The sequence below is a fragment of the Papio anubis genome, unplaced genomic scaffold, assembly GCF_008728515.1.
Source record: "Papio anubis isolate 15944 unplaced genomic scaffold, Panubis1.0 scaffold216, whole genome shotgun sequence".
Classification (NCBI taxonomy): domain Eukaryota; kingdom Metazoa; phylum Chordata; class Mammalia; order Primates; family Cercopithecidae; genus Papio; species Papio anubis.
The window spans coordinates 1546-145724 of record NW_022162197.1 but is presented as its reverse complement, the minus strand read 5'-3'; the positions used below and the strand labels follow the sequence as shown (position 1 = coordinate 145724).

Genomic DNA, 144179 nt, shown 5'->3' with positions numbered 1-144179 from the left:
GATTATCAAAAGCAGAAGTTCACATCTTTTAACAACATGGTAAGTTATACAAGACCTTTATCTCAAATCTCCCTCCAATCCCCAATAAATTGATAGTAAAAGGAATTCTTTTTTTAAATCAACAACAAAAATAGGAACAAAGTAGAGATGGCAATAGAATCCTGTTACCTGACTGACAGGAAATCCAGAACAGAGAAGAGAGGTAAAAAATGGCTAAGAAGTTACCTGAGGTAATATAAGTGTGTCATATAACTGAAGAACATGAGCCCGTGATACCTCTGTTCCCAGAGACTACCATTCTCCTCCTCACCTACTCCACGAAAGCCCCAATTGTTTCTAGGCTATTTCTCAAGCAGGTCAAGCACGCTACGGCTAGTCACACTGCCTTCAATGCTCTTCCCCCAGATAACCACGAGGCTCACTCATTCACTTCCTTTACATCTGTGTTCAAATGTTTCCTTATCCATGATACCTTCCCTGAGCACCTTACATTAGTAGTTAATACCAACATCAAAATTTTTGTGGAAAGGCAAAAAAATAAAAATATAAAGTTAGGGCCGGGCGCGGTGGCTCAAGCCTGTAATCCCAGCACTTTGGGAGGCCGAGACGGGTGGATCACAAGGTCAGGAGATCGAGACCATCCTGGCTAACCCGGTGAAACCCCGTCTCTACTAAAAAATACAAAAAACTAGCCGGGTGAGGTGGCAGGCGCCTGTAATCCCAGCTACTCGGGAGGCTGAGGCAGGAGAATGGCGTAAACCCAGGAGGCGGAGCTTGCAGTGAGCTGAGATCCGGCCACTGCACTCTAGCCTGGGCGACAGAGCAAGACTCCGTCTCAACAACAACAACAAAAAAATATAAAGTTAACTCAACCCTCTATCTTCCTTTTCCAGGTCACTTATTTCCATAATCACCATCCACAAAATTTGTTTCCTCACCAGAGCAGAGATTTTGTTTTGATCACTACTATATGCCCAAAAGCTTAGAACACATATTTGGCTTTCAATAGGCATTTGCTGAATTGTTGTTTAAAATAATCAAAAATCCTGACATAACTGAAAGATGGTGTGAAAGGAGAATAGCGGGCTCATCAAAAACTGGTTAATTTCTGGAGCAGCAGTTATCTTTTTTTTTTTTTTTTTTTTTTGAGACAGAGTTCGGCTCTGCCACCCAGGCTGGAGTGGAGTGGTGCGATCTAGCTCACTGAAACATCTGCCTCCCAGTTCAAGCAATTGTCATGCCTCAGCCTCCCCGAATAGCTGGGATTATAGGTGCCCGCCACCACACCCAGCTGTTTTGTATTTTTAGTAGAGACAGGGTTTCCCCATGTTGGCCAGGTTGGTCTCGAACTCCTGACCTCAGGTGATCCACCTGCCTCGGCCTCCCAAAGTGCTGGGATTACAGATGTGAGCCACTGCACCCGTTCCTGAGGACCTTCATAATCTTAAAAATTGGCCAGTCACTGTGGATTGCTTGGGCCCAGGAGTTTGAGACCAGCCTGGACAACATGGTGAAACCTGTCTCTACTAAAAATAGAAAAATGAGCCAAGTGTGGTGGTACATGCTTGTAGTCCCAGCTACTTCGGAGGCTTAGGTGGGAGGACTGCCTGAGCCCAGGAGGCAAAGAATGTAGTGAACTAAGATCTCACCACTGCACTCTAGCCTGGGTATGAGAGAGAGACCCTGACTAAAAAAAAAAAAAAAAAGGAAACAAAAATCATTGGAAGATCTGAAAAAGCTTTTATATCTATTGACACTTACTGATATGGTCTGGATCTGTGTCCTCACCCAAATCTCAGGTCAAAGTGTAATTCCCAGTGTTGGAGGTGGGGCCTGCTGGGAGGTGACTGGATTATCGGGGCAGTTTCTAATGGTTCACACCATCCCTTTGGTGCTGTTCTCATTATGGACTTCTCATGAGATCTGGTTGTTTAAAATTATGTGGCACCTCCCCCTTCTCTCCTGCTCCCACCATGTAAGACACCTACTCTTGCTTTGCCCTCTACCATGAGTAAAAGCTCCCTGAGGTCTCCCCAGAAGCAGATGCTGCCACGCTTCCTATACAGCCTATGGAACCTTCAGCCAATTAAACCCCTTTTCTTTATAAATTACCTAGTCTCAGGTATTTATAGCAGTGTGAGAATGAACTAATACGCTTACCCTATTAGAAAGTAAAACTCATAAATGCTTTAAAATGTATTATTTTAAAACTGCAGTAATAGGCCAGATGTGGTGGCTCACATCTGTAATCCCAGCACTTGAGGAGGCTGAGGTGGGTGGATCACTTGAGGTCAGGAGTTCAAGACCAGCCTGGGCAACATAGTGAAACCCCGTCTCTACTAGAAATACAAAAATTAGCCGGGTACGGTGGTGCATGCCTGTAATCCCAGCTACTCAGGAGGCTGAGGTAGCAGAATCGCTTGAACCTGGGAGGCCGAGGTTGCAGTGAACTGAGATTGCACCACTGCACTCCAGCCTGGGTGACAGAGTGTGACTCCATCTCAAAAAATAAAACAAAAAAACAAAAAAAACAAAACAAAACCACTGCAAACCCACTATATCTAATAAAAGTAACTTTTATTAAAATATTTTCAAAAATTTAATGAGTGGTAATACTACACATTTTTTGCAAATCTCTCTAATGGCTAGCTTAACAGAAGAAAGCTGGATTGTCACATTTCCATCTGTATTCAATCTATCATGATATGCTGTTCTGGTTAAATTATAAAAAAATCCAGTTTCACACAAATATGTAGTTGAAAAAGGGAGTAGTATTTTTAAAAACCTTTTCAGGTAAGTGTGGGTGCTATTCCTCTTTGATACTACCCCAGTACTTTACAAAGGCAGCTTGATCTTAATTGCAATGTGGAATCTGAAACCGTATCAGTGAAACCTCGTACTATCTCAGTGAAAAATCAACTGTTTGATACTGCACTTTACATAGACCTTTCACCCAGACATGACTTTGTAACATCATGGTCATCTGAAAAATATTGTTTCACCAAGTTATGTACCTCTTTCAAACATGACACATTTCATTATGTAACAGTTAAAAAAAAAAAAATCATTTGTTAATAACACAACCAAGCTCATTGCAAAGTCCTGAGAAACTGCCAAAATTACAGTGACTGATAGGAGTTTTCCACAATTCTAATTTTTGCTTGAAAGTCTGAATTTTATCTTGGCAATAAATTCTGTCATTTGTTTTTCATGAAGTGAAAGGCTCACTTCATTTATTTTTGAGAAAATATGTAAAAATATCCAAGTTCACATAAATACAGTTTGCTTCTTTCAAGTAAAAATGTGTTCCATGAAAAAAGCGACTAGTTTGCTAATCCAGCTTATAACTAAATCAAACAAGTTCTTTTCTCAAAATAAGCATCATACTTTGGTATGCAGTGGAAGACCCTGTAACAACCTTCCCAAGAACATACGGACACACCAAGGGGAAGAACACTCACTGGAATCTTTCAGAGGGTGGAGGGTGGGAGGAGGGAGAGGATAAGGAAAAATAACTAGTGGGTACTAGGCTTAATACCTGGGTGGTGAAATAATCTGTACATCAAAACCTATAACACAAGTTTACCTATGTAACAAACCTGCACTTACAGCCCTGAACTTAAAGTTAAAAAAAAAAAAAAAAAAACTTCCCATTTTGTCACATGGAATATAAAACACACATGTGCTCAATAATCAACATTAATAAATTAACAATTTTTTTTTCTTTCTTTTTTTGAAACAGTTTCACACTGTCACCAGGCTGGAGTGCAGTGGTGCAATCTTGGCTCACTGCAACCTCTGCCTTCTGGGTTCAAGCCATCCTCCTGCCTCAGCCTCCCGAGTAGCTGGGATTACAGGCATGTGCCACCACGCCCTGCTAATTTTGTATTTTTAGTAGAGATGGGGTTTCATCATGTTGGCCAGGATGGTCTTGATCTCTTGACCTTGTGATGCGCTTGCCTTAGCCTCCCAAAGTGCTGGGATTACAGGCTTGAGCCACCGTGCCCGGCCTTCATTATAAGTCTTTTGAAATTGACTTTTAAAACCATGTACAGATATTAATTAGTTGAAAATTTAAAATATTCAAAATACTACTTTGAAAAAACACATATTAAGTTAGGTTGAATAAGTAAATAAAGCAAATATCCATACACAGGTCAGAAACCGGCTATGAAATATACCAAGATGTAACAGTAACTGCCCAGGGGGCAAAAAAAAGAATGTACTGGTGAGTTTTCAATCACATACAGAAATTCTGTTTTATAACTTTATTTATTCACTTATATATTTATTTTTAAGACAGAGTCTTGCTCTGTTGCCCAGGCTGGAGTACAGTGGCGTGATCTCCGCTTACTGCAACCTCCACCTCCCAGGTTCAAGCGATTCTCCTGCCCCAGCCACCTGAGTAGCTGGGATTATAGGCATGCATCAACCCGCTTGGCTACTTTTTTTGTATTTTTTAGTAGAGGCGGGGTTTAACCAGGTTGGCCAGGCTAATCTTGAACTCCTGGCCTCAAGTAACCCATCTGCCTCGGCCTCCCAAAGTGCTGGGATTACAGGTGTGAGCTACCACACCCAGCCCAATTTTTAAAATTCACTTTAAACTTCATCGAAAAGCAACAGTTTTCTTCAGATTAGAATGTCTGATGACTTAGTTAAAAACAGTTAAAAGTATAAACTTTAGTTTTTTAATAAACAGTTAAGTGACTAAACACACACACACAATCTTTTTTTCTTCATTTCACATGATCACAATTAAGAACGTATCAGGGCCGGGCACGGTGGCTCACGCCTGTAATCCCAGCACTTTGGGAGGCCGAGGCGGGCGGATCACAAGGTCAGGAGATCAAGACCATCCTGGCTAACACAGTGAAACCCCGTCTCTACTAAAAGTACAAAAAAATTAGCCGGGCGTAGTGGCGGGCGCCTGTAGTCCCAGCTACTCGGGAGGCTGAGGCAGGAGAATGGCGTGAACCCGGGCGGCGGAGCTTGCAGTGAGCCGAGATCGCGCTACTGCACTCCAGCCTGGGCGCGGATCGAGACTCCATCTCAAAAAAAAAAAAAAAAAAAAGAACGTATCAGAATATAACTCATCATGTATTTGAAAAACAAAACAAGAAAAAAATTGCTTTATGAGAATAAACTGCTGAATCTGAGGTGATTATTTCATAAAATCTTCAAAGAAATATAAACCTACTACCAAAAATCTAATTTAAATTTAGTTTCCTAGCGATGTCCTGATGCAGGAAAAAAGAGTTTCTTCCTGTATATAAATAACACAACAGCAAATTGGATTGCCCACTAAAAGGAACCGGGGTTCCATGGAAAATGGCTCATTCCAAGACTGACACAGGAAAGAAAGAAGATGCGCTTGCAACATCTTGCTGTGCCAGAAACACAGGAAATACTTAAAAAAAAAAAAAAAAAAAACAAACAAAGGCTGGGCATGGAGGCTCATGCCTGTAATCCCAGCACTTTGGGAGGCCAAGGCAGGGGGATAACGAGGTCAGGAGTTCAAGACCAGCCAAGCCAAGATGGTGAAACCCCACCTCTACTAAAAATACAAAAATTAAGCCGGGCGCGGTGGCTCACGCCTGTAATCCCAGCACTTTGGGAGGCTGAGGCGGGCGGATCACAAGGTCAGGAGATCAAGACCATCCTGGCTAACACGGTGAAACCCCGTCTCTACTAAAAATACAAAAAAAAAAAAAAAATTAGCCAGGCGCGGTGGCGGGCACCTGTGGTCACAGCTACTCGGGAGGCTGAGGCAGGAGAATGGCGTGGGCCCGGGAGGCGGAGCTTGCAGTGAGCCGCAGTGAGCCGAGATCGCGCCACTGCACTCCAGCCTGCGCAAGAGAGCCAGACTTTGTTTCAAAAAAAAAAAAAAAAGAAAATACAAAAATTAGCCAGGGGTGGTGGCGGATGCCTATAATCCCAGCTACTTGGGAGGCTGAGGCAGATAATTGCTTGAACCTGGAAGGCGGAGGTTGCAGTGAGCCGAGATCGTGCCACTGCACTCCGGCCTGGGGCGACAGAGTGAGACTCTGTCCCAAAAACAAAAAAGAGGACAAGTTAAAAAGCTACAGGAGCCCACGTGGAAAGGCTCCTAATGGACAAATCTGGGACAATTTGAACATCAAAATAAAGGTAATAATGGGTTATAACCCACTGAATAAAACAGGGAACACACGATTCTATATTAATCAGATAAAAGAATGTCTCTTCCTTATAAAAGAATGTCCATTAGTGAAGAAAATGGATGACTTACAAAATAAACCCTTTCCAACCATCAGAGTAAAGATGAGTATACGCAAGAAACATCAATAGATGCTACATGGGCCTTGGGGGATGTGGGGAGTGGTGAGGAACAGGATGATCTGATGAGGAGCAGAGTATCTGCACTATCTCAAAGTTATCCCCACAGATTGCTTATTAGGTACACTGTTTCACATTACAGGAGACTAAAGAGATATGAAAACTAAATGCATTTTGTGATCTTGAACTGGGTCCTATGAGGAAAATGCTGTAAAGGGATAAATGCTATTATTGGGACAATTTGACAAAACTGGAAAATGAGCTGTAGATTAATATTATCAAAGTTAAATTTCCTGAATTTGGTAACTGGTGCAGTGATAATGCAAAAGAACACAATACACAGTGAATATTTAGAAACAAATAGGCATAATGTAATATAATGGGCATAATGTAAGCAATTTACTTTTAAATGATTCAAAAGAGAATAAGGGGCCAGGCACAGTGGTTCATGCCTATAGTCCCAGCACTTTGGGAGGCTGAAGTAGGCTGATCACTTGAGGTCAGGGATTTGAGACCAGCCTGGCCAAGATGGTGAAACCTCGTCTCTAACTAAAATACAAAAATTAGCTGGGCGTGGTGGCGGGCACCTGTAATCTCAGTTACTTAGGAGGCTGAGGCAGGAGAATCGCTTGAACCTGGGAGACAGAGGTTACAGCAAGCCGAGATCGCACCACTGCACTCCAGCCTGGGCAACACAGCAAGACTCCACCTCAAAAAAAAAAAAAAGAGAAAATAAGGCGGCAAGTATGACAACATTAAAAATTGGTGAATCTGAATAATGGGTATTCAGGAGTTCTCAGTACTATTTTTTAAATCTTTCTGTAAGTTTGAAATTATGTCAAAATAAAAAATTTAAGTAGCCGGGCATGGTGGCTCACGACTGTAATCCCAGAACTTTAGGAGGCCGAGGCGGGCAGATCACTTGAGGTCAGGAGTTTAAGACCAGCCTGGCCAACATAAGGAAACCCCGTCTTTACCAAAAATATAAAATATAAGCTGGGCGTGGTGGCGTGCACCTCTAATTCCAGCTACTTGGAAGGCTGAGTCAGGAGAATCACTTGAACCTGGGAGGTGGAGGTAACAATGAGTCAAGATGGTGCCACTGCACACCAGCCTGGGCCACAGAGTGAGACTCTGTCCAAAAAAAAAAAAAATAATTAATTAAAGTAACAACAAATTGGGATGTCAAAAGATAATAAAATAAGTAATTTATTCGAGTGCCCTATAGTATATATGAATAAGGAAAATGACTACAACATTGATTCAGATTTGACACCTAGCCATATATAGAATTTCTTAAGTTTTGTATTCTGTAGAGAAGGAAAAATATTTTTTAAGAATCCAATCACATACATACTAAACTAAGATGCTAATCCTGTATGCCCTCAGGAAAATACAGAAATCTTTTCCATGTTAACACAATCCACACTGCTGAATTCTGCTTTCCACCAGCAAGCCATAAGCCCCTTACAGGCAGGTGCTAAGAGCCTGCCCTTTGTTGTAACTCAAGCACTGCCACAGTGCCTGAAATACAACACTCCTGTTTGTTGAATAAATACTGAACATTTACAAATAGAAACAAAATACTGTATTTTATCAAAATGAAAAGAAACTGGGAAGGGAAGAGACAATTAAATATGGTACTTTTACAAGTTTTTTTGAGACAGAGTCTCACTCTGTCACCCAGGTTGGAGTGCAGTGGCACAATCTCAGCTCACTGCAATCTCCACCTCCTGGGTTCAAGCGATTCTCCTGTCTCAGCCTCACAAGCAGCTGCGATTATAGGCACCCACCACTACGTCCAGCTAATTTTTGTATTTGTATTTTTATTTTCTTTATTTTTGTGTTTTTAGTAGAGACAAGGTTTCACCATGTTGGCCAGGCTGGTCTCAATCCACTCACCTCGGCCTCCCAAAGTGCCAGGATTACAGGCGTGAGCCATTTCACCTGGCCACTTTTACAAATTGTTTTAAGACATTTTTAAATATGATTGAACATTTTCTTTTTCTTCTTGAAATGGAATCTTACTCTGTTACCCAGACTGGAGTGTAGTGGCGCAATCTTGGCTCACTGCAACCTCTGCCTCTTGGATTCAAGTCATTCTCCTGCCTCAACATCCCGAGTAGCTGGGATTACAAGCACCCGCCACCATGCCCACCTACTTTTTGTATTTTTTGGTAGAGACAGGATTTTTCCATGTTGGGCAGGCTGGTCTCAAATTCCTGACCTCAGGTGAGCCGCCTGCCTCAGCCTCCCAAAGTGCTAGGATTACAGGTGTGTGTACCACCATGTCCAGCCTAAATATGAATGAACATTTTTCAAAAAAAATATTATTTTATTGTATTTCATTTACTCATTTGAGATAGGGTCTGCTGGCTTTGTCACCCAGGCTGGAGTGCAGTGGCACAATCTCGACTCACTGCAACCTCTGCCTCCTGGGTTCAAGCCATCCTCTCACCTCAGCCTCCCAAGTAGCTGGAGTGCAGTGGCACAATCTCAGCTCATGGCAACCTCTGCCTCCTGGGTTCAAGGCATCCTCTCACCTCAGCCTCCCAAGTAGCTGGAGTACAGTGGCACAATCTCAGCTCATGGCAACCTCTGCCTCCTGGGCTCAAGCCATCCTCTCACCTCAGCCTCCCGAGTAGCTGGGACTACAGGCATATGCCATTATGCCTGTCTAATTTTTGTAATTTTTTGGTACAGACAGAATTTCATCACGTTGCCCTGGCTGGTCTCGAACTCCTGGGCTCAAGCAATCCACCTTCCTGAGCCTCCCAAAGTGCTGGGATTACAGGCACGAGCCACTGGGCCCAGCCAAAAAAAATATATTTTAAAATATGAACATTTTCAAATCTCACAAAAGCAGAGAACAATATTAACATCCATGTACCCATCACCACAACCCAACAATTATCCAGATTGTGCCTGACCTGCTTCATCTATCTCATCTCCCTCCACTGCTTTTTTTGGTTTTTATCTGGTATCTGTTTAAAATAACAGACATCTCTGGGCACGGTGGCTCACGCCTTTCCCAGCACTTTGGGAGGCCAAGATGGCTGGATCACCTGAGATCAGGAGTTCAAGACCAGCCTGGCTACCATGGTGAAAATCTGTTCCTACTAAAAATATAAAAAGTCACCAGGCGTGGTGGCGCGCTCCTGTAATTCCAGCTACTCGGGAGCCTGAGGCAGTAGAATTGCTTGAATCCGGGAGGTGGAGGCTGCAGTGAGCCGAGATCACACCACTGTACTGCAGCTTGGGCAACAAGAGGGAAACTCCATCTCAAAATAAAATAACATAAAATACCAGACATTTGCAAGTTTTCTCCCTAATTCTTCAGTCTCTATCACTAATAAAAAGTGGGCATTTTCTTACATGAACATAAGGCCATTATCATCCCTAACAAAGTTACAATAACTCCTTGATATCATCTAATACCCATCCATATTCAGATTTCCCCCAGTGTTTCAAAAATGACTTTCTACAATTGGTTTGAGTCAGGGTTTAAACACCACCAACATATTATATTTGGTTACTACACATAAAATAATTTTAATCTGTCTGCATCATCTGGCAGCAAATATGAAAAGCTTAACAGACAAACCAAATAATTAATTTACATTTGTAGATTCTCTAGAATCAAACCTCATCTAATGCATTTGCTATTCCTGCTATCTGCAGCAGTCTTCCTCCAAATCGTCACTATGGCGGATTTTTTCTAGTAATTGCAGTCACAGGTCAAATTACCACCTCTAAAAAGGCCCTCCCTAACCACTCAATCTATAGTAAAACCATTTCCATCCATGCCATATCACATGGTCCTATTTTCTTCACGGCACTCACCACTACCTGAAACCATTCTGTTTATTATGTTCCCCCACACACAACAGAATGTCAGCTCCATGAAGGCAGAGTGCCTTCACTGAAGAACAGTGACTGTGCCTAGAACATGAGACATTCAATAAATGTATCTATATAATAATGCAGTACTGCTCTTTAAAATGTAAGCTCAGCTAAGTATTTGGAGACTTTTTTGTTGTTTTGTGTTTTTTTTTTGAGACAGAGTCTTGCTCTGTTGCCCAGATTGGAGTGCAGTGGCATGATCTCAGCTCACTGAAACCTCCATCTCCCGGGTTCAAACAATTCTGCCTTAGCCTCTCCAGCAGCTGGGATTACAGGCACGTGCCACCACCATGCCCGGCTAATTTTTGTATTTTTTTTTAGTAGAGACAGGGTTTCACCACGTTGGCCTGGCTGGTCTTGAACCCCGACCTCATGATCCACCCGCCTCGGCTTCCCAAAGTGCTGGGATTACAGGAGTGAGCAAGCGCCCCCAGCCTCAGCTAAATATTTGTCTTTAAACATTTGTAATTCACTCCTCATGTAATGACATAAATTGAGTACCTGTAGAAACCTGAGCTAGCTGTTACCAAGAATCTGTAGGATGTAGGAAAGAAGCAAACAGAGGTTTAAGACATTCAAATGTAGTTGTGGACTTTTACTGAACAATAATTACAGGTTTCTGAAAGAAAAACAAATTATTCAGGATGATTTTTAAAATGTTACCAGGAGTAATAAAAAATTTCATTTTTAGTACCATCTGAAAGCTATTAAAGCTTGAGTAATTAATATCTACAATGGGACAACAATAACAATAATATGTGGAACAACAATCATTGTTTGTTTGTTTGTTTGTTTGTTTTGAAAAACAGCCTCGCCCTGTTGCCCAAGCTGGAGTGCAGTGAGTGGCACGATCTCAGCTTACTGCAACCTCCGCCTCCCAGGTTTAAGCCATTCTCCTGCCTCAGCTTCCCAAGCAGCTGGAACTACAGGCACACACCACTAAGCTTGGCTAATTTTTCGTATTTTCAGTAGAGATGGGGTTTCACCATTTTGGCCAGTGTGGTCTCGAACTCCTGACCTCAAGTGATCCACTCGCCTTGGCCTCCCAAAGTGCTGGGATTACAGGGGTCAGCCACCACACCTGGCCCTCAGTTTCATCATAGGTTTTACACACACACATTTCATGAGGAAATTGATGCTTTCTGTATAGCATTTCTTTCCGGGGATTTGATTACGACGAATAAAACAACGAATACCAAAAATCTAACTAGATATACAAACCGTTAGATTTGGGACCTAGAGAAAACCAGTTATCTATTCTACAATTCTCACTTAAACAGAGAGACCTGAAGCCCAAGGAGGGTTAACAATAAACTCGGAGATCTAATGTATAGCAAGCAAAGATAGATCTAAAATCTAGATCTTCTGTCTCTAGTCCTATATTATTTCATAAGATGTTACCCATAGAATGTTAATGTCAGGTTATAACATATTTTAACTTCTATCATTTTTCAGATAGTCTCTTTTATTTCCTACTGAAGTCTTAGCCCAAAAGGGGAGAAAAAGGCAAAAGAAGGGCACATAAGTATGCCTCAAGTAAAGCATAATACAGAAACCCCTCTTTAAACTACAACAACAACAACAACAAAAGCATCTAAAAATCTAAACGGTTTGATTCAATTAGTTTCTTTTATATTTTTTATTTTAAAGTAAAATAACTAGGAGTATCTGCTAAATGACTATACCTTAGCTTTATACAAGCAAGGTGCTGTTCTCTTAAACATCAGAATAGCTCTCTCTCAATAATCTGTAGAAACGGAGTACCACAGTGAAATTCGTTAAGGTGTAACCTCTTTTGTAATGCATTTTTCACCAAAATGGAGTCACTTTGTTTATATCTTTCTTTAAAAACCAATTCTATGTCAGGTGAAATAACTAGCAAACATGTGGCCAACAGACACCAAACAAAAGTTAAAAAGTGACAGAAGGATCTGCACATGATATAGCACTCGTGATAAACAAGGGGAGACTCACTCTTCCTACTTTTTCCTATAATATTATTTAGACCAATTTACAAACACCCTCATCAATTCTTAGAATACTATTGTGAATCTTTGGTCACAAACAAATGAGCAGGAGAGAGATGATAAAGTCATTTGTCCAAGGTTAAATGGCAAGAAAGTGTCCAAAATAAGATAAATCAAGGCTTTTAAAAAAAATCAACTTAAAATTATTTTAAAAGTAAAAGGACCTCCTTCTTATCCATCTGTTTTACCTCACAAACATAACCAGACTAGGGTGAAACAATGTGGCTTATATTGACACGAAGATTTTTACAAAAATACATACAGTAACAAACGATCAAAAGGTGTATCTTTACTGTAATAAAGCTAAGTCCAGTGTAACAGAACTTGTGTATGGTAATCTCAAAATCACATTCAAGCATTTACAAGCATCACACACACACACACACACACACAAAACAAAAATGCGAAAGGAAATGGAACCTTAGCTTATCTTTTCCCAGTTTGTTCTTTTTAGTTGAAGAGGCCCCTAAAACAAGAAAATTATAAATAAAATACCAAATGAAATAAAGTTTAGATTGTCAGGTTCAAAAGCTACAGGAACTCCTACAAAACGTAGTCTATGTCAGTTGGCATCTTACCATTCAAGAGAATTCTAAATTAATGCCGCACATAAATCAAAAAACAGGAAAGCTTACAACAATACAATGGAGTCACCCCACACTATACACATGAACAAATTAAATGAATACCCTATACTTCCTGGTATTTTTTGAATAATCAAAACTTACACTTGGGTTGAGAAATACCCTCTGTAAACATCTACTATAACCTATTTAAGAACTGTTGTGACAAATCTATTTCTGCTGCACTGAACAGATATTCCCACTACAGCACTGACACTGTCTCTGATAAATTATCTAAGGACAATAGTAAAAACATTCAGCTTCTTTTTAAATGACCAACAAGCCAACTCCATACAAAATCAGACGCGTCTGTATTTCAGCTGTTCCGCGGACTACGTTTCCTTGATCACAGCAGCAGCAGGCGGCTCCCTAGCCGTCAGGGCTGACTTAGCGCCCTCCAACTCCCCGGGTCCGGGTTACCTTCATCACTCCATTGTCAAATCGCACTCCTACGCCTCGGTCCTCAGCCCCCATCCTGAGACTCTAGGGAGAGTCGGAAGAGGGAGAGAAATCCCCTCACCCACACTTCCTCACTGTAGGCTGTGGGTGTGTCGGTAGACGAAAGCCTTGCCCAAACACAAATCGTCTGCGGAGACCCAGACCCTAAATCACCACTGAGCCAGAGATAACCGGCCGGTCGCCGACCCCAGCCTTCCGCGGCCGCAGCCCTTCCTCTTTCTCCCCTCCAGGCCGGCCCCTCCCCCGTTGCGCGCACGCGCGGCCTCCAATGGATCCCCTCCCCCCTGTTCCCCTCACCTTAATCATTAGCCACCCTCTTCTCTTCCAGGGTCCGGGAATCACTGACCCAGGAAGGAAGACAGAAATGTAAGGCGTAAAGAGTAATGCGTCGAGACCCAGCGATCTGCGCCTCAGACGTCGGCCTAACAGGCCCCTAGAGTCAAGAGCAGTGTCTGTCACCGCCACCAAAACTGTACGTGCGGCAGCGCCTGGACTCGGCCCAGCTAAGCCGGCGTGGGTTCAGAATGCCTAATTTGGTCCCACAAGAACTCCTTCTCTGAAGCTGCGGGCGTTTCTACGCTGCGCAGACCGAACACCTCCTCGCCGTCGCCGCCACTGCCGCTGCTCCCCTACCGCCGCCGCCTAACCAATTCCTCCCCTACCGAGGAGAGCACGACACTAGGGGCCTTTACGACAGTTCGGAAAGTGAGAGCGCAGTAGCCTTCACGCCTCCATTAACATCTGTTTGTTTCTGCGCTTGCTCGATTCCCGTTTCTCACCGTCCCGCCCCCTCGGTCCCGGCCCTCCCCCTTTGTACTGGTTTTATCAGTCTGTTGGCGAAACTGAAAGGTGTCACAAAGCTCATTATTTAATTTTCTTTGGTAATTATGCGTTCAACATTTAAGCCAAATCTTGACTAGATCTTGGTTCATTTTTTCGTAACTAAAAATTAACCAACTACAGAAATTACTATATTTACAGATACACGTAAACAGAAACATCATGAGTTAGTGTCTTTCACAACAAATGATACCCATATCATATGCGCTAATTACATAAAGATCAGGGCACCTCACTGTTAATGCTTCCGGAATCAGATCAAAAGTGGTAACAGATACCTCCTGCGAACTCGGGCTGTACAATCGCATAAGCCTCCTTGTTTATTTTATAAAAGTCAGTAGATAACAAATGCGTCATTATATGCATTAGGAGGATAGAGAGAGGATGAGCCTTAGAGTCCATCAGGCAGACTTCCTTTCGAAAGTCCAGTGATGCCACTTAAGAGTTCTCTGATTCATGAGATCCTTATAAATCTTAGTTTCCTCCTCTATAAATTGGGAAAACGTATTGACCTCAAAAGGTTCTTGTTAGATTAAATGAGACAGTTTATATAATGCTCTGAACATTACTCGCCACTTAAGTGTGCACTAAACATTAATTCCCTCTCTTTGCCATCAACTCATCTTTTTCAGTACTTTTTTTGTTCACTCATATTCTTCACATCGTTCAGCAAACAAATGATTTTGGCCAGGCACGGTGGCTCATGCCTGTAATCCCAGCACTTTGGAAGGCCGAAGCGGGTGGATTACCTGAGGTCAGGAGTTCAAGACCAGCCTGGCCAACATGGTGAAACTCCTTCTCCGCTAAAGATACAAAAATTAGCCCGGTGTGGTGGCGCACGCCTGTAATCCCAGCTACTTGGGAGGCTGAGGCAGGAGAATCGCTTGATCCAGGATGGTGGAGGTTGCAGTGAGCCACGATCAAGCCTTGCACTCCAGCCCAGGTGACAGAGGGAGACTCCGTCTCCAAGAAAAAAAAAAAAAAAAAGGCCTGGCGCGGTGGCTTACGCCTGTAATCCCAGCACTTTGGGAGGCCAAGGTGGGCGGATCATGAGGTCAGGAGATCGAGACCATCCTGGCTAACACGGTGAAACCCCGTCTCTACTAAAAATACAAAAAAATTAACCGGGCGTCGTGGCGGGTGCCTGTAACCCCAGCTACTCGGGAGGCTGAGGCAGCAGAATCGCTTGGACCTGGGAGGCGGAGGTTGCAGTGAGCTCACGATTGTGCCACTGCACTCCAGCCTGGGCGACAGAGTGAGACTCCATCTCAATTAAAAAAAAAAAAAAGAAAACACAAATGATTTTAAAATTACAATAATAATCGAGGAAAGCAGACTGGGTGGGGAAACTAAAAGAGCATTTGATTAGGATTTTCCTCAATCCTCCTATTTTCTCACTCTTAAATGTAGAATTTTGCCCGGACTATCTTATCTTCCCCTATGGTTTTAACTGTTACTATCTCATGACTTCTCAAACCTGTATTTCCAGCTCTAACCTTTTTCCTAAAGCTTTTGACCTGTGCTTGTCAATTAGGTAGACACCAGCCACATGTGGCTGCTGAGCATTTAAAATGTGGCTAGACCCCCTCCTGTTCTCCCTCTCCCCTCCCCTTTTCCTTTTCCATCTCCCTTCTTCGAAAAGAAAAGAAAAGAAAAGAAAAAAGTGACTAGTACAAATTGAGAAGTGCTTTAAGTGAAAAATCCATATCAAATTTCAAAGGTACAATACAAAAAAAAAAGACTTAAAAAGTCTCAGTACTTTTTAATATTTATTATATGTTGAAATAATATTTTGGATATATTGGGTTAAATCAGTGGTTCTGAAGCTGGGATGATTTAGCAACATCCGGAGACTGTTGGTTGTTACAACTCAGGGAGGAGGGGTGTGGCTACTGGCATCTATCCACTAAGATAGAGGCTAGGGATGCTGGCCTCTACGTAACAAAGAATTCTTTGGCCCAAAATGTTAATAGTGCAGTTGAGAAACCCCAGATGAAATAAAAGGGTGAGGGCTTGAACCCTGTTGGGATGCTGAAGGAAAAGAGTCAGCAGAAAAAAAGAGCGGAAAGATAAAGAAAATAAAGGGATGCTCAATGGAGAAAAATACCTACAGAGTGAGAGGAAATGAGATTTCAAGCTCAGATGGAAAGTTAGCCTTGGATAGGAGAAGGCACAGCCTTTCCACTGAAACAGGTGAGAAGGAAGAAGACTGCAATTTAGGTATGTTAGCTTCAGGGGGCAAATTGAGGGCTTGTTCATTGAATGAACTTGACTTCCTTATGAAACATGAGGTGGGGCCATCTACTAAGATGTGAGCTTTGGAAAACGCTGGGTGCAGAGTGACTAGAAGAGATTTAAAAAATCAGAACGGTCACTAACATAATGGCAAAAAGGGCAACAAATCAAAGCCCAGAGCGGAAGAGAAGTGAGGTTGAAGGGACAGGTGTTTTGCAGTTGTATTTAGAGGAATAATGGTAGATTGTAGGGATAAGAGGCAGCTCTCACCTGAATTACACATAACAACTTTCTGATTTCTATGCTTCTGCTTCCACCACTGTCACCACCCCACCCCAAACTCAACCTTAAGCCACAGTTAGAGTATGGCAGAAACTGATTAGACATTAAGTTGCTTAAAATATTTAAATGACCTTCCATCACCTTCAAGTTAAAATCCTTAGCATGACAAATGAAGCCCTTCAAAATCCAGATTCTTCAATACCACTTCATACCACCCCTAGCTCCCATCCTGTCCCCTGACCCTTCCTGGACCTCAGTGGACTTCTCAAGCTTCTTGTAGTTCGCCAGGAAAAAAAAAAAATATATATATATATATATATTCTTCCTACATAACTATCAATTTTCCCCATGAAGCTAACACACCCAATTGCATTTGTACAATCACTTCTTTCCTGTCACGTGTTTCAGTGGAAAGGCTATCCTTTCTCCTATCCAAGGCTAATTCTTCCACGTGAGCTTTGGATCTCATTTCCTCTGCCTCCATGGGAACGTTCCTCAACTGAACATCTCTTTATTTCCATTATCTTTCCTCTCTCTTTTTCTACTGTTTCTTACCCTTCAGAATACAAACAAGGTTCAAGACTCACCCGATCTTAACTCCATATTCTTCTAGATATATGTCTTTTTCCATCTCTCTGCCTTTGCACAGTTCCTTCTGTCTGAAAATTCTCCCCTCTTCTCCACATTTGCCACCCATGCTTTACCTGCTTAACAAATTCTTATCCATTGCTCCAAGCCCTCTTCCATGAAGCATTTCCTTACCTCTCTTCCTGCCCCTTGAAATGGACTTAATCACTCCAGTTTTAGTACTCTCTTCAATCTTTATACATACATCTAAGTATTATGATTATTTACGTCTATACCTGTCTCAAAACTTAAAATCAGAGAAAATGTCTCTCTTTAGTAGAAAAATAGCACTCAATAAACATGTATTGAACTGTACTGAATAAGAAGAATGGAATTCGAATCTCAATTTTGCCACAAGAAACCAGAAATCCTTAAATCACTTTAAATATCTGAAAATGAATCTTACTCACTTGTGGAGAGATCAAGGTTATCCAAATGCACTGCAAACCAAATTCTGCTTTCCTAAAACTGCAGCCAAATAATGTTTACCAAATTAGTCTGCATATATGGGCCAGCAGTATCTAACTATCTGCCTGGCAGGAATTTGGGGAGTTTGGTCTAAACATGGAAATACTGGGCTGAATTAGTGAGACACCTGCAATCAAAGGGAATAAGAAAATTTCTACAAACTACCAAAGTCAGAAGGAAAGACTGGTATGCCCGTCATCCACTGCATACTTCATAACTGAATAAAGTCTGCAAGTGAGAGTAACTAATTATATGGTCAGCTTTGTGAGCTCTTTGGAAGAAATGGAGAAAAGTTTGAAGATTTAATGCGAGAGTTAGGAAGATCTTGGGAAATTCTTGAAAGTATTTCGTGAACTATTTCCTCAGATGTAAAGCTTTGGAAATAATTAAAAGGATCTCAGAGATGAACTAGTCAGAACACTTAGTGATTCAGAATATTTTATTTTCTTGTTGGCATGTGAAGATATCACTGGAACTTGAAACTGAATGAAAAATGCTATAGACTCCATAACTACTGATTTAGTTGAGGTAGTACAGCTCCTTATTAAAATTTTCTGTATGTGCTGGGTGCGGCAGCTCATCCTTGTAATCCCAGCACTTTGGGAGGCTGGAAAGGGCGATCACCTGAGGACAAGAGTTGGAGACCAACCTGGCCGACATAGTGAAACCTCATGTCTACTAAAAATACAAAAATTAGCCAGACGTGGTGGTGGGCACCTATAATCCCAGCTACTCGAGAGGCTGAGGCAGGCAAATTGCTTGAACCCAGGAGGCGGAGGTTGCAGTGAGCCGAGATTGTGCCACTGCACTCCAGCCAGGGCAACAGAACAAGACTTCACCTCAAAAAATACATATCTAGATAAAAAATGATTTCAGGCTATGTGATTGGAAAGAGACTATTTTTAAAGATTATATATGTAGCATATACTCATATAGTACTGTATAATCTTTATTACACATAGATAGAAACAGATAGAAAAGATAGTGATTAGACACAGCCCTTTATCCTACTACTAAACTGTTTTGCAATCAATGCAATCATAGATTCTGAAAAATTGAAGAGCTATTTAGTAGAAGAATAACCTCAAAAGACAATACACTTATGATGAGTACTTATCAATTGAAAAATTTCCATTTGTCTTTGGAAGGCAACTTTCAAGATATATTTGAAATATCGAGAGGCCGGGCACGGTGGCTTATGCCTGTAATCCCAGCAATTTGGGAGGCCGAGGTGGGTGGATTACCTGAGGCCGGGAGTTCAAGACCAGGCTGGCCAACATGGAGAACCCCCGTCTCTACTAAAAATACAAAAACATTAGCCGGGCGTGATGGCACACGCCTATAATTCCAGTTACTTGGGAGGCTGAGGCAGGAGAATTGCTTGAACCCGGGAGGTGGAGGTTGCAGTGAGCCGAGATCATGACAAACAGAGCAAGACTATCAAAAAAAAAAAAAAAAAGAAGAAGAAGAAGAAATATCAATAACTAATACTATCTCTGTGACTCTTTCTAAAAATCAGAGGTAACAAATTATGGACTAACCAGGGGAAACAGAATGCCTGGAATTTTGCAGATGAGCAAAACTTCAAATATTCTGATAAGTTTCTGGTTATCAGGCCAAATTCTGGGCATGTCTGAGGCTATCTCATTCTTTGAAAGTATATTTTTATGATAAAAGAGTAGAAAAATGAAAGTGAAAGCTACCATCCACCATTGGTGATGTAAGCCTAGAATCCCAAGTGAGGAGTTCCAACTGACTGGTAACCATTCTCAGAAATAGTGTAGTCTGTTAATTACCAGTATTTTTATACGCTTGGTCAAAGTTAGTCATAGGTTTACCAGTAGGCATTTTCATTAAGTTGTTGTTAACTTTTGAAATGCTTTTGCAATGCTGTTTTTAAAATTCAGAATTTTTAATGCACTCACCTCTATTAGCAATTTTTTTTTTTTTTTTTTTACAATTACAAGTTTCTGGCCAGGTGCAGGGGCTCACATCTGTAATTTAAGTGCTTTAGGAGGCTAAGTTGGGACAATCACTTGAACCTAGGAGTTCAAGACTGGCCTGGGCAAAATAGTGAGGCCCCATCCCTACTAAAAATCCAAAAAAATTAGCTGGATATTATGGGATGTGCCTGTAGTCCCAGCTACTCAGGAGGCTAAGACAGGATAATCACTTGAGCCTGGGAGATTTAGGCTGCAGTGAACTGTGAACATGTCACTGCACTCCAGCCTGGGTGACAGAGTGGGACCTATCTCAAAAAAAAAAAAAAAAATCACAAGTTTCTGATCATTGAAAAGTTAGCCTGGATAACCTCCAAAGTGCCTTAAAGTTCTAACATTTCATACTTTGCCTCAGACCTAAGTAGATTTATGAGAACCCTATATTACAATTTCAAGTGTGATTTACATACTGGCTACTTAGTTGCGAATTCAGAACAGGAAGTAAAGACACTGTGATGCATTTGCTTGTTATTATTTACAGATCATGCAAAGTTTTCCAAAAGCATTTAAAAGTTTCTCTAAACTACATTAGTATTGGTTTTAATTGCACAAACTAATACTTGATTATGATTTTAAGTTACAGGATTGCAGAGACTGTGCTTTGTTTAATTAAAAGATTACATAGTACGGCCGGGCGTGGTGGCTCACGCCTGTAATCCCAGCACTTTGGGAGGCGGAGGAGGGTGGATCACCTGAGGTCCAGAGTTCGAGACCAGCCTGACCAACATGGAGAAACCCCATCTCTACTAAAAATACAAAATTTACCGGGCGTGGTGGTGCATGCCTGTAATCCCAACTACTCTGGAGGCTGAGGCAGGAGAATGACTTGAACCCGGGAGGTGGAGGTTGCTGTGAGCTGAGATCATGTCATTGCACTCCAGCCTGGGCAACAAGAGCGAAACTCCTTCTCAAAAACAAAACAAAACAAAAAAACAAAACAAAACAAAAAAACAAAACAAAACAAAAAACCACGCATTATGTAGTACATTGTTCTCAGGAGGCTGAGGCAGGAGGATCATTAGAGCCCAGGTACTCAGGGTTGCAATGTGCTATGAACATGACTGAATAGCCACTACACTCCAGCCAGAGCAACACAGCGAGACCATGTTTCAAAAAAAAGAAAGAAAAGAAAATATTACACAGCACATTAAAAACACTGATATATTGGGGGACTATTCAGATATAAAGATATAGAAGAAGAAGAAAGAGAATAAAATGAAAGTGCCCATGGGCTAAAAGCAAATTTTAAAAAGTTATTTGACAACTTGAATTCAAACACCTTTAGTAGGTCAGGGCTTCTGGTAAGATTGTAATTATTTCTGACTTTTTTTTTTTTTTTTTTTTTTGAGACGGAGTCTCGCTCTGTAGCCCAGGCTGGAGTGCAGTGGCCGGATCTCAGCTCACTGCAAGCTCCGCCTCCCGGGTTCACGCCATTCTCCGGCCTCAGCCTCCCGAGTAGCTGGGACTACAGGCGCCCGCCATCTCGCCCGGCTATTTTTTTTTTTTTTTTTATTTCTTAGTAGAGACGGGGTTTCACTGTGTTCGCCAGGATGGTCTCGATCTCCTGACCTCGTGATCCGCCCATCTCGGCCTCCCAAAGTGCTGGGATTACAGGCTTGAGCCACCGCGCCCGGCCATTTCTGACTTTTGACAGAACATAAGTCACTATTATGCAACAGAAATTTGTAAAGATTAGAGATTTTAGTTTAATATCTTAATTTTAAAATTTGCTTAAGTATTTTTAAATTCTGAAAATATCAAGTGATTAAGGTTGATGATCACGAAACTCTGAAACCCAATCTATTTAAATTATACAGATAAGAAAAATCTATTTCAAACTGTTCACTAATTTAGAATTGAGTTAAACTAGGAGAGAGTGCCACCTACTGAATCAGAATTGCTTAAACATCTCAACATCAAGAACATTTTGCAAAACCTGTAAAGCTCTAGCATTTTTTCTTCAAAGATGTACATTTAACATAATCTTCATACAGCAAATATTATTTTATGTAATGAAATTTTCTTTTTCAGTAGACGATAACGGACTAGACTGGCCACAGGTGTTTATCATCCCAACATCACACTGACAAACGAGAAAGGAATTAAAAACGTACAAAACAAAAACAAGAAAATGGGAGAAGGTCATTAGCAAGCAAGTTATTCCACCTAATATCTAGAAGATAAAAATCAGAGGACTAGTGATTGTTATAGCAAAGTAAAAAGGCTACACCCGACCGGGCAGGGTGGCTCACGCCTGTAATCCCAGCACTTTGGGACCCGAGGCCGGCGAATCACCTGAGGTGGGAAGTTCAAGACCAGCCTGACTAACATGATGAAATTCCGTCTCTACTAAAAATACAAAATTAGCCAGGCATAGTGGTGCACGCTTATAGTCCCAGTTACTCAGGGGACTGAGCCAGGAGAATCGCTTGAACCCGGCAGGCGGAGGCTGCAGTGAGCCAAAATGAAGCCATTGCACTCCAGCCTGGGCAACAAGAGTGAGACTCCATCTCTAAACAACAACAACAAAAAAAAAGCTACACCATTAACTACTGTCAAACAAGGCTGCACCAACAAGCAAGCTGCTGTGCTTTGCAGAATACAAGACAGGCTACGGACTCAAGCCAAAGGCAAGCGAGGTTAAGAGTAAAACGTAGAAATGAAACCGGAAGAGATAAATCTTAAGTCTCTCTGGGCACAGTCCAGTGAAACCTTTTCACCACTCTCTCACCACGTAAAGAAAATGTGGCATCTAGGCCTTTAAGTCCTAGGCTAAAAACAGGAGTAGGGAGTTCTGTAAAGAAACAGATTGAAATAGTTGAGAAGAACCAGAACAGCTGGTGAGACAAGCAGTGATAAATACTTCACATTCTAAGATGTATAGGCCCCACCTGCCCACACATGCCTGGCGGTAGGCAGCACCCTTCCACACAGACATCACACTTAGGGTTTTCTTGGTTTTGGTTTTGGTTTTTTTTTGAGACAAGGTCTTCCTCTGTCGCCCAGGCTGGAGTGCAGTGGCACCACCGCGGCTCATTGCAAACTCCACCTCCCGGGTTCAAGCAACTCTCCTGCCTCAGCCTTCCGAGTAGCAGGGATTACAGGTGTGCACCACCATGCCCAGCTAATTTTTGTATTTTTAGTAGAGACGGGGTTTCGCTATGTTGTCAAGGCTGGTCTTGAACTCCTGGCCTCAAGTGATCCGCCCACCTCGGCCTCCTAAAGTGTTGGGATTACAGGTGTAAGCTACCGCGCCCAGCCACATTTAGTTTTCATTAATGCACTACGTTTAAAAATACATTTATTGACAACCAAGAAATGCCAGATAGGTCTGAGCACGGTGGCTCATGCCTGTAATCCCAACACTTTGTGAGACTGAGGTGGGAGAATCGCTAGAGCCCAGGAATTTAAGACTGGCTTGGGCAACATAGCGAGACCCCATCCCTACAAAAAAGAATTAAATTAAGAAATGTCGGGCCGGGTGCTGTGGCTCACGCCTGTAACACTAGCACTTTGGGAGGATGAGGTGGGCAAATCGCTCAGGAATTCGAGACCAGCCTCTACCAAAAATACAAAAAATTAGTTGGGTGTGGTGGTGTGTGTCTGTGTTCCCAACTACTTAGGAGGCTGAGGCTCTGGATTGCTTAAGCCTGGGAGATGGAGGTTTGGTGAGGTGAGATCGTGCCACTGCATTCCAGCCTGGGCAGCACAGTGGGACTCCATCTCAAACACAAACAAACCAATCCAGAAATGCCAGATATTTGCAGAAAACCTATAACACGAAAGAGTCCAAGATAAACATTTTTTTTATTGTTTGTTTTTGTTTTTTGAGACCGAGTCTCACTCTGTTGGTATGGAGTCTCACTCTGTTGGCACGGAGTCTCACTCTGTTGCCAGGTTGGAGTGCAGTGGTGCAATCTTGGCCCATTGCAGCTTCTGCTTCCCAGGTTCAAGTGATCCTCCTACCTCAGCCTCCTGAGTACCTGGGACTACAGGTGCACACCACCACGTCTGGCTAATTTTTGTATTTTTAGTAGAGACAGGGTTTCACCATGTTGGCCAGGCTGGTCTTGAACTCCTGACTTCAGGTGATTAGCCTGCCTCGGCCTCCCAAAGTGCTGGGATTACAGGCATGAGCCGCTGTGCCCAGCCAATAAACGTTTTTTAAATGACAATAGAGAATGGAGATAATTCAACAAACATAAGAGGGAAAATATTTTAAGCTCGCTAATATCCTCAGAAATTAAAAATGATACTGCATTCTTACAATAGGAAAAGGATGTTATTTTTTAAAAAGGAAGAAATAATCTTTATAAATTAAAATACGATTCCTGAAATTAAAATTCAATAGAAGGGTTAAAATTTAATAGAAGGGTTGAAAGATAAAAGAAAGAAAATATTCCAGCATGTAAGACAAAAAGAAAAATAAAGATGAAGGAAAAGATAAGAGATATAGGAGACCAACCCTAGAAGTAAAATATCTAATAGAAGCAAGGTACACACATCTATAATCAAGGAGGATTCCTTGAGCCCAGGAGTTTGAGGCCAGCCTGGGCAACACAGAGAGAGCCCCATCTCGTTTAAAAGAAAAAAAAAGTACAATAAAATTTCTTCAAAGGGAGAACAAAGAAAAGGAAAAAAGAAATCATAAAAGAAATAAAAATTTCCCAAAACAGAAAAGGAATTCTAAAATTCTAAAATCATGTATTAATTCACCCATTGATGGACACTCAAGCTTCCATATTTTGATGATCATAAATAATGCTGCTATAAGCATTCATGTACAGGTATCTGTTTGAGTCCCTGTTTTCATTTCTTAAGGGTATACACCTAGGAGTGCAATTGCTGGGTCAAATGGTAATTCTATGACTATCTTTTTGAGGAACTACCAAACTGTGATCCACAGTGGCTGCACTGCACCATTTTACATTCCCATCAGCATTATATAAGGATTCCAATTTCTCCATATCCTTGTCAACACTTATTATTGTCTGTCTGTTTAATTATATGTGGTTAAATATAACTGCATCTCATTGCAGTTATAGTCTGTTTTATTCTTTTAATGATTGCCTTAGCAATTACCACATTCATCCTTACCTATTAAAATCTAGTTTTGTTGCCTTTAATATCCTCTTGATCAAGAATCCATAAATGGCTTAAAAATATTTACCAGCTGGGCATGGTGGCTCATGCCTGTAATTCCAGCACTTTGGGAGGCCAAGGCAAGTGGATCACTTGAGTCCAGGAGTTCAAGATCAGCCTGGGCAACATGTTGAAATCCTGTCTCTACAAATAATTTTAAAATTAGCTGGGCATGGTCGTGCGTACCTGTAGTCCCAGCTACTTGGGAGGCTGAGGTGGGAGGAGCACTTGAGCCTGGGATGTGGAGGTTACAGTGAGCAATGATTGTGCCACTGCACTCCAGAGTAAGACTACCGTCTCAAAAACAAAAACAAAAAAACAATGTCTACTATATACATTCCCTTCACACACACACATACCATTTGTGATATTTTGGCCATTTACTGAAATTCTATAACATTTTAAACCCCACAAGACATTGTTATTGTTCTTCACACCCCCTGTTTTTGCAGTCAGTATGATTTAGATTTATCCTCATAATTATCGTTTTCTTTGGTCTTCATTGATTTCTGCATCTCTGATCTTTCATGGAAGATTATTTTCCTTTTGCATGAGGAATAATCTATAGAATGTCCATATATTCTATAGATTATTTTATAGAATATATTGATATTCTTTAGATTATTTTTTATATATATGTATACACACACATGTTTTTTGTTTTTTGTTTTTTTTGAGACGGAGTTTCACTCTTGTTGCCCAAGCTGAATTTCTATGCTGTGATCTCGGCTCACTGCAACCTCTGCCTCCCGGGTTCAAGCGATTCTCCTGCCTCAGCCTCCCGGATAGCTGAGATTACAGGCTTGTGCTACCATGCCCTGCTAATTTTGTATTTTTAATAGAGATGAGGTTTCTCCATGTTGGTCAAGCTGGTCTCAAACTCCTGACCTCAGGTGATCCACATGTCTTGGCCTCCCAAAGTGCTGGGATTACAGGAGTGAGCCACCACACCTGGCCTAGAATATCCTTAAGTGCTTATCTGCTATTGACAATATCTCTCTTTTGTTTTTCCTGGAAATGTATGAATTCACCTTCATTAATGAAGTATTTCTAGAGTGATAGTTATTTCCTCACTGCACCTTGAAGATATCATTTCACTGTCTTCTGAAACCCTTGTGTAGCTTCTAAATTGACGTCTTTTTTTCTGGCTACTTTAAGACTTTTCTTTTTGTCTTGATTATTAAAGTTTCATTGTGATGTGTCCAGTTGGGCATTTATTAATATTTTTATTTATTCTGCTTGGGATTTGTAGGGCTTTTTGACAGTGGACTATCAACCATTATATCTAAAATATTACCTATAATCCATTCTTTCTCTTTTTCTTCTGAAACTTCAATTGCATATGTTAGATCTCACTGTATTTAGTATACTTTTACCCTTTATACTGTATTGTTTAACTATTCCTTGCTTCATTCTAGATAGCTTCTTCTGAGCTTTATTCCAGTCACCTAATTCTCTCTTCAGTTATAACTAATCTACTAATCCAATTTTTAAAAATCTGGTCTCATATTCTTTTGCTTCTGGAATTTTTTTACCCAAATCTGTTATGTCAGTTTTATATAGTTCACAGTTTCCTGCTGAAATTTTCTATCTTGATTTTGTCCCTTGAACACCGTAATCATAGTTGTTTTATAGCCCATGTCTATAATTTTATGGAGTCCCTGTGATTCTTTTTCTGTTGTTTTGCCCGCTGTTCTGACTCACAGCTTCTTGTGTCTTCGTGTTCCTCTTTATCTTTCACTGTGTTCAGGAAACGGTGCTTGAAATATTATTTATAGAAATTATCTGAGATTTGTTATGAGGTTAACTTCCTCCGCAAAGCATCTTGGTTTGTATCTGTATCTGCCAGGTGCTCCAGGTGGTCAGCAGTGCAGGACCACGGTGTGTGGTTTTCTGCATTACCACATGATGTGAAGGAACCGCCATAATGTATATTCTGTTGTTGTTTTGTTTTGTTTTTTGAGACAGAGTCTCTCTCTGTCGCCCAGGCTAGAGTGCAATGGTGCTATCTCGGCTCACTGCAACCTCCACCTCCCAGGTTCAAGCCATCCTCCTGCCTCAGCCTCCCGAGTAGCTGGGACTAACAGGTGCGTGCTGCCACACCTGTCTAATATTTTTGTATTTTTAGTAGAGACAGGGTTTCACCGTGTTGGCCAGGCTGGTCTCGAACTCCTGATCTCAAGTAATCCACCTGCCTCAGCCCCCCAAAGTGCTGAGATTAAGGCATGAACCACCGCACCTGGCTCATAATCCATATTCTTTCTCTGAGAGGACACACATTCCTGGCCCTGCCCAAAGATGAGAGTGGGTCACCATCCCTGGTGGGAACCATAGATCTGCCCTCATTCCTTCGGTCCAGCACGGCTTCTAAAACTACAGTTTAGTTTCTCATTGGCCTCCTCAGAGTGTCATATTCCTAGGACAAACATGTTCCCCACATCCCATATCTTGTCTTGTAATTCCTCACTAAATGATGAGCTGTTTTATGATTTTTAAAAGACATATTTACAGGTAGTCTATAAATTTTAATACCTTCAATGGGAAGGTAGGTACAAATGATCTCCCCATTATAATTTGACTTTGGATGTCCTGCCCTCAAGGTTTAGTTTTAGGCTCTCCTTTATTTCTTTGCCCAGATTGTTCTTCTGAGCACCAGATATACATGCTCAACTGCCTATTTTACATCTCCACTTGAATGTCTAATAGGAATCCCAAACCTAAGATGTATAGAATTGGATTTACATCTATATATCAATGATTCTACATGTATTATTTCATTCAATTTCTACATCTTTAAGATAAACGTTATTTTCAAAGTTTTAGTTTGTATTTCCCTGATACCTAGTGAGATTGAATACTTTTCATCTGTTGTCATCCAGATTTATGGAAAGACAATCAGAGAGTATAAGTAATTTTCGCAAAGTCAAAATTAGTATTTTAAAAACCCAGGTCTCAGCCAGGCACGGTGGCTCACGCCTGTAATCCCAGCACTTTGGGAGGCTGAGGCGGGCAGATCGCCTGAGTTCAGGAGTTCGAGACCAGCCTAGCCAACATGGTGAAACCCCATCTCTACCAAAAATACAAAAATTAGCCAGGCATGATGGCGGGCACCTGTAATCCCAGCTACTCGGGAGGTTGAAGCAGGAGAATTGCTTGAACCCAGGGGATGGAGGTTGCAGTGAGCTGAGATCACACCACTGCACTCCAGCCTCGGTGACAGAGGGAGACTCTGTCTCAAAAAAAAAAAAAATTAAAATAAAATAAAAACCCAAGTCTCAATTTTTCTGCTTTCTGCCATGATGGAATAATAGGGAATTATTGTTTTACCTTAAACAATTAGAAAATCAGACAAAATATTTTGAAACAGTTTTCAGGCCGGGCGCGGTGGCTCAAGCCTGTAATCCCAGCACTTTGGGAGGCCGAGACGGGTGGATCACGAGGTCAGGAGATCGAGACCATCCTGGCTAACACGGTGAAACCCCGTCTGTACTATAAAATACAAAAAACTAGCCGGGCGAGGTGGCGGGCGCCTGTAGTCCCAGCTACTCGGGAGGCTGAGGCAGGAGAATGGCGTGAACCCGGGAGGCGGAGCTTGTAGAGAGCTGAGATCCGGCCACTGCACTCCAGCCTGGGCGACAGAGCGAGACTCCGTCTCAAAAAAAAAAAAAAAAACAGAAACAGTTTTCAGAAAATGGACAATAGACAGGACAACAGGACAAATCAGTGATCCTGAGAGAAGCGATACAAACAAGAGGAGCCCTTCGACTGCCCAGAGGCGGCTCCTGGACTGCGCCATAGAGAAGGGGAATCCAGGCCAGGCGCGGTGGCTCAAGCCTGTAATCCCAGCACTTTGGGAGGCCGAGATGGGCGGATCACGAGATCAGGAGATCGAGACCATCCTGGCTAACACGTTGAAACCCCGTCTCTACTAAAAAAAATACAAAAACTAGCCGGGCAACGTGGCGGGCGCCTGTAGTCCCAGTTACTCGGGAAGCTGAGGCAGGAGAATGGCGTAAACCCGGGAGGCGGAGCTTGCAGTGAGCTGAGATCCGGCCACTGCACTCCAGCCTGGGCGACAGAGCCAGACTCCGTCTCAAAAAAAAAAAAAAGAGAAGGGGAATCCAAATGGACCTCAAAGATTTAATGAGTTGATAAAACAGAGATTCAGAGATGCCCAGGCAGCTAGAATTTGTAAGCCAAACAATCAGGAAAGAGGAAGCTGCACAGAGAAAGAGGGGACGCTGGCAAGAACTGGAGAGGGGCTGCTTCAGAATTTAACTGGGGACTGATCTACACATACATGTGAGTATACTACATCAGAAAAGAGTAGGCAAAACATCTCCAGAGCTCAGACAATGCTGTAAATAATTTTTCTCTATCAGCTAGGGAGGAAAGACCTCCAAACGTGGGGGCATGGAGTCAGGTTGTCAAAAAGGTACTGCCTCAGCAGTGAGGCAAAATTAGGTCCAAAATAAAGGTTGTCTGGACCCAGCTGCACAAAGCGTAAAAGCAAGACTTTAAAAGATGACCCTGGTCGGGCGCGGTGGCTCACACCTGTAATCTCAGCACTTTAGGAGGCCAAGACGGGTGGATCACGAGGTCAGGAGATCGAGACCATCCTGGCTAACACAGTGAAACCCTGTCTCTATTAAAAATACAAAAAATTAGCCGGGCGCGGTGGCGCGCGCCTGTAGTCCCAGCTACTCAGGAGGCTGAGGCAGGAGAATGGCATGACCCCGGGAGGCGGCGCTTGCAGTGAGCCAAGGTTGCACCACTGCACTCCAGCCTGGGCAAGGGAGCAAGACTCCGTCTCAAAAAAAAAAAAAAAAAAAAAAAGATGACCCTTATTCCAAGTACCTTAATGAGGTCTCAGAAAAAAGTCCAAACAAAGCAGTAAAAATAATCCAGCACCCAAGCATGTAAAATTCACAATGCCTGGGTCCAAACAAGATTACCATGCATGCAAAGAAGCAGGAAAATAAAACCTATAATCCAGCAGAGGGAAAATTAATCAAGAGAAACAGCCAGAAATAACACAGATGTTGGAATTTGTTGAGAACATTAAAACTGTATAAATGTACTCCTTTTGATCAAAAATATAGAGAAAATCATAAGCATCATAAATAATAAAATGAAAGGGCAGGACATGGTAGCTCATGCTCGTAATCCCAGCATTTTGGGAGGCCTAGGTGGGCAGATTGCTTGAGCCCAGGAGTTCAAGACCAGCCTGGGCAACATGGCAGGACCGTCTCTACAAAAAAATACAAAAATTGGCCAGGCATGGTGGTGCATGTCTATAGTCCCAGCTACTCAGGAAGCTGACACAGGAGGATTAATTGAGCCCAGGAGGTCAAGGCTGCAGTAAGCTGTGATCATGCCACTGTACTCCAACCTGGGCAACAAAATGAGATCCTGTCTCAAAATAAAATAAAATAGAATAAAAGGTTAAAAGACCCACTGAAATTTCTGTAGATAAAAAACATAATACCTCAAATATAAAATATCCTTCATGGGATTACCAGCAGTTTAGACACTACCAAATAAAAGATTAGTAAACTTGAAGACAAAACAGCCACAACTATCCAAAATAAGCACAGAGGAAAAAGAATTAAAAACAAAAACAAGGCCAGGCGCAATGGCTCCCACCTATAATCCCAGCACGTTGGGAGGCCGAGGTGGGCGGATCACGATGTCAGGAGTTCGAGACCAGCCTGGCCAACATGGTGAAACCCCATCTCTACTAAAGATACAAAAAGTTAGCCAGGCGTGGTGGCGCATGCCTGTAATCCCAGCTACTCAGGAGGCTGAGGCAGGACAGTAGTTTGAACCCGGGAGGCAGAGGTTGCAGTGAGCCAATATTGCACCGTTGCACTCCAGCCTGGGTGACAGGGCGAGACTCCATCTCAAAAAACAAAACACAAAAAACAAACAAAAAAAGGACAGTCTATCAATCAGCAGTGAGAAAATATCACACAGCCTAGCATACATACAACTGGAGTCCCAGATAGAGATACGAGGAGGAGGAAATAGAAGTAATGGTCCGGAAAATTTTCAAATTTGATGAAAAATATAAACTCATAGGTCCAACAAGTTCAATGAACCCTCAGCAAATGATACATGATGAAAAACACACAAAAGCACATAATAATGAAATTGCTAAAAACCAATGAACAAATCCTTTTTTTTTTTTTTTTTTTTTTGAGGTGGAGTCTCTCTGTCGCCCAGGCTGGGGTGCCGTGGTGCGATCTCAGCTCACTGAAACCTCCACCTCCCAGGTTCAAAAGATTGTTCTGCCTCTGCCTCCCAAGTAGCTGGGACTACAGGTGCATGCCACCATCCTAGCTAACTTTTGTAGTTTTAGTAGCGACGGGATTTCACCATGTTGGCCAGGCTGGTCTCAAACTCCCAGTCTCAAAGGATCCACCCTTGTGCTAGGGTTGAATCCACCAAAGTGCTAGGGTTACAGGCATGAGCCACTGCACCTGGCCAAAAACAATGAACAAACCTTTAAAGCAGGAAGAGGAAAAATAAAATGACATGCAGAAGAAAAATATAGGACAGCCCAAAACTCATTAGAAATAATTTAAGGGCAGGCACAGTGGTTCATGCCTATAATCCCAGCACTCTGGAAGGCTGAGGCGGACAGATTGCTTGAGTTCAGGAGTTCGAGACTAGCCTGAGCAACATGGCAAAACCCCATCTCTACAAAAAATTAAAAATTAGCCAAGCATGGTGGCTCATGCCTGTAGTCCCCGCTCTTTGGGAAGCTGAGGTAGGAGGATCACCTGAACATGGGGAGGTCAAGGCTGCAGTGAGCTGCACTCCAGCCTGGGTGACAGGTGAGACTGTATCTCAAAACGAAAAAGAGAAAAAGAAGAAGAAGAAGAAGAAAGAAAAGAAACAATTTAAGCCAAGTAATAGTGGGGTGACAAAGTACTAAAAGAAAAAAGTCTGTCAACCAATAATTCTATACCTGGCAGAAATATCTCTCAAAAATGAAGGAAAAATTAAAAAAAAATTGTGACATGTGAAAGATCAGATAAGTCATCCCCTGTAAAGTGACTGTACTGGAAATGTTCAAGTAATCTTTCAGGGAGAAGGAAAAAGTTACTAGAAGGAAATCTGAGTGTACATAAACAGATAAATAACATCGTATGTGGTAAATAGGATGATAAATGTAAAAGATTGTTTTAATTTTTTTCCCTTTAAGAGATAATTTAGCCGGGCGCAGTGGCTCAAGCCTGTAATCCCAGCACTTTGGGAGGCCGAGACAGGTGGATCACGAGGTCAGGAGATTGAGACCATCCTGGCTAACACGGTGAAACCCCGTCTCTACTAAAAAATACAAAAAAAACTAGCAGGGCGAGGTGGTGGGCGCCTGTAGTCCCAGCTACTCGGGAGGCTGAGGCAGGAGTATGGCGTGGACCCGGGAGGCGGAGCTTGCAGTGAGCTGAGATCCGGCCACTGCACTCCAGCCTGGGCAACAGAGCAAGACTCCGTCTCAAAAAAAAAAAAAAAAAGAGAGATAATTTACTGGCTAAAGTAATAGTAGTAACAACATATTGTGTAATTAATTACATATTCAAGTTAAATGTATGACAAAAATGGGAGAGAAATAGTAGAAGTATGCTGTTACATAATTGTTACACTGTATATGCAATGTTTCAACATTATTTGATGGTAGACTAAGTTAAATATTTGTACTGTAACTGCTACATCAATCAGTAAAAACACAAAAATAAGAATAGCTACTAAGCCAATAAAGAAGAGAAAATAGAATCATTTAAAATTTCTCAATTAATCCACAAAAAGGTCAGGAAAATAGGAAAAAAAAGAACAAAAGACAGGTGCCCCAACTAGACGACAAGATGGGATAAATAAAAAACAAAATGATTCAAACTCAATCATATAATACATCCAGTTTAAATGTTTATAGTCTACATACTCTAATTAAAAGGCAGAAATTGTCACAGTGGATAAAAAACAAGACTCAACCATATACTGCCTGCGAAAAACCTACTCTAAATTTAAAGATACAGATAAGAGAAAAGGCAGGGGCCGGGCACAGTGGCTCACACCTGTGATCCCAACACTTTGGGATGCCAAGGTAGGACAATCACTTGAGTTCACAAGTTCAAGACAAGCCTGGGCAACACAGCAAAACCCCATCTCTACAAAGAATACAAAAATTAGCCTGGTGTGGTGGTGTGCACCTCTTATCCCAGCTACACAGGAGGCTGAGGTGGGAGGATGGCTTGAGCCGAGGAGGCTGATAAAAAAAAATGATAAAAAGTAAAGGAATGGAAGAATATATACTATGCTAACACTAAAGAAAAAAAGTTGAAATGGCTATATGAGATAAAGCACATTTCAGAGAAATGAATGTTACTATATAAAAAGAAGTTCATTTCATGATAAAGGGGTTAAATTCATCAATAGATAACAATCCTAAATGTGTATGCACTAATACAATACTTGAAGTATGCTACTAAAAAAGGATAGAATTTAAATGAGAAATGCACACATAATTAGTGTTAGAGGTTTTATTATTATTATTACTATTTTCGAGACAGAGTCTCTCTCTGTCGCCCAGGCTGGAGTGCAGTGGTGCAATCTCGGCTCACTGCAACCTCTGCCTCCCAGCTTCAAGCGATTCTCTTGCCTCAGCCTCCTGAGTAGCTGGGACTACAGGTGCCCGCCACCAAACCTGGCTAATTTTTGTATTTTTAGTAGACATGGGGTTTCACCATATTGGCCAGACTGGTCTCGAACTCCTGATCTAAAGTGATCCACTTGCCTTGGCCTCCCAAAATATCGGGATTACAGGCGTGAGCCACCATGCCTAGCTATGTTAGATATTTTAACACTTGGCTATTAACAACTGATAGGAAAAATAATTTTTCTATTTTTTATTTTTTTTTGAGATGGAGTCTCCCTCTGTCACCCAGGCTGGAGTGCAGTGGCGTGACCTCAGCTCATGGCAACCTCGGCATCTCAGGTTCAAGCAGTTCTCCTGCCTCAGCCTCAACCTAAAAATACAAACATTAGCCGGGCATGGTGGCAGGCACCTGTAATCCCAGCTACTCCGGAGGCTGAGACAGGAGAATTGTTTGACCCCGGGAGGCAGAGGTTGTTGCAGTGAGCCGAGATTGTACCACTGTACTCCAGCCTGGGCAACAAGAGCAAAACTCCGTCTCAAAATAAATAAATAAATAAGTAACTGGAGTGCAGTGGCTTGATCTGAGCTCACCGCAACCTCTGCCTTCCGAGTTCAAGTGATTCTCCTGCCTCAGCCTCCCGAATAGCTGGGATTACAGGTGTGCACCACCATGCCCAGCTAGTTTTTGTATTTTAGTAGAAACAGGGTTTCACTGTGTTGGCCAGGTTGGTCTCAAACTCCTGACCTCAAGTGACCTGCCTGCCTAGGCCTCCCAAAGTGCTGGGATTACAGGAGTAAGCCACTGGGCCCAGCCTAAAAATATTTTAAATGAATAAAAATAAAACCACAATTGTTAAAAATTTGTGGGATACCATTAATATACTGTTTTCAGGGAAACTTATAGCATAAAATATTTATATTAGAAAAGGAGAAAGCTTTAAAATCAACGACCTGTTTCCATCTTAAGAAATCAGAAGACCAAATTAAACTAAAAGCAAGCAGAAGGAAGAAAATAATAAAAAGGCAGGTGGTCACCAACTGAGGGGCAGGGGGATTCCCACTGGATCCTGGGAAACCGCTCAGCATCTAAGCCGTATGCCTCTATGGCCGTTCTGTCTCCTGTGTCAACAAGAACTTGCTCAAGAAGTTTGCCAAAAACCCAAATCCCATCCAAGATACTACATTAGATTTCATCGTCATGAGATATTGTCTTGTCATGTCTCATTGTAGACTCCTCTTGATGGTGGTAGTTTCTCAGACCTTCCTTGTTTTTGATGACCGTGACAGTTTGAAAAGTAGCAGTAAGCAATAATGTTTTGGTCTGAGGCTCTTTCTCTATGATCTCACTTTACTTACAAACCATCTAAGTTGGAAGGCCTGATGAATACCTCAAAGAAAATTAAGGAGGACCACGTATGCTTAAGGACCCTGGATGGCCTTCTCTGTAAAGCATTCACAGGTTGCAGTGTACCTCTGATGTGAAGCAAGATATCTATAATCTGAATACTTAGCTTTCCAAGGTATCTCTGACTTTAGACCTCTCAGCCTTCTGTGTATATTAAAAGACAACTCTTTGCTGAGCAGAATGAGCACATAGAAACCATCTTACAGAAGAGCATTGTACAAATGAAGCATCTTTTGATGTCTGGACAGACCTTGACTAACATGGTGCCAATGGTTTGTTCAAGACAAACAAAATACAGCTCTAGCTGGGATTGATCAGTTACTGACAATGGTTGACTGTGGACCATCAGATGAATAAGACTTTATACAAAATGATTTCAGGGAACTTGTGACTCTGATCAGTGCACTGTCATCTGATGCCATGGAATCTGCTGTGCACTCAGGTCTATGTGGAATCAATCACGGGGTGCTCAACAAGCAAATCATGGGATACAAAAGGAAGAGAAAGGATTTAGAAATATGAGCCCAGTGTGGCCAAAACAAGAGCAAGAACAATTGGCTGAGTTGACAAAGCAAATGAAAAAGAGAAAGAGAAAGAAGAAAGCAAAGCCCCTTGTGGATGATGACAGTTCTCCCAAGAATTACCCCAAGATGTAGAATGAGTGATGATGCTCTGGATAATGAGTACATTCTTTGAGAAGCGCACATTGAAATATGAGTATGGATTACCAGAGAAGAGGAACTGGAGACAGGGAAAGAAGGTGATAGAAAGGAAAAATGTTAACTTGTCACTTGTTATTAGGTTAACTTTTCTCTTAGAGAGAAAATAAGTTTGTGAGGCATCAACCCTGCTGATAGATAAGCTTATTTTGAGGGGTTAAACTGATACAGACCAACAGCAGCTAAGTCTGTACTATGTTTATGTTTATGTCCTCTATATGACACTTATACATAATATGAACTCTACTTTTGGAAACAAATGTAAAATTTTAATTTTCAGATAGAAAAAAACAAGTAGCAATCAATGGAACAGAAAACAAGGACAGGCCATGTGATGGCTCACGCCTGGAATCACAGCATATTGGAAGGCTAAGATGGGAGAATTGCTTGAGGTCAGGAGTTTAAGACCAGCCTGAGCAACATCGTGAGAACCCATCTCTACAAAAATAAATAAATAAATAATTTTTTGAGATGGGATCTGGCTTGGTCGTCCAGGCTAGAGTGCAGTGGCACAATCTTGGCTCACTGTAATCTCTGCCTCCCCTGGCTCAAGTGATCAGTGATCCTCCCACCTCAGCTCCACAAGTAGCTAGGACCACAGGTGCATGCTACCATGATCGGCTAATTTTTGTATTTTTGGTAGAGACACGGTTTCCCCATGTTGCCCAGGCTGGTCACAAACTCCTGAGCTCAAGTGATCTGCCTGCCTCAGCCTCCCAAAGTGCTGGAATTGCAGGCATTAGCCACTGTGCCCAGCCTTTTTTTTTTTTTTTTTTAACCTTTACGCTCTGTTGAACTTGATGAAGTGTCTGAAAGTTCATCAAGGTCAATCACCCTATTTTCCACAAGAGAAAAGTAAGCCCCAGAAAGGTCTAGTAACTTATTCAATATCCCACAGCAACTTAGTGGGCAATAATAACCAAGCATGTCTTTTCATTAAAGAGGTACTATCTCCTTGAACTGACCATTAAATGAAATAGGCTTTATTCCCATTATAAATGAGAAAACTATATCTGAGAAAGGTTAAACTACTTGTCAAGGTCAATATTAAGTATTAAAGTGAGGTGTAAACACAGAAAAAAGTTTGACATTAAAAATATTTTCTCTCATTTTGGGCCACATGTCTTTTTTTTTTTTCATTAAAACATAAAAAGATAAAAATATTTTCAGGGTGGACGCAGTGACTCATGCCTTTAATCCCAGCACTTTGGGAGGCTGAGACAGGTGGACTACTTGGAGTCCAGAATGAAACCAGCCACCGGCAACATGGCAAAACCTCATCTACAAAAATACAAAATTAGCAGGGCATGGTGGCATGTGGCTCAACTCTCAGCTACTAGGGAGGCTGAAGTGGGAGGATCACCTGAACCCAGGGAAGTCCGAGGCTGCAGTGAGCCGTGATGGCACCACTGCCTCCAGCCGGGGTGATAAGTGAGCTCTCTCCAAAATATATATATATATATATACCCACCTGAACCTTTTATACATATATATATATATATCTTGCCCTACCCAGTGAATTTATTTTATCTTCTATTTCATTTTCCTTTCTTTATTCTTTTTGAGATAAGATCTCTCCTGTTACCCTAGGCCTGGGTCTGGTGCTCCATCCTTCAATCTCCTGGGCTCAAGGTGATCCTCCTCCTTCAGCCTCAAGTGAGTAGGGTCTAAGGCATGCACCACCACACCTGGTAATTTTAGATATTTTCTGATATTTATTTATTTGTTTTGTTTGTTTATTGGAGTGCCATTATAAATCTGTCATGGGTTGAGGTGGGGTGGGGTGGATCTGGAGAGGGCATCTGCAGCCTCTGCCTCCTGGGATGAAACAGTTCTCCTGTCTCAGCCTCCCAGGTAGATGGGAGTACAGGCCCGCGCCAACACGCCCTGTTATTTTTGTATTTTTAATAAAGACAGGGTTTTACCATGTTGGCCCAGCTTGTCTCAAGCTCCTGACCTTAAGTGATCCACCCACCTTGGCCCCCTAAAGTGCCGGGATTACAGGCAAGAGCCACCGCGCCTGGCCCTGGCTAATTTTTTCAAAGTTTTTTTGGTAGAGGATGGGAGTCTCACTATGTTGCCCAGACTTGTCTTGAACTCCTAAGCTCAAACAATCCTTCTGCCCTAGCCTCCTAAAGTGCTGGAATTACAGGCATGAGCCACCCCACCTGGCCCTTTGCCCAGTGCTTTAAGAGGCCAAGGCAAGAAGACTGAGTTTGAGACAAGCCTGTCCAACATAGAGGGACCCCCATCTCTACAAAATAACAAATAAAAGAATCTTTTCATCTTTGTAGTAAGAATATTTTTCACAGATTCACTTTTGGTTTGTGCAACAAAAACCCAAGTTTTAAAAATGAAAAATTGAGTTGGGTGCAGTGGCTCATGCCTGTAATCCCAGCACTTTGGGAAGCTGAGGTGGGCAGATCACTTGAGGTCAGGAGTTCATGGTCAGTCAGTTCAACATGGTGAAACCTTGTCTCTACAAAAAAAAAAAAATTATCCGAGCTTGGTGGGGTAAGCCTGTAATCTCAGCTATTTGGGAGGCAGCAGAATCACTTGAACCCAGCAGGCAGAGGTTGCAGTGAGCCGAGATCACGCCACTGCACTCCAACCTGGGTGATGGAGCGAGACTCTGTCTCAAAAAAAATAATAAAAATTAAATAAAAATTTAAAATAAATAAAAATAGATTGGCCAGGCAGCATGATGACTCACACCTGTAATACCAGCGCTTTGGGAGGCCCAGGTGGGTGGATCACCTGAGGTCAGGAGTTTGAGACCAGCCTGATCAACATGGAGAAACCCTACTAAAAATACAAAAATTAGCTGGGCATGGTGGTGCACACCTGTAATCCCAGCTACTCAGGAGGCTGAGACAGGAGAATTGCTTGAACCCAGGATGCGGAGGTGGCAGTGACCCGAGATCACACCACTGCACTCCAGGCTGGGTGACAGAGTGAGACTCCGTCTCAAAAATAAATAAATAAATAAATAAATAAATAAATAAGAGAAAATGAGCTTAGGGATGCAATCTAAAGATCTGAAATTATGCCTGTATTTTCAAATGTGACATACCAATTCCTTGCCACAAGTGCCACTTTGTTTTATTTTTAATTTTCTTTTTATTTTTGAGACAGGGTCTCACTCTGTCACCCAGGCTGGAGTGCAGCAGCACAATCTTGGCTCACTGCAACCCCCGCCTCCCAGGCTCAAGTGATCCTCCCACCTGAGCCTCCCTGTAGCTGGGACTACAGGCACACGCCAACACACCTGGCTAATTTTTTGTATTTTGGTGGAGACGGGGTTTCCCATGTTGCCCAGGCTGGTCTCAAACTCCTGAGCTCAGATGACCCATCGCCTTGGCCTCCCAAAATGCTGGGATTATAGGCCTGAGCCACCATGCCCAGCCCACAAGTGCCATTTTAAATGAATCATCTTTTATTATATTTACTTACTTATGCAAACATGCCCAGCCCTATTCTCTAACAGTATTTGTGATAGCTTACATGAACACATGTAATCATTAGGGTAGAAACCTCAATGGATTAAGACCCTAACGGGCAAAACAAAAAAAAAAGGATGGCAAAATTCGGACAGAGGTAACTATTAATATGATGCAAAAATGCATACCATAGAATCCTGGACAATTTCTAGGCATGAGTCACAAATTTAGCTTTAGATTCCTTTCAACCAGAGCCAACAGTGAAATGCAATCAATTAAAAAATTCATAGTGTTAATAAGGGAATATGTCTTAGAAGAAGCATAACTTTTCCTTACATCAAGACCTTAAAAAAAAAATCATCATTATAGAGATACTGTGTGACTGTAAACAACATTCTGAACATCCGTACAATAATTATTATAGTTTCATGAAAGGAGGAGACATATTACAGTGAGATCCTTTTACAGTCCCTTAAGAAAGGAGATAAGCCCAATATAAGAAGGAGGCTGGCAGGCCAGGCACGGTGGCTCACACTTGTAATCTCAGCACTTTGGGAGGCCAAGGCAGGCAGATCATGAGGTCAGGAGTTCAAAACCACCCTGACCAATACAGTGAAATCCCGTCTCTACCAAAAATACAAAAATTAGTTGGGTGTAGTGGCAGGCACCTGTAATCCCAACTACTTAGGAGGCTGAGGCAGGAGAATCGCTTGAACCTAGGAGGCAGAGGTTGCAGTGAGCCAAGATTGTGCCATTGTACTCCAGCCTGGACAACAAGAGCAAAATTCCATCTCAAAAAAAAAAAAAAAAAAAAGACAGAGGCTGGTAAAGAAGACAAAGTATGAGTCTAGTAATAAACTCCCATAATCTCTTCATATGAAAACTTTCTAGAAGATTGAGGGCCATTTATTTTCTTACCAAGTCAGGACAGAAGTTTTGCAAGAAGGGTTCTTCTGCAGGTATAATTTCCTACATGCTATCCTCTCCTGTCCTGCTGGTACAGCTTGTCCCAACTCCAAAGGGTAGGTAAGACACAGACCATGGATTTTAGCACACTCTGTTCCTGGTCATACAGAGACCAGTTTTTGTATGACATATATAAGCACTGCTATTCCAACAGTACCATCTACATGGGGAAACTTGTAATATGTGGGCAAGATTTCAATAGGTTTTTCCCAAGTAGCCTAGGATAAGGTTTTTAAGGGAATTAGCCTTAAGAGGTGGGAGATATATTAAGCTGAGCGGTAAGTTCATGAGGGTTCACTTCATTCTCTTTCCACTTTTGAATATACTTGAAATTTTGCAAAATAAAAAAACGAGAGCTGGGCATGGTGGCATGTACCTATAATCCCAGGTATTTGGGAGGTTGAAGCAGGAGGATTGCTTGAGCCCAGGAGTTTGTTTGTTTTTTTTTTTTCTCTCTGAGACAAGGTCTCACTCTGTCACCCCGGCTGCAGTACAGTGGAATGATCATGGCTTACTGCAGCCTCCACCTTTCAGAGCCCAGGAGTTTGAGACCAGCCTAAGCAACTTAGACAGAACCCATCTCAAAAACAAACAAAACCCCCCAAAAAAACAAAACAAAAAAAAGAAAATATAATCATGTTGAGGATCCTCAGGGATAAATGAAGTAATATGTATCACAAATAAACAATTATAAAAAGCAGACAAAAATAAAACAAGAGTAGATGGATAAAAAGTGTGCCAATTAGAAATTTCAGAAATTAAAAAGTAGCAGTAAAAATTTAATGGAAACTCAAAAGCAACCCAATTAAAAATAGGCAAAATATTTAAACAGGCATTTTACCAAAAAAGATGTATGAATGGCTGGAAATGGTATACGGAAAGGTGCTCGACGTCATTGGTCATTAAGGAAATGCAAACTAAAGCCGCAGTAAGATACCATTTCACATCTACTAGTATGGCTATAATAAAAAAGAAAATAACTGCCGGGTGCGGTGGCTCAAGCCTGTAACCCCAGCACTTTGGGAGGCTGAGACGGGTGGATCACGAGGTCAGGAGATCGAGATCATCCTGGCTAACCCGGTGAAACCCCGTCTCTACTAAAAAATACAAAAACAAACTAGCCGGGCGACCTGACGGGCGCCTGTAGTCCCAGCTACTCGGGAGGCTGAGGCAGGAGAATGGCGTAAACCCGGGAGGCGGAGTTTGCAGTGAGCCGAGATCCGGCCACTGCACTCTAACGTGGGCGGCAGAGCGAGACTCCGTCTCAAAAAAGAAAATAACAAGTGTTGGAAAGGATGTCAAGAAATAAACCCTCAAACTTTGCTGAGGAGTATGCAAAATGGTACAGCTACTATGGAAAACTGGCAGTGTCTTTAAAAATAAACATAGGCCATGTGCGGTGGCTCACGCCTGTAATCCCAGCACTTTGGGAGGCCCAGGTGGTTGAATCAGGAGTTCAAGACCAGCCTGGCCAACATGGTGAAACCCCATCCCTACTAAAAATACAAATATTAGCTGGGTATGGTGGTGCATGCCTGTAGTCCCAGCTACTCGGGAGGCTGAGGTGGCAGAATTGCTTGAACCTGGGAGGCGGAGGTTGCAGTGAGCTGAGATCGTGCCACTGCACTCCAACCTGGGCGACAGAGTGAGACTGTGTCTCAGACAATAAATAAATAAATAAATAAATAAATAAATAAACTTAAATGTACAGTCATACCAAGAAATTCCACTTCTAGATATCTATCCAAGAAAATACAAACATATGTCCACACAAAGACTGGTACATGTTAATAGCAGCAGTATTCATAATTGCCAAAAAGTGGAAACAATCCGAATGTCCATCAACTAGTGAAGGGATAAACGCAATGTGGTACATCTATATAATGGAATACTTTCAGCAGTATCAGGGAACAAAAAACAAATACAGGCTATAAAATGAATGAACCTCACAGAAATCAAGTGCATAACACATATTGTATAATTCTGTTTATATGAAATGTCCGGAAAAGTCAAATATATAGAAACAGAAAGTATATTGGTGGTGCCTGGGGCTAGAGGTAGGGACAAAGGTGGACTGCAAATGGGCATGAGGGATCATTTTATTATGAAAGAAATCTTCTAAAACTGGATTGTGATAATGCTTGTACAACTTCACAAATAGATCAAAAATCATTGAATCGTACATTTTAAACTGTATGTAAAATGGTAAAGATGGCAAATTATATATGTATGTTTTACCTCAATAAAAGAATAGAAATAAAATTAAATGGTATGTAAATTACGTCTCAGTGAAACTTTTCATTTACTTATTTTTTCTTTTCTTTTTCCTTTTCTTTTCTTTTCTTTTCTTTTTTTTTGAGACAGAGTCTTGCTCTGTTGCCCAGGCTGGAGTGCAGTGACATGATCTTGGCTTATTGCACCCCCTGCCTCCCAGGTTCAAGCGATTCTCCTGCCTCAGCCTCCCTAGTAGCTGGGATTACAGTTGCATGCCACTACACCCGGCTAATTTTTGTATATTTAGTAGAGATGGGGTTTTGCCATGTTGGCCAGGCTGGTCTTGAACTTCTGACCTCAAGTGATCCACCTGCCTCAGCCTCCCAAAGTGCTGGGATTACAGGCGTGAGTCATGCACCTCGCCCATTTATTTATATTTTCAAGACAGGGTCTCACTCTGTCCCCCAGGCTAGGCTCCAGTGGTGTGAACTCCTGGGCTCAAGCCATCCTCTTGCCTCAGCCTCCCAAGTGGATAGGTCTACAGGTGCCTACCACCACGCTCAGCTAATTAAAAAAATTTTTATAGAGACTAGTCTCAAACTGCTGGCCTCAAGCGATCCTCCTGCTTCAGCCTCCTAGAATGCTAGGATTACAGGTGTGAGCCACCGTTCCCAACCTCAATGAAGCTATTTTTTTAAAATAACAATAATAATAATACTTGGGTAAACTTAAGACAGGACAACTCTGAGTAATTAGTGAACTTGGAAGATAATACTGAAGAATACATTCAAAACACATCACAAAAAGAGATAAAAATATGAGACAGGATGGAAAAAACATACCATTAATCTGAGTTCCAGAAGAAAAGACTATAAAGGAATTATAGAAAAATAGCATTAAGGTCGTGTGCAGTGGCTCACGCCTGTAATCCCAATACTTTGGGAGGCTGAGGCAGGCAGATCACCTGAGGTCAGGAGTTTGAGACCAGCCTGGCCAACGTGGTGAAACCCCGTCTCTATTAAAAATACAAAAATTAGCTGGGCATGGTGGCAGGTGCCTGTAATCCCAGCTACTCAGGAGGCTGAGGCAGAAGAATCACTTGAACCTGGGAGGCAGAGGTTGCAATGAGATCACGCCATCGCACTCTAGCCTGGGAGACAAAGCAAGACTCTGTCTCGAAAAATAGCACTGAAAGTGATAATATCTGAGTAGATTCAGGAACTAAAGGAACATACGAATCTTCAGATTGAAAGTGCACTTCTGCAGGATAAAGAAAAATCCACACCTTATATCCAAACAAGTAGGCTGGGCATGGAGGTTCACACCTGTTATCCCAGCACTTTGGAAGGCTGAGGCAGGTGGATTGCTTGAGCTCAGTAGTTATAGACCAGCCTGGGCAACATGGCATAACCTCATTTCTACAAATACTACAAAAATTCCCATGTATGGTGGTGTGCGCCTGTAGTCCCAGCTACTCAGGAGACTGAGATGGGAGGATAGCTTGAGCCCAAGTTGGTCAAGGCTACTGTGAGCTGAGATCGGGCCTCTGCACTCCAGCCTGGACAAAACAAAACAAAACAAAAAGTAACACTGAAAAACATCAAAGATAGAAAGAAATTGCTAAAAGCCTGTCTAAGAAATTATCTATTAAAAATCATTAGACTTATAGGAATATTGCTTCAAATTGCTGAAAGTAAATACAGTCTTTTCTCAGTACACACAGCGGATTGGTTCCAAGATTCCCCAACACCCACGTGGTGTATACAAAATCCTTACATACTCAAGTCCCACAGTCCACCCTGCAAACCTGCATATAGGAAGTTAGTCCTCCATATAAGTGGGTTTCACATCCCACTAATGTTGTATCTTCATCTGTGTTTGGTTAGAAAAAAATCCCTGTAGTAGTGGACCCATGCAATTCAAACCCATGTTGTTCAAGGGTCAACTGTAATTGTCAGTCTAAAAATCTACGTGCAGCTAAACTATCGTTCAAGAGTGAGGATGGGCCAGGCACAGTGGCTCACGCCTGTAATCCCAGCACTTTGGGAGGCTGAGGTGGGTGGATCACTTGAGGCCAGGAGCTTGAGGCCAGCCCGGCCAACATGGTGAAACCCTGTCTCTACTAAAAATACAAAAATTAGCTGGGCGTGGTGGCACACATCTGCAATCCCAGCTACTCAGGAGGCTGAGGCAGGAGACTGAGGAGAATCACGATGCTGGGAGGTGGAGGTTGCAGTGAACCGAGATGGCACCACTACAGTCCAGCCTTGGTGACAGAGCGAGATTCTATTTCAAAAAAAGAAAAAAGTGAGGATGAAACAGCATATAAAGAACGGGAGAGAGTATTCTTTTCTGAGCCTCACTGAAAGAACTACCAAAGGATGTGAGTTAGCAAGAGAAATGAACTTTAAAGGAGTGGGATGTAAGGCATGAGAGAACATAGAACTTGACAAAAATATGTTGTTAAATTTAATTAAATGTGAACTCTAAAAATAATTTTTAGAAGAAACTAAAACTAAAACTGAACGGAAACCCTGAACAAAAATAAGAAAATAGGGATAGGGAGTATTCAGTGGATAATCACAGTATGCAAAGGTTCAGTAGAAAGGTAGAAGACACTGAAAAGCTTTAGCCTTTGGAAGTTTTTATATTTAAGTAGTGTGGTAGCCAGCCTCCTATGATGGCTCCCAATATCCTCACCTCCTGGTATGGTCATTGAATTGTGGCTTCCCAGTGTGCCCGATAAAATATAGCAGAAGTGAGAGGGCTTTGACTCCTAAGGCTACTTCATCAAAGATGTGGCAATTTCCACCTTGGTCTCTCTCTCTCTCTCAAAGCATTGGCTCTATGGCAATGATTCTCAATTGGGGATGTTTTGTCCCCCATGTTCACCCCAGGGACCATTTGGAGATGTCTAGGGAGACATTTTTGATTGTCGCAACTGGGAGTGCTACTGCCATCTAGTGGGTAGAGGTCAAAGATGCTGTTAAACATCCTAAATAGAACAGCACTTCCGGCCTCCTACAGCAGCAAATTATGAAGTACAAAATGTCAATAGTACTGAGGTAGAGAAACCTTCTCCTAGGGAAGACCAGATGCCATATCATGAAGACTATCCAACAGCTGTATCGAGATGTTCACTCGGTAAGGAACTAAGACCTCTTGCCTCAACAACTTGCCAGCTACATGGGTCCTTGAGAGTGTCCTCCAGGCTCAGTGAAGCCTCAAATGACCGTAGGCCAGTTGACATCTTGACAAGTCATGAGAGATCCCAAGCCACAACACCCAATTAAGCCCCTCCTGAACTTCTTACCCACAGAAACTGTGTGAGATAATAAATGTTGATTGCTTTTTTCTTGTTTGATTGTTTGTTTGAGATGGAGTCTCGCTCTGTGGCCCAGGCTGGAGTGCAGTGGCACAATCTCAGCTCACTGTAACCTCTGCTTCCCAGGTTCAGGCGATTCTCCTGCCTCAGCCTCCTGAGTAGCTCGGACTACAGGCGCCTGCTACCACGCCCGGCTAATTTTTGTATTTTTAGTAGAGACGGGGTTTTACCATGTTGGTCACGCTGGTCTCGAACTCCTGAGCTCAAGTGATATGCCCACTTCGGCCTCCTAAAATACTGGGATTACAGGCATGAGCCACCATGCCCAGCCAAATGTTTTATTGTTGTTTTAAGCCTCTAAATATTGGCGTAATTCATTAGACAGCAATAGATAACTAATACAAATAAGTAAAGTTAAAGATTTAAGGATATGATTAAAAGAAGAGAAATATAGTTTATAGTTCCCAAACTAGCAAAGGCAAATCAAAGGGGAACTATACAAAATGTTAATAACCCAACATAAAGCAGAGAAAGAGAAGGAAAAAAAAACAAAAAACACGGTACCGGAATCACAAAATATACACATATAAAGTTAAAGACATTAGAAATCACAATAAATGCAAATGCATTAAACTCACGTACTAAAGAGGAAAAACTCAGACAATGGATTAAAAATATCCAACCACATACTTCTTACAGAAGATAATCCTGAAATAACATAGAAAGATTGAAAATAGGCCAGGCCCAGTGGCTCAAACCTGTAAACCCAGCACTTCAGGAGGATGAGGCCAGTGGATGGCTTGAATCCAGGAGTTTGTGACAAGTCTGGGCAACATGGCGAAACTCCGTCTCTACAAAAAATACAAAAATTAACTGGGCATGGTGGCACATGCCTGTAGTCTCAGCTACTGGGGAGGCTGAGATAGGAGGATCACTTGAGGAGGGAGGATGGCTTGAGCTCAGGAGGCGAAGGTTGCAGTGAGCCGCGATGGCACCACTTCACTCTAGCCTGGGCGACAGTGAGACCCTATATCAAAAAGAGAAGAAAACTGAAAATAAAACAGAAGCAATTACAAATTACAGAAAACACATATGAACAGAAAGCTAATAGTAAGTAGTATCAGACAAAATAGAATTTAAGGCAAAAACAGAGATAAAGAGTGGCACTACATAAAGATTAAAGGAACACAACACGTAAGTCATAAGTGTATTTGTATTAGTTATAAAACAGCCTTGAAACATAAAACAATAAAGCAAAAACTGATCTACAGAGAGACATTGACAGAAATCACAATATTGGCAACTATTTGCAGTTGGAGAAAAGATATAAATATGTATTTATGTATTTATTTTATGTATGTATGTATATATTTATTTATTTTGAGATAGGGTCTTGCTCTGTCACACAGGCTGGGGTGTACTGACATGATCACGGCTTACTGCAGCCTTGACCTCCTGGGCTCCAGTGATCCTCTCACCTCTGCCTCCCAAGTAGCTGGGACCACAGGTGGGCACCACCACACCCACCTAATTTTTTAAATTTTTTGTAGAGATGAGGTCTTGCCATGTTGCTCAGGCTGGTCTCAAACTCCTTGGTTTAAGTGATCCTCCCACCTCAGCCTCCCAAAGTCCTGGGATTATAGATGTGGGCCATGGAGCCTGGCCAATATGTATTTAATAGATAATGCATGTGTATGGTAAAAAATTGAAGAGGTTCAATACTGTTCCCTGAAATGAAAGCCTCTGTTCTGTCCATCTCCCTTAGCCTCTGAGTTCCTCTCTTCAGAGGGCAATACTATTAACACTTTTAACTGTTTCTTGTGTATTCTTCCAGATATGAGTCTATATACTTACATATATAATCATACATGTTATTTTCCCCTTGCAAACAATAGCAAACTACATACAATATAATCTGGTGTCTAGCTCTGTTTAATTTTTCTAAAGTATCTTGTAGTCATTTCCATAGCAGATATGTATCGATCCATCATTCTTACTAATAGGTGCAGGGTATTCCACTGCATGACCATACCATTGATGAATGTTTAGGTGCCCATCACTTTTGCTGTTATAAACAATGCTGCAATGTCAGTTCAAATAATATTTCCCATAGATTTGTTATTATCTACAAGAATGAGTGGGATTTCTGGATCAAAGTGTCTATACCTTATAAGTTTGTTATACATTTTCAAATTGATCTTCATTTATGTCAATTTATACTTCAATTTACAATGCATGAGAATACATTGACAACATATTCTTAAAAACACAGCAAGTTAACAAACTTTTAGCTCTATACCAACCTAAAGCTTCATATTCTTCAAAATGAACTTGATAACCAGATTGTCATGCCTGAGAAAAAAGATTTACTGGCACAGGAGATGATTAGTAAGCTGTGGTCTTTATGATGTGAGCCTTTCAATCCAGAAACATCTCCATTTATGTCAACTTGTGAGTCTTTCAAAGTGGCTTATAATTTTCCCTACGTGTATATTAAATATGTTTTGTTTGGTTCAAACGTAAGTCATTTATTTATTAATTTATGCTACAGCAAAGGTCTTCTATTATATCTCCTAACTGATTTTTCTTTGTAATATATATGAAGCTATTGGGTTTTGTGTATCAGTTTTAACACATGTTGTTTTATCTATCATTATCTTATTGTTTGTAGCAGTTGATTCTTTTGGGTTTTCCAGATACACAGTTATATCATATCCAAATAGAAATAGCTTAACCTGTTCTTCTCACAATGCTTCTCCTCTTTTTCTTATTAACACCTATATACTATTAAAGACAGAGAAGCTAGTGAGCATTCTCTATTTCTGACTTTAGAAGGAACCCTTTTTATAAGTAAATGCTGTCTTTTGGACTGAAGTATATATGCATGTGCATGTGTGTGTGTGTGTGTGTGTGTATACTCTCCTACACTTATGGAGATCACCATATACTTATTCTCCTTAGTTCTTTCAGGTTTTCTGTTTTGTTTTTTGTTTGTTTGTTTGTTTTAGACAGTATCTTGCTCTGTCACCCAGGCTGGAGTGCAGTGACACAATCATAGCTCACTGCAACCACAAACTCTTGGGCTGAAGTGATCCTCCCACCTCAGCCTCCTGGGTAGCTACGACTTGCACCACTGTGCCAGGCTTTTTTTTTTTTTAAAGAGATGGGGTCTCACTGTGTTGCCCAGGCTGGTCTCAAACTGCTGATCTCAAAGTAATCCTCCCACCTCACCTCCCAAAATTTGGGATTACAGACTTGAGCCACTGCACCTGGCTGCTTTTTTGCCTTAGTTCTATTAATAAGATGAATTACACTAATGAATTTTGTAATAATAAAATACCCTTGAATTTCTGGAATACACTCCTGGTCACAATGTATTGTCTTTGCAAAGTGCTGCTGAATTCTGTTTACAAAGATTTTATTTTAAACTTATGCGTCATATTCACAGAAGAGGTTGGTTTGTAGTTTTCTGCCAAGACAAGTTTTTGTCAGGTGGGACTGAAAGTACCAGCTCTCTAATCATGGCTTATTCTTTCCAGTGACTAGCCCCCATCCTAAAGTTACCTAGGGGTGGCCAGCCATCAGTCAACTTGTTAGCACACACAAAGTCACCTACCAGTTTGGAGATTTCAAAGATTTTAGGAGTTGTATGCCAGAAAACAGGGAGGAAGACCAAATAGTGTATATATTTCACAATATCACAAGCCCAAATGTCCATTAAGAACAAAATGAATAAACAAATGTGGTAAATTCAAACAATGTAATATTACGTTATAATTAAAAAAAACAAATTACGGATATATACAACAATATGGACAAATTTCATAGATGTTATTATAAACCAAAAAGTATCTGAGACAGGTTTCAATCAGCTTAGAAGTTTATTTTGCCAAGGTTAAGGACATTCCCAGAAGACAAGAACACGGAATCATAAAAAGTCTGTGGTCTGTGCCTTTCTCCAAAGAAGAATTTGAGGACTTCAATAATGGGGAAAAGTGCGCTGGAGGGAAAAGAGGGAAGGTATGGTAATCCACATGTTGCAAGAGAAAAGAAGCAGGTAGGGGAAGAGTCAATTATGTACTGGTCTCATGCTCAGTAAATTGGCACTTTACATAAGATAAGGTGAACATAGAGTAGCTACCGGGAGAGATATTGAACCTTTTATCTGTAACTCTCTGCTTATGAACAAAAGGAAAGGCAGCTTCTTCCATGACTCAGCTTTCAGCTTAATTTTTTCTCCCTTTGGCATAGTGAACTGGGGTTCTGAGTTATTTTCCTTTCACATTATGTTGTATGTTACCGTATTTTTCACAGCAATCAACACTCTGCCACAAATGACAAACATCCAAATTGCAGTGACTTAATATCACACAGGTTTATTTCTCAGTCCTGGGACACTTCCTGTGGTTCTGGAAGACTTCCACTATGCTGTAGCTATACCATCCAAATCATGAAGCCTCTGAAGTAACAGTAGTCAAGATAAGACAGGACGGTTGCCCAAGAAGTTTTTTTGGTTTCGTTTTTGTTTTGATTTTGAGACAGGGTCTCACTCTGTCACCCAGAATGGAGTGCAATGGCACAGTCACAGCTCACCGCAGTCTCCACCTCCCAGGCTCAAGCAATCCTCCTGCCTTGGCCTCAAGTAGCTGGGATATAGTGCCTCTACACCAAGCTAATTTTCTATTTTTGCAGAGACAGGGTCTCATTGTTGCCCAGACTGGTCTCAAAGTCCTGGGGTCAAGCAATCCTCTCGCCTCAGTTTCCCAAAGTGCTGTGATTACAGGTGTGAGCCACTGCACCTAGCCAGCCCAAGAAGTTTTTCAGGGCCAGGGTCTGAAACTGGCTAACATCAGTTCCACCCACATCTCACCAGCCAAACTTCTAGAAAGGTGGCAACCTCACTGCCTAGGCACCCAGGAAGAGAAAAGTGAACATATAGCATTACCTCTGCCATGAGTGTCCACTTAAGGCTATTGATGGAGAATCCATAACAACTGAGGAACTTAAGGATGTGGCAGCTATATAAAATAATTAGAAAAATATGAACAGATGGAGGGATCCTCCCAAACTCTAACACAGAACAAATTCATATTGTTTACATGCCTACATAGAGTAGAAATGTTCTTGACCCGCATCCTTTTACCTAATGCACTGTAGTAAACTACATTCTCACTATTCCCTTTGTAAAATAGGCTAAAGCCGTGACATACTGAACACTTTCAATTAGTAGGCTATTTTCCAGCATAATCATGTATTTCTGCTGCCAGAAGTTGGGCTGTATCTTGCTTGCTATTAGTCATATGGATTTGCTCCAAAACCTGTTTTTCCAGTTGTACATGTTATACGTTACTCTAATTATGTAATTTAATTAAATATTCCTGAAGCCCCAGAAATATGAGTTCCAAAATCAAAGAAAAGGCTTTTCTCCTTTGAAAACCCATGGCTGGGTCTGATGCTCTGAAACTTCAAATAGGCTTGTTGAAGCCATATGAACTGTAATCCAAAGTATTAAATTATGGCACCGTAGGGATTTCCTCATATAATAATAGGGTAGACTCTCAAGCAGGGCTGTGGTTGCCTCACTTGCCTCACTACGGCTTTAAATGATATAAAAGGCAGCTAGCCTACTGCTCTGGCGCTCCTGACCTAGCAGATTTTTCATTTCCAAGGGCATCTCAGACTGTTGGTCTTTGGGTGCACCACCATGAAGAATAAAGGTAGGCTTTGGGGAACCACATTGATTCACATCTTTGGTCATGTAAATATTTTGTTGACTGCTTTTTTACAGGTTCAGTCGTGAATAAGGAATCACTTATGTGATCATTCTCACCGATCTTTGAACCTAGCCTAGACAAGCCCTTCCATCCAGACTAGTTCAATCATACATCAAAAGATTGGTGAACATTTTTGTGTTTGAAATTAAAATATTTAAAAATAATGTACCATTACTAAAATGGCAATAGAGTTGTAGCAGAGTCAGACCAAAAAAAAAAAAAAAAAACCAAAAAACAAAAAAGAAGGCAGCTGATTAAAAATCTCAGCTAAAATGTGTTGACTTAGAGTTGCCTATTCAGATAGCAGTAGTAAGAAAGGACCGTCTTCCCTTCTGGGAATCAGGTAGAATTATCCGGGGAGCATGTAGTCTTCAGGTTCCACACCCCAGTTTGAATCTGTGGCAGTAACTAACTATTCTATAGCCATATCCTCTTCAACCCAGAAATCTCTGCTCCCTTGGGATGACAAATCCATTGTTGTGTGACTTTATAACCATCAAAAGGCTTAGAGTAAGTTTGGAAATAATCAAAAATCTTACTATTTAAGGTTTAGATCTTAAATATTTAATGCTTTGTCTAGAAAATGTCCTTGTATGTTTATTATTTAAAATGTTATGCTTACGGTGAAACCCCGTCTCTACTAAAAATACAAAAAATGAGCCAGGCGTGGTGACAGGCACCTGTAGTCCCAGCTACTCAGGAGGCTAAAGCAGAATGGCGTCAACCCGGGAGGCGGAGCTTGCAGTGAGCCGAGAACGCGCCACTGCACTTCAACCTGAGTGGCGGGCGAGATTCCCGTCTCAAAAAATAAAAAATAAAATAAAATAAAATAAAATAAAATAAAATAAAATAAAATAAATAAAATAAAATGTTATGCTTAAGAAAATATATCAATGAGCATGATGCCTCATTCCTATCATCCCAGCACTTTGGGAGCCCTAGGCAGACAGATGTGGAGAGCTCAGAGATGAGACCAGCCTGGGCAACATGGTGAAACCCAGCCTCTAGAAAAATACAAAAAGGCCAGCAGATGTAGTGGCATGTGCCTGTAGTCCCAGCTACTGGTGGGGGGTGGGAGTGCTGAGGCAGGAGGATTGCTTGAGTCGGGAAGGCGGAAGTTGCAGTGAGCTCTGATCCTGCCACCGTGCTCCAGCTCGGCAACACAGAAAAACCGTCTCAAAAAAAAAAAAAAAAAAAAAAAAAAGGAGGCATCTTTTTTGGAAAGTTTAACTGTAAAAGGAAAGACAGGAATAGGAAAAGAAGTTCAGAATTTCCTTCTCTGCCAGTTCTTTTCTTCTTCTGTCGTTTGTTTTTTTTGAGACAAGGTCTTGCTATGTTGCCTAGGCTGGTCTCAAATACCTGAGCTCAAGTGATCCTCCTGCCTCAGGAGATGAGATTAAAGGTGCTGAGATTATAGGTGCTCACCACTGCATCCAGCTCTCTCCTTAGGATAATCCTGAACTTTAAGGTTCCTAACTTTAAACTCAACTCAATTCTTTCCTCACCATGAATCTCTTTCTCTATTTGTATTTTGTATCTCAGGGAATGTTATGATTCCACATCCGTTTGATAACTAAGACCTGTCGATTCTACTTCTGTAATTCATCCCTTCCCACTCCACCTCTCTTAACACACCAGTAGCTTCCTAACTGGTCTCTCTGCCTCCTTTCTTACTTCAATGCACATGGGAAACTTCAGGCTACTTATCCAGTCTCATCCCCCCTCCTCTCCCCTTGCAGCATACCTGCAATGTCTTCACTGCCCATCCTAACGCATGTTTCCTTGTTGTCCCACATTCTTCTGCTCTTTCCTCCATTACCACTTCTTCCATTCGTCTCATCTCTCAAAACTCAGCTTAGATGTCACCTTCATTAGGAAATGTCCCAAATGTATTTTAGGGCTGATAGATCTTTTCTATTTTGGTCATTGTATGGCAGTTTAGTATTTAGATTGTATTATAAATGTTAGTTTGCTTATTTCTCCACTAGACTGTCCTTTGCGGCCTCTTTTGTATTCATTTCTGTATCCTTATTATTGGACAATACCTGGCATGGAGTGGGCGTTCCAATGATACACATTGAGAGCAAATGCTGTGTTCTTAATAAAGCCTTATTGGAGAATCCCATATAGGCTCTTCTTAATACACAGCCCTTTCTTAGCCCAGTACAGCTCTGAGCAATCTCTTTTTACTTCTTTGCTTCAGTATTTCAGCCTACTTTTTGCTCTTTTATCTCTTGGAAATCCTCTCCCCCAAAGTCAACTTTCAGACTAAGTCACAGATTCTTCAGTTTCCTACTTTCTTGCTTCTTTGTGCTGGTTATCTATTGCTGCATAACAACTTAGGAGTGTAACACAAAAATAAATATTTACTATTATATACAATTTTTCTGAGTCAGGAAGTTAAAAGTAGCTTAAATGCATGTTTCTGGGCCAGGCATGGTGGCTTACACCTGTAATCCCAGTACTTTAGGAGGCCAAGGCAGGTGTATCACTTGAATCCAAGAGTTCAAGACCAACATGAGCAACATGGAGAAACCCCAACTCTACACAAAATACAAAAAATTATCTGGGTGTGGTGGCATGCACCTGTAGTCCCAGCTACTCAGGAGGCTGGTGGGAGAGTGGCTTGAGCCTGGGAAGTGGAGGTTGCAGTGACCAAGATTGTACCACTGCACTCAAGCCTGGGCAACACAGTAAGACCCTGTCTCAAAAAAGAAAAAGAACAAGTGGGTGGTCTGGCTCAGGGTCTCTCATAAGGTTACAGTCAAGATATTAGCTGGGGGCCGGGCGCGGTGGCTCAAGCCTGTAATCCCAGCACTTTGGGAGGCCGAGACGGGCGGATCATGAGGTCAGGAGATCGAGACCATCCTGGCTAATACAGTGAAACCCTGTCTCTACTAAAAAATACAAAAACTAGCTGGGCGAGGTGGCGGGCGCCTGTAGTCCCAGCTACTTGGGAGGCTGAGGCAGGAGAATGGCATGAACCTGGGAGGCGGAGCTTGAAGTGAGCTGAGATCCGGCCACTGCACTCCAGCCTGGGCAACAGAGCAAGACTCCGTCTCAAAAAAAAAAAAAAAAAAAAAAAAGACATTAGCTGGGGCTGCAGTCATTTAAGGCTTGCTGGGACTAGAAGGTACCATTTCAAGATAACTGACTCAAAGGAATGGTGAATTGGTACAGGTTGTTGTCAAAAGACCTCAGTTCCTTGCTGTGTGGACTTCTCCTTAGGGTTACTTAAGTATCCTCACAACATGGCAGCTGGATTCTTCAAGAGCAAATGACCCAAGAGAGGGAACGATAGAGGCCACAATCTCTTTTATGACCTAACCTTGAAGTTCAACTCTATCATTTTCTCAACATCCTATTGGTTGCACAGGTCAGCCCTGTTCAACATGGGACAGTGCTACTTGAAGATGTCAATGTTGGGAGAAAGAATGATTGGGGGCCATCTTGAAGGCCACCACAACCCCTTTGAAGATTAGCATACAAGTACTTATTCTTTGATAGGTTTAATGGATACCAGAAGGAAATGAGGGTTAACAATGTTTGAGCACTCATTATGTGTTAGACACTTCACATACATTATTTAAGTTTTAAAAATAAAAGTATAGCACCATCTGTTAACCTCAGAAGTAGAATTTAAATTCATGATTATATGGCCCCAAAGCCTATGCTCTCAATTTTAACCTTTTTTATTATGAATATAATATACATAGAGAAATTGTAGAAAACAAATAGGCCGAGTGCAGTGCCTCAAGCCTGTAATCCCAGCACTCTGAGAGGCCGAAGCGGGTGGATCGCCTAAGGTCAGTTCAAGACCAGCCTGGCCAACATGGTGAAACCTTGTCTCCACTAAAAGTACAAAACTCACCTGGGCATGGTGGCAGGCACCTGTAGTCCCACCTACTCTGGAGGCTGAGGCAGGAGAATTGCTTGAACCCAGGAGGCAGAGGTTGCAGTGAACTGAGATCATGCCACTGCACTCCAGCCTGGGTGACAGAGTAAGACCTTGTCTCAAAAAAAAAAAAAGAAAGAAAGAAAGAAAAGAAAACATAAATATTCAGGCTGAGAAATTATTGTAAGGTGAACATCCCTATAACCACCATCTGAGTCAAAAAAAAGAAAAAAAAAATTCAGGCTGGACACGGTGGCTCATGCCTGTAATTCCAGCACTTTGGGAGGCTAAGGCAGGTGGATCACCTGAGGTCAGGAGTTTGAGACCAGCCTGGCCAACATGGTGAAACCCCATCTCTACTAAAAATATAAAAATCAGCCAGGCATGGTGGTATGTGCCTGTAGTCCCAGCTACTTGGGAGGCTGAGGCAGGAGAATCGCCTGAACCCAGGAGACAGAGGTTGTAGTTAGCTGAGATCACGCCACGGCACTCCAGCCTAGGTGACAAAGTGAGATGCCATCTCAAAATAAATAAATAAATAAATAAATAAAATATTTCAGCATTCCAGAAGCCTTGCACATGACTCTTCCCAGTTAGCTTCCCAGCTTACCTCCCAACTACAGTAAGCACTATCCTGACTTGTATGGCAACCATATCCTTGCTTTCCATTACAGACTTACTACTTCAATATACATGCCTAAATATTACAATTTGTTTTTTCTTGTACTTCAGTCATAAAAATGATACGTATTATTTGACATAATGTAAAAGAATTTACATCATGTACTTACATAAGGTAATTTATTTCAACATCATTATAATTGCTTCATATTAATTATTGTACAGTATTGCATTGTATGAATATACCACAATTAACTTATCCATTCTGCTGTTAATTGATATTTCGGTGGTTTCTAGGTTGTGACTATTACAAATAATGCTGCTATGTATATTTGTTTTTCTATAGAGCATATACTTAGAAGTGAATTTGGGGCTGGGTGTGGTGGCTAACGCCTATAATCCCAGCACTTTGGGAGACCTAAGTGGGAGGATCCCTTGAGTCCAGGAGGTTGAGGCTACAATGAGCCATTAGAGCACCAGTGCACTGCACTCCAGCCTGGGTGACAGACTGCGATTCCGTCAAAAGAAAAAAAAAAACCCCACAAGAAAAAGGAAGTGAATTTTTGACTCAAAGATTATAAAGAATATATGGTTCTCTAACTTAATTAGATAAGTCTAAACTATTTGTTAAAGTGGTTGTATCCAATTTTTTTCTTCTAGTATTAAAGAGTTCCAATTATTCCATATGCTTGCCAAAACCTAGTATTGTTATTCTCTCTGATTTAAGCATTATGCTGGGGTATAAAAACATATCATTGCAGTTTTAATATGCAATATCTTGATTACTAATGTTTGATCACCTTTTCACATATTTATTTAAATTATGTCTGTGTGTGTGTATATATATATGTAATGTTTAATATACACACACATATATACCATTTGAATTGAATTTTCTCTTTGGTGAAGTGTCTTTTTGAGTCTTGATCATTTTTTTCTTTTCTTTTTTTTTTTGAGACAGGGTCTCACCCTGTCACGAACGTTGGAGTGCAGTGGCTCGATCTCAGCTCACTGCAGCCTCTGCCTCCCAGGTTCAAGCGATTCTCCTGCCTCAGCCTCCCAATTAGCTGGGACTAGAGGCACACGCCACCATGCCCAGCTGATTTTTGTATTTTTTAAATAGAGATAGGGTTTCGCCATGTTGGCTAGGCTGGTCTCAAACTCCTGGCCTTAAGCAATCCACTGGCCTTGGGATCCCAAAGTGCTGGGATTACAGGCATGAGCCACTACGCCCGACCTTGATCATTTTTATTCTGCTGGGTTTTTTTTCTTTTTAATGTGTTCTTTGTATATGGTGGTTATGAACCTACTGTTATCTGTGTTTTAAATACCTCCCCCTTTTGTAGTTTGCCTTCTACTCTCTCAGCGGTACCTTTTAATGAGTAGAAATTATTAATTTTAGTGTATTTATATCAATCTTTTTATTTGTAGTTGGTGCTTTTTGTGTCCTTATAAATAAATATTTTCCTAATCCAAGGTCCTGATAATATTCTTCTAATACTATCTTTGAGGAGAAACAAATCTGAGTACTGATTTCCTCCTCCCTCTGGTAACTTAGCTCAGTATAAAAGCAAGCTGACAGCAGAAACTGAACTCCAAAAGATCCTCCTTTGCAAAAAAGACTACTTCCTGGTCCAGGAACCTCCACTATTACACAGTACACTGACTGCTGTCCCCACCTACCCTAGAATAATGTAGAGCATTAAGGTGGTGATGTCCTTGCCAACTGGATTCCTTTCCATGGTTTACTGTGCGTACCCTTTTTACTTCTTACCTTGTATGTTTTTCCACTTACAGTTCCCATTTTATATTTACATACTGAACACCAGTGGTATTATTGTTTTGCCTCATATTCATGTCTACAATCCACATGGAATTGTTGTTTTTTTTTTTTCTTCGTATTTGGTGTAAAGTAGTAATCCCAATGTAATCTGTTGAAAACACTGTCCTCACATTACTACTCGATAATGCCACTTTTGTCAAAAAGCAGGTGCATGGATCTGTTTCGGGTCCCTCTATTCTGTTCCATTGGTCTAGTTGTCATCTCTTTGCTAACACCACATTTGAAAATAATGGCCGGGCGCGGTGGCTCAAGCCTGTAATCCCAGCACTTTGGGAGGCCGAGACGGGCGGATCACGAGGTCAGGAGATCGAGATCATCCTGGCTAACACGGTGAAACCCCGTCTCTACTAAAAAAAATACAAAAAACTAGCCGGGCGAGGTGGCGGGCACCTGTAGTCCCAGCTACTCGGGAGGCTGAGGCAGGAGAATGGCGTAAACCCAGGAGGCGGAGCTTGCAGTGAGCTGAGATCCGGCCACTGCACTCCAGCCTGGGCCACAGAGCGAGACTCCGTCTCAAAAAAAAAAAAAAAAAAAAAAAAGAAAAAAAATGCTTGATGTACCATAGAACAAATGCTGATATCATTTTTCTTCCTCAAAACTTTTTGCTGATTCTTGGTCATTTGCATTCCATGTAAAATTTGGAAGAGTTTCTCAAATTCCACTCCAAAAACTGGTTACTATTTTGATTGAGACTGAATTGATAAGTATATCAATTAAGGATGAGCTGACATCTTTATAATATTGAGTTTCAAAATTCATAAACCCAATACCTCTCCATTTTTTTTTTTGTATTGCAAAAATTTATTAAAATTGGAGACACTGTTTTAATCTTCTTGTGCCATGAGACTCCATCAGGCTGTCTATAAAGACCATTGGGAGGCTGACGATCACTTGAGCCCAAAAGTCTGAGGCTGTAGTAAGCCTCAAAGGGCCACTGCACGCCAGCTTGGGTGAGGCAAGAACCTGTCTCAAAAAACTCTCCATTCATTTCTTTAAAAATTTTCCCACCAGGCACGGTGGCTCACACCTGTAATCCCAGCACTTTGGGAGGCCAAGGTGGGGCACATCACCTGAGGTCAGGAGTTCCAGATCAGCCTGGCCAACATGGCAAAACCCCAACTCTATTAAAAATACAAAAATTAGCCAGGTATGGTGGCAGATGCCTGTAATCTCAACTACTTGAGAGGCTGAGGCAGGAAAAGCACTTGAACCCGGGAGGCGGAGGGTGCAGTGAGCTGAGATTGCGCCACTGCACTCCAGCCTGTGTGACAGAGCGAGACTCCTTCTCAAAAAAAAAAAAAAAAAAAAAAAAATTCCCAATAAAGTTTTGTGTTTTCCATGTAAAGTCTTCCACATATTATTAGATTTGTCCCTAGATAGGTGACATTTTTGAAATTATTGTAAATGTATTTTTTGTCTTGTAGAAATATATAACCACTTTACATTTGATTGAATATTAAAAATTTGGCTGGGCACAGTGACTCATACCTGTAATCCCAGCACTTTGGGAGGCTGAGACGGGCAGATCACCTGAGGTCAGGAGTTCAAGACCAGCATGGCCAATATGGTGAAACTCCATCTCTACTAAAATATACAAAATTAGCTGGGTGTGGTGGCAGGCACCTGTAATCCCAGCTACTCAGGAGGCTGAGGCAGGAGAATCACTTGAACCCAGGAGGCAGGGGTTGCAGTGAGCCAAGATCGCGTCACTGCACTCCAGCCTGGGTGACAGAGCGAGACTCCATCTCAAAATAAATAAATTAATTAATTAATTAAATTCGCACTTACTTATTCTACTTATGAGGTAAAGGAAAAAATTTTAAATAGTGAATTTAAAAAAATTTTTTATTTCGTTGGCTGGGTACAGTCACTTACACCTATAATCCCAGTGCTTTGGGAGGCTGAGGTAGAAGGATTACTGAAGCCCAGGAGTTTGAGACCATCCTAGGCAACATAGCAAGATCCTGTCTCTACAAGAAAAATTAAAATTAAAAAAAATTAGCTGGGCATGGTGTGTAAGTCTGTAGTCACAGCTACTCCCAGTACTTCGGGGGGATGAGGCAGGAAGATCGCTCGAGCCCAGGAGTTTGAAGTTACAGTGAGTTATGATCATCCTTGTAAATAGCCATCCTGCTTTAGCTTGGACAACCCAGTGAGACTCTGTCTCTTAAAAGAAAAATTCATCTTATTCATGGCTGATACATGGTAATGCAATTTATTGTTGTACACTGATATTGTGTTCAGAAACGAAGCAAAACTCTCTCATGAATTCTAATAATTCCTTTTGTAATAATATCATCTATAGATAATGACTTGATTATTGTTTTCAATCTTATATATTTTACTTTCATTGCCTCATTGTCCTGGCTAGGCTCTTCCATTGTACTGTAGGAGAGTATACAGGTGTGTGCCACCATGCCCAGCTAATTTTTGTATTTTTAGTAGAGACAGGGTTTTCCCATGTTGGCCAGGCTGGTCTTGAACTCCGGGACTCAAGTGATCCACCCGCCTTGGCCTCCCAAAGTGTCCCAACTGCACTTGGCCAAATGCAATTTTTCTAGGAATTTTAAATTTCATCTAAATTTTCAAATATGTGGCCTGAAGCTGGGTTCCTAATACCTCTTATTTTTAATGTCTGCATGATGTGTAAATTTTTTTCTTATTCTCAATATGAATTATTTGTGTCTTCTCTCTTTTTTTCTTTAAATGCCAATCTTTTAAATTTGACAAGTTTATCAGAGTGCCAGTTTTAAATTTGATAAGTTTATCAGAGTGCCAGTTTTTGGCTTTGTGGATCACTCTATTGTATTTTTATTTTATATTTCATTTATTTCTACTCTTATCTTTATCCCCTTCCTTCTACTTCTTTTATTTTGCCATTCTTTTCCTAACTTCATGAGATATATGCTTGGCTTATTTTTAATCTTTCTTCTTTCCCAATAAATGCATTTAATTCTATACATTTCCCTCCAATCACTTCTTTAGCTGTTTTCCATAGGTTGTGAAATGTTGTATCTTCATCATTATTGTGATTTCTTCTTGACCCTTGGTTTATTTCAAAGTGTATTTATTAATTTCCAAACGTATGGTGATTTTCCAATTATCTTTTTGCCTTTACTTGCAGTTAAATTGTAATGTGGTCAGAGAACATATTCCGTAATTTCAGTCCTCTGAAATTATATTGAGGCTTGTTCTATGAGTAGTATAATATCAAATTTCTAACTGCTCAGGACTGCTTTTAAAAATACATATTCTGGCCGGGAGCGGTGGCTCAAGCCTGTAATCTCAGCACTTTGGGAGGCCGAGACGGGCGGATCACGAGGTCAGGAGATCGAGATCATCCTGGCTAACATGGTGAAACCCCGTCTCTACCAAAAAATACAAAAAAACTAGCCAGGTGAGGTGGCGGGCGCCTGTAGTTCCAGCTACTCGGGAGGCTGAGGCAGGAGAATGGCGTAAACTCGGGAGGCAGAGCTTGCAGTGAGCTGAGATCCGGCCACTGCACTCCAGTCCGGGCGACAGAGCAAGACTCCGTCTCAAAAAAATATATATATATATATATATATATATATATATTCTACATTTGTTTGTCTACTATGTCAAATTTGTGAACTGCGTTGTTCAAATCTTTTATCTACTTACTGATCTTCTGCCTGCTTGTTAAATTAGTTACTGTGAGAAGTGTATTAAAAATCTCCCACAAAAAAAACAAATTCCTACAAAAATTGCAGATTTATCAGTTTCCTTTGTAGAACTGTCAAATGTTACGTACTTTAAGGCTCTGTTATTAGGTGCATAGAAACATACAATTGCTCCATCTTTCCCAGGATTTGCTCCTCAATATTAAGTGAGTCTTCTATCTTTTTAGTGGGTCCCCCACCCCAAATGCTACATAGGGTGAGTATTCCTAACCCAAAAATCTGAAATGCTTCAAAATTCAAAACTTTTATTTTCCTATAAATTATTGGAGTATAGGTGGTATGTGGTCACATGAGTAAGCTCTTTAGTGGTGATTTGTGAGATTTTGGTACACCCGTCACTGAGCAGTATACACTGCACCATATTTGTAGTCTCTTATCCCTTGCACCCCTCCCACCCTTCCCCCCAAGTTCCCAAAGTCCATTGTATTATTCTTATGCCTTTGCATCCTCATAGCTTAGCTTCCACGTATCAGTGAGAACATACGATGTTTGGTTTTCCATTCCAGAGTTAATTCACTTAAAATAATAGTTTCCAATCTCATCCAGGTTGCTGCAAATGCTGTTAATTCTTTCCTTTTTATGGCTGAGTAGTATTCCATCCTATAAATATACTGCAGTTTCTTTATTCACTCATTGATGGGCATTTGGGTTGGTTCCACGATTTTGCAATCGTGAATTGTGCTGTTACAAATATGCATGTGCAAGTATCTTTTTCATATAATGACTTTTTTTCCTGAGTAGATACCCAGTAGTGGGAATGCTGGATCAAATGGTAGTTCTACTTTTAACTCTTTAAGGAATCTCCACACTGTTTTCCAAAGTGGTTGTAATAGTTTACATTTCCACCAGCAGTGTAAAAGTGTTCCCTGTTGGCCGGGCGCGGTGGCTCACGCCTGTAATCCCAGCACTTTGGGAGGTCGAGGCAGGCGGATCACACGGTCAGGAGTTCAAGACCAGCCTGGCCAATATGGTGAAACCCCGTCTCTACTAAAAATACAAAAATTAGCTGGACGTGGTGGCAGGCGCCTGTAGTCCCAGCTACTTGGGAGGCTGAGGCTGGAGAATCGCCTGAACCCGGGAGGCAGAGGTTGCAGTGAGCCAAGATCGTGCCACTACACTCCAGTCTGGGCGACACAGCGAGACTGTGTCTCAAAAAAAAAAAAAAAAAAAGTGTTCCCTGTTCACTGCATCCACACCATCTATGTTTTTCGATTTTTTGATTATGGCCATTCTTGCAGGCGTAAGGTGGTATTGCATTGATGTTTTGATTTGCATTTCCCTGATCATTAGTGATGTTGAGCATGTTTTCATATGTTTGTTGGCCATTTGTACATCTTCTTTTAAGAACTGTCTATTCATATCCTTAGCCCACTTTTTGAAGGAATTGTTTGTTTTCTTCTTACTGATTTGTTTGAGTTCATTGTAGATTCTGGATATTAGTCCTCTGTCAGATGTATAGATTGTGAAGATTTTCTTCCACTCTGTGGGTTGTCTGTTTACTCTGACTGTTCCTTTTGCTGTGTAAAAGCTTTTTAGTTTAATTAAGTCTCAATTATTTATCTTTGTCTTTATTGCATTTGCTTTTGGGTCCTTGGTCATGAAATCCTTGCCCAAAGCAACTTTCAAAACTTTTTGAGCACCAGCATGATATTCAAAGGAAATGCTCATTGGCGCATCTTGGATTTCAAGTTTTTGGATTAAGGATGCTCAACTGGTAAGTATAATGCAAATACAGTTGATGCTTGAACAACATGGGTTTGAACTGCAGGAGTCCACTTATACACAGATTTTCTTCTGCCTCTGCCACTCTTAAGATAGTAAGACCAACCTGCTCTTATTCCTCCCTCCCTTCAGTATGAAGATGATGAGGACAAAGACCTCTTTGAATGTCCACTTCCACCTAATGAATAGTAAATATATTTTCTCTTCCTTCTGATTTTCCTAATAAGATTTTCTTTTCTCTAACTTACTTTATTGTAAGAATATAGTATACGATACATATAATATACAAAATACACGTTAATTGACTTATGTTATTGTTAAGGCTTCTGGTCAACAGTAGGCTGTTAGTAGTTGCATTTTGGGGGAGTCAAAAATTATACATGGACTCAGGGGCTTGGTGCCCCTAACCCTGAGCTGTTCAAGGGCCAATTATATTCTAAGATCTGGAAAAAAAAATCCAAAATCCAAAACATTTCTGGTCCCAAGCATTTCTGATAAGGGATACTCAACCTGTACCAGCTTTGTCTTGGCTAGTGTTTACAAAGTGCATCTTTTCCAAACTTTTGCTTTAAAAAAAAAAAATATATATATATATATACACACACACACACACACACACACGTTTACTTTTGAAAAGATATATGTGTTTACTTTTGAAAAGATATATATATGTTTACTTTTAAAAATATATATATTCACTGTTGAAAAGTAAATATATATAAAGATATATATAAAGACATATACATACAGATATATAGATATATATAAAGATATATAGAAAGATGTATATATACACAAAGACATATATATATATATAGTGAGATGGAGTCTCGCTCTGTCACCCAGGCTGGAGTGCAGTGGCGCAATCTCCGCTCACTGCAACCTCCAACTCCCGGGTTCCAGCGATTCTCTTGCCTCAGGCTCAGGAGTTGCTGGGACTACAAGTGCGTGCCACCACACCCAGCTAATTTTTTGTATTTTTAGTAGAGACGGGGTTTAACCTTCTTAGCCAGGATGGTCTCAATCACCTGACCTCGTGATCTGCCTGCCTCGGCCTCCTAAAGTGCTGGGATTACAGGCGTGAGCCATTGCGCCTGGCTCATTTGTGTATATTTCTTAAATGTGTTCTTCTAACTACTTAAAAACTTCTGGACTGACAATTATCTTTTACCTGGAATAGTTAACCCATTAATCTTTAATGTAATTGCTTTTATGTTTGTTTTGAAATGTTTATCTTATAGCATAAGATAATTATCCTACTGGTTCTATGTCCCCTCTTCTATCTTGTTCTTTGGAGGATTTTCTTTACCTTAGTTAGTTTGAAAGTTACAGTCTTTTAATATTTGGCTAGTGACTACCCTAGAAATTAGAACATGCATGTCTGACCTTTCTGTGATCATTTTCTTCTTTCTCAAGATACCATTTAGTACTTCCTTTAATGCAGATCTACCCGTTGTTAATTCCCTCAGTTATTATTTGCTATTAGGTATTATTTTATTTAAGTACAGGTAAGATATCAACCTGCTATTTTCCGATTTCCTTTTTTGCTGTTGAAAGTAAATATTCACTGAGCGCCCAGTGGTTCAGCTGAAGCCCAGAACTTTGGGAGGCCCAGGTGGGGGATCACAAGGTCAGGAGTTTCAGGACCAGTGTGGCCAACATGCGGCGAGAAACCCGTCTCTACTAAAATACAAAATTAGCTGGGCATGGTGGCGCCTGTAATCCCAGCTACTCAGGACTGAGGCAGGAAAATCGCCCTGAACCGGAGGTGGAGGTTGCAGTGAGCTGAGATCCTCCACTGCACTCCAGTCCTGGAGTGACACAGTGAGACTCCATCTCAAAAAAAAAAAAAAAAAAAAAAAAAGAAAGAGAAAGAAAAGAAAAGTAAACATTGACCAGGCATGGTGGTTCATGCCTGTAATCCCCAGCACTTTGAAGAGGCTGATGAGGAGAATGTGAGATCAAGTCAAAGAGATAGGGAGACCATCCTGGCCAATATGAGGTGAAACCCTGTCTCTACTAAAAATACAAAAATTAGCTAGGTGTGTTGGCATACACCTGTGATCACCACTTCCTCGAGGAGGCTGAGGCAGGAGAATAAGCGAACCGGAGGAGGAGGAGGGTTGCAGTGAGCGAGAGATCGGCACATACTGCACTCCAGCCTGGGTGACAGAGCAAGGGACTCCATCTCAAAAAAAAAAGAAAAAGAAAAAAAAGAAAAGTAAACATTTATCTTATATTTGCTCCTATGAAGTGATGCCTCCTTTAAAAAGATTTTATCTTTTGATCTTCTGTAGTTTTCACTATGATGTGTCCATATATGATTTTAAAATGTATCCTACTTGAGCCGCGTGGAACTGTGAATCTATGGATCAATAGGGTTTTGTAAATTTTAGAAAATTATCATCTATGATCTCTTCAGAGATTGGTTTGACCCATTCTCTTTTCTTTCTGAAATTTCAACTACAATTGGCCACGGATTTCTCTCAATTCTGTCTGTCCCTCGCTTTCTCTGTGCTGGATATTTCCAATTTCTCCTTCTCAATCACTTTTTTTTTTTGAGACAGAGTCTTGCTCTGTCGCGAATGGAGTGCAGTGGCCGGATCTCAATGCACTGCAAGCTCCGCCTCGGGTTCCGCCGCCATTCTCCTGCCTCAGCCAGCTGGGACTGGCCTGTCACCTGCCCGGCTGGATTTTTGTATTTTTAGTAGAATGGGGACTCACCGTGTAGGATGGTCTCATCTCCTGACCTCGTGATCATACGACTCTGACACCGAGTGCTGGGATTTTTTGAGCTGACTTCCGCGCCCGACCTCAATCTCTATTCTGCCAAGTGCTTGGGGCGAGATGGCCTTGTTGTTTATTTATTTGTTTGGAGTGCAGTCTCGCTCTGGCAGGCTGGAGTGCGGTGGTGCAATCGGCTCGCAGCCTCACCACCTGGTTCAGCGTGCTCCTGTCTCAGCCTCCCCAGTAGCTGGAATTACAGGCACGTGCCACCACACTTGGCTACTTTTTGTATTTTTAGTAGAGACGGGGTTTCACCATGTTGGTCAGGCTGGTCTTGAACTTCTGACGTCAGGTGATCCTCCCGCCTCGGCCACCCAAAGTGCTGGGATTACAGGCGTGAGCCACCGTGGATGGCCTAGACACTGTAACTTTAAAAATATTTGTAAAAGCAATTGGTGAACATAGGTAATGTGTTGTATCTCCCTTCAAGGATAATTTACATTTGCTTCTGCTAGGTAGCAGTGGCAATAATATGACACTGTTACGTCTTAGAACATGACTTCATGACATTAGCATGACATCAAGATGGCTGCAGTCTATGCAAGGCTTTCCTTACTCTAAGTTCATGTTTTCTTCTAGAGAGCAGTCCTTTAGTGTTTCAAAAGTAACTTTGGGGCCAGGAGCGGTGGCTCACGCCTGTAATCCCAGCACTTTGGGGGGTTGAGGCAGGCAGAGTACTCGAGGTCAGGAGTTCGAGACCAGCGAGGTCAGGAGTATGAGACCAGCCTGGCCAACATGGTGAAACCTCATCTCTACAAAAATACAAAAATTTAGCTGGGTGTGGTGGCTCATGCCTGTAATCCCAGCTGCTCAGGAGGCTGAGGCAGGAGACTCACTTGAAGCTGGGAGGTGGAGGTTGCAGTGAGCTGAGATTAGGCCACAACACTCCAGCCTGAGAGCGAGCAAGGCTCCATCTCAAAAAACAAACAAACAAAAATACCCCAAAAAACAACAACAAAAAAACTAAGTTTGGGATGGCAAATCAGGCCCCCTTCCTTTGGCAGACTCTGGGCTCCACCTTTTGTCCCTTAAATCACCCAAAAGTGGTGCTCAAATCTCACCTGCCTTTCAGCATTAGCAAGTAACTTCTTTTACTCCAAATGGTGGTCTCCTCTCTCTAGATTTCAGCCTTCTCTCAATTTTTGGCCCAGCAATTTCTCATTATCTTGTTATTTCTTTTATGGTTTTGATGTTTTAAAAAGTTTCAAAATGTTTTGTCAAACATCTTCCTTATCTTCAGAGAGACATCTATATGATTTATCTCCCCATCACTATTTAATATAAGCTATGCACTTTTCATTAAGACAAGTACACAGTAATATAACTATTGCCAATAGGAAATAGCTGAGTCCAATGAAGATGTTTCAAGGTAGGAAAAGTTTAAAAGCCTATTTGGGCTAGGTGTGATGGCTCACGCCTGTAATCCCAGTACTTCGGGAGGCTGAGGCAGGAGGAGAGCTTAAGCCCAGGAATTTGAGGCCAGCCTGGGCAACATAGTGAGACCCTGTCTCTACAAAAAAAAAAAAAAAAAAGAAGAGAAAAGAAAAAAGAAAAATTAGCTGAGTGTGCTGGCATGCTACTTGAGAGGCTGAGGGGAAAGGATTGCTTAAGCCCAGGAGTTCGAGACCAGACTGGGCAACAATGTGGTGAAACCCTATCTCTACAAAAAATACAAAAATTAGCCAGGTGGGGTGGCAGGGGCCTGTAGTCTAGCTATTCAGGAGGCTGAGGTGGGAGGATCACTTGAGCCTGGGAGGTTGAGGCTGCGGTGAGCCATGATTACACCACTGCCCTCCAATCTGGGTGACACAGTGAGACCCTGTCTCAAAAAAATAAAAACAAAAACAAAAACAAGAGAGAGTGTAGCTGTAAGTCCCTAGGTAAATCTCTTACAATCTTGAGGACTGGGTCAGAACATTTTTTTTTTCTTTTTTCTTTCTTTTTTTTTTTTTTGAGATGGAGTCTAGCTCTGTTGCCCAGGCTGGAGTGCAATGGCGTGATCTCAGCTCACTGCAACCTCTACTTCCCTGGGTTCCAAGCGTTCTTCCTGCTTCAGCCTCCCAAATAGCTAGGATGCAATGGCGTGCCACCACGCCCAGATAATTTTGTATTTTTTAGTAGAGATGGGTTTCACCATGTTGGCCAGGCTGGTCTTAAACTCCTGACCTCTGGTGAGATCCACCCACCTTGGCCTCCCAAAGTGCAGCGATTACAGGCAGCCACAGCACCCAGCTTTTTTTTTGCTTTTTTTGGAGACAGGGTTGCCAGCCTCATTGTCCAGGCTGGAGTGCAGTGACTGGATCTCACTGCAACACCTGCCTCGGGTTCAAGTGATTCTCCTCAGTCTCCGAATAGCTGGGATTACAAGTGCCACCACCACACCCGGCTAATTTTTTGTATTTTTTTGTGAGAATGGGTTTTTCTCTTGACCAGTTTGGTTTGAACTCCTGACCTCAAAGGGATGGGCCAGGAGATTTCTGGAACTGCTGCGTTCCTAAGCTTATTGCTGTGGAAACCAATATTGTAGCAGAGACAGAGCTGCATTTGGAATCAGGAGGCTGGGATTTGAGCGCAGCTCTGCCACATACCAGCTGTGTGAACATGGGCAAGTCATTTAATCTCTCTAAGCCTCACGGAGATTTACCTCACAGAGTTGGGAAGGATTAAGGGGGTTACTGTATGTCAAAGTGCCTTATAAACTGTAAAGAACTACCCTAATGTCAGGTATTCTTTTATAACGTCCAGTCTTCTTCTTTTTGAGCCAATCAGAAAAAGTAACCTAAAGTGAGTCAGATCTCAGGAATTTAAGTTGTAAAACCAGGAAACACATTATAGTTAATTGTGCATCATACTCACCTTATGGAATTTATAGAATCGTTTTATTCTATCAGTGCTTTCACTTTGATAATGAATAATACAAAGTAAAATTACAAATAGGTACTCACTTCTACAGGCCGATCCTCCATAAGAAGATGGTCACTGTTCTCGGAATCCCAAATTTTGAGGGGCAAAATAGTGAACACAGTATATGATAACGGCAACAAGTACTTATAAACTAGTTTTCTCATTCATTGAACAATTTCGTGTGGAGCCATCACGTCTATCGGGGAGGATAGCAAACCTGAGGTCAACACGAAAGTTTTCCTGTTTTCAAGCGAGCAGGGGCAGCCCTAGAATAAACTAAGCTGCCATCAGCAGGGCGATGATGTTTTCTCCTGAAACAGCCAATGAGACATGTGTCAAAAGCCAGGCCTTCCTATTCTTTGCACTAACAGTCCCAGAATTGCTTTGAGGTCTTTTGAATGGAACTCGGGGAACCTAGTTCGTTGGTGCACACCGGCGACAATTTTTCGATTATTCAGCAGAACTGATAAAGTATTTCCCTGAGAGGTTCAGCGCGCGCACGCGCCTTCTCGGTTTGTGTTGAGTAACGCGCGCACTGTCATTCAGTGCCTACACATCGTTGTTGCTGAAGGCTCAGGAGTTGCAAGAAAATGGCTAACGAAGCGACGAGGGAACGGCGGCGCGGCAGACGTTGCTGCGATAGGACGTGCCTGACCTCCCAGTACACACAAGGGAACGCACCGCCCAAGTGTCCGCCGCCCGCCCGACCGTACGCGCCGCTGCTGGTCCCTGAGCCAATGCGCACGCGCGGCCGTCATCCGGGTGCTGGCTGCTGCTGCAGGTTGCGCTAGGGTGGCGGACCGGGGGAGGGGCCAGCGGCTCATTGTGCGCAGCGCTGTGCGGCGCCGGCGGCCGCCGAGGCCTGGGTGGAAGTTGGCGCTGCTGCCGCCGCCCTGCAGCCCACTCGCTGCCTCGGCAGCGCGCTGCTCTTCTAAGATGGCTGCCGCTACCGGTGCGGTGGCAGCCTCGGCCGCCTCGGGTCAGGCGGAAGGTAAAAAGATCACCGATCTGCGGGTCATCGATCTGAAGTCCGAGCTGAAGCGGCGGAACTTAGACATCACCGGAGTCAAGACCGTGCTCATCTCCCGACTCAAGCAGGTGAGGCCCGGCGAGGACTGGGAAGGACCGGGGAGGAGAGCTTAGGCCGCGCCTCGGCGCCCCGCTTCCGCCGCAGCCTCCGGCCGCCCGCAGCAGCTGGGACCTGCGGGGCAGCATGGTAGGGAGGCCCGGGGCGGCTCCCGCGAGCGTGGAGGACGGGGACCCTTACGCGGTGCCCCTGCCCCCGCGCCCCGGGCCGGGCCTGCGAGGGACCGGCCACAGCAGCCTAGCGTGCCTCCGCCTCCCCGGGACGTCCCCGCCAGCCTGCGAGGGTTGCGGCCGGCCGGCGCGGCCTCCCAAGGGCGATCGTGGAGACCGGGGAGGCGCTCGGTCTCCAGCCTTTAGCCATGGTGAGCGTGTGCATTTCTTGGCCTCAGAGGGAATGGTTAGTTTGGTGACTTCTGCGAAGTTACCGTTTAATTGTGCCCAACCGTTTCTTCCCCATCTTGAGGGGGAATTGGTAGTGGGAGTTGATGGGTGGGTGACAGAGAGAGTTTTTGTTTTCCACTAGGCTTTTAGTTTTTGCATCAGCGCAATAATTACTTTTTCATTCCTGATTAGCTTTCTGGTTTGAGTGAGCGTTGGAATTGTAGTAGAGTAGCAGTAAGTTTGCATTACAGAAACTAGGAAAACTCTTTTTAGTTATTTACTTTAGTAGCTAGCAACTTTTCTGCAATATAACATATTTAGATTTTTGGCCAGTATGATGTGATATTTAATTATCTTGACATGGTAGAATTTAAAACTCCTTGCGATTTTGATACCTAATGATTTTTCTCCCCCTGAAAGTTTCTCTCACTCTTTCGTGTAGTTTAATTGCTCATTTTTGAAGTCGGTTTATGAAATAACTGGCAATTCTAATGGCTTGAGATTTGCTAAATTTTTTTTTCATTTCGTTTTTATAAAATAAGTTTAGATAGATTGTGTAGCATATTAACTTCTCTTTCTAATGTAGGCTATTGAAGAGGAAGGAGGCGATCCAGATAATATTGAATTAACTGTTTCAACTGATACTCCAAACAAGAAACCAACTAAAGGCAAAGGTTGTTACGAGTTATGAACATATTTTAAAATATATTTTGGTTATATAACTTGCCTCTGCTCTTGTGCCACTTGCCCTGTTTATATAGTGCTACTCTTTGCTATTTCCCTCTGGCACTCTGCCTTCTTGGGTCAAGGAAGAAAAGTTACTGTTGCCAGGCTTTGGGTGACTTGTAGCCCTTAAGATTCGGCTGAAGCTGATTAGAAAGTGAGAACAGTTCTTTATTGCTTCCGAAAAAAATTACAAAGTCAAGTTGTGTGATGATGCTTCATAGTGTGAAGACCTGAATAAAATACAGTTTAACACATGTCTACCTTGCCCCACAATTGGCAGAGTATTGATGGAATTCCTACCAAATCTTTCACCTTGCCTCCTTGCTGTTTTCTTTAGTATATTAAAATTCTATAACCTTTATGTTTAGTACTTTGTTTGACTTGGTGAACTTAATTTGCATTTATGCCATTATACCTCCTAATTTTTAGTGAAATTCAAAAAGACCTCACCAATCATACTAACAAGGTAGAGGGAAAAATCCATGATTAATTAGCTTTAAAAAGGTTTAAATTATAGGGATGTTAAAGATTCTTCTTTTGTAACTTTTAAGCTAGAGCAGAATATATTTATTTCCAGGATATAATGATTTAGTGACTAGCTAAAAGTGGTTTTAAATGAACATTTTGCAGTATGAATGGAACTTAGGTATTTTTTAAGGCTTCTTGGCGAGTGAAACCTTTACTTGAATAACTGCAAATTTCTCCCTCCTATAAGGACAGTGGCAGAGGGTGGACATGATATATCTGTATTCTGGTCCTTACCTACAATTTTCATGCAGAGTTTGTCATGGACAGCTGCTGCATTTTTTGTAATCTAATTTTCTTCACTGCTTTAAGTGATCCAAATGTTACTCCCAACGACTGAATGATTGCAACTAAAATAAAATGGTTTAATCTTGAAAAGAAGGGAATATTAAATTTTGATCTTAAGCACACCTGGGTATCAGAGATGAGGACGACTCACTATTTTGAGTCTTCCTAGGTTAGGAAAGTCCCCTGTTTGTGCCAAAGGAAATTGAAAAGGGCTAAGAAGCATTCCCTGGGAGAGATGAAGATGCAGTTTAGAGAAGTAAAAAAGTTATCTTAAAGGTAGCTTTTAAGATAACTCTGACTCAGTGTATCACTTTGAGAGATACATTTTCCTGTGTTTAGAGAAGCTTGTCCTGAGAAGACTGCTAACAAACCAGAGGCTATTTCAAAATGGAAAATGATAAAAATTCAGAAATAAGTATATCAGGAATTAACCATGTGTCTTGTAGTGGTTTTGATTCATATCTTTTACCTAGCATGCTGTGCTTTGTCATAGTCCCAGGTTGTTTGAGTTGACTATTATTTTAGCATTGAAAATAAACATGATTTATTCTGTTCTCATCTATTTTTAATTTCTGTGTATATCCCTTTTTCAGTTTTTTTTTCCTCAGTTTTTTTTTTTTTGGGGGGGATGGAGTTTCGCTCTTGTTGCCCAGGCTGGAGTGCAATGGCATGATCTTGGCTCACCGCAACCTCCGCCTGCCAGGTTCAAGCGATTCTCCTGCCTCGGCCTCCATAGTAGCTGGGATTACAGGCAGGTGCCACCACACCCGGCTAATTTTGTATTTTTAGTAGAGACAGGGTTTCTCCATGTTAGTTACGCTGGTCTCGAACTCCCGACCTCAGGTGATCTGCCTGCCTTGGCCTCCCAAAGTGCTGGGATTACAGGCATGAGCCACCGTGCCCAGCCCCTTTTTCAGTTTTGACTGGGAACATCATTTATCTCACCATTAGAAATAATTTCAGCAATATAAAATTTTAAGGATTTTTTCAATACATTTTATGACATACAGGTATATATCATATATATGATATACAGGTAAATATATAGGTATGAATATATAGGGGTGTGTGTGTATATATATTTTTAATAGGGTATTGCTCTGTTGCCCAGGCTAGAGTGCAGTGGTGCCATCATAGCTCTTTGTAGCCTCAAACTCTTGGGCTTAAGTGATCCCTCCCACCTTAGCCTCCCTGGTAGCTGAGACTACAGGCACGTGCCACCACAACATTTTAAATAAGTAAACATTATTTATTTTTATCAGTATGTTTGTTAATTTTTTTCTTTGTATGGGTTATATTTGAATTTTATTCCATAACTCTGATGTTAAGAGGTCCTAAGGTATTCAGTTAGAAGTTGTAACATTTGGGGGCCGGGCGCAGTGGCTCACACCTGTAATCCCAGCACTTTGAAGGCCAAGGCAGGTGGAGCACCTGCGGTCGGGAGTTCAAGAGCAGCCTGGCCAGCATGGTGAAACCTCGTCTCTACTAAAAATACAAAAAATATGTATATATGTATATATCTGGGCGTGGTGGCACGCGCCTGTAGTCCCAGCTGCTCAGGAGGCTGAGACAGGAGAATCGCTTGAACCCAGGAGGCGGAGATTACATTGAGCCGAGGTCACACCGCTGCACTCCAGCATGAGCGATAGAGCAGGAGTGCATCTCAAAAAAAAAAAAAAAAAAAGTTGTAACGTTTAATCATTTGTCTGCAGCAGGCCTCCTTGTAAGAGATGCATGACAAAAAGCTCTTGTCTCCTTGAATTCCGGCCATCATTGTTATGAAAATCCTGTGAATTACAAAGAATATAATGTAAATCTCCACCTCCAAACGTAGTTTGAATTAATTTACAATAAAGATGCTTATTGATTCAATTATTTTATTTTTATTATTTTTAGTATGAGAGATTTTGAACCCAGTTTACTTGTTAAAGAATGCTCGTGTCAAATTCCAAGCGCTACTGATCATCTTTAGAGCCAGTTTTGCTTAAATGCGTCATACCAACTCAGTTCTAGCCTTTGAGATGTTTTCTCTGCCAGTTTACACAGTGATAAGATTATTTTAGGCCAGGCGCAGTGGCTCATGCCTATAATCCCAAAAGGCCAAGGCGGGAGGATCGCTTGAGGCCAGGAGTTGAAGACCAGCCTGAGCAACATAGTGAGATCCTATCTCTATTTTAAAAAAGAATTAAGATGTTTAAGTAATAACTTTTAGAAACCAAATTTATATAGAGAAACTTATTAAAATATCAATAATGAACAGATTTTAAAACCAAGGATATATTAAATATTGTTTTAATGTGATGTCAGTTTTCCTTTTTTTTTTTTTTGAAATGGAGTTTCGCTCTTGTCGCCCAGGCTGGAGTGCAATGATGCAATCTCGGCTCACTGCAACCTCTGCCTCCTGGGTTCAAGCGATTCTCCTGCCTCAGCCTCCCGAGTAACTGGGATTACAGGCATGCGCCATCACGCCCAGCTAATTTTGTATTTTTAGTAGAGAGGGATTTCTCCATGTTGGTCAGGCTGGTCTCGAACTCCCGACCTCAGGTAATCCTCCCACCTCGGCCTCCCAAAGTGAGCCACTGTGCTTGGCTGATGTCAGTTTTTCAGTCAAGTTGCTGAATTACTACATCCAATTCTTTTGCCAGATCTTGCTTTACTTACTGGTATCTACCTTGAAATAATTGCATCTTGGTTATGCCACTTTTCCTTCAATGAGCCTGTTTTATCTTTTGTAAAACTGGAAATTTTACTGGTTCACCTATAAGGCTCTTTTAGTTCTGAAATTTAATAATTATATAGCCAAAAATGAGAAGAAAATTCTTTCTGTTTAACTAAAATGATGTTTAAGGAAGCAACAAGTAAGCTCATAGGAAATCAGTATAGTTTTTCTTCAGCACAAATTATTAGAAAACGAAAAGTGCCAAGAAGGGGATTACTTAGAGGTAATTATGTGGACATCAGCAAGACATAATGTATAATAGCTTGTCAGGAAAAGAAATCATTCTTATGACAATATTAAGGTAGTGATTAAAAGTTAAATGACAAGAGAGAAGCTTCCTGGGTATGGAAAAAATACTTTGGTGAAACATTAAGCTTATCTCCTATAAAATAACTATAGGGTAACTTTTAAAAAGGTATGTTAAAATGATTGTATTTAGAGAGGTTAGAGGGAAAGGAACCTACATTTTTAAGTTTCTCCTAGAATACTTTTTAAATGCAGCTATTACAAGCACAAACAATGTTGATAATGTTATAGTGGGCTCTGACATTTATAACAACATATTTATAAAATTCCTTTAGATGTAGTTAATAGAGTGGACGTTTGTATCTTAGAATAGCTTTATTGAGTCTTTTCACACTCTGTTATGAACTTTTAAATAGGTAACTTAGAAGAAAGCTTCACCCATTGAAGTTTACGGTTACATTAATTGGGTGTGTGTTTAAAAAGTAGCTAAACAGGTAGAGCTAACTTCTCATTAGGTTGTTTTAGAGATTATAGATTTAAAGACTTTTGGTTTACCTGACACTGGCATATCCTTTTCTTTTAGATTTTCAACCTCTAAAGTCACCAATTAACTTCAGCAAAAGTGATGTGGTTAATCAGTACAGGATTTAGAACGTGTGTACTGCAGTACTTACCGACGTGAAAACTTAATTGCAATACCTGGCGACTTCAAAAAGACTAAAAATGCTGTGTAAAAGCTGATTTTTCTCCTATAGAAACAAGTATATTTTGAGGTTATAGGTTTGGCCAAACATCTAATGTCTGATTTTTTGTGGAAAATACCACAGACTACGTATTTATAATTACATGTTTACTCTGTAAAGCTTTCTAAAACTTATGTCAATTAAATGTAGTAATCAGCCATATAAAGCACATTTCATATAACATAGTAACATAGTGTACTGTAATTAGCTTTTTTTTCCCTCCAGCTGTAGTATGTTCAGATGTTAAGGGACACTTTAATCAGAACTGTGGCATTGAGGAGGACTTTGGGCATATAATTGTTATAGATATTTCTTAGGCACCCGAAGGCTGAAAGCTCTGTGAAAGCTGGGACGTAGTTTTTCATTCACCTCTGTCTGTAATGCCTAGTGTAGAGCATGGCACATAATAACTGCTCAAAAAATATTTGTTGAATGAATACTGAGGGCCTTTTTGGGGCTTTCTTAACTGCTTTTAGAAATATCTCTTTTGGGCTGGGTGCCGTGGCTTACGCCTGTAATCCCAGCACTTTGGGAGGCTGAGGTGGGCGGATCACCTGATGTCAGGAGTTTGAGACCAGACTGGCTAACATGGTGAAACCCTGTTTTTACTAAAAATACAAAAAATTAGCTGGGCATGTGGCTGTGATCCCAGCTACTCCGGGAGGCCAAGGCAGGAGAATCTCTTGAACCCAGGAGCAGAAGTTGCAGTGAGCTAAGATCGCGCCATTGCACTCCAGCTTGGGCAACAAGAGCAAAACTCGGTCTCAAAAAAAAAAAAAAAAAAGAAATATCTCTTTTGGTGCCTATTTTAATTGCATATTTCTTTGTAAGAAGCAGGTACATCAGGGATTAATAGTTTTTATCTTTTTTTTTTTTAAGGTGCCTCTGAGGAGCACTAATGGCTTCTCCTTACACATTGATATGTAAAGTATACTTACTTTTAGAACACATAAATCATTACATTGTCCTTTTATTCTTTACCACATTGATGCTGTGCTGAAAAGCCTCTGAACCTTTGCTGGAATATTGTCCAACCTCAGAGATTGTATATGTCATTTTCATTTCACAAAATTAGCCCTTTTTTCAGAGCCATTAAAACCTACATTTGGCCAGGCGCGGTGGCTCACATCTGTAATCCCAGCACTTTGGGAGGCCCAGGTGGGCGGACCACGAGGTCAGGAGTTTGAGATCAGCCTGGCCAACATGGTGAAACCCCCTCTCTAGTAAAAATACAAAAATTAGCCGGGTGTGGTGGCATGTGCCTGTAATCCCAGCTACTTGGGAGGCTGAGGCAGGAGAATCACTTGAACCTGGGAGGAGGAGGTTGCAGTGAGCCAAAAATGGTGCCACTGCACTCCAGCCTGGGTGATGGAGCAAGACCCTGTCTCAAAAAAAAAAAAAAAATATATAGGTAATCCAGAAAAGTAGAAAGTGAAGATTACCCATAATCCCACCACCCTGAATTTATCATATGTAACATTTTACATATGATATACATACATAATATTTATAATCAAGTACGTGTTTACTCTGTAAAGCTTTCTAAAAATTGTTTCAATCTAATGCAGTAATCAGCCACATAAAGTACATTTCATATTACCACACGTTGATCTAAGTTGTGTAGGTATGTGTGCAAGTACTTACAGGAGGTTTATGTTTAAGGGTTCCCCCCCCCTTTTTAACAACTAAAATAGATTCACACCATACATGGTGTTTTGTTGAAGGTAGATAGAATTTAAATATTTCTGTAGTCTGGAGAATCAAAACACAATAACCTTCCGTCTGTATTCTTCTTAACAGCTTCTATAGATAGATTCACTTATCTTTGTGGCTCATGATCTGCACCTGCATTAGTGATTTGAGTTTTAAAAAATACAGAAAGCAGGCTTTCACTCCCCATAGAGTTGGTTTGGGTTGTTATGTTGGGGGCCCAGGCATCAGTATGTATTTTCTAAAAGCTCCCCAGGTGATTCTTACGTACACCTGGAGTTAAGAACTACTGACTAATCTAAACTAAAGCTTGAAAATTAGCATCATTTTTATTCATCTCTCTGCTACTCAGTTTCTAGATTGTTTTATATACTTTTCAGTTTTCGAAAAACTTCTGCATTGCTTTATTTGATTCTCACAACGGTGCTGAGAGTTAGGCAGGACTATTTTCTTTTTACTGGTAGAGTAGAAAGGTAACTCATTAAGAACCCAGTTAAATTACCTTTGACAGTCTTATGTTTGTAGGCACAACTGCCTGAAGGAGTGTGCCAGAAATGTTTATTCTGTTCATCTTTAGATAATAAATGTAAGAGATTTGAAAAATACACCTTTGGCATATTCAAGGTTTATTACAATGAATGTGAATTATCTTTGTAGTAATTTTTCAAAGTGACCTATTGGGCCAGGTGGGATGGCTCACGCTTGTAATCCCAGCACTTTGGGAGGCCGAGGCGGGTGGATCACTTGAGGTCAGGAGTTCGAGACCAGCATGGCCAACATGGTGAAACCCCATCTCTACTAAAAATACAAAAACTAGCTGGGCGTGGTGTTGGGCTACCTACTCAGGAGGCTGAGGCAGGAGAGTCACTTGAACCCAGGATGCAGAGGTTGCAGTGAGCTGAGATGGCACCACTGCACTCCAGCCTGGGCAATAGAGTAAGACCCTGCCACGAAAACAAAAACGAAAAACCCAAAGTGACGTATTGTATGACTGTTGTGTTTAAGACAATGTACAAGGCCTTTCAGAAAAATGATTTTATTGGTAAAATGTCAGTTTAATAGAAGAGAAGCTAAAACACTTGCAGACAATTCAAGGCATGGCCTGTGATTGTTTTAAGATACTCCATGCAACTGAGGAGAGGTTGTTGTTGGAAACATTTCAGTTTGGCATATCTTCTTAATCTTCCCCTCCCTTCCAGCAGAAATTTTATAACTAAGCTTTTTTTTTTTTTTTTTTTTTTTTTTTTTTTTTTTTTTTTTTTTTTGTGGATGTTTAAGGGGAAAAGTTACTCAGCCATAAAGTATTTTGGCAAAATGATTTTAAAATTTCCTTGGGCTGGGCGCAGTGGCTCACGCCTGTAATCCCAGCACTTTGGGAGGCCAAGGCAGGAAGATTGCTTGGACCCAGGAGGTTGAGGCTGCAGTGAACCATGACTGCCACTGCACTCCAGCCTGGGCGATAGAGCGAGACCTTGTCTCAAAGAAAAAAAACTCATTGTTAAGTGGGATTTGTTTTTGTTTGGGAGGTACTTAAAAAGGAAAATTGCAAACCTTTATAAGGACCAGTTTGCCTTTGGAGGAAAAAGAAAATTGCAAACCCTTATAAAAACCAATTTGCCTTTGGAGGAGAAAGCCAATTTATGATCCAAAATTCTTTGTTCAGAATTCTCAAATACAAAAAGTTCTGAAAACTGAAAGTTTTTTCTTAAGTTTGGTGGCAAAGTTATTTGTAGTCTTAATGTATCCCATTTGATGTGAATCTGCATACATTTCCTTGCACAAAATGTTTCTGTGAATGTGAAATACTGTTCCAGAAGCCACTGGGAGGTTTAACTTAATAAATAGTATATGCAACATTTTACTCTTCTAAAATCTGAAAATTGTGAATTCTGGAACATATCTCAGAGGGTTTCATTGAGAATTTTTGGACCTATACAAATTTATGCTGCATAAATGTTTATAGTCTTGTGTTTCTCTTGTATATACATTTTTACTTTGCCATTTTACTTTAGACCCTAAAATCATGCAAATAATATTTTAGGTTGTTTTTTTTTTTTTTTTTTTTTTGTAATTTCAAAATAGCCATGTTACTACTGTGATAGTTTAGGATGTGATAGGTTAATTTTGCTTATTTTGTTATTCAGATTATGTTTACTGCCCAATTTATTTTGTAGTTTTTTCCTCAAAGCATAAAAGTTTGGCTTCAGGCTGAGCGTGGTGGCTCACACGCCTCTAATCCCAGCACCTTGGGAGGCCGAGGCTGGTGGATCACTTGAGACCAGGAGTTCGAGACCAGCCTGGCCAATGTGATGAAACCCTGTCTGTATTAAAAATACAAAAATTAGCTGGGTGTGGTGGGATGAGGCTGTAATCCCAGCTACTCAGGAGGCTGAGTCAGGAGAATTGCTTGAACTCGGAAGGCAGAGGTTGCAGTGAGCCAAGATCACGCCACTGCACTGCACTCCAGCCTGGGCAAGAAGAGCGAGACAGTGTATCCAAAAAAAAAAAAGTTTGGCTTCAATCTGTCTTATACTTTCAGTTAGTTCCTTCATCCTGGTCATGCCACTTTCACAGTTTTGTGGCAGTTGCTAGATTCCCTGTAGGACAAAAGAGGTGAAACTGTTTAGTTGATTTGCTGCAGGAGCTTTGATAGCAAAGGTTTAAATGGGACAGATATAAATGGTTACTTGACTGTACAAAAATGTGCTGAAGATAGTGCTGCTTGTTGGAATTTAAGGACGATTTGGTCTTTAAAATTCTTTCTCATGTTTGATATTACAAAAGTTAGGGACCTGCAGATGTAGTGACAGGATGTACTGACAGGATGGGGTTATACACGAAGTTAGTTGAACTGCCATGTCATCCCTTTCTCCCAGCTGGGCCAAATAGAAATCTAGACCTTGTTTTCTTATTTTTAACTTTTAGAGATTATCTATTTCTTTATTTTTGAGGAGTCTCGCTCTGTCACCCAGATTGAAATGGAGTGGTGGCGCAATCTTGGTTCACTGCATTCTTGACCTCCTGGGCTTAAGGGATCCTCCCACATCAGCCCACCTAGTAGCTGGGATGGCAGGTGCACACCACCACACCTGGCCAGTTTGTGTGTTTTTTGTAGATATGGGACTCCACCGTGTTGTCCATGCTAGTCTCGAACTTCTGACCTCAGGTAATGATGCCTTTACCTGATGGAGGCCAATGCCTTGGCCTCCCAAAGGGTTTGAGATTACAATTTCGAGCCACCATGCCCGACCTGTTTTCCATTAGTGTCCAGCATAGGATTTACTCCATTATCAGTCAGAAAATATATAATGCGGCTGGGTGCAGTGGCTCACCCCTGTAATCCCAGCACTTTGGGAGGCTGAGGCGGGTGGCTAACCTGAGGTCAGGAGTTCGAGACCAGCCTGGCCAACTTGGTGAAACCCCGTCTCTACTAAGAATACAAAAATTAGCTGGACGTGGTGGCGGCATGTGCCTGTAATCCCAGCTACTTGGGAGGCTGAAGTGGGAGAATCGCTTGAACCCAGGAGATGGAGGTGGCAGTGAGTTAGGATCACACCACTGCACTCCAGCCTGGATTACAGAGTCAGACTCCATCTCAGAAAAAAAGAAAAAAGAAAAGATATAATGCTTGAATATTGGCTGGTTTTATATTATATATTTTTGTATTTATTTTATATATGTATATATTTATATATAATATGTATAATATGTTATATGTATATAATAATTAATGTAATATATAATATATTGTACATATATATTACATACACATTATATTATACATATTCTATATTATATACATATATATAGTGTTGTACTAGGTTCTGAGCTGGCTGATAAACGTTATAGCCTTTTCTTTTTTTTTTTTTTTGAGGCAGAGTGTTGCTCTTGTCACCTAGACTGGAGTGCGGTGGCATGATCTCGGCTCACTGCAACCTCCACCTCCCGGGTTCAAACAATTCTAGCTTTTGGGAGGCCTCAGCCTCCCAAATAGCTGGGATTACAACCATGAGCCACCGCACCTGGCTACTTTTTTGTGTTTTTAGTAGCGATAGGGTTTCACTATGTTGGCCAGGCTAGTCTCAAACTCCTGACCTCAAGTGATCCCCCCGCCTCGGCCTTCCAAAGTGCTGGGATTACAGGCGTGAGCCACCTCGCCTGGCAACATTATAGCTTTTTAAAATGAGTTATATTTTAAACTCATTTTAAAATACGGAGGGGGAAGTGTTTTTTTACAAAATAAGAAATTACAATATAGTCGACTGGTGTCAGGAGTTCGAGACCAGCCTGGTCAACATGCTGAAACCCTGTCTTTACTAAAAATACAAAAATTAGCTGGGTGTGGTGGCATGCACCTGTAATCCCAGCTCCTTGTGAGGCTGAGGCATGAGAATTGCTTGAACCTGGGAGGCGGAGGTTGCAGTGAGTGGAGATCATGCCATTGCACTTCAGCCTGCATGACAGAGTGAGAGCCTGTCTCAAAAAAAAAAAAAAAAGGAAAGAAGTTACAATATAGTTTCTAATTTACTATGTGTAAAACAAGCCAAAAGTTACAAATTATGAAAGCAGTGCAAAGCTAATGTAAGATTTCAGTTTTCTTGAATATTATGTATCTATCAGGTTGTTACTGCAGTTTCATCACTGTTTGACAATGTTGTCCTAATGGCTTTTAAGATTACAAGCTGAAACATTAAATGTCCAGTGTGATTGTACTTTAACTGCTGTTGGAAATAGTATGGGACAGCAAAGTTAGACCATTTTTACATACCCCAGCGCTGCCTCTTGTTGCCCATGCGTCATAGTCATCGGGCGAGTCTCACATTTTAAAATTTTATACATGTGGATTTTGGAGCTTCTGTTTACACTAACAGAGATAATATTTTAAACAACTGGCATATTGTAGCTCCTCAAAGATCTAATGGTTTTGAGGAATGGAAATTGGGCTGCGTTTAAATTGAAGCACTGCCACTTACTAGCTTTGTAATCTAATTTTTCAGAGTTAGTTTCTCTTTTGTAAAAGGGGCATAATTGTTTCAGAGTAGTTGTGAGGATAAAATTTTAAAATACAAGTACATAAATGCATGTGAAGTATTTATCCTAGTACCTGGACCATAGATGCCACTTCAGTAGTAATGACTGCTGTTTTTGTTGCTGAAGTGTAATTTGATTTTCCTGTTATTACTAAAAGAAGTGAAATTCGATACAGAGTGTGCATAGTATGTAATTTGTCATTATGCTGAGGACTGCCATTTCAAATATAATACTTTTATTTAAAAAATTTTTTATTTTGTATTTTTTTGAGATGGAGTCTTGCTCTGTCACCCAGGCTGGAGTGCACTGGTGCAGTCTCGGCTCACTGCAACCTCTGCCTCCTGGGTGCAAATGATTCTCCTGCCTCAGCCTCCCAAGTAGCTGGGATTACAGTTGCCCATCACCCCGCCTGGCTAATTTTTGTGTTTTTAGTAGAGAACGGGTTTCACCATGTTGGCCAGGCTGGTCTCGAGCTCCTGACCTCACGTGATCTGCCCACCTCTGCCTCCCAAAGTGTTGGGATTACAGGCGTGAGCCACGATGCCCAGCCAGAACATTCAGAACATTTTAATTTATTTATTTATTTATTTATTTTGACACAGAGTCTTGTTCTGTTGCCCAGGCTGGAGTGCTGTGTTGCAATCTTGGCTCACTGCAGCCTCCACCTCCCGGGTTCAGGTGATTCTCCTGCCTCAGCCTCCCGATTAGCTGGGATTACAGGCATGTGCCACCATGTCCGGCTAATTTTATATTTTTAGTAGAGATGGGGTTTCACTGTGTTGGCCAGGCTGGTCTCAAACTCCTTACCTCAGGTGATCCACCTACCTCAGCCTCCCAAAGTGCTAAGATTACAGGCATGAGCCGCTGTGCCCGGCCTTATTTATTTATTTTACTTTTAAGACAGTGTCACTCTGTCTCTAAGGCATGAGTGCAGTAGGGCGATCTCAGCTTACTGCAACCTCCACCTCCCCGGTTCAAGTGATTGAACCCAGTGCCTCAGCCTCCCAAGTAACTGGGATTACAGGCATGCACCACCATGCCCAGCTACTTTTTTGTATTTTGTAGTAGAGATGGGGTTTTGCTAGTTGGTCAGGCTGCTCTCGAACTCCAGGCTTCGAGTGATCTGCCCTCCCCACCCTCCCAAAGTGTTGGGTATACGGGCATGAGCTACTGCATCTGGCCTCAAAGATAATTAAATTGAATTAATTCACCACTCCTTATTAGAATAATGTGTTCTATACAGGTCATAATAAAATATAGTGGCAGGAATTCAAGATCAGTCGTGAGAAATCCTGGCTTCAGTTCTGACAGCACCATTTTCAAGTTTTAGGCAAGGTATTTAACCTCTCAGGCTCATTTTCTCTTTTGTAAAATTGTGATAATGGACCCATGTACCATCATAGGGTGCCTGGACAAATCAACTGAAATTTTTTTTAAGTGCTTTGCAAATTGTAAGGCAGTTTGTGATTATAAGGAATAAATAGCATTTGTAAATGATCTAAAGGAGTTCCCCCGAAAGTTCTCCTCTATAGGCTGTTTGGTGGTGAGTGGGTATGGGAGAGGATTTGATGTTTTGGTTTATTTTGCTTCTGAGACAGGGTCTTGCTCTTTTGCCCAGGCTGGAGTGCAGTGGTTGGTATAATTACAGCTCACTGCAGCCTTGCCCTCCTGGGTTCAAGCAATCCTGCCACCTCCTGGGTTCAAGCAGTCCTCCCACCTCAGCCTCCTGAATAGCTGGGACTACCGGCATACACCACTACACCCAGCTGTGTCTAAAAAAAAAATTTTTTTTTTTTTTGAAGAGATAGGGATCTCACTGTGTTGCCTGGGCTGGTCTCAACTCATGGACTCAAGCGCTTCTCCCACCTCAGCCTCCCAAAGTGCTGGGATTACAGACATAAGCCACTGCTTCCAGCAGGATTTGATATTTTAAAAGAGCTTTTTTTTCTCCTAAAAAGTAGCCTCTTTAAGGTTTTTGTATTATGGAACTTTCTCTAAATGTAATAGAAGAATTTAATTAGCTGGGTGTGGTGGCTCACGCCTGTTATCCCAGCACTTTGGGAGGCCAAGGTGGGTGGATCACCTAAGGTCAGGAGATCGAGACTATCTTGGCTAACACGGTGAAACCCCATCTCTACTAAAAATATAAAACATTAGCTGGGCATGGTAGCATGTGCCTGTAGTCCCAGCTACTTGGGAGGCTGAGGCAGGAGAATCGCTTGAACTCAGGAGGCAGAGGTTGCAGTGAGCTGAGATCGTGCCACTGCACTCCAGCCTGGGCAACAGAGCAAGACCCTGTCTCAAAAAAAAAAAAAAAAATTAGTAGTTTTCTTTTTCAGGAAAAGAACATCTTTAATTTTTTGTCTTTCTTAAATAGATTAATACTTTCAGATGAACAGACTTTTCTTAGTGATTGCCCTTTTAGTAACTTCTAATTTTAGACTTTAGGGCAACGTAATCAGATAGACTTGTTTTCATGTGAAATTCTCATGTACAAATTAAGTTTAGTGATAAAGAGAATGATGACAGTAATTATAAATTTATATGCAAAGCATTAATCTACAAAGGTAACAGTAAACCAGAAAGTTAAACCAAAAAGTTGTTTGCCCCAAAATGCAAACATCAACATTGTAAATAGGAAGTTAGCACAACACCAAGCGCCACACCTCATTTCTTATTTGGTTCTCACAAGCCTTCAGCTGCCAATTGAGTAAAAGAAAAATCCCCACTCCTAATCTTGTTTTTTGCATACTTGGAAGGACTAGCATAGCATTTTCCCTTTTACCACTCATTCGTGGAAATGACTTACAGTTGGGAGTAGATGACAGATAGGCGCTACCGAGGAGACTAGGGAAATGCAGATATACTAACTTTTAAAATATTTATCCCAACAGCTAAACCTCTACCCTGATTACTGAAGCTTAAACTAGGTAGTAGCACTCTCTGTGCCGGTTATAGGCAAAGGGAAAAAAGTTCATTCATTGGCCCTAGGAAAGAACATCCATTCATGTTTCAAAAGAAATGGGGAAAAAAAAAATTTTAACAGTAAAGTTCCAGAAGATGTGTTTTTTAATGACATTTCTAGTACACCAAGGATTTTTAACTAGGATTTTGTGGACTAGCCTGAAAACATAATAAACTTTTAGCATTGCCTCTGTGGAAAACTTTTTTTTTTTTAAATGTGGAAAGCGTTTTTAAAGTTCCAACTACTAGCTGGGCGCAATGGCTTAATGCCTGTAAATCCTAGCACTTTGGGAGGCCGAGGCGGGCAGATCACTTGAGGTCAGGAGTTCGAAACCAGCCTGGCCAATGTGGTGAAACTCCATCTGTCTCTACTAAAAATACAAAAATTAGCCAGGCATGGTGCCTTGTGCCTGTAATTCCAGCTACTTGGGAGGCTGAGGTAGGAGAATCTCTTGAACCCGGGAGGGGGAGGTTACAGTGAGCCAAGATTGTGCCATTGCACTCCAGCCTAGGCAACAGAGTGAGACTCTGTCTCAAGAATAAATAATTATTCTTAAAAAAAAAAAATTCTAACTACCAGTTTGCAAAGTTTTGAAGATGGGCAAAGAAGGTCTGTAGTTTGTCTGAAAGCTATTAACAGTTTTCACTTTGCCTTAATTTCTGCATGCCTTAAATCAGTTATTATGTTAAGTGGCCAGCACTCTTTATATTTAGGCTTTTGGATAAATAAATAATTAGCATAAAAGTAGTCACTGTATTTAAGGAATTTCTTCTCTATGAAGAGGCAAGGTATACTAGAGACAGAGTACAAGGCAATATGTCATCAATCACCTGATGGATTGTAAGATGAAGATTAAAGTGTGAGAATTTTTGTTTCAGAGAATGCTTGTTGAAGAGAAGAACATAGGAAAGGCTTTGTGGGAGGTACAGATCTTGTACTTAGCTATCAGGTGTCTGTGTATATATAGTCAGTAGAATGCCATTGAAAGGTATCACAACTTCTCAGATAATTGAGGATAGAAAATTCAACTGGTGTAAAGAAAAATGCATCATACATGTCAAATCAGTGAAGCTGATGGGTTCATGTGTAGGATTATGTGCACAGTGTATTTCAAACAGCATGACATAGGAAAGCTTTTTTTGTTTGGGACGGCTCTGACCAGGTGGTTTATAAGCAGTTGGCATTAGCTTTGTTAGATAGTTTGGGAGTGGAGAGTGCTATTGCAGGGTAGACTCTGAATATTTTTTGTTCTTAAAGTAATAAAATATCAGTTGTTAGCCCATTTTCCTTCTTTCACAGGTAAAAAACATGAAGCAGACGAGTTGAGTGGAGATGCTTCTGTGGAAGATGATGCTTTTATCAAGGTAAAGTGTTCATTACTCAGGTTAAGATGTTTAAGCCTAGTATTTTGCATCATGAATTTTGTGCATTGCATTGAAGAATGGTCACTGAAGTATGTAGGTTAAAGATAAAGACCTATATACTGACAATGTATAATATTGTCAATCTCATTAACTCTCATAATTGAGAAATAGAGTAAATAACTTTAATTAAATGAGATACAAAAGCTAAAAATAATAATCTCTCCAGGCCTTTAGGTAGAAAGCTGGCCAGGGAAATAGCTACAAGATAATAGATATGTATGTTAGTTCCTGGACAAGATATCACAGGGAAGGATATTGATAATTTATTTTTTATCTGCCATTGCATTTAGCTTTTATATATAATTTACAGAACTTAGAGTAATGTAGACCTCAAAATACACCGAGAAAATTGCTGAGGTGTTACTACTTGATAAAGATCAAATTAAGGGCCAGGCGCCGTGGCTCACGCCTATAATCCCAGCACTTTGGGAGGTCTAGGCGGGTGGATCACTTGAGGTCAGGAGTTCAAGACCAGCCTGGCCAACATAGTAAAACCCCATCTCTACTAAAAATACAAAAATTAGCCAGGTGTGTTGGCGTGTGTCTGTAATCCCAACTACTTGAGAGGCTGAGGCAGGAGAATTGCTTGAACCCAGGAGGTGGAGGGTGCAGTGAGCCAAGATGGTGCCAATGCACTCCAGCCTGGGCAACAGAGCAAGACTCCATCTCAAAAAAAAAAAAAAAAGAAAGAGAGAAAGAGAGAGAGATCAAATTAAGAAATTTGTTTTGCCATTTAAAGATGAATAAGCGAGGCCTTTTGGGGCCAAAAATGAGTGTGTTTCAAAACTGGCTGGCCAGAAAAATTATGGATGTAATTTTAATTGGGGTTGTGGCAGTTCTAAATACTACAGCTATAGAACAAGCTGTTTATAATTGTAGTTAGGGTTTAAATTTTTTTTTTAATTATTATTTTAATGAAAAGTGATCTGCTTATTTGTTCTTAAGTATTGTGGTATTTGCAGGAATTATTTCATGAGTATAGTTTCTCTTGAATTATGTACATTTGTGCCCCCATATATTCTGTTTCCTGGGTAAAACTAGTCCATATTGTCATCATGTCTCTTGATGTTTGTGTGTTTTACCATAGAGTCAGCTCATGTTCATTTACACACCCATCTCTCCTGCCTCCTAGCTCTCTTCACTCTCCACACTGCACATACACACACACACACACACACACACACACACACACACAGCCCTACCCCCAGAAGGTATTTTGTTGAGGAGTTAACCCTGAAAGCAGATAATTTTAGGAACTATTTGCCCAGGGATCCATGAAAATTGATGATTGCATGTCTGTAATCAGCTTGTGTTTGAGCCTTTAAGTTTTGGTATTCTGTTACCCTTATTATATATCTTCCATCAGGTTTGTTCCTTTCTTCCTATTTTTCTCCAGTTGTCTTCACCAGTAAGTGTATGATTAAGCAAACATTATCCATAAGCTGTAAAAACATTGTGACTCAGTAAAAAATCTTCTACTTTTCAAATTTGTTTCTTTCAGCTCTTCAGTTCATAAAAATGTTACAGTCATTTGAAATGTCCTAAGGAGATACATACGTCTATTCAGAAGAATAATAGTACTGTTTCTTATATGTGCTACAAAGGATGCCTTTGTGTTATTGTTAAATAAACCTGGTCATAACGTCTAGAATAACAAGGGAACTTTTTGTTTGTTCGTTTTTGTTTTTTTGAGATGGAGTCTCGCCCTGTTGCCCAGGCTGGAGTGCAGTGGTGCAATCTCAGCTCACTGCAACCTCCACCTCCCTGGTTCAAGAGAGTCTCCTGCCTCAGCCTCCTGAGTAGCTGGGATTACAGGCGTACGCCACCAGGCCCGGCTAATTTTTGTATTTTTAGTAGAGACGGGATTTCACCATGTTGGCCAGGCTGGCCTCGAACTCCTGACCTCATGATCCACCCGCCCGTCTTGGCCTCCTAAAGTGCTGGGATTACAGGCATGAGCCACCACGCCCAGCCCTAGGAGCTTTTTTAAAAATTCTGTTTAAAGATATCTTCAGTTTATTTTTGGAAGTATTAACATGTGATATATTTGATAGAAATTAAGTGAATGTATTTTTCTCATCTCCCACAGTTGATAATTTTGGAATTTATACAGTAATGGTTGGTAAATATCACCTATTGCCTAAATACCAGAATTGTATAGAAATTGCTTCTGTGAATAGGTGAGGAGATTGGTCAAAGTTGGCACCTCAGAATAGGTGAAGTTTCCTTGGTAACTTTCCTTGATCTTTCTTGCGCCTATGCTTCTGCCATAATACAGCCATGTACTCCATTTTCAACCCCTCACATTCCCCAACTCATACTGTAGTACGTTTGGTCAAACAAGAGATCCCCTGCTCTGCAAGCACTCCACATTCCAAAACAATCATATTCTTTTCTATGCCCACCTCTCGATAGAAATTTCAGTTTCCTCACCGCAATTTAGCTGTGAATGATTAGTAGTCATGCCTCTGCCTCTTTTACCTTTTAACCCAGAAGCCTTTTCTTAAATCCGCTGGATTTACCATAAGAACAGGAAAAAAGGAAGGAACCTTTATTGCTTTTACCCCTTTCTCTGCACTTAATCAGAAGAAATTGAGCAGATTGCTGATTTCATTTTCACTGAAGTACCATATATCCATAAACTTTGAAGGACAAACAGACCCAATCCCAACCTGTGTTACCCTTCCTAATTGACATTTGGCACAGTGGTAGATTTCAAAACAAATACATTTCAATTAGTTATTTGCATATTTTTCAAGAACAAGCATTGATGCAGCAGTTGGGTGTTCTTTATTATTAGAAGTAAACTTTGTTTTAATGTATAAGACTTCCAAAGTCTTTGAAGTTAAATCAACGTATGGCACATGGAGAAATCAAGCCATATTTTTTGGACAGCTCCTAGAAGGTGGCTTGGTAAATATTAAATAACTGGAATTTAGAGCATCTCTAGTAGCAGTTCAATTAGTGTGCATTTTAGTGTGAGAAATTTGAGAACTCAGATTCGTGTTTGATGATAGTGGTATTAGACCTATCTTTAAAGACACAGTTAATATATAAGGTAAAATGATTGAACTTTGGGAATATTAAAATATGATCAAATTTGACACATTTAAAGGTGTAAATTACCAAAAACATTTGGTGGATAGCCCACGCTACTTTGCCTCTAGTTGTACCAAATTTTCTTACCATTAAAAGGACTGTGAATTGGAGAATCAAGAGGCACATGAGCAAGATGGAAATGATGAACTAAAGGACTCTGAAGAATTTGGTGAAAATGAAGAAGAAAATGTGCATTCCAAGGAGTTACTCTCTGCAGAAGAAAACAAGAGAGCTCATGAATTAATAGAGGCAGAAGGAATAGAAGATATAGAAAAAGAGGACATCGAAAGTCAGGTCTTTAGCCAGTTTTTTTTAAAACATGACACAGATAAATTAAGTTTTAAATAATAAAAAGTACTTTTTTCTAGTTCAATTTGGAAGTCTCAGAATTTTTAAAAGATGTGCTACTAAAGCTACTTATAAGTCATCTAAAATCCTACCACCTTAGGCAACCTTTTAAATTTTTGCTTATTTCTTATAATATATATTTTTACATAGTTGTTACAGAGTTAAGTTGATATTCTGTATTTTCATATAACATATAATTTCATAATTTTCCCATAATTTATTAGACTGCTTTCTACAATTCTAATATACTCCTTTAATTTTGGACATTTTAAGTTTTAAGGCTTTTTCCCTACTCCACGATGAATGAATGTACCAATTTCATTCTGGCATTGCCAGCATTACTTGGTGGTAGGGTTTTTTCCCCTTTCTGCTACCTTAGCAAGTATAAAAGGTTACTTTAATTTACATTTCTTTGGTTATATCAAGGGTGGGGAATTACTTATGAAAGTTTAATTTTAAAGTAGATAATATTTCCAAATATTTTCTTTGAAATAGACCATTTGTCCTGCTTTGAAGTATGTTAGTACATTTTAAGAAAGTCAGTGGGTTAAGGAGTCAGTGCTGTTAGTATTCATGCTTAAAACACTTCACTTCTACCTACCTAATAAATGAGGGGCTCAAGAGAAATGTTTCTAATTCTCTAGCGACATGGCTAACTTTTTTTTGGCATAAAATATAGTCTGAATATTAAGCATTGATTTAGTACCCATGGTATCATAGACATTATACAGAAAACAAGGCAAATGATAATCAGGTATAAGCATAAAAGCATTCTCATGTTACCCAGATATTTTGTAAAGCAAAGCTATTGTATACCCTTTTACATAGGAAATTGAAGCTCAAGAAGGTGAAGATGATACCTTTCTAACAGCCCAAGTAAGTTTACATTTAGTCCTATGAATTTGATATTGTGGGTGGAAGGGCTTGGAAAAGGAATCTTATTTTGACTTCATAATTCTTTAATTCATGTAACTGTCTTAAATTTAATACTGAGTTATTTACGTGACATACACAAAGTACTTAAAACTATTGGCAAGGCCGAGGTGGGTGGATCACGAGGTCAGGAGATCGAGACCATCCTGGCTAACACAGTGAAACCCTGTCTCTACTAAAAATACAAAAAATTAGCTGGGCGTGATGGTGGGCACCTGTAGTCCCAGCTACTCAGGTGGCTGAAGCAGGAGAATGGCGTGAACCCGGGAGGCGGAGCTTGCAGTGAGCCGAGATCGCACCACTGCACTCCAGCCTGGGCAACAGAGTGAGACTCTGTCTCAAAAAAAAACAAAAACAAACAAACAAAAAGATCGGCAGCTGAAATTTCTGTTGCCAGAAAGATAATTGGAGTTATTATGAGTTTCCTATCATTTTCAGAATTTTAGAAAAAAGTCCATCCTTTCTGTAAAACCTAACTCTGGTTACTAGTCTTTTGAGAAGTCTACATTCTTCTTGATTTTTTTCTTGTCACTTGATGTAAAATAAGTCTTTTAAAAGTATAAATATCCTTTTCAAAGCTTTATTTAAAATTTTGTTAATTTAACACTCCTGTAACAGGCATAGTCTAAAAATGATTAAAAATTTCTAGAAATTTACTTGGGGGGTGTGTGTATTGCAAATGACTGCACTTCAATGTGTAATAACGTGTTGCTGCTAATGTGATACACATAGTGGACTTTTTAAAGTGACTTACAGATGTTATAAGCAGACATCTGCAGATCAATTTCTGCATAAAAAATTATCCTTTGTCTTTTTCTCATATCTGTAACTAAAGAACCCTTTGTTTTTGTGTCCTCTTAATTTCATTTTAATTTTTAATCTTATAAAAACCAGAGAGGGTTTGGTGGTTTTGATCCGAGTTGGTTTTCATCTGATAAATAAATGCACGCATCCCCGGCGAAGGGAGTCAGTGCCCATTGGCATGTATTAGCTCTAGAATTACCACAGTTATCCAAGTAGGAGAGGATCGTGTCCTATTTAAATGGTGTACTTTCAAATAGAGATATGGGTTCCTTTGTTTACTAGATTCAGAAAAAATAGTCATCAGGTCAGTTATTTCCTCTGGGTAGTATTTCCTAGAAGAGTACTTGGGCCTTGTATTCATGGACTACTTATTGATGGCCCCTGCATGCTTTCTTTCCTGCAGTGCTCTTGCCTTTGAAATGCTAGTGAGCCACAGATGCTTCTGAGGCTATATATTGCCTCTCTGTGTGTTGCAGTAGAGGAGAAGTTGCATTTTGGAGAAAAATTGCATTTCTGGGAGAAATGTTGCTGATCATTTGGAATATTCAGAAAGGAAATATTAGAATGGTGAAAGTCTGTAAGGCTGTCCCTAAGTACATTGATTTCCTGGTGATAAAGAATCTATGAGGGGCTGGGCGCTGTGGCTCATGCCTGTAATCGCAGCACTTTGGGACGCCGAGGCAGGTGGATCACAAGGTCAGGAGTTTGAGACCAGCCTGACCAATATGGTGAAACCTGGTCTCTACTAAAAATACAAAAAATTAGCCAGGCCTGGTGTTGGACACCTGTAGTTCCAGTTACTTGGGAGGCTGAGGCAGGAGAATGGCTTGAACCTGGGAGGCAGAGATTGCAGTGAGCCGAGATCGTGCCACTGCACTCCAGCCTGGGCAACAGACCGAGACTTGTCTTGAAAAAAAAAAAGAATCTATGAGGAAAATTAACTCTTAAATCGAGAGAGTACCTTTTCTAGATTACTGATTTGCAAAAAGGGGAAGTTGAGGTCTTTATATTATTTGGCAGCTGGATATTAGCTTCTGTCAAGGATCACTCCTATAGTTGTCCACTGTGTGAGTTGTATGAAGGCATCATATCTAAGGATACCCACTTAAATAATAAACTTCATTACAAACATTTTTTAAATGGATGGAAATATATCTGAAGGAAGAACAGTTATGTATTTCTTATCGGGGAGCAAGATTCGCCATATTGTATCAAAAGATGAGGTTACATTTTTAGAGAAGTTTTCTTTAAAATGACCTTTTTCCTCTTTCTAAATAATGTCTCGTGGAACATCTAGAAACATAAATGTATCTAGGTTCCATATGATCTAATGCATCTAAACATGCTTACTGAGTCTATTACTATGTGCATTCAGGGATACTTCTTAGTGTAACCATCACCCAGCTTCAGCTGTTTTCAGTTAATGGCCAGTCTTATTTTCCTCTATGCTTCTGTTTACTTTCTCCCTTCTGCATTATTTTGAAACAAATCCAAACATATTTCCCTTGAAAAATTTCAGTATGTATCTCTAAAAGAGAATTCTTATTTTTTATATTAGCACTCCTAAAATAAAAATTTTAATATTATGAAATATACAGTTAGGATTCAAATGTTCAATTTTTCTATAGGTTTTTTTTTTTTCATTATGTCTTGTTTAAATCCAGATACCAGTAAGATCTGTATGTTGTGATTGATTGAAATGTTTTAGGAGGTTTTCCCTTCCATCTGTTTTCCTCTTACTATTTTGTTGAAAAAAGCAACTTGCTTATCCCACAGAGCAAGGGTTAGCAAAAACAGGCATCTCATGTAGTTTGCCAGTCGCCACTGTAGAGCTTCCAAGGCCTGGATTTTGCTGATTACATTCCTGTGGTGGTCAACATGTTCCTTTGTTTATTGTATTTTTTTTGTAAATTGTTAAGTTGGTTGTAGCATCTAGAGGCTTGCTCTCAGATTCAGCGTTAACACCCCACCCCAGCACACACATAGCCGCCTCGTAGGTATAGTACTGTGTTCTGCTATTTGGATGCACATAATATCTGGTTGTCTTTTTGTGATGGTACCAATCATTGATGATTCATACCCAAGTAGGGGTTGCAAAGGGATGCTATTCTAATTCTGTCATTTCTTCTGTATATATTGGAATGTTTCTAGAAAGAGAAACTTCCGCTTATTTACTATTTGGTTACCCTGTGGTATCATTTACACAGGAAAGCCAGGATATATGTTTGATTCTTTCATTTTTATTTACCAATTTTCAGAATATTGAGCTGGTTCACTGGCATCTCTGACAGTGGCCAGTTCTTAATTTTTTCTTTTTTCCTCTTTAGATTCATTTCAAACTCATGGATTTGTATATATGTAATGTATTTTGGTCCATCACAGTTGTTATCCTTAATGCTTGCGTTGTTCCATGTAGTGAGAGCCTCATCAAGTTGCCTCTTGAGTCCTTTCAGCATGATCCTAGTAGACTTTGATTGATTCCTTGCTTGATGGTATGTAAAGATGTGCCATTTCCTGCTCTAGAACTATAATTAGGCATTTCTTCTTTATAGTGGTAAATGGTATTTCAAGACAACAATCTAGGTGGTGGAGGTGTTCACTGCTACTGAGTTGTTCATTGTTTCTAGGTCTTTTCAATGTACAATGCTAGAGAAAATGTTGGAGTTGTTTTCTTTGTTTTTGCTTATTTTTACTTTTAAGATAAAATAGACCTTCAATTCATATGGTACTTCCAAGATAACCATTTACTTTATCTTACGGTACACATACAACAACTTTAGAATGATTATACCAACACTACCACCAATGCAGTTACTGAAAGTAATTTAAGATTTTTTTAGACATATTTTTCGCAAGGATGTTTCCCTCTGGGGATGAACAAATCACCGTATTTTAAGTTCTTTCCATTCTGTATGGTTGTATCACCCACTGATACATATCTAGGTTGATTTGTTTCATTTATTTTCAGTATTTAGGTATTGCTTTTGAAAGTTTAGTCTGGGTGGGCTGTGGTGGCTCATGCCTGTAATCACAGCACTTTGGAAGGTTGAGATAGAAGGATTGCTTAAGGCCAGGAGTTCAAGACCAGCCTGGGCTACATAGTAAGACTTTGTCTCTACAAAAAAAAAAAAAAACAAAATTAAAATAGCTGGGTGTGGTGGTCCATGCCTGTAGTCCCAGCTACTCAGGAGGCTGAGGCTGGAAGATCACTTGACTGCAGGAGGTCAAGGCTGCAGTGAGCCAAGATCATGCCACTATACTCCAACCCGGTCAATAGAGCAAGACCTTATCTCAAAAAAACATTAGAAAATTTAATCTGGCTGGATGCAGTGGCTCATGCCTGTAATCTCAGTTCTTTGGGAGACTTAGGCGGGCTGATCACTTGGCTCAAGAGTTTGAGACCAGCTTGGGAAACAAGGCAAACCCCCATCACTACAAAAAATACAAAAGTTAGCTGGGTGTGGTGGCGCACACCTGTGGTCCTAGCTACTCAGGAGGTAGATTGAGGTGGAAGGATTGCTTGAGCCCAGGAGGTTGAGGCTGCAGTGACTTGTGATTGTGCCACTGCACTCCATCATGAGCGACAGAGAAAACTCTGTCTCAAAAAAAAAAAAAGAAAAAGAAAAAGAAATTATATATATATATATATATATGTATATACACACACATATGTGCAGCATATTTATATAGGGATTTGTCTATTTCAAGAGCCAGTCCTCAGGCTTTGACTTGAAGCTGAAATCTTTAGGCATTAGCCTCTAGGAAGTTATACTAGGTGGACTTTGGTTCCGATTCTACTTCTATTAGTTAATTACAATATTGTGATTGTGGCAGGTTCTCTATTAGTCAATTTATATGTCTATAAAATGAATATTATAATTCTTACTCAGTTGATACAGGGATTAATCATAGATTCTGATGTAGTATATGTGCAATTAGTGGTCATTTGTAGTGTCGTTTTACTAGCTTGAACATACTGCTTACTTGAGAAATTTCTGGAGCTTTTTCTCTAAAATCTTGTTTGCTAATGCTTTAAATTTTTTTTTTTTTTTTTTTTTTTGAGACCGGGTCTTGCTCTGTCGCCCAGGCTGGAGTGTGGTGATGCAATCTCCCCTCACTGCAGCCTTGACCTCCCAGGCTCAAGTGATCACCCCTCCTCAGTCTCCCCAGTAGCTGGGACTACAGGTGTGCACCACCACACCCGTCTGACTTTTGTATTTTTTGTGGAGATGGGGGTTTGCCTTGTTGCCCAGTCTGGTCTCGAACTCCTGAGCCCAAGCAATCCGCCCATCTTGGACTCCCAAAGTGTTTGGATTACAGGTGTGAGTCATCATGCCTGGCTTTAATATGCTTATATTCTTAAAAATTTCCTGTAGTTTCAAGAACCTCTTCAGTGTTTAATATTATGTGTATTCCTTTTTCTATTTGCCCTTGCCCCTAATGTTTCACTAACCTGAAAAATCTTACCTTTTTTTGTCATATGAAAATCTATATACCTCTTACAGCCAGATTCACCTATCTCCACAAAGCTTTCTTTCATCTCTCTCTTATATGTAGTGCTTTACTGTTCACAGAGAGCTTTTTATATTCATTACCTTACTCAATCCTTGATATATCTTACATGGTTTACATGTCAACTCCACTTTATAGGTAAATTCATCCAGATAGATGACATACCACAGAGTAAAACTGTTTCAGTGATAAGACAGGGTAAATACCTAGGTGTCATGATGCCTATTCTGATATTCTTTTCACTAAACTCCACACTAGCAAATGTTTTCTGAGTTCTATTGTTTAACATAGTGCCAAAGTTAAGCACTTCAGATACATGAAAATCAAGCAGTTAGTTCAGTCTTTCCAGCTAAAAACAGCAGTCTTACACTGCATTTATTTAGTACATTTATTCAACAGGTATTTTTTGAGTACTTATGTGCCAAGCATTTTGTACTTCCCTTGATATTTAGCATATTCCCAGATAGGTAAGTAGTAGTTTAAAGTTATTGTGAAGGTTTGTTCAGTCCGAATACAGTGTTTACATGTCAAGCTAGAGGAAAGGAGGTCTTACTTAGCCTATGCATGTACATATATCATAAGATAACCTATGGGAAGTAGTAGAATTGAATGTGTAGTAAATACTTGGTTCACTGAAAAATAAGTCCTAGGCTTGTCTTTGTCTCTTAGCAGTCGTTGCTGCTCCTAGGATGAAATGAAAATAAAGGAACTTTATGTCTTTTAGCATTGACTAAGGATTGCAGATCCCCCTGTGAGATAAACAACATGAGTTTGTAGACATTTGCTTCCTCTTCATATGTTAAATATTTTTTTAAGACAAACTTGAGTGGTTAATTTTAAAATATGCTTTACATTTAATAAATAAATGTTTTACATTTACTTATTTGCTTTTTTCCTCATTTGGAAAAAAAAATCTGTCTTCAATGGGGGGGAATTGTTTTCAAATAGTTGCATATCATGTCTGTGCATATATACCATTTAGACAGGGAAAATTTCCCATTATATTTCTTGGTTTGTTTCCTTATTGCAAGTATTTTGGACTTACTTCGGACTTATGGTTAGTGCTATGCTTGCTGCACATACGGCGCAGTAAAATCAACAGGCATTTACGTGTGGTTCATCTTTTCTACTTTACCCAAGTTGTTTTTGTGCTCCACCCACATTGTAATCAGTTTTGTTTTCTAAAAGTTGGGTCAGGCCATTTCCCTACCAGCATTTAAGTATATATCATAAAATTTCTGTTTAAATTATGAAACCCTTCAGAAGACATGCTGAATTATTAAGATAAAAACCTAAAACTTCTCCAGCAAGTAAGACAAACCTTGCTAGTTACTTTAGCAACTAGAAATAACGTTATAATTGACAGGAACTACAATAGAACAAATTATTATTTTTTTACATCATAGTATTTTAAAAATTTTACTTTTTAAAATAGCCAATAATTTGGACATGTTTTTTTCTTGAAGCTTCCTTTCAGTTTTGCATCTCTAAAATAATAACTTCGAAATGGTGTGCTCTTCGCATCTGAGGTAGATAAGGAGAATCAAACTGCATTCTTTTAAAAAAAAATTTTTTTTTAAAATATATATTTTTCTAAAATAGAGACAGGGTTTTACTAGGTTTCCCAGACTGGTCTCAAACTCGTGACCTCAAGTGAACCTCCTGCCTCAGCCTCCTAAAGTGCTGAGATTACAGGCGTGAGCCACCATGCCCAGCCACGTGTTGCATTCTTTAAGTTCATTTAGTCTGCTTTAAATACACGCTAGGGTGTCTCAGTTTATTGCTTCAAGAAAAATTACTAAACTAAAAGACAGTTTGAAAGAAAAAGATTTATCCATAATTCAAGCATAACTCATTCTTCCCTTGCTGTCTCTACCATTCCACCCAAGTTAAAATGTTTTTCTTTCCTTTCCAAATACTGCAAATTGAACACATAATGCTTAAAAGTATATTCTAGTAAAACAATTTATTAAGACATTCTTACAGGCTGGGTGCAGTGGCTCCTGCCTGTAATCTCAGCACTTTGGGAGGCTAAGGCGATAGGATCCCTTGAGGCCAGGAGTTCAAGACCGGCCTGGCCAACATGGTGAAATCCTGTCTCTACTAAAAATACAAAAATTGGCTGGGCGCGGTGGCTTATGCCTGTAATCCCAGCACTTTGGGAGGCCGAGGCAGGTGGATCATGAGGTCAGGAGATCAAGACCATCTTGGCCAACAAGGTGAAACCCCACCTCTACTAAAAATACAAAAATTAGCTGGGTATAATGGTACGCACCTGTAATCCCAGCTACTCGGGAGGCTGAGGCAGGAGAATCGCTTGAACCAGGAAGTCAGAGGTGCGGTGAACCGAGATTGTACCACTGCACTCCCATCCTGGGTGACAGAGTGACACTCAGTCTCAACAAAATAAAACAAACAAAAAAATTAGCCGGATGTGGTGGCGCATACTGGGAAGGCTGAGGCATGAGAATCCCTGGAACCCGGGAGGTAGAGGTTTGCAGAGAGCTGAGATCGTGCCACTGCACTCCAGCCTGGGTTGACGGAGTGAGACTCTGTCTCAGAAAAAATGAAGAGGAATTCTTAGAGCACAGTATAATGGACTTAGATAGTGATAGAAGTTACATTGCTGTGAGTTGATGATTTACTTGTTCTGGACTATTTTACTTCTCAGCTTATGGTCGAGCTTTTTAGTATTTTTAAGTTTCTTTCATGTTACCCTAGTTGTAAAATAATTGGTCATTCCCTAATTGGCACACTTTAACTTAGTCCAAATATCATTTATTAATAAAATGATTCATAGAAATTATTATTGTTGGCCAGGCGTGGTGGCTCATGTCTGTAATCCCAGCACATTGAGGGGCCAAGGCAGGTAGAGCACCTGGGCTCAGGGGTTCGAGAGCAGCCTGGGCAAGATGGTAAAACCCTGTCTCTACCAAAAAATACCAAAAAAATTAGCCAGGTGTGGTGGCACAGACCTGTGGTTCCAGCTACTCGAGAGGCCGAGGCGGGAGGATCAACTTGAGCCTGGGAGGCAGAGGTTGCAGGAGCCAAGATCAAGTGAAGCCACTGCCTGGGTGACAGAGTGAGACAGTCTCACACACACACAAGTTTAAAAAAGAAAGAAATATTTTGAAAAAAGAAATTATTATCCAAATGTACGTTTGAGCACACTGTAAAATATTTGACATTTTAAGAAGTGCATGCTTTTATATGAATCTAAAATTGTATTATAAATAAGCTGTTTAAAGTTCTACTTATGTTTCAACTTTTTTAGTCTTTTTTCACTAAGAGGTTGTTACTCTGTAAAGGCAGCAATGCTTAGTGTTCTCTCTGTACCAACAGCATTAATTTCACCTGGAACCTTGTTAGAGATGCACATTCTAAAGCCTCATTCCAGACCTTCTGAATCAAAATCTGTGTTTTATTTTAACAAGCCCTCCAGGGGATTCTGATGCATGCTGAAATTTGAGAACCACTGCTCTAAGGCTTTGTATGTGGTAATTTCACAACAAGCTTCACATCGCCTGACTTTAAACAGTGTACTTCTGATTAGTTTTTCTTTTAAAAGTTATTAAAAGCTGGACATGCTGGCTCACACCTATAATGCCAGCACTTTGGGAGGCCGAGGCGGGCAGATCACCTGAGGCCAGGATTTCGAGATTAGCCTGGTCAACATGGTGAAACCCCATCTCTACTAAAAATATAAAAATTAGGCTGGGTACGGTGGCTCACGCCTGTAATCCGAGCACTTTGGGAGGCTGAGGCGGGTGGATCACGAGGTCAGGAGATCAAGACTGTCCTGGCTAATATGGTAAAACCCCGTCTCTACTAAAAATAAAAAAAATTAACTGGGCGTAGTGGCACGTGCCTGTAGTCCCAGCTACTTGGGAGGCTGAGGCAGGAGAATCACTTGAACCCAGGAGGCGGAGGTTGCAGTGAGCCAAGATTGCACCACTGTACTCCAGCCTGGTTGATAGAGGGAGACTCCGTCTCAAAAAAATAATAATAATAATAAAAATTAGCTGGGCATGGTGGTGGGTGCCTGTAATCCTAGCTCCTTGGGAGGCTGAGGCAGGAGAATCGCTTGAACCCAGGAGGCGGAGGTTGCAGTGAGCCAAGATCGTGCCACTGCACTCCAGCGTGGGGGACAAAGCAAAACTCAGTCTCAAAAAGAAAAAAAAAGTTAATAAAACATTTGGTAGGGCACAGTGGCTTGCACCTGTAAATCCTAGAACTTTGGGAGGCTGAGGCAGGAGGAATGAACGCTTGAGTCCAGGAGTTCCAGACCAGCCTGGGCAACATAGCAAGACCTCTTCTCCACTTAGAATTAAAAAAAAAAAAATTCGCTGGGCATGGTGGCACACGTCTGTAGTCCCAGCTACTCAGGAGGCTGTGTGGCAGGAGGATCACTTGAGCCCAGGGTTTGAGGCTGCAGTGAGCTATGATCATGCTGCCACACTCTAGCCTGGACAACAGAGTAAGAAGCTGTTAAAAAAAAAAAAAAATCAAAACATTTGTTAAGCCAAGCGTAGTCGTTTGCACCTGTAATCCCAGCTACTCGGGAGGATAAGGTGGGAGAATCAGCTTGAGGCCAGGAGTTCGAGACCACCTGAGCATCAATAGCAAGACTTGTCTCTAAAAAGTAAAATGATTATTTAATTTTTTCAGTTATTGAGATTAGAATGCATATTACTTTATTCTTTATAGTCTTATGTTTGGGAAAATGTTGGTTCTCTGTTGCTCTGATTACTTCAGTGATGTTTGCATTATTTGCTTGGTAGAGCAAATTAAGCTTCTCCCCTTTATGACACTTCTGTTTTTAAGCTAGCACATTCTCAATTTTAATTTTAGTGAAGCTGTCAAATATTTTAAAATTAAAATCATGTTTTAAAAATGTGTGGGTTACTTGTTTTAATTCCCTATAGCACAAATACCATTTTAAAATTGGCTTGGCCATCAGTATATGTATGACAAATATGAACTCTTTTTTTGAGACAGGGATTTACTGTCACCCAGGCTGGAGTGCAGTGGTTGATATGAACTCACTTTTAACACATTAAAAGAATGAATAATTTGAAACTGACTTAGTAACTGTTCTTCTAATGTATGATATACTTAAAGGGGAGTGTTGTTTGTTTGATTTGTTCATTACTGTGTATCCAAGCACTTGAAAGTTACGTCTACAGGTTATACTTTCTGGTACTATTTTAAATAGTATATCTTAGCTAGGAGTACCTGTGAACTGAGTAACATAAAACACATCATCAGGTCAGTCTTCTTATTGACAGCTCTTTGATATGAGGAAGAATTGGATTATATAAAGTAGTTTTGAATACCAAAATTAATCCAGTTTGTTATTGATCTACCCATTGATAGATATACCTGTTTTCTAAGATGTCCCAGACTTGTGCCACATCTCTCTCTACATGGACTCTGGTTTTGATTGGAATAGCCTATTTATTTGTTAGTGTTAGGTATCCCTACATAATAATATGAAGCTATCCACCAAATTTCACTTGGCTGATTTTGTACTATTACTAAAATCTAGTTTTATGTGAATTCATTTTACATTTGATTATTCTTTGAATTTCAGGATGGTGAGGAAGAAGAAAATGAGAAAGGTATGTTTGATGCTGAATAGAGTTTAAAAATTGCTAAAATTTAGAAAAACAGTAAATTATGTGAAAATAAAGCACTCCTTATTTGAAATCTTATTTTTGAAATTAGTTTATTTTCAAATCTTTTAGTGAATTAAGTTAGCATCTTGATTTTATTTTCCAATTGGTTTTAATTTTCTTTTGAACACTAAAGATATATTCCAACTTAATAGTACATATCAGTTACTGTAGTGAGCAATGCTATTTTTTATTTAATCCAATTTTTGTTTTTAAAATAACTTCTGGTATACGGTAAGTTGATTAAATTCTTAAGACTGACACTGCAGTAACTCATGTGTGCTTATTGGAGTCCGAGTGCATAACTCACAGTGAATTTTACAACTAGTCCTAAACATGATGAATGACCAGGAGACTGACTTTGTGTTTGCTGCTTAGAGAAACTTCCATACGGTCATCTGACAATTTTAGTTCAGACGAGCTGTCTCATTCAATACAATTACAGGGGCAACAGTAGTAATACATGTGGTCAGTAGGAGGTTATGGAAGAGTCCTTGGACAGAAGTCAAAGGATCCTACTTTGGACTAGAAAGGACATGGAGCAGGGTTAAGCAAGGCAAATAAAAAGCCTAGAAGCAATGACGAAGTAAAGCTACTGACTGAAAATGTCACATGCCCGAAGCCTTTCTGTTTTGGGGGAATGCAAGACATCTTTGAAAATGGTAATTGCAGACTGACTGGACAGGATGAAGACTGGAAATAACCAATTTCCTGAACGTTACGGAGCAGGAGCATCTTTGGAGCCTTCTGTACCAGTTTTCCATACGAATCTGGACTACTCAAGCATTGAAGAGTGGAAAAGATGGGGCCCTGAAATACTGTGAAGACTGATTGATATCCTCAGACTGTGACCTGTCAAGAAGTCACCATGGGAGTTCTGAAGGTCACTAGGGTTCAATCCCAGGATAATTCGAGCATTGAACAACAATCTGCACTTTTGTCACTGTCCCTTGGAGGAACAAAATCTTCCATATGCCATTAACTTATAACCAGAAATGAAGAGCTGGTATCTTCAGGATGGAACCATTTTCTCACTGTTGTTGTTTGGTGTTTGTATGTAGAGATCATTTTTTCCATGAAGAATAAGTGATCCTGGGTAAAGGATGGTTTATGTTAGTTAATACCCTTGTGTTTTTTTTTTTTTTTTCCTCCTAACCTTCCATCAGTGCTAATAACTGGCTTTATATTTTCTAGGTCCTATTCTAGCTTATGAATATGAAATTGTTTAAACTTCTTGTTTTGCCATATTTATTCCTGTTAAATCCTCTTAGATATAGCAGGTTCTGGTGATGGTACACAAGAAGTATCTAAACCTCTTCCTTCAGAAGGGAGCCTAGCTGAGGCTGATCACACAGCTCATGAAGAGATGGAAGCTCATACGACTGTGAAAGAAGCTGAGGATGACAACATCTCGGTCACAATCCAGGCTGAAGATGCCATCACTCTGGATTTTGATGGTGATGACCTCCTAGAAACAGGTAAAAATGTGAAAATTACAGATTCTGAAGCAAGTAAGCCAAAAGATGGGCAGGACGCCATTGCACAGAGCCCGGAGAAGGAAAGCAAGGATTATGAGATGAATGCGAACCATAAAGATGGTAAGAAGGAAGACTGCGTGAAGGGTGACCCTGTCGAGAAGGAAGCCAGAGAAAGTTCTAAGAAAGCAGAATCTGGAGACAAAGAAAAGGATACTTTGAAGAAAGGGCCCTCGTCTACTGGGGCCTCTGGTCAAGCAAAGAGGTTTGTTTTTCTATGTCAGTTCTTTACGATACTGAATTCCAGCATTCAATAAGATCACTCTACATTAAGGGGGTGGCTTCAAGAACATGTACAGTAATTAGTGTCTTATGATCCTGCCTATAATATTTTTGACCGTCATAAGTTACTTTTAAAAATTTTCAAGATCTTCATAATAATGCAGTGTGTTCTACTGATTGCATTGTCGAATGTCAGCATATATTTGGTTTTTTTGTTGTTTTTTGTTTTTTTTTTTCAAATTGACAATTTTTGTGTTTTATTTTTTAAAATCCTTGTGATGATGGTTAATGAACAACTATCAGTTCTAAGAACACAAAATGAAGTCAAGTCCCAGTCCTGAAATCTGGAGAAGATGGCCATATTTCCACTGAATAGAATTGTCAGAAAATCTAGATCTTCAGGCATCTTGGGGAAAATCAGTGCAAGAATCCTCAGGGAGTCATTTGTTCAAATAACCTAATCTAGGCCTTTGGAATTGTTAATTTGTATGAATAGCACTAGTTTGAAATATAGTGAATATCAAGCTGTTCTATTTTGGGTTTGTTTTTGTTTTTGTTTTCAATTTTCTTCTGGTGATTTGCCTCTTTAGCTCTTCAAAGGAATCTAAAGACAGCAAGACATCATCTAAAGATGACAAAGGTAAAGGGTTTTTTTCCCTATTTATTTCAGTGTTGACATTGCATATTTTCATTAAAAAGTAGTAGTTGTGTGGTGTTTTCTTTGACATTTAGTCCTTAAAAATTTTATTGACAGGCTAGGAACTTGAGATGGTCTTTATGTAAACTGTAGAATTATATAGATTATAGGAAACTGATTGATGTGTTACTGTTTACTTACTTTGTAAACTGGTATTGGGTATGTTAAAAACCCATTGGCTAGGGAACACTTATCTGGTGTGTTCCAAGGGACTGTGTTGGATATTAATAGATATTTTCTTACATTATAATTTCAGAACTATTTTATCTTTTGTTAACTCATTTATAACTACTGTATATCACCACAACCTTTTCCCTGTTCACAGATTATACTTTCTGGTACTATTTTGAATAGTATATCTTAGCTAATTAAATAATACTTGTGTGTATTTGTGGAGTCTAGTGTTCGTTTTTCTTTTTTTTCAATTCTTGTAAGTTTCAAAGTGCAATATCAAGTTGCTTTCTGATACTGAGAAATCTCATGCCCATGAGCTATAGTTTCATCTTGTACATGTGCTGTGTTTACTTGAAAAATACTTACTTTCTACAAGAGGATTTTAAGGGAAAATAAAACATTCAGGTACTACAAAGCTTTTAAATACCTCCTAAATGTGTAAAGGAGAATTGTATGCATCTTCTATAGTTTATTTTAAGCCAATTGGTCTTTTAAGGAAAAAAAAAATTTTTTTCTGTAATTAGTAACATATCTGGGCCCAAATGTTACTGGTAACAAAAATGATACACAAACATTGAGTTAACATTTCATAAGGTCCTTGATGAATACCCTTTGTAAGAACAGAATCAAGTATCAACCATTAATATTTAAAATATTTGAGCCAGGTATGTGTTATCTTCTCTCCCTCTGAGTCTACGCTGAAAGTAGCTTCACAACTGTTAACACATGTAATTTTTTAAAACATCTAAAATTTTTACTCTTTCTCCATTTAATGTGAAATATAGAAATTGTTCCTTTTAATTGCTTGTATACTGTTTCTCTTAAAGTGAGTAAAAATTATTTTCCAGATAAAGTCAAGTGAATGAAAATTTCCCTTTTATTACAGCACATTTGAAGAAAAGGGTGACTGGCTAGGCCTGTATCCTAAGATATGGCCTCTATACGTATGAAGCCATAATACGTGTGTGACATAGTACAGAAATGATTCATATAATCATTTACCTGTTATAAAGGATTTTGAGATCTCTGATCTTTAATCTTATAGTTGTTTCAGAAGATTGTTTCTTACTGACTCTAGAGTTATCCAGCTGCATATAATTCCCATTTTGTCTTACCTATTCTCTAATAGGGAATGAAGGTGTACCAGTTGGTTTGTCTTTGTTATTAACCATGTAAATTCTTGAAAAATGTATACGTTACTCTGACTTTTTCTTCTTCCATGTCAATTTCTAAGGATCTAAAGCCCACAGCAGATGTGGCAACTAAACAGTCTGTTCATTGCTAAGTGATTGCTTCCTGGTTGTCTCTATTCAGTGCAGTGGTAGACTATAAATTATTAAAACTGAACAGCAAATTGATTTTTTTACCCTCTTCAACTTAGAACTCATACAATAGGAAATGTACATACATTCAGATTTTTTTCCCTCACTAGTTATGTTGTCTTGTTTGATTTCAATAATAATAAACACAGGATTTTTATATAGTAATGTCATACTATCAAAATTATAGTTTGGAAAGAATGTGGCCCTTTTAATTTTGTATAAAGATTCTGATTGAGATACTTAAACATCTGATATTAAATCTATTCTAGGAAGTACAAGTAGTACTAGTGGTAGCAGTGGAAGCTCAACTAAAAATATCTGGGTTAGTGGACTTTCATCTAATACCAAAGCTGCTGATTTGAAGAACCTCTTTGGCAAATATGGAAAGGTACATTCTTTTTACCTTTTTATCCGTCTTTCTAGTATCTGCATTTGAAATGAGGATTGTATTCTAAATACTATTACATAAATATCTTCTAATTTGTTGTATCTCTTAGGACGGTTAATAGACTGAATTACTGAATTCTGTGGTAATGGTAGATGAGAGTTAAGGGATAAATAGTGTTTCATCATTTAATCTGTCTCTGAGCCTTGGGAATCTTTGTATTCCAAACTTTAAACCTATTTAAGCCAAAGACTAAGTTTATTCATCATGATACTTTGTAGCACGTAGCTGGGGATCTGGCATATTGCTGAGCCTGATTTGGACATCTTGAAAAAATATATTTATATTTAGACTATTATTAGGCAGTGGGATATATAATTCATTGGGGGCTGGGGGGAACCATATACGATCCTTGTTATAGATTTCTAGTCCAGTAATGGAGAAAAATGTAAAATTGGCTATTATATAGGCATTAGAATCGTTTAAACTTATATAAAGTTATATACAAACATGTATCTATATTAAGTTTATATATAAACTTTTTTTTTTTCTTTTTGAGACACAGTCTTACTCTGTCACCCAGGGCTGGGGTGTAGCAGCATGATGTGGGCTCACTGTGACCTCTGCCTCCCAAGTTTAAACTATTCTCATGCCTCAGCCTCCCCAGTAACTGGGATTACAGGCATGAGCAACTGCACTGGGCTAATTTTTGTATTTTTAGTAGAGATGAGGTTTTCACTATGTTGATCAGGTTGGTCTCAAACTCCTGGCTTCAGGTGATCCACCCCTTTCTGAGCCTCCCAAAGTGCTGGGGTTACAGGTGTGAACCACTGCACTATGCCCGTATATATAAATTTAATCAGAAGTTGTTTTAAGTGCTGCGAAGGAAAAGTACACAGGTGTTAAAAGGGCGAGGCTTTACTGTGGTTAGTTCATCAGGAAAAGTTTCTCCGGCAGTTAAGGGGAGATCTAAAGGAAGAGAAGGAGTAGTCAAAGAATACTCCATTAATAACGAATGCTTTGAATTGGGAGCTGCATCCCTGAGGGCACTCAATACTGTCTACTTACATTACAGTTTTTCATATACATCATAGTTAATGTACTCCAGTGTAAGCTCTTTGAGGTCAGGGACCTTATTTACTGTACTTCATGTGCACATGATAGGCTTTCAAATACTGAAATTACTGAATTAGTGACCATTATTGGTAAATAGCCGTTAATATTATCAAAACCTGCCCTCTTGATTTTCAGAGGCTATTTTTCCTGCTTTAATTAGTGAGTTGCCTGAGTGTAAAGGAGGTTCTTGTAGGTGTCAGAAATAGAATGCTGAGAATTGTAGTCCCGTGATAGGCTATGTTATTTTTTCTTCTGTTTTCAATAATATATTGTTAGAGATGTGAAAACAATATTTTAATGTTGATATTTATTAGTAGTAAAACTATATGCGGATACCATATATTTGGTAGGAAGACCCATAGAGTTAAAAATTAAATGTCTGTGGGGCAAATCAGCCTTTCCTAGGGTTGAGGTAAAAGTTGGTTGGTTCCAGCCACCCACACCATAAAACTCCTGATTTTCCTGTTTCCTTGTTCGCAGCTTTATGTCTTTACTCTGTTCGGCACTGAATCGTTCTCTCTCACTTTTCTTCTCACTCATCCATACCTGCTTTGTCTTTCTTAACTACCCATCTTACAGAATTGAAATTATTTGTCATTTTCATATACATTTGAAAAGCACATAGATTGAAAATGTTGTCTTTCAAGCTTTAGCGTGTTTTTCGGGGGGTGCATTTTTAAGTCTGGTTTTTTGTATGTGATTGGTTCTTTACTCATTATAGAAAAGTATCAACACTCATCATGAAAATGCTGGAAACTTTTTCTCTAAAGACATTCAGGGTGGGCCTATGAGAGGGATATTTTGTTTCAAATCCAATTTATTTGCTTTTATTAATTGTGTCATTACTTCACTGATGAGATTGTTTTGGCTACTTTGGCTACATATTTGAGGGGAGGAAATAAATATAAAAAGAAGGTTAAATTGCTTTTTGGCACTTTAAATTGTTCCCCTGAATATTTATTAAGATGGGTAATGTAGATGGTGATCACAAGAATATGAAATAGGCTGGGTGCAGTGGCTCATGCCTGTAATCCCAGCACTGTGGGAGGCCGAGGTAGGCCGATCACCTGAGGTCAGGCATTTGAGACCAGCTGGCCAATGTGGCGAAACCCTGTCTGTACTAAAAATACAAAAATTAGCAGGATGTGGTGTTGCATGCCTGTAATCCCAGGTATTTGAGAGGCTGAGGGAGGAGAATCGCTTGAACCCAGAAGGCAGAGGTTGCAGTTAGCCGAGATCACACCACTGTACTCCAGCCTGGGCGACAGAGTGCGACTCCGTCTCAAAAAAATATATACATATATATATGAAACAGAATAAGATACACCCTGAATTAATACATAGTTTCCGTTTTGAAGTTTCATGTATTTAGAAGCGTGTGTAGTTGGAACTAGAAGTGTGTGTAGTTGGAACATTGTAAAACTCTCTAAAGTACAGTCTCATTTTGTAGGTTCTGAGTGCAAAAGTAGTTACAAATGCTCGAAGTCCTGGGGCAAAATGCTATGGCATTGTAACTATGTCTTCAAGCACAGAGGTGTCCAGGTGCATTGCACATCTTCATCGCACTGAGCTGCATGGACAGCTGATTTCTGTTGAAAAAGTAAGCCTGCCTAACTGTTTATCCAAGCAAGTCGAATTTGATGGCTAGTTCTCAACTCATAGCTGTTAACAGTAGCAGGGAGTAGAATTTGCAATTATTTTTAATTTTTATGTGTTTGTAGTTTTTACTTTCCTTATAATTTTCTATCTTTTCCAGATTTTCTGCCATTAACACACTTTTTATAATCACAAAAATGTAACCATATGTATAAATTGTTTTTCTGGTTCAAACCTTTCAGGTAAAAGGTGATCCCTCTAAGAAAGAAATGAAGAAAGAAAATGATGAAAAGAGTAGTTCAAGAAGTTCCGGAGATAAAAAAAATATGAGTGATAGAAGTAGCAAGTAAGGATTTATTATTTTTATTTATTTATTTCGATAAACAGACTTTTTTGGTACATTATAAAGTACTCATTCTGGTTTTTTTGTCTGGGGTGGTATGGTCAGGACACAAGCCTCTGTCAAAAAAGAAGAGAAAAGATCATCTGAGAAATCTGAAAAAAAAGAAAGCAAGGATACTAAGAAAATAGAAGGTAAAGATGAGAAGAATGATAATGGAGCAAGTGGCCAAACATCAGAATCGATTAAAAAAAGTGAAGAAAAGAAGCGAATAAGTATGCCATATATCTTTTCAATCCCTTTCTAATGCATTCTACTGCTTAATTTTTACAATGGAAGGGAAAACCTGAAATTATAATCCAGAGGTGTAAGCTTTGTTGTTAGGTGTCATTGTGGTAGGAAAGGAGGTCTAGCAGGAGTAATTGTCTTCTTTTCTACTCTGGGGAAACAAACAAATGTTTTCTTCCAGCTAACCTCCTTTGCTATTCTGGGCTGACTTAAAATGGTCATTGATTAGTACTATTGAATTAGGATCTTTTGGTATCACTGAAAGTATTCATGTTAGCAGACTGAACTGTTTAAAAAACTCTTTGCATTTAAGTTCTTGTAGAATAAGTAGGTTTTTTATTTCTTGTATTGGTGTGTGACTATCAGAAGTTAGCATTTTTACATACGTATTTTCTTTTTCAATGATAATTTTTAGACATTTATTTTATATAATTTTATTCCCTTAGGTTCAAAGAGTCCAGGACATATGGTAATATTAGACCAAACTAAAGGAGATCATTGTAGACCATCAAGAAGAGGAAGATATGAGAAAGTAAGTCTCTGATCAAGATGGCTGTATTCTACTTCAGCTGTTTACAAAAGAAGATAATTCTGTTATTCCGTAACCATCTTTGCATACTTGCATGCTAGCAAACCCAAGAAAAAGGAAATGTTACTAGTTATTTGAACTTTTTAAATGACCTGCTAAACTTGAAAAATAAAGCCCCAAAATATTTTAATTTCTAGTGTTCTTCTAATTTTTTTCTATAGATTCATGGGAGAAGTAAGGAAAAGGAGAGAGCTAGTCTAGATAAAAAAAGAGATAAAGACTACAGAAGGAAAGAGATCTTGCCTTTTGAAAAGATGAAGGAACAAAGGTTGAGAGAACATTTAGTTCGTTTTGAAAGGCTGCGACGAGCAATGGAACTTCGAAGGTAGGAAGAGGGTCTGTTTTATACCTGTCGTTAAATATAGGTGAATATTTAACACTGGTTATAAGCCAGATTTCTGGAAATTGTATTCCCACAGAAAACTGTTTAACACCTTAAAGAAGTACGGTAGCATCTAATGATTTCTTAAGTTTGCATAGCACTTTACAATTTACCAAGTGCTTTCCATCTGTTATCTCCAACTCAACAGTTCTGTAAGGCTAGTTATGCCCATTATACAATTGAAAAAAGTGGAGGCCCAGAGAGGCTAAATGACTCTTCCAATGCCCACATGGCTAACAAGTGGCAGAGTCGGGACTCAGACCCAAGTCTTCTGACTCCAAGTCCAATGCTCTTTCCTCAACACCAAAGCTGCTGCCATAAAAAACACGACTTTAAAGGAAAAATTTGAGATAAGACAGTTTCAGAGTAGCTGTACTGTTCAAATACTGTAATCTGACATTTTAACAAATTTAGCAAAAATTTATTGTTTGTATTAGTGCCTAAGAGAAGGAAGATTTGCCCTGTGAGCCTAATGGTATTCAGATTGTATCCCAAAGCAAGCATTCTCTTTAAAACAAATGGAAAATATAAACAAAGCAAGATGTTTCCATTTTTAGTGGCCATATCTCAACAGTTCATCATGAGTGTCAGTTTACTTTTGTATATCAATTTTTGGATGCCACTTAAAATAGTCTTGTGGGTGTGTTTTGTAGTATATTATTTCAAATGTTAACCTATCTTGTCCAGGGGTTACTTATCATGGGATTTCATCTATTCATTCATGAGAGTGTTGGGAACTACCAGAGATACTTTTAGCAACTTAGGTTATTTCTGCATAATAATTGACACACAACTTTACTAAAAGGAAGTAATCCATATAGCACATAGAACCCATTTTCTCTTTTTTAAGATGAAGTCCAAATGTGCCTAGCTTCCTGTTTATTTAGTTGACAACAGATTGAGAGGAGAGTGGGATTGAGGGGCAACTAGACCAGTGATTCTCAAACCCTATGAGACCAAAATCCCTTTTATATTAAAAAATGTTGCAATGCCTTTACTCTCCTGAAATGAAACTGATGCGTAACATACTTAACCTATACTAATAATTTCCAAAAATAAAAGTAATGGCTTAACTATAATATAAAGGAGAAATAAAAGTAATTTATAATAAAAATATGTATTCCAGATAGGAATGTTTAGGCATGACTTAATGAAGTAGTCAGATGTTTGCATCCCTATTTAGACTCACTGAGAATGGGACAGCTCCAGATACAGACTGACATTGTATGTCAGTTGATATGTTGTATTGGTTAGTAAATACCAGAAGTAGTGTTGACATTATGACATGATTTCTGAAATGGTGAGCAACTCTTGGTAAAAGTCTCAAGAAAGTATAATTTTCCTTCTATTTATATGGAGTTGCATTATTGGAAATTCTAAAATACATAAATCATATCAAAGCAGACAAACTTAGTATTTATTAAAAATGGGGTTGAGTTCTAGACTCACATGTTATTTTTGCTTAAGGCATTTGGTTGTTTTTAATGGTGTGAATGTCCATTGTGGCATCTGAAAGGTATGAGAAGTGTTGGATGGTTCTTACTGTGTACGACTATCCTCACTATTCCATGCATCAATAAGATGCTTAGATTCCTTCATCCTCATACACTAAATGCTAGTATCTGCCCCATGGTCATTGTGATAATTAAAAATACCCCATTGATTTCTGTAGAAATAGTACTGACCCATTGAGAACCACTGCGTTACTAGAGAAAGACATGCCAATGATAGGCAGAAAAGGACACTGACTACCTTACAGTAAGAAAATAACATTAAAAGTCTAATACAATAACAATTCAGTTCAGCAAACAGTTGAACTACCTCTGACTCAGAAAACACATTACTTGGAGCCATCTATTATAGGATAGTAAACATTCCAAAATAGCCCTTAAAGACACCATTTTGTTGTATGTAGTATTTGCTATTGTTGATGTTCATTGTTATGATCCCAAATCATCAAAATAAAGTATATACTTTGTTTAAGCAGATACAATAGAATATATAATAGGCATTAGAGCTTTTTCCCATCAAAAACAGGTGTTGGAAGTTGTAGTTTTGTAAATTTATATATGCAGATTACATCCTTCTAAAATGTCAATTAATTAATGGACTATTATTATAGTGATTTTTATTTAAACAGGAATCATCTAAGAGGCAACTACTCTATTATAAAATTTAGCTGCTCAGTTGACAGTCTTATTTATAAATAAGTGAAAATATTGGGATCTGTTTAAAGTTTTACTTTGAATTCTCTTTCCAATTACATTAAAACTACTTAGATTGAGTTGAAATTTTAAATTGCCAACCTCAAGGAAAAATTCAAATTCAAAGCTATTCTCTTTCACACAGTGCTAGCATAATTTAAGTATTTCTAAATACTGATTTTTGGTAGACGAAGAGAGATTGCAGAGAGAGAGCGTCGAGAGCGAGAACGCATTAGAATAATTCGTGAACGGGAAGAACGGGAACGCTTACAGAGAGAGAGAGAGCGCCTAGAAATTGAAAGGCAAAAACTAGAGAGAGAGAGAATGGAACGCGAACGCTTGGAAAGGGAACGCATTCGTATTGAACAGGTGCAGTCAGAAAATCTTTTCATCTTAAATAACTCACCTTTTTCAAACTCTGTGATTTTAGCCCTAAAATTTGCTTTACTTGTTGTAAAGCGTCTATAGAATGAGTTTAGCTAATGAGCTTTTAAGTGTCCCTGAAAGATAACAGTGAATTAGGTACTAGTTAAAAATACAGTTAGTAGTGACTTTGTTCTAGATAACTGGTAATAATTCTAGCTCTGCAATATCATGGCAGCCTAATAGTCTGAGCATAGGACTATGAGTCCAGAGTAGTTGTAATCCAGGCTCTGTCACTATCCCAGTCTTAGAAAATAATAATGATTTCCTTACATATTATAGTGGGAATGATTTCCCAAGGCTGGAAGGAAATAATGCCTCTCTTTGCAGAATTGCACCTCAGGGTTTTAAGGCACTTAGTCTCCATACATATTAAGAACGCTATTTCTAATTCCCTTTAGGTGCTTTTATTTTAGTTGAATGATTAAACTAAACTTGACCTTCCCAAATACTTGCCAACTTTCACCACCCAGTCCTTGTTATTTTTAATGTTGCAGAACAATAGCTATAGCCTAGATTATTGAAATCAAATTTAGGTGTCATAGGTTTGTGTTTTGCCTGGTCTTTGCTTATGATGGTTTCTTAGCGACAGGATTAAAACAAGGTTGCATGTATACTTATCTTATGTTTTCATTTTGCCTTGGTTGGTTCTTCCTTCTGTGTTGTCTGAAGGAACGTCGTAAGGAAGCTGAACGGATTGCTCGAGAAAGAGAGGAACTCAGAAGGCAACAACAGCAACTTCGTTACGAACAAGAAAAAAGGAATTCCTTGAAACGCCCACGTGATGTAGATCATAGGTAGTTACTCACTTTATTCCTTAACAGTTACACTTGCTGTTTTATTCCCTTTGGGCTAAGACTAGAGAATTAGAAAGTATAGATTCCCATCACTGAAATAAAAGTCATGATCAACAGGGATGGGAAGGATTACAGTACTGGGGTAGACCCAGTGCACTGGCAAGTGGGAACAGTCTGCATTTCTTTCCCTGTCTACCTTTCTGATGCCAAACGTTTTTCATTATGACTGGAAATACATTGTCGTAGTAGGATTCAATAATAATTAAACAGATTTTGAACATTCTTAAAAAGGTAGTGCAGATAGTATAGAAATGGAAGTCATAAACTTGAGATTGAAAGATACATTCTGTTGTGTGCTTGGATTCATACTTCATATAGATTTAAAAATATAAGTATGCCCATTTAATTTTCTTAACATAAATTCTATTAAAATGAGTTGATTGTGTAGAGAAATAGGTGGAATGAATGAACTGTGCTTCTGACTTGCCACTCTAATGTTTCCAAAGTTAAGGATAACTGAAGAGGTTGTGAACTGCTGGTTAGAATTTTATTATAAAGTGGTTTCAAGTATTTTATTTGTCTTTTCCATTTAATAATTATAAGACATGCAGTTTTTCAACTATTTTTCTCTCCCGTTAAATTCCTCTCACACTATTTGACTTTACGTAATTCAACAATTAAGTCTTTGCTAGTTTGTACTCCTGAGTGTGTTATGTCTTGAGTTTATTAGCCCTGTTGTGTCCACAGTTCTAACATGTGGTATGTATGACTCCAAGTAAATGTCGTTTGATTACTGTAGAACTAATTTATGTAAATGAGCAAATATTTCTCTTCAAGGCGAGATGATCCTTACTGGAGCGAGAATAAAAAGTTGTCTCTAGATACAGATGCACGATTTGGCCATGGATCTGACTACTCTCGTCAACAGAACAGATTTAATGACTTTGATCACCGAGAGAGGGGCAGGTTTCCTGAGAGTTCAGCAGTACAGTCTTCCTCTTTTGAAAGGTAGATATGTTGAAAATTGTTACATTTATTTTATGAGCCTTGCTAGTGATAACTCTGTTTCTCCTAAAATCTTCATTAAGAAGTACCAGGTCAGAACTGAATGCTCAGAACAAATTATATGGTTTTTGTTTCTGTTAATGGGAATGTGATTCAGTATTCCAAACTAATTAACTAGAACACCATTAAGTGGGTTGGCTTTATCTTCTTATCTTTATTTTATTTTTATTTTTTTGAGACAGGGTCCCACCTGTCTCCCAGGCTGGAACACAGTGGTGCAATCTTGGCGTACTGTAACCTCTGCCTCCTGGGTTCAAATGATTCTTGTGCCTCAGCCTCCCAAGTAGCTGAGATTATAGACATGCACCACCACCATGCCCGGCTAATTTTTGTATTTTTAGTAGAGATGGGGTTTTGCCATGTTGGCCAGGCTGGTCTAGCACTTCTGGCCTCAAGTGATCCACCCACCTCGGCCTTCCAAAGTGCTGAGATTACAGGCATGAGCCACCGCGCCCGGCCTCTTCTTATCTTTAAAACTGTGGGAGCACTGATCGCTTTGGATGTGCCTCAACTGTTAAGAACAGTAAAACATTCTTCAGCTTGGTAGCAACTTTGAGTGTTTGGTATCATTTCTCCTGAACACTAAGAAAACCAACCTTAGGCTAGACACTTAGTTCAGTTTGAAAGAAAATGAGTTGTAATAATCAATGACTAGCTTTTTTCCATGGCTTTGCCTTAAGTTCATTTTTTGGTTTCATCATTATAGGTTATGCAGACAAAGTTAAGAAGAATTAAGCACTCAAGTAAGCACTTCTTGGACCTATATTCTTTGTTTCTAATCAATAGGCGGGATCGCTTTGTTGGTCAAAGTGAGGGGAAAAAAGCACGACCTACTGCACGAAGGGAAGATCCAAGCTTCGAAAGATATCCCAAAAATTTCAGTGACTCCAGAAGAAATGAGCCTCCACCAAGAAACGAACTTAGAGAATCAGACAGGCGAGAAGTTCGAGGGGAGCGAGATGAAAGGAGAACGGTGATTATTCATGACAGGCCTGATATCACTCATCCTAGACATCCTCGAGAGGCAGGGCCCAATCCTTCCAGACCCACCAGCTGGAAAAGTGAAGGAAGTATGTCCACTGACAAACGGGAAACAAGGTAGCTGTGTACTTCATAATGCTTTCCTAGTGGTCTCATGCCTTGGGGTTAAAAAAATTAAAGTTTTGATCATGTATGTTTTTATGTTTTGTTTAACAGAGTCGAAAGGCCAGAACGATCTGGGAGAGAAGTATCAGGGCACAGCGTGAGAGGTGCTCCCCCTGGGAATCGTAGCAGCGCTTCGGGGTACGGGAGCAGAGAGGGAGACAGAGGAGTCATCACAGACCGAGGTGGATCACAGGTAAATGCTGCGGGAGGCTTGCCTCCAGCCTGCGCACATACATTTAGAGGATTCATGAGCTACTCTGGATATACAGTAACATTTTGATATGGCCTAGCTAGATTGGAATGATTGAGAGGCATTAATTTTTAATTTTAATTTTTAAAATTAATCTGAATTTTTCTCATACTTTACTGTCAGAGTTGACCATCAGCAGTCCAAAGAGTTAAGGTACTAGCCTTGAAATACTGCATTTTGATTAAACTTCCTAGTGAAATTTAAGAATTGTTAATTTGATAAATGAGCCTGTCTAATGATAACTTTGGTTTTATTTCTTTTTAAGAAATTGAGGCTTTCAAACTGGATCTGAAATCTGTGACCTCTATTTGTGTTTCCTTTTCACTTTTTCCTTCTTAATAAAATATTCTTGACCAGGCATGGTGGCTTATGCCTGTGATCCCAACACTTTTGGAGGCCAAGGTGGGCAGATTGCCTGAGCTCAGGAGTTTGAGACCAGCCTGGGCAACATGGTGAAACCCCATCTCTACTAAAAATACAAAAATTAGCTGGGTGTGGTGGTGTGCGCCTGTAATCCCAGCTACTCTGGAGGCTGAGGCAGGAGAATCGCTGGAGCCCAAGAGTTGGAGGTTGCAGTGAGCCAAGATGGCGCCACTGCACTCTAGCCTGGGCTACAGAGCCAGACCCTGTCTGGAGAAAAAAAATATATATATATATATGTGTGTGTGTGTGTGTGTGTGTGTGTGTGTGGCCGGGCGCGGTGGCTCAAGCCTGTAATCCCAGCACTTTGGGAGGCCGAGAGGGGCGGATCACGAGGTCAGGAGTTCGAGACCATCCTGGCTAACACAGTGAAACCCCATCTCTACTAAAAAAATACAAAAAACTAGCCGGGCGAGGTGGCGGGCGCCTGTAGTCCCAGCTACTCGAGAGGCTGAGGCAGGAGAATGGCGTGAACCCGGGAGGCGGAGCTTGCAGTGAGCTGAGATCCGGCCACTGTACTCCAGCCCGGGTGACAGAGCGAGACTCCGTCTCAAAAAAAAAAAAATATATATGTGTGTGTGTGTGTGTGTGTGTGTGTATATATTTATATATATATGTATACACACATACATCTTTTTCTCCTGCTTCATTTAAGTAGCTTAAAGTGTAAAATTGAAATAGAGCTTTGTCTGTTTTTTGTCTTCATATCCTAAAGATAGATGAGTGTAACGTTACATATATTTAAATTTTTATTCTTGTGACACTTATATTGACTTGAATATTTTGTAAGTTAATGAGCTGGACAGAGGAAAGTATCTTCATCTGTTAGAGACTGAAATGAACAAAAACCTTTTGCCTCATTTAAAAGTATTCTACTGATGAAATACTGGCACATGGGTTGATAGTAGCACAGTTAGGACATACTTTCATAAATTATATACCAAAAAGAATTGTGCAGTGTGTGTGTCTCCATTATATGCTGGTGTTTGTTTTGTATTTTAATACATATTAGTGTGTTTGTTTATTTGTTTTTGAGATGGAGTCTCACTCTGTCACCCAGGCTGACATGCAGTGGCATGATCTCGGCTCACTGCAACCTCTGCTTCCCAGGTTCAAGCGATTCTTTTTCCTCAGCCTCCCGAGTAGCTGGGACTACAGATGTGCGCCACCACCCCTGGCTAATTTTTGTATTTTTAGTAGAGGTGGGGTTTCACCATGTTGGCCAGGCTGGTTACAAACTTCCGACCTCAGGTGATTCACCCTCGTCTGCCTCCCAAAGTGCTGGAATGACAGGCATGAACCATCACGCCCACCCCCTAAACAGAATTTTTAAGACTGAGTGTATAATCCAGATAAGTCTGCCTTGTTTACAGTAAAATTTAAGAAAGTCTCAAAGACCAGCCCTCTGCATTCAGATGTCCTTTTAGAAAATGTGTCCTGAGGAGGAGATCTTGTATCCTCCCTTGAAAATTTTCTTTTTCATAGTGTTAGTCTGTAAATTGTTCTGCCACTATTATATCTAAGCCTCTCTGTGGGTACCTTCTGCTTTCTTTCCTGTAAGCTAAGTATCACAATGCTTGCTTTCTCTTTCCTTAGATCCCTAGTTCTACAGTTTCTTTCTTCGTGTTTGCTACTCTGTTTTCCGTAGTTACAGATGTAGCACCTTGTAAGTGCCATAGCACTAACTAGTATGATGTAAAATAAGTTGACAACTCCTGTTTTCTGTGCTGTTTGCATGTTGTCCTGATAGGCTGATCATAGGCCCCGCCGTGGCTTGTCTTAAGGTTTTGATCTCTGTCTGTGCGTTCTTACAGTCAATATAAGATCCAAGTATTTGAAATAATCAAGGGTCAAAAAGCCCTTGGGTGCTAGAAAATGTAGAAATAGAAATTAATGTCCAGCCCTGGTGGCTCATGGCTGTAATCCCAGCACTTTTGGAGGCCAAGGCAGGAGGATTACTTGAGGCCAGAGGTTCGAGACCAGCTTGGACAATATAGTGAGACCCCATCTCCATAGGAAAATTAAAAAATTAGCTGGGCATGGTGGTGTGCACCCTGTAGTCCCAGCTAGGCAGGAGGCTGAGGCAGGAGAATTGCTGGAGCCTAGGAGTTCACAGTTGCAGTGAGTTATGGTAGCAACAGTGTTGCTCCAGACCTCAGTACCAGCAACTGCTCCAACCTAGGCAGCACTTGATCATGTCTCCAAAAATTATTTTTAAAAACAGGAATTGGCTGGGTACGGTGGCTCACACATGTAATCCCAGCACTTTGGGAGGCTGAGGTGGGCGGATCACAAAGTCAAGAGATCAAGACCATCCTGGCGAACATGGTGAAACCCCGTGTCCACTAAAAATACAAAAATTAGCTGGGCACGGTGGCACATGCCTGTAGTTGCAGCTACTTGGGAAGCTGAGGAAGAGAATTGCTCCATCCCAGGAGGTGGAGGTTGCAGTGAGCCGAGATCACACCACTGCATTCCAGTCTGACAGCAGAGCGAGACTCCATCTCAAAAAACAAAACAACAACAACAAAAAGTATTGAATCATTTCCTCCATACCCTTCCCTGAAGCCTGAGTAGCTTCTCACTACAAAATAGATACAAACTCTTTCCATATGCTGTTGCACTACTCATCCTTTTATCTTCTCAGACATCTTATTAATTTGCTTCTGACATTAAAAATATAAGTTGGTATGAGACCGAGACTGAGGGTGTCGTGATTTTTTTTTTTTTTTTGACATGGGTTTTCACTATCGTTGCCCAAGCTGGAGTGCAATGGCGTGATCTCAGGTCACTGCAACCTCCACCTCCTGGAGTGTGCAAGTGATTCTCCTGCCTCAGCCTCCTGACTAGCTGGGATTATAGGTGTGGGCCACCATGCCTGGCTAATTTTTTGTATTTTTAGTAGAAATGGGGTTGCACCATGTTAGCCGGGCTGGTCTCGAACTCCTGACATCAGATGATCCTCCTGCCTCAGCCTCCCAAAGTGCTGGGATTACAGGTATGAGCCACTGCGCCTGCCCAAGTGACTTTTCATATGCTATTCTTTTAGCACTATCCTGAGGAGCGACATGTGGTTGAACGCCATGGACGGGACACAAGCGGACCAAGGAAAGAGTGGCATGGTCCACCCTCTCAAGGGCCTAGCTATCATGATACGAGGCGAATGGGTGATGGCCGGGCAGGAGCAGGCATGATAACCCAACATTCAAGGTAAATAACTACTAACCAGTTTAGACTTTTTCTGCCAGCACACAACCAACACTTGATCCTTTCTATAAAAGTCATTATAGTTTCTGAGAGACTGAACTGCAACTAGTGAAAACCCTAGGTCGGCCTGAACATTTCCCTGTATCAACTCAGAGTCTCCAAAAGACTGTGTGCAGAACAGCTGATATTAATGTGTTACTTTGTATTCTTCCTTGTAAATGAATTCAGTCACGTTCTGGCAAGTTGATCTAGATATGGGTATGTATGTATGGTAGGATCCAGTAGATAATGAATCCTTTTGTTTTGTTTTTTGTTTTTTGAGATGGAGTCTCACTCTGTCGTCCAGGCTGGAGTGCAGTGGCGAGATCTCGGCTTACTGCAACCTCCGCCTCCTGGGTTCAAGCAATTCTCTCATGTCAGCCTCTCAAGTAGCTGGGACTACAGGCATGCGCTACCATGCCCAGCTAATTTTTATATTTTTAGTAGAGACGGGGTTTCACCATGTTGCCCAGGCAGGTCTTGAACTCCAGACCTCAGGTGATCCGCCTGCCTCAGCCTCCCCAAGTGCTGAGGTTACAGGCGGGAGCCACTGCAACCAGTCTAGATAATGAGTCTTAACCTCACATTGGAACCATCATCTTGTTCCCTACCTAGCATTCCTCAAATTCTTAGGAAGAAAAAACTGAAAGTGTGTTCTGTTTCCTCCCTGTTATTTAAAATAACTCCTGGCAGAGCTTTTAGACATTTAACACAAAATCTATTCATACGTTAAGAGGCGAGCTTTACTTTCTCTTCACACCGAGGTCGGATGTGGCCCTTCAGCCAGCAGGTCTTCAGCTTCCCCATCTCTTTCACGTCCTCCTTTCTTTCCCATTCCTCTTAGGAGAGATACTGACTTGACTCAGTGACCCAGGTCACTATTATTCCATGGTCACTTCTACCATCAAACTTCAGTAAGTGTGCTACTTCTGCTTGCACAAGCTCAACATTCATTGTATCCGGTTTGTAAAGGTCACTGATGACTTTTCTCCTGATATAGATTCTTTTATTTTCATGGTTTTCGACTCTTTGGTGGTTAAACACTGTTTCACATGGTCGTTTATCTTTATTTTGAGGGAGTCTGTTTTCTAGGGCACCATCACTTTCTTTCTGCCCTTGTGACTGCCTTTGCAGGCTCCTTCCCATGGCTAAGCTTTAGACACTGCTGTTTCCTTTCAGCTTCATGTTGCCATTGCCATGTAAGTGCTTTGCTGCATCCATGAATTCAAGGTCACAGTCAAACTCATTCTTCTCCTGTTTCAAACCTTTGTGTCCCTTTTGTTGCCTGCAGCTTCTTTTAATTTGATAATGCCACCATCCATTTCACTCACCCTGACTGGAAAAACGGGACTTGTCCTTACCTTTCTTCATTCCTACCATAAATTTCTAAGTGTGGTTCTTTTTTTTTTTTTTTTTTGAGACGGGGTCTTGCTCTGTCCAGGCTGGAGTGTAGTGGCACAGTCTCGGCTCACTGCAACCTCTGCCTCCCAGGTTCAAGCGAGTAGCTGGGAATACAGGCGTGCACCACCATGCCCGGCTAATTTTTGTATTTTTAGCAGAGACAGGGTTTCACCATGTTGGCCAGGCTGGTCTCGAACTCCTGACCTTGTGATCTGCCCACCTCGGCCTGCTAAAGTGCTGGGATTATAGGCATGAGCCACTGTACCCAGCTGTGTGGCTCCATTTTTTAAAAAAATGTTTCTCAGGCTGGGCTCAGTGGCTCATTCCTGTAATCCCAGTACTTTGGGAGGCCAAGGTAGGTGGATCGCTTGAACTGAGGAGTTCAAGACCAGCCTGGGCAACATGGCAAAACTCTGTCTCTACAAAAAAAAAGTTTATCATAACTATCCCTTATTCCTCATTTTAGCTTCTATCTGATCTTCCCAAATTATTATTTTTGTGTTCCATTACCCTATTTGTAAATTGAACTGTTGAAACTCTCATTTTGTTATACCATTTATTGCTCTAAAACTATAACAAGCAGCTGCTCCAAGTCACAGGATCGAGCCCAGATTCCTTAGTCTGGCATTTAAGCCTTTTTATAATCTAGTTTGATTCTGCCTGAACCATTTCACTGTAGATAATTTTTTTTTTCCAAGACGAAGTCGCTGTCCCCCAAGCTGGAGTGCAGTGGCGCTATCTCAGCTCACTGCAACCTCCGCTTCCTGGGTTCAAGTGATTCTCTTTCGGCCTCCCAAGTAGCTAGGACAGGTGTGTGCCATCACGTTCGGCTAATTTTTTGTATTTTTAGTAGAGATGGAGGTTTCACTTTCTTGGCCAGGCTGGTCTCAAACTCCTGTTCCTCAGGTGATCCTCCAGCCTCAGCCTCCCAAAGTGCTGGTATTATAGGCATGAACCACTGCACCCGGCCTTCACTGTAAATTTTTATCTCCTGGTTTGTTAAAGTTTTTTCTTTTTTGAGATGGAGTCTCACTCTGTCACCCAGGCTGGGGTACAGTGGCATGATCTCAGCTCACTGCAACCTCTGCCTCCGGGTTCAAGCAGTTCTCCTTGATCCGCCCACCTCGGCCTCCCAAAGTGCTGGGATTACAGGTGTGAGCCACTGTGCCTGGCCTGTTAAAGGTTTTTTGTCGGAGGAGAGGGTCTGCTTTTTTGTGTTACTAACATCTGCTCTGTTGCATTACACATAAAGATTCCAGAAATATTTTTTAAATGACTTCCTATAATTTAGCTCACAAACTTTAGCAAACAACAGAATCACTTGGAGGATGTGTTAAAACACAGGTTGGCCGGGCGTGGTGGCTCCTGCCTGTAATTCCAGTACTTTGGGAGGCCAAGGCTGGCAGATCTTTTGAGCCCAGGAGTTCGAGATCAGCCTGGCCAACATGGTGCAACCCTGTCTCTACTAAAAATTAAAAAATTAGCTGAGCATGGTGGCACTTGCCTGTAGTCCCAGCTACTCTGGTGGCTGGCTGAAGTGTGAGAATCACCTGAGTCCAGGAAGTCAAGCGGCTACAGTGAGCCATGATTGTGCCACTGCACTCCAGCCTGGGTGAAGTGAGTGAGACGCTGTCTAAAAATATATATATTTAAAAGAACAAAGAAAAACAGGTTGCTGGGAGTCCCACCCCCAGAGTTTCTTTCTCAGTGGTCTGAGATGGGGGTAAGAATTTGCATTTCTAACAGGCCCCCAGCTGGTGCTACTGCTACTGGTTTGGGGTCCACACTTAAGAGATCTGCTGCTGTAGTCCATCCACATGCAGATCTGCAACTGGCTTCTGAAGTAATGGGACTTCAAAGTGAGATTGCCCAAGTTCAGATCTCTGCTCCACCATTTTATTAGCTCTGTGACCTTGGACGAGTTCCTCAACCTCCAGATCTCTTTCTTCATCAGTAAAGTGGGGTTAGTAATGGTTCAGACCTCAGGGGACTGTTGAAAAGAGTAAATGATTTATTTTGGATAAAGTACCAAGAACAGTGCCTGGCAAATGTTAAGTGCTGCGTAAGTATTTGCAGTGATGATTTGTTCTTTGTTCTCTGACTTTTTTTCTTTTAAACCTTTTTCAGTAACGCATCCCCAATTAATAGAATTGTACAAATCAGTGGCAATTCCATGCCAAGAGGAAGTGGCTCCGGATTTAAGCCATTTAAGGGTGGACCTCCACGACGATTCTGAAAATGAGCTCTCTGCCATGGTTTTATGATAATTTATTGAAATCTCCTGTAAACTCTACTTGACTACTTATGAAAAGGACCTCTGACTTGCTTGAGAGTTCTGTCAGACTTTTCTTTTTAAAAATTTAACATGATTGCTTTTCTCAATTTTGGAGAAGATGTTTAAATAGTTCTGTTGTAACTTTTAATAGTTTTGTGTATCATTCAACTTTTTTTCTTGCAGCACCGAGACACATTTGAAAAGATGGAATTGAAGTCGTTTTGTTTAACGCTGTGTGAATATAAAGAGTAGTTTGCAGCTGTGTGGTAGTGGTTTAATTTGCAGCCTTAGCTCTGTGGTGTCTGGCTCTAGAGTTACTTCTTTTCACCAGGCATGTTCAGCCTCCATTTTGAAGGCTGTCTATGCTTAAGAAGTCTTAGCTGTCTAATTTTTAGAGAATAAGATTGTTCATTGCATTTCTGAGTATTATGTAACCTATTTTTGCAGAAGGTACTGTTACATTAAGTGCATCTGTGTATCCTGGTTTAAAAAAAATGTAATCTTTTTTGAAATAAACCTTCATATTCTGTATAGTTGCTAAAGTGTTGAGAACCTTTTTAATTGTAAAATGAGAACCGATTTTCAGTTTAGTGTAGCAGCACACTTGTTCAGGTTTGCATGGTATGAAACCAAATAGATTCATGAAACCTTGGCCATGAGGTTTGTTTCACAAGGTTCTTAGACCGAGTTGTGCAGGTAAGTGCACTTTTAGGTAATCTGCATTGTTTGATGGATAAATTCCATCTTTGGGAATTGTGTGGGTATTAATGTTTCCATGTTCCCAACTATGTTGAGAAGTGGAAAAAAACCCAGGTTCTAGATGGGTGAATCAGTTGGGTTTTGTAAATACTTGTATGTGGGAAGACATTGTTGTCTTTTTGTGAAAATAAAAATCCACACCTGGAATTGTATGTGTCTTTGTTTTCAGCGTTTTAGGTGTTAGTTGTCCAGTTCTTTCTGTAGTTCAGCCCAAGGTGACTGACTAGGTATAGAGCTCTAAAGGCAGTCTTTTGGTCTTTGTTCCTCAGAAATAAATCTAGCTTAGACTCTTCACCTCAGTAGCTGGGCAGCATATGCTGTTCATGTGTTAGAGACTTAACCACTAATCCTATGGCATTGTTTTAAAAAGGCATCTCTTTTAGGAAATCCCTTCAAGGTAAATGCTGTTCTTTCAAAAAAGCTTCCCACATTCCTTTATATAAATCAGTGGTGAAAAATCCAAATGGTCTAGATATCTGGTAAATTCAGCACTCTCTATGCTCGGTACAGTCATGCCATGAGATGGCTCACACTTCCCAGTGCCATGGGCAACCAAGGTACCGTGGTCTCTGGTCCTTTGGGGAACTGGCACTGTGGGGACTTCTCTGGATTTCTTACCTTTTCTGCCATTCCCAGTCCGACAGTTGTGGGAGCAGGTTGGGTGTGTACGTTGGTGTGAGGGAGGTCTACTTCATTTCTTGATCACAACATTTTGTAGAGTGTTACAGGAGAAGCCTCAGTATCCACTGGAGTGAACGTTGGTGACTTTAGGTTAGAATGTCACTTCTCAGTGTTTCCTCATTTGTAGAGTGGGACTATGTTTCTTAGAAGGGATTATCATACAGCTGCTAACATTGGCTAAGCGCTTTACGTGCTGGGCAATGTGCTAAGCGTTTGAGTACGTTCGCCTACCTAATACTCAGAAGAATCCTCCTAGCCATAGGTAGAATTACTGACCCTGACCTGTTTTCAGATGGGAATCTGGATAGTAACCTGCATTTTAAACATTAGATCCTTAATTTGTTTCAGTCTTTTCTGTACTTACACTGAAGGGTACAAGCCTATAGACATTATAGGTAATTATTTTTTACTCAAATCACCATGGCGAGTGCTTTTTTAAGTTCAGAAAACCTGACAAAACCATCTGATACGCTGTCATTGAGGTTGAGTGACCCTCAGCGATCACCAGCAGCAGCTCGCAGCGACCTGGCTGGCTCAGGGTCAATAGTGAAAACCAAATTTAGAGGGTTTTTTGTTGTTTTGAGATGGAGTCTGGCATTCACCCAGGCTGGAGTGCAATGGCGCCATCTCAGCTCACTGCAACCTCCGCCTCCCAGGTTCAAGAGATTTTCCTGCCTCAGCCTCCCGAGTAGCTGGGACTACAGGCACCTGCCACCATGCCCAGCTATTTTTTGTTATTTTTAGTAGAGTTGGGGTTTCACTGTGTTGGCCAAGCCGGTCTCAAACTCCTGACATCATGATCTGCCTGCCTCAGCCTCTCAAAGTACTGTGATTACAAGTGTGAGCCACCGCTTCTGGCCTATTTAGAGATTTTGTTGTTGTTGTTGTTGTCGTCGTCGTCGTCGAGATGGAGTCTCCCTCTGTTGCCCAGGCTGGAGTGCAGTGGCACTGTCTTGGCTCACTGCAACCTCTGCCTCCCGGGTTCAAGCAATTGCCCTGCTTCAGCCTCCCAAATAGCTGGGATTACAGGTGACTGCCACCATGCCTGGCTAATTTTTTGTATTTTTAGTAGAGACAGGGTTTCACCATGTTGGCCAGGCTGGTCTTGAACTCCTGACTTCGTGATCCGTGAAGGAAGACAGTCTCCTCAAAGCCAAGAGAATGGAGGAAAATGTGCCATTCCCCATGTGCTTGATGCACAATCCAAATGTTTCGCCACAGTGCAATGGCATCAGTGAGTTAGAAGCTATAGACAGCTCACATGATGCAAAAAAGATTCAAGAAAGATAGTAGCCAGTCTTGGTAAGCTGGGCAAGATGCTGACGTCAGAAACGACACATGCCAACAATCATTGTAAAATAAAATTAAAAGCTTAGGAATTACATAGAAAAAATCTCAAGCTCTTAAATGTATGAAGTAATGAAAACATTTAAAACCCTTCTGCCTGGATTGTCACTTAACTCAGTTCCTCCATACTTAACACGTCCTAACAAATACTGAATCCTCATTGTAATCCCAGCTACTTGGGAGGCTAAGGCAGGACAATTGCTTGAACCCGGGAGGCAGAGACTGCAGTAAGCCGAGATGGCGCCACTGCACTCCAGCCTGGCGACAGAGTGAGACTCCGTCTAGAAAAAAAAAAAGAAACGAAAAAAAAAATTGTCAGATTTTTTGCATTTGTAAAGAATCTCATCCAATCCATCTCTCTACCTAAAGATGAATCTCTTCTAATACCTCCAATAACTGCTTAATTAGCATTTCTGTCAAACACCTCAAATTTACCATGTGTAGTTACCCCCAAAAACTAATCCTCTCAAATACTTAATCACCACCTTCAACTCAGTAAGGGCGCTGTAGGTGAAATTAATAATATCCCTTAAAACGCACCACTCAACAATACTGTTTATTTTTATCTGAAACAAATTGTTTCCTGAAATCCTTTAAGTGCTTCCTACAGATAAGCTTCTATCTTTCTTTCTCTTTCCTTTTGACTTGGCCATTCCAGCCAGGCCTAAGGGGCAGGTATCATGTAGTTAATGTTCATCTACATATTCTGTACCAAAATCACCAATATCTATGTCTTCTACCCCTCTTAACATTTTTCTCTGAGAAGATCAACTTCCCCTCCAAGCCCTCTAATGTCTCTCCATCTGCAGAATACATTCAGTCTGCCACCTTATTTCCTACTACTCTCTTCCTTGTTCACCTGGTTCCATGTGCTGACCACAGCATTGTCCCGTGTGTTGACCACAGCATCTCATCTCAAGCCTTTTGCTTGTGCTCCTTCATCTGAAATGATCTCCCGCAGATAGCGATGTGGCTCGCTTCCTCATTGCTTCAGTTCTTAGCTAAAATGTCATTTCCTCAACCATGCCTTCTTTGATTTTATTTAAAATTGCCACACTTAGGCCGGGCGCGGTGGCTCATGCCTATAATCCCAGCACTTTGGGAGGCAGAGGTGGCTGGATCACCTGAGGTCAGGAGTTCGAGACCAGCCTGGTCAACATGGTGAAACCCCGTCTGTACTAAAATTACAAAAAAATTAGCCGGGCATGGTGGTGGGCGCCTGTAATCCTAGCTACTCAGGAGGCTGAGGCAGGAGAATTATTTGAACCCGGGAGGCGGAGGTTGCAGTGAGCCAAGATCACGCCACTGTACTCCAGCCTGCATGACAAAAGCAAGACTCCATCTCAAAATAAAATAAATTTGCCACACTTACTCCCTTTCTCAGCATTCCCCCTCCTTCCCATCTAATCTATTTATAATCCATTTTTTCCTACTTGAATGTAAGCTCCAGAAGGACAGCTGTTTTCGTCTATTTTTTCTTTTCACTGCTGTATCCCTGGCCCCTGGCTCTTAGTAGCCACTCAATAAATATTGGATGAAGGAATAACCATGTAAAGGATTCAGAATTTTTATAATAGGGACTTAGGGAGAGCAATCTGGTTGGAATGGGGGAGCCTGGGCTTTGTCTTAAAGTTCGTGTAACATTGGTGTAGCATTGTTGTAACAAACACAATTAAGATTGAATACTTAAGCCACCCGTTGGTGCAGCCATCAGTAAGAAATGGGATTGTTTAGGGACAGGCTGCCCAGACCAGCAGCCTCAGCCTGGAATTCATGCTGTCTGAGGTGAGATGCCTCCCCCAGGCATAAACATTAGCCATGAAGTCATCTTGGCTCCATGCTCACCATGTAGTTTTCCACCTGGATTTGCCAATAGGGTTAGGAAATGAGAATGAAATCTACTCATTGGTTAAGTTTTCATCAGTTAGGCCGGGCGCGGTGGCTCATGCCTGTAATCCCAGCACTTTGGGAGGCTGAGGTGGGCATATCATGAGGTCATCCTGGCTAACACGGTGAAACCCGGTCCGTACTAAAAATACAAAAATTATCTGGGCGTGGCGGTGGGCGCCTGTAGTCCCAGCTACTCAGGAGGCTGAGGTAGAAGAATGGCGTGAACCCGGGAGGCGGAGCTTGCAGTGAGCTGAGATCATGCCACTGCACTCCAGCCTTCGTGACAGAGTGAGACTCCGTCTCAAAAAAAAAAAAAATTTTCATCAGTTTATGAGACCGAGCCCATGGAAAGCTCAAGCAATAACCTTTCATTGGGACAGAGACAGTTTTCCTTCTCTTTTTTTTTTTTTTTTTTTGAGATGGTATCTCACTGTCTCCCAGGCTGGAGTACAATGGCACAATCCCGATTCACTGCAACCTCTGCCTCCCAGATTCAAGTGATTCTCATGCCTCAGCCTCCCAAGTAGCTGGGATTACAGGTGCCTGCCACCATGCCTGGCTAATTTTTGTATTTTTAGTAAAGATGGAATTTCACTATTTTGGCCAGACTAGTCTTGAACTCCTGACCTCAAGTGATCTGCCTCCTCGGCATCTTAAAGTGCTGGGATTACAGGTGAGCCACCATGCCCTTCCCCTTCTCTTAATAAATCTGGTGATGTCCAACAAACTATAAATTCACTAATTTCCTCACCACATTTCAGGCATTTGGGAAGTGGAGTGCAGGGGAAATGGGTCAGATACCATGACAAGAAATGGTGCATCCCTCAAGGACATGGTAATATAAGACTAAAAATTCTAAGGAATTCTGATCCAATGAACCAACACCCTAATTTTCTAAAATTACCAAATTACCTGTTAGCTTCTTTAATGACTTTATTTCCCCTGGATCTGCCATCCTGGGCCTCTGGACAGGTAGCCTGCTAGGATTTGCTTCACCCGGTTGACAGCTCACTCCCTCTGAACTACTCTAAGAACACTCAAATTTATGAGGTAAGATGGTACTACAGGGAAGGCCCTTGCAGCCGGGACAACGTGCAGGGGCATCCAGTCTAGAAACCACAGGCTTCAGAATGTGGATGAATAGGGACTCAAAAACCAGTTTGCCATTTGCTAGATGTGTTCAATTATGGGCAATTTATCTGTATGTCCAGAATACTACAATCAGCTTCGCTAGTAGGAACAGGGCTATTGTAATAAGTGGGAAAATATGTGTCAAATACTGAACAAAATCTGCCCATTTTTTTTTTTTCTAAAAAAGTCACTTTGTGTTCCCTCATTTAAGACAAAAGAGGCAACCTCATTTGTAAAAGGTTGCTGATTAGATAGAGAATTAGGCCGGGTGCGGTGGCTCACGCCTGTAATCCCAGCACTTTGGGAGGCCGAGGTGGGTAGATCACCTAAGGTTGTGAGTTCAAGATCAGCTTGGCCAACACAGTGAAGCCCCTTCTCTGCTAAAAATACAAAAATTAGCCGGGCATGGCTGTGTGCACCTGTAGTTGCTGCTACTCAGGAGACTGAGGCAGGAGAATTGCTTGAACCAGGGAGGCAGAGGTTGCAGTGAGCTGAGATCATACCACTGCACTCCAGCCTGGGAGACAGAGTGAGAATCTGTCTCAAAAAAGAAAAAAAGTAAAAATAAAAACAGATAATTGGATGGGTGCCGTGGCTTACGCCTGTAATCCCAGCAGAATGTTGGGAAGCTGAGGTGGGCGGATCACAAGGTCAGGAGTTCAAGACCAGCTTGACCAACATGGTGAAACCCCATCTCTACTAAAAATACAAAAATTAGCTGGGCGTGGTGGTGGGTGCCTGTAGTCCCAGCTACTTAGGAGGCTGAGGCAAGAGAATTACTTGAACCCGGGAGGCAGAGGTTGCAGTGAGCTGAGATCGTGCCATTGCACTCCAGCCTGGGTGACAGAGCGAGACTCTGTCTCAGAAAGAAAAGATAATTGAACTTGCATAGATGCTAACTGGGCAAAATCTGGGGTCTAATGGGTGATGAGCCTGGGCCACACCCCCACAGGTTCATGGATGGGGTCCCAGCATGTTTTACCCCCAAAAGTTCCTCCAGAGGATTCACATGTACAGCAAGGTTTGACAGTCACTCTAGAGATACAGCTCAGAGTAAGAATAACCAAATGCTTTTTACAAGCCGCTGGCAATCAACTCTGTGTTTTTGCCAGTGGGATGAGATGCTCTAAATAATGTAATTTTCTGATTAAATGATGATCAATTCCTCTGTAGAGCTGAATCACCCAGGGTGGGAGTGGGGGACCTCTGCATCAGCTTTAGGAACTTGGGTCCAGAGTTTTCAGAACTGTCTTGCTTGCCGGGCGTGGTGGCTCATGCCTCTAATCTCAGCACTTTGGGAGGCTGGGGTGGGAGGATCACTTGAGGCTAGTTTAAGACCAGCCTGAACCAAATAGTGAGACCCCGTCTCTTTAAAAACAAAAACAGCCAAACTGCCTTGGTTAAGTTGTGAAATATTAATATTATGTATTATTTAGATAAGCCATACTTTGTTTTCATTCCACTAAATAGAGAATGACCTTTGAAAGAAGTGTAAGAGGCCGGGCACGGTGGCTCACGCCTGTAATCCCAGCACTTTGGGAGGCTGAGGCGGGTGGATTGCGAGGTCAGGAGTTCAAGATCAGCCTGGTGAAGATGGTGAAACCCTGTCTCTACAAAAATTATCCAGGTGTCGTGGCAGGCACCTATAATCCCAGCTACTCGGGAGGCTGAGGCAGAGAATTGCTTGAACCCTGAAGGCAGAGGTTGTAGTGAGCCGAGATCGTACCACTGCACTCCAGACTGGGCAACAGAGCGAGACTCTGTCTGAAAAAAGAAAGGAGTGTATCAAGAGTCTCATTTTGCATCAACTAAAATTTTCATTCACTAAGCAAAAATATTACACTTTCCAGGTGACACACAGTTTAACTATTTTTTTCAAGTAAGTTTTATCTGCTTGACTATTTTTTTTATTTTTTATTTTTATTTCTGAGACGGCGTCTCACTGTGTCGCCCAGGTTGGAGTGCAGTGGCATGATCTTGGCTCACTGCAACGTCCGCCTCCTGGGTTCAAACGATTCTCCTGCCTCAGCCTCCCAAGTAGCTGGGACTACAGGTGCCCGCCACCATGCCCAGCTAATTTTTATATTTTTAATAGAGATGGGATTTTACCATGTTGGCCAGGATGATCTCAATCTCTTGACCTCGTGATCCGCCCGCCTCAGGCTCCCAAAGTGCTGGGATTATTGGCGTGAGCCACCACGCCCAGCCTGCTTGACTATTTTTAAAATTTAAATACAAAAACTCCAAGTGATCACATAGAATGACCAAAGTAAAGTTAACTCAAATTCTAGTTTTCAGTGCATAGGTTTTACATCTACCTCTAGTATTTTGTTTGATGCTATTATAAATGGACTTGTTGAATGTCAATTTTAATTGTTCATTGCTAGCATATAGAAACAAAAGTATTTTGAAGTAAAATTTACAAATATGCACACATTTTAAGTGTACAGTTTAATGAGCATTGACAAATGTCTACAGCCAAGTTATTACTACGATGATCAAGAATATTTGCATCACTAAAAGTTTCCTTGTGCTCTTTCCTGGTCATCCTAAACCACATCTCCAGCCCCAGGCAACCACTTATCTGCTTTCTACCACTGGAGACTTCGTCTCCTAGAGTTCATATAAACAGGATCATACAGTAATGTCTTATTTTGTGTCTCGTTCCTTTCACTCAGCGCAGTGTTTCTGCAATTCAGCCATGTTGCTGTATCAGTCATTCCATCTCTTTGTTGCTGTGTAGGTTTCCAATGTACGGATGTACCACAAGTTTTTGTGCATTCACCTACTGATGGAAATTTGGTTGTTGACAATGTTTGGCTATTATGAATAAAACTGCTATGAATATTTGTGTACAAGTCTTTGTGTGGACACGTTTTCTTTCTTTCTTTCTTTTTTTTGAGACAAGAGTCTCACTCTGTCACCCGGGCTGGAGTGCAATGGCACGATCTTGGCTCACTGCAAGCTCCGCCTCCCAGGTTCATGCCATTCTCCTGCCTCAGCCTCCCGAGCAGCTGGGACCACAGGCACCCGCCACCACGCCCAGCTAATTTTTGTATTTTTAGTACAGACGGGGTTTCATCATGCTAGCCAGGATGGTCTCGATCTCCTAACCTTGTGATCCACCTGCCTCGGCCTCCCAAAGTGCTGGGATTACAAGCGTAAGCCACCGCGCCCAGCCGACACGTTTTCATGTCTCTTGGGTAAATAGGATTGGATATATGGTAGTGTATATTTAACATTACAGGAAACTGCCAAAGAGTTTTCTGAAATTGTTGTACCTTTGTGCATCAGCAATGTAAAGGATTCAGATTGCTCCACAGATGCACCAGCACTTGGTATTGTCAATCTTTTCAACGCTACCCTTTATTGCTCCACAGATGCACCAGCACTTGGTATTGTCAATCTTTTCAACGCTACCCTTTGTTAGTGTTCAGTATAGTTCAATGTAGTTTTGTTTGTTTTTGTTTTTGAGATGGAGTTTTGAGCTTGTTGCCCAGGCTACAGTGCAATGGCATGATCTCGGCTCACTGCAACCTCCACCTCCCAGGTTCAAGTGATTCTCTTGCCTCAGCCTCCCAAATAGCTGGGATTACAGGTGCCGGCCACCATGCCCCGCTAATTTTTTGTATTTTTAGTACAGACGGGGTTTCACCATGTTGGCCAGGCTAGTCTTGAACTACTGTTCTCAGGTGATCCACTGGCCTCGGCCTCCCAAAGTGCTGGGATTACAGGCGTGAGCCACCATGCCCAGCCCAAATGTGTGTACATATTTTTCTGACTAATGATGGTGAACATGTTTTTAATGTGCTTATTGACCATTAATATATCTTCCTTTGTGGATTATTATTATTCTTTGAGATGGAATCTCTCACTGTTGGCCGGGCTGGAGAGCAATGGAATGATCTCAGCTCACTGCAACCTCCGCCTCCTGGGTTCAAGTGATTCTCCTGCCTCAGCCTTCCAAGCAGCTGGGATTACAGGTGCGCACCACCATGCCCAGCTACTTTTTTTTTTTGTATTTTTTAGTAGACATGGGGTTTCACTATGTTGGTCAGGCTGGTCTCAAACTCCTGACCTCATGATCCACCCTCCTCAGCCTCCTAAAGTGCTGGGATTACAGGCGTGAGACACCATGCCCGGCCATAAATTATTTATTTAAATCTTTACTCCATGTTTTAACATTTTTGTAAATTATTTTATTTCTTTCACGATGATTTAGAGAGACTATCTTCAAGCCAGTACAAATATTTCATAAATGGTATGTGGCTGTTTTCTAACCAGTTGAATAATGTGTTGCACAATAAGCCACCTCACATCTTTCAGCAAGAAATCACATTAAATCTGAATAGTAAAGACATGACACACTGAATTAGTATACAACTAAAATTTGCTTTAAATGTTTCTTTGGGGGAGTGTTGTGGGAAGTCAGGGACCCCGAACGGAGGAACTGGCTGGAGCTGAGGCAGAAGAGCATAAATTGTGAAGATTTCATGGACATTTATCAGTTCCCAAAATTAATACTTTATAATTTCTTATGCCTGTCTTTACTGCAATCTCTGAACATAAATTGTGGAGATTTCATGGACATTTATCACTTCCCTAATAATACTCTTATAATTTCTTATGCCTGTCTTTACTTTAATCTCTTAATCCTGTTACCTTTGTAAGCTGAGAATGTACATCACCTCAGGACCACTATTGTACAAATTGATTGTAAAACGTGTTTGAACAATATAAAATCAGTGTACCTTGAAAAGAACAGAATAACAGCGATTTTCAGGGAACAAGGGAAAATAACCATAAGGTTTACTGCCCGCGGAGTTGGGCAAAATACAGCCATATTTTTCTTCTTTCAGAGAGCCTATAAACGGATGTGCAAGTAGGAGAAATATCACTGAATTCTTTTCCCAGCAAGGAATACCCTGGGGAAGGCATGCATTCCTGGGGGGAGATCTATAAACGGCCACTCTGGGAGTGTCTGTCTTATGTGGTTGAGATAAGGACTGAAATACGCCCTGGTCTCCTGGTCTCCTGCAGTACCCTCAGGCTTCCTAGGATTGGGAAATGCCAGCCTGGTAAATTTTGGTCAGACCGGTTCTCTGCTCTTGAACCCTGTTTACTATTAAGATGTTTTATCAAGACAATATGTGCACAGCGGGACATAGACCCTCATCAGCAATTCTAATTTTGCCCTTTGCCTTGTGATCTTTGTTGCCCTTTGAAGCATGTGATCTTTGTGACCTACTCCCTGTTTGTACACCCCCTCCCCTTTTAAAATCACTAATAAAAACTTGCTGCTTTTGCAGCTCAGGGAACATCACGGACCTACCGATATGTGATGTTACCCCTGGAGGCCCAGCTGTAAAATTCCTCTCTTTGTACTCTTTCTCTTTATTTCTCCGACTGGTCGACACTTAAGAAAAATAGAAAGAACCTAGTTGAAATATTGGGGGTTGGTTCCCCCAGCAGGGGAGAGGACAGCACCCTCTACTCAATAAAGACTACTTTTTTTTTTTTGAGACAGAGTTTCGCTCTTGTTGTCCAAGCTGGAGTGCAGTGGTGCGATCTTGGCTCACTGCAACCTCCATCTCCTGGGTTCAAGCAATTCTCCTGCCTCAGCCTCCCGAGGAGCTGGGATTACAGATGCCTACCACTGCGCCTGGCTAATTTTGTATTTTTAGTAGCAATGGGTTTCTCCATGTTGGTCAGGCTGTTCTCAAACTCCCAACTTCAGGTGATCCGCTCGCCTCAGCCTCCCAAAGTGTTGGGATTACAGGCATGAGCCACCATGCCTGGCCAAAAGAAATATTTTTTACAGTGCAGAAGTCTTTTATTTTTTTTAAAACACCTATTATGCTATGAATTTGTAGGGAAGAGGTTCCAGCAGCTCAGGCTCCTTCCTATTGGTTCTCACAAAGTGTGATTCTCTGGGTAGAGGCTGCTGCTTCAGGTGAACCCAGGTGCCTTTCTCTTTGACTTCTTTCTTTTTCTGATCATTTTCCTTCATATGTTTCAGGAAGCTATCTTGGCTCTTAGAGTGCTTAATGTGCTCAATACACACATTAATTCTCTTGGCAAGAATCTTGCCCTTAACTTGTTTACAACAATGCCAACAGCATGCTGGGTCACACTGTAGACTCTCCAGTTTAGCCATGGTAACACTTGTGGGGCATTCCTTTTTGAACAGTACCCATTCCCTTGATGTCTACAATATCACCTTTCTTATAGATTTGCATATATGTGGCCAAAGGAACAACAACAAGTTTACTAAAAGGCTGAACATATACTGGGTGCCTCTCCTCTTTCCCTTTGTGTTCATCATTTTGGCAAATTACTGGAAGATGGTGGTTCTGGCCATCTTTAATTGTATTTTTAAATTTCGATGAAGTGGGCTGGGTGCGGTGGCTCATGCCTGTAATCCCAGCACTTTGGGAGGCCAAGGAGGGTGGATCATTTGAGGTGAGGAGTTCGAGATCAGCCTGACCAACATGGCAAAACCCCATCTCTACTAAAATAAAAAAATTAGCCAGGCATGGTGGTGGGTGCCTGTAATCCCAGCTACTCAGGAAGCTGAGGCAGGATAATCACTTGAACCCAGGAGGCAGAGGCTGCAGTGAGCCAAGATTGTGCCACTGCACTCTAGCCTAGGCAACAGAGTAAAACTCCGTCTCAAAACAAAACAAAACAAACAAACAAAAAAATTATGAAGTTAGGCTGGACACAGTGGCTCACACCTGTAATCCCAGCACTCTGGGAGGCTGATGATGTGGGAGGACTGCTTGAGCTCAGAAGTTCAAGACCAACCTGGGCAACATAGTGAGACCCCACAACTCTATTAAAAATTTTTTTGATGAAGTTCAGTTTATCAACTTTTTTTCTTTCAAGGTTCATGGATTTTCTTTTGGTAGGGGGGGTGCTATCTAGGAAATCTTCACCTACCTCACGATCACATAGTTTTTTCTCCTATGTTTTCTTCTAGAACTTTTATAGTCTTAGTTTTTATAGGTTATTTTGTTGAGACAGGGTCTCCCTATATTGCCCAGGCTGGTCTTGAACTCCTGACCTTAAGTGATCCACCTCAGCCTCCCCAAGTCCTGAGATTATAGGTATGAGCCACTGCAACTAGCCTTACATTTACATAAAATCCATTTCGGGCCAGGCAGACTGGCTCACACCTGTAATCCCAGCATTTTGGGAGGCTGAGGCGGGTAGCTCACCTGAGGTCAGGAGTTTGAGACCAGCCTATCCAACATGGTGAAACCCCATGTCTACTAAAAACACAAAAATTAGCTGGGTGTGGTGGTACACACCTGTAGTCCCAGATACTCGGGAGGATGAGGCAGGAGAATCGCTTGAACCCAGGAGGCAGAGGTAGTAGTCAGCCGAGATCTTGCCACTGCACTCCAGCCTGGGCGACAAACCGAGACTCCATCTCAAAAAAAAAAAAAAAAAAGAAAAAGAAAAAAGTCCATTTCTAATTAACTTTTGTATGGCATAAATTAAGGATTAAGGTTAATTTTTATCTGTATGTGTACCAGTACATTCTCACATTACTATAAAATAACTGAGACTGGGTCATTTATAAAGAAAAGAGGTTTACTTGGCTCATAGTTCTGCAGGCTGTACAGGAAGCATAGAGGCTTCCGCTTCTGCAGAGGCCTCAGAAAATTTACGATCATGGCGGAAGGCGAAGGGGAAGCAGGCACATACCACATGGCCAGAGCAAGAGCAAGAGAGCGAACTGTGGAGGTGCCATGCACTTTTAAACAACCTCCTCTTGTGAGAACTGTATCACAAGAACAGCACCAAGAGGATGGTGTTACACTATTCATGAAGGATCCATTCCCACGATCCACTCACCTCCCACCAGGCCCTACCTCCAACTCTGGGGATTACAATTTCACATAAGATTTGGTGGGGACACAGACCCAAACCATATTGATACGGATATCCAGTTTTTTCAGTATTATTTGTTGAAAATACTTATTTTCCTGTCCGGGCATGGTGGCTCATGCCTGTAATTCCAGCACTCTGGGAGGCTGAGTTGGGTGCATCACTCGTGGCTAGGAGTTTGAAACCAGCCTGGCCAACATGGTAAAACCCAAACCAGCCTGGCCAATGTGGTGAAACCCCGTCTGTAGTAAAAATTCAAAAATGAGCCAGGCATGGTGGTGGCCCCCCGTACTCCCAGCTACTCAGGAGGCTGAGGCAGGGAAAATTGCTTGAACTGGGGAGGCGGAGGTTGTTGTGAGCCGAGATCGCGCCACTGCACTCCAGCCTGGGCAACAGCACGAGACTCTGTCTCAAAACAAACAAAAACAAACAAAACCCAAAACCAAAAAACAAAACAAACAAAGAGTACTGAATCTGTCAACCCATAATTAGCATCTCTCTTCATTCAGTAGGCTGTAGGCCTTCATTAATCTCTCTCAGTAATGTGTTATAATTTTCATTGTATAGGTCTTCCACATTTTTTTCTAACTCTCACTGCATCCCAAATGGAAAAGACTATTTTTATTTTGCAAGATATATACATTAAAAGCAATAATAACTACCAAGTGTACTTTTACCATCTTTTCCTAAAAGGACATTTCAATACCAAAGAAACAGATGGCAGGAGGTCAGAGTGGTTACAGTGGCTGAAATCTACCTATATGGCACCCACGCCGGCTCCTGTTCTGAGGAGTCATGAAAAACGGAAAGGGAGTAACCCTGAGGCCGACAAATCCCATGTTAGTTCTACTTCACATCCAGTTCACCCTGTGTTCATCTCATCTCTATGGCAGACAGAATAATGGCCCAAAGATGTACATGGCCTGATACCCAGAACCTGTCTCACAGGCCAACAGGACTCTGCAGATGGGAGAGAATTAAGCATTGACACGGGGAAACAATCCTAAATTATCCTGATGGGCCCAGTCTTATCACAGGCATCCTACAAAGTGACCACAGGACCAAAGAGGGTCAGGGTCAGAGGAGTGACAGGGAGACGGAAGCAGAGGTTGGAGTGCAGCACTCTGAGGACAGAGAAAGGGCCATGAGCTGAGGAATGCAGGCAGCCTCTAGGACCCGGAAAAGGCAGGAAACGGATTCTCCTCTAGAGCCTCAGGAAGGAATGTGGCTCTGCAGACACCTTGATTTTGGGCTCTGAGACCCATTTTGGACTTCCGACCTCCAGAACTATAACAGACGTGTGTTATTGGTACGCCACTGGGTTTGTGGTGATTTGATACAACCCACTTTAGGGAACACTGACCCAGAAGGAGGGTGAGGATAGAGAAGCCATAATCAGCACAGAGGTGCCTGGAGGTGGGAGCAGAGGAGGGGTGAGCTGTATCCCAGATAGTAATGGGGTAGAGTGTTTGGGGGCTGGTCAGATTGCATAAGAAGGCAGATGGGGCCGGGCGCGGTGGCTCACGCCTGTAATCCCAGCACTTTGGGAGGCCGAGACGGGAGGATCACGAGGTCCGGAGATCGAGACCATCCTGGCTAACACAGTGAAACCCCGTCTCTACTAAAAATACAAAAAACTAGCTGGGTGCGGTGGCGGGCGCCTGTAGTCCCAGCTACACGGGAGGCTGAAGCAGGAGAATGGCGTGAACCCGGGAGGCAGAGCTTGCAGTGAGCTGAGATTGTGCCACTGCACTCCAGCCTGGGGGACAGAGTGAGACTCCCTCTCAAAAAAAAAAAAAAAAAAAAAAAAAAAAAAAAAAAAAAAGCCTGTAATCCTAGCACTTTGGGAGGCCGAGACGGGCGGATCACGAGGTCAGAAGATCGAGACCATCCTGGCTAACACGGTGAAACCCCGTCTCTACTAAAAAAATACAAAAAACTAGCCCGGCAAGGTGGCGGGCGCCTGTAGTCCCAGCTACTCGGGAGGCTGAGGCAGGAGAATGGCGTAAACCCGGGAGGCGGAGCTTGCAGTGAGCTGAGATCCGGCCACTGCACTCCAGCCCAGGCGACAGAGCCAGACTCCGTCTCAAAAAAAAAAAAAAAAAAAAAAAGAAGGCAGATGAACGGGACCACTGGGTTGGGTGGCGCAGAGGCCATTGGGTTGGGTGGTGCAGAAGCCACTGGCAGCCTTGACAGGAGCTGCTCCCTCTGGAAGAAAGGAAGGACGCCCTGCTGCCGTGGACTGAAGGCTTTTGCTCGCTTTGCCTCACCTAGACGCCCCCTTTCTGCTGCTACATCCCAGCACCCAGCAGGCACTCCAAACACACCTACGATGAACACCCGACTGCTCTGACTCTTCACCCTCCCACCTCCGGGGACTCCAGCCTTACTATTAACACTCCCTTATTCACAGGCCCCTCTGCTGCTCGAGGCGCCTCAGGGCCTTTGCACTGGCTGCTCCCGTGGCCTGGACCACTCTTCTCAGAGATCTCTGCGTGGCTGCCTGCTGCTCATCACCCAGACCCCACACAGCAGCCTCCCGGCATGTGAGAGTGTCACGTATTGAGAGGAAAATATTTTGAAGACATTAGGGTCAGTGAAGTAGGTTATCAAAACTAAATTCACCGGTTTCTTTTTTTTTTTTTTTTTTTTGAAACGGAGTCTCAGGTTGTCGCCCAGGCTGGAGTGCAGTGGCGCGATCTCAGCTCACTGCAAGCTCCGCCTCCCGGGTTCACGCCATTCTCCTGCCTCAGCCTCCTGAGTAGCTGGGACTACAGGCGCCCGCCACCGCGCCCGGCTAATTTTTTGTATTTGTAGTAGAGACGGGGTTTCACTGTGGTCTCGATTTCCTGACCTTGTGATCCGCCCGCCTCGGCCTCCCGAAGTGCTGGGATTACAGGTGTGAGCCACCGCGCCCGGCCAATTCACCGGTTTCTTTTCACCTTTTTTAACGTGGCGACTAGAACACCTAAGATGGCGTCTGCGGTTCACATTACACATCCTCCCTGGGCAGCGTACTCTAAGCCAGGCTGCAAGGTTCCCCTACAGGGCCAGACAGGAAATGCTTCCAGCTTCTCAGGCTCTCTGTCGTAGTTACGGTGGCAAGAGTCAGCCACAGATGACGTAAGTGAATGCGTATGGCTGCGCACCAAGACTTCACAAAGACAGGTGCTGGGCTGGGCTAGGCCGGCCCCAGACAGTGAGTCGGCCCATGCCTGCTGTGTGGTAAAGAATCCAAACCTGGGGCTCAGAGCGATGGCTCACGCCTGAAATCCCTGCACTTCGGAAGGCCAAGATTAGGTGAATCACCTGAGGTCAGGAGTTCGAGACCAGCCTGGCCAACATGGTGAAACCCCATTTCTACTAAAAATACAAAAAGTTAGCTGGGCGTGGTAGCGGGCGTCTGTGATCTCAGCTACTCATGAGGCTGAGGCAGGAGAATCACTTGAACCCGGGAGGCGAAGGTTGCAGTGAGTGGAGATCACGGCCACTGCACTCTAGCCTGGGCAACAAGAGCGAAACTCTGTCTCAAAAGAAAAAAAAAGAAAAAAAAAAAGAAAAAGAAGAAAGAAAAAAAAAGAATCCAGACCTGCCCAGAGAGAGGCCTGGCTTTTGCCCTCCGCCCCTGGGAAGTCGTCTCTGAGCCCTTGGTGCCTCATGCATGAGGAGGGTCTGACTGCCTGGGGGCCTTAGGGCAGCCCACAGCAAGATGAATTTGGGGTGGAGTTTGGGCCAGATGGTATCCCTGAGCTTGGGGGGGCTGGAGGCTGAGGTCAGCCACACAGAGATGGGAGGAGTCCCCAGTAAGAACAAGAACCCAGGACACAAGGTCTGAGGAGCGCCCCTGGCTGGCAACACTCCCTGCGTGCCAGGAGGAGTGAGGGGAGAGGACAGCTGATACCCAGTCTCCGTGGAGCCTTCCGCGCCCTCTTCCCGGCTGCTTCCAGCGCGTCCTTCTCTATGATAAGCGTGACTGTGAACATGGCTGAGTCCTTCTAGAGAACTCGCAAGTATGCCAAGGTCTTGGGGGCCCTACCGAGTTGCAGCTGGTGTTGGATGGAACCCCACATGGACTATCCCTCTGCGCCGTGGCCTCCCCACCATGGGTCACACTGGTTTTCAGGGGCTAAGCAGCGGTCTTCCCTCGGCTTCCTCGTGGCTTCCCCGCTCCCCTGCCTCCTCCCCTCCTCGGTCGTAGCCCCGTCAGGCTCACCCAGAACAACTCCAGCAGGGCCACCGCCTTCTCCCCGCTGCACACCCAGGCCTGCGTGTCAGCGGGCAGCGCGCTCAGGAACTGCTCCAGCACCAGCGGCTCCAGCACCCGCTCCTTGGTCTGCACCTCGGGCCGCCGCCGGTCCCCGCACAGGGCGCGGAGCAGCCCCAGCGCCTCGTGGGGGCCCGACGCGTCGCCCAGGTGGAAGCGGCGGAAGCGGTGCCACGAGGAGCCCGGCGCCAGGCCCTCGGCCTCCTGCTTCACCGGCACCACCAGCTCCGTGGGGCCTCCTGGATGGCAGCGCCTGCCCCGCGTGGCCCAGGGGACAAAGAGGTCTCTGTGAGGGGCGGCGCTCACTCGGGCGGTGAGGAAAGGCTGTCTGTCTCGTGGGATCCCACGGAGTCAAGTCCCGGCTTCTCGCTGGGCCCCCTCCGCGGCTTCTGTACCTCAGTCCTGCAGCTCCTCCCGCAGCCTGTCCTACAGCACAAAGGCTCTGGAGCAAATTCCAGCTCTGCTTCCCACCAGCTCTGTGTCCTTGGACAAGGTACAAGGCACCTTTTGTAATACACTGTATGTCCATGTCCTTGGCTCACTCAGGTGAGGCTCCCCAAGACCCCTTACCTCCCCGCACACGTGCACAAAGCTCACCGGGACTCCTCTTACACATTTTTCATTATTCGTTGCTGGTACATAGAAATACAATTTTTTGTGTATTGATCCTTCTATCCAGTGACTTTGCAGAATTTACTTATTAATTCTAGTAGCTTTACTTTAGATGACTTAGGGTTTTCCATGTATACCATCATGTCTTCTGGGAATGAAGGCAGCATTATATCTTCCTTATTAATTTCAATGCCTCTTCTCCCCCTTGCCTTACTGCATTGGCTGCTATCTCCAATAGAGTGTCAAAAGAAGTGGCGAGGGCAGACAGTCTTGCACAGTTCCCAATTCTAGAAAGAAAGTATTCGGGCTTTCACCATCATTATGTGTGGTGTCAACGTTGAGTTTGCCACTTATATCCTTTATGAGGCTGAGGAAATTCCCTTCTATTCCTGATACGCTCAGAGTTTTTATTACAAATGGGTATTAAATTCTGTCAAGGGCCGGGCGCAGTGGCTCACGCCTGTAATCCCAGCACTTTGAGAGGCCTAGGTGGGTGGATCACGAGGCCGAGAGTTCGAGACCAGTCTGGTCAACATAGTGAAACAGCATCTCTACTAAAAATACAAAAAAAAAAAAAAAACAACAAAAAAAAGCCGGGAGTGGTGGCAGTCCCCTGTAGTCCTAGCTACTTGGGAGGCTGAGGCAGGAGGATTGCTTGAACCCAGGAGGCGGAGGTTGTGGTGAGTGGAGATTGTGCCATTGCACTCCAGCCTGGGCAGCAGAGTGAGACTCCATCTAAAAAAAAAAAAATTCTGTCAAATGCTTTTTCTATGTCTGTTGAGATGATATGATGATATTGACAGGGGTTTTCCTCTTCATTCTGTTAATATGGTTAATTACACTGACTGATATTAAAATATTAAACCAATGTTGTAAGTCGGGGAAAATTGACACTTGGTTATGACACTGGGTTCAAGCAATCCTCCTGCCTCAGCCTCCCAAGTAGCTGGGACTATAGACGACTGCCACCACTCCCAGCTATTTTTTTTTTTTTTTTTTTTTGTATTTTTAGTAGAGACGCTGTTTCACTGTGTTGGCCAGACTGGTCTCGAACTCTCGGCCTCGTGATCCGCCCACCTAGGCCTCTCAAAGTGCTGGGATTACAGGCGTGAGCCACTGCGCCCGGCCCTTGACAGAATTTAATACCCATTTGTAATAAAAACTCTGAGCATATTAGGAATAGAAGGGAATTTCCTCAGCCTCATAAAGGATATAAGCGGCAAACTCAAGGTTGGCACCACACGTAACACATATATATATATGTAAAACCAAATCTTACTGGATTTGATTTGCTAAAATTAAAACCTTTTCTTTTTCAAAACCATTTTTTTGGCCTGGTGCGGTGGTGCACGTCTGTAGTCACAGGACTTTGGGAGGCTGAGGTGGGCTGATCACTGGAGCCTAGGAGTTGGAGACCAACATGGACAACATGACGAAACTCTGTCTCCACTAAAAATACAAAAATTAGCCGGGGGTGGTGGTGCACGCCTGTAATCCCAGCTACTCAGGAGGCTGAGGTGGAAGTCACTTGAGCCCAGGAGATCAAAGCTGCAGTGAGCTAAGATCGCATCACTATACTCCAGCCTGAGAGACAGAGCACGACCTTATTTCAAAA

The 144179-nt window shown here is 41.3% G+C and overlaps 1 protein-coding gene across 11 annotated transcripts; it reads left to right on the top strand.

Annotated features, from left to right (window-relative positions):
- Positions 1-69096: 69096 nt before the first annotated feature.
- LOC101025291 (SAFB-like transcription modulator) lies at positions 69097-124895 on the top strand. 11 transcript variants are annotated; one of them, XM_031661651.1, is made up of 21 exons: positions 69097-69994; positions 70950-71037; positions 86616-86680; positions 89936-90133; positions 91016-91063; positions 102030-102057; positions 103611-103851; positions 104459-104508; positions 106331-106449; positions 109013-109162; positions 109401-109504; positions 109607-109773; positions 110233-110318; positions 110537-110700; positions 113150-113330; positions 114057-114181; positions 115019-115189; positions 116033-116344; positions 116444-116585; positions 120112-120272; positions 123837-124895. In XM_031661651.1, exons 1-21 carry the CDS (start codon positions 69833-69835, stop codon positions 123943-123945), a joined length of 2871 nt encoding a protein of 956 aa, XP_031517511.1. In that variant the 5' UTR covers positions 69097-69832; the 3' UTR covers positions 123946-124895. The 11 variants fall into 11 exon arrangements, with proteins under 11 accessions (XP_031517511.1, XP_031517508.1, XP_031517509.1 ...); XM_031661648.1 differs by having other exon boundaries at positions 103437-103851; XM_031661649.1 differs by having other exon boundaries at positions 103383-103851; positions 109607-109692.
- Positions 124896-144179: the final 19284 nt, after the last annotated feature.

Coding starts and splice junctions, on each gene's coding strand:
- LOC101025291 (XM_021940612.2), top strand. CDS start 69,833: ATGGCTGCCGCTACCGGTGCGGTGGCAGCCTCGGCCGCCTCGGGTCAG. Junction 91,064..102,029: donor ATACCTTTCTAACAGCCCAA/GTAAGTTTACAT, acceptor TTTGAATTTCAG/GATGGTGAGGAAGAAGAAAA. Junction 104,509..106,330: donor ATCATCTAAAGATGACAAAG/GTAAAGGGTTTT, acceptor AATCTATTCTAG/GAAGTACAAGTAGTACTAGT.